The 144,179-nt window shown below is 39.7% G+C and overlaps 4 protein-coding genes, 3 long non-coding RNA genes, 1 other non-coding gene and 2 pseudogenes across 11 annotated transcripts; 5 read left to right on the top strand and 5 right to left on the bottom strand.

The window, feature by feature from the left end:
- Positions 1-18,112: 18,112 nt before the first annotated feature.
- On the bottom strand, positions 18,113-19,369 carry LOC131237069 (uncharacterized). Its single transcript, XR_009167032.1, has 3 exons — positions 19,249-19,369; positions 19,004-19,127; positions 18,113-18,219 (listed from the first exon to the last, which is right to left on the bottom strand). It is a non-coding gene; the product is annotated as an uncharacterized LOC131237069 (long non-coding RNA).
- Positions 19,370-22,539: 3,170 nt separating this feature from the next.
- Positions 22,540-25,540, top strand: LOC131242871 (probable glutathione S-transferase parC; annotated as a pseudogene).
- Positions 25,541-32,112: 6,572 nt separating this feature from the next.
- On the bottom strand, positions 32,113-32,219 carry LOC131222977 (small nucleolar RNA R71). Its single transcript, XR_009160252.1, has one exon. It is a non-coding gene; the product is annotated as a small nucleolar RNA R71 (small nucleolar RNA).
- A 16,852-nt stretch (positions 32,220-49,071) lies between these two features.
- On the top strand, positions 49,072-65,718 carry LOC131242883 (probable glutathione S-transferase). The gene is made up of 2 exons (XM_058241836.1): positions 49,072-49,531; positions 65,178-65,718. The coding sequence occupies exons 1-2, from the start codon at positions 49,214-49,216 to the stop codon at positions 65,520-65,522; spliced, it is 663 nt and encodes a 220-aa protein (XP_058097819.1). The 5' UTR covers positions 49,072-49,213; the 3' UTR covers positions 65,523-65,718.
- LOC131242910 (uncharacterized) lies at positions 50,579-51,517 on the bottom strand. The gene is made up of 2 exons (XR_009169764.1): positions 51,185-51,517; positions 50,579-51,102 (listed from the first exon to the last, which is right to left on the bottom strand). It is a non-coding gene; the product is annotated as an uncharacterized LOC131242910 (long non-coding RNA).
- LOC131242919 (uncharacterized) lies at positions 53,268-54,053 on the bottom strand. Its single transcript, XR_009169765.1, has 2 exons — positions 53,625-54,053; positions 53,268-53,427 (listed from the first exon to the last, which is right to left on the bottom strand). It is a non-coding gene; the product is annotated as an uncharacterized LOC131242919 (long non-coding RNA).
- Positions 65,719-68,624: 2,906 nt separating the features above from the next.
- Positions 68,625-99,978, top strand: LOC131244881 (pentatricopeptide repeat-containing protein At4g20740-like; annotated as a pseudogene).
- Positions 84,629-93,271, top strand: LOC131244897 (cell division protein FtsZ homolog 2-1, chloroplastic-like). The gene is made up of 5 exons (XM_058244167.1): positions 84,629-84,783; positions 84,880-85,066; positions 85,247-85,307; positions 92,500-92,719; positions 93,124-93,271. Exons 1-5 carry the CDS (start codon positions 84,629-84,631, stop codon positions 93,269-93,271), a joined length of 771 nt encoding a protein of 256 aa, XP_058100150.1.
- Positions 98,450-112,804, bottom strand: LOC131242876 (tropinone reductase homolog At5g06060-like). The gene is made up of 5 exons (XM_058241824.1): positions 112,602-112,804; positions 109,461-109,668; positions 101,039-101,255; positions 99,760-99,866; positions 98,450-98,809 (listed from the first exon to the last, which is right to left on the bottom strand). Exons 1-5 carry the CDS (start codon positions 112,679-112,681, stop codon positions 98,618-98,620), a joined length of 804 nt encoding a protein of 267 aa, XP_058097807.1. The 5' UTR covers positions 112,682-112,804; the 3' UTR covers positions 98,450-98,617.
- An 11,776-nt stretch (positions 112,805-124,580) lies between these two features.
- On the top strand, positions 124,581-128,252 carry LOC131242890 (cysteine-rich receptor-like protein kinase 44). 4 transcript variants are annotated; one of them, XM_058241864.1, is made up of 5 exons: positions 124,581-124,755; positions 127,127-127,277; positions 127,383-127,473; positions 127,912-127,955; positions 128,047-128,252. In XM_058241864.1, exons 2-5 carry the CDS (start codon positions 127,134-127,136, stop codon positions 128,116-128,118), a joined length of 351 nt encoding a protein of 116 aa, XP_058097847.1. In that variant the 5' UTR covers positions 124,581-124,755; positions 127,127-127,133; the 3' UTR covers positions 128,119-128,252. The 4 variants fall into 4 exon arrangements, 3 of the variants coding, with proteins under 3 accessions (XP_058097847.1, XP_058097840.1, XP_058097832.1); XM_058241857.1 differs by lacking the exon at positions 124,581-124,755 and adding an exon at positions 125,908-126,948; XM_058241849.1 differs by lacking the exon at positions 124,581-124,755 and having other exon boundaries at positions 125,908-127,277.
- Positions 128,253-144,179: the final 15,927 nt, after the last annotated feature.

Genomic DNA, 144,179 nt, shown 5'->3' on the forward strand with positions numbered 1-144,179 from the left:
TCCGGCTCATGAGGCTACTGCCTTAGAGTGTGTATAGAACCCATCAACATGTGGCCAATCAATTCTCAATATAAGGGAACTACCACCGTATGCTGACTAGGAATGGAGTATTGAAATCATTAAATGCAACGATTAAAATGAGACAATGTATGATTGAAATACGAGTAAACGGCGGTGGTAATAAATGTCGCAAAGTCCATTCCATAGTCAGGTAAGTGAAATCACTCCATGGATGGTAAACCCCATAATCAACTGCCACCAAGCATAACCTCCACATTGAGGATCTATTCATGTTCCAAACAGTCTAGTTACACCCTAAGTACAGACTCTCTTTAATTAGGAGTTCTCATAGGGAGGTTTCAAATATTATGTGTCTTACAATCAATACGATCTTGTAGAGATTCAGGCATACTTAGATATTCAAAGTTAAACTCATGTATGCAAATGGTTCAAGAATAATATAATCCTAACTTTCCAATTTCTAAAGCATAAGTGTTTTAGTAAACTGATCAGCGATTTAACGAATTCTAGGAACATATGATAGAGTAAACAATTCAATGATGGTCCTATGACATATGATGAAATAGAATAAGGATTTGATCATTTCTGAAATGTACATTCAGTAACTAATCAATGGTTAGATAACACTATGAAGTATGTATTCATTTGAACAAGTTGAATGATCATCCACTCCCATGAGATCATTTACAACTATTATAAAAGACTACTCCTAATCTAGTTTAGAGATGGAAAGCTCAAGGGGAAGAAAATCATTACCAGAAAAGTTACAGCACGCCCCTAGATGTGAATTCTGCGAGCAGTTAGTGGCTCCACGTCACTCAAATACCCCCAAAGAGAAACTTGCTTGCATTAGACAATTAGTTCTAAGGCCTTAAGTGTAAGACCCGTGTCTTAGTCCGTATCATTCCTTAGGTTCCCGCGATCCTTCCGATCGAATTACGACAACCATCAACCTGTATCCAACATTTGCGCACGATCCTAAGCCGAGTCCTGCAAACCAGAGTCGGCTGGACCTGAGACTTGTACCCTAGTGACCGCACCGTCGCCGCGGTTCGGATGCCGCGTCTCGTGCGCCAAGGTGAAACCAGGCTAGGAGATGTGGGCCCGCGTTCAGTTCGAAGAAAATGCCGCGAGTGCGAATTCCGAAAGAATCTCTACAATGTGTCACCTTAATCAATCAATCAATCCCATCAAGGGTCAAGTACATGTCAAGTACACATCACCTCACACCACATCCCCAAGCAACCCCATAAGTCAACAATTCCTTACACAACCTATACCCCTCTTACTCAAATTACCCTAAAAGTCAACAAAGCTCTTACACACCCATCACTCACCTCACTCATCACTCCATCACCCAACCCTCTCTCTCCTTACAACCCTCTCTCTCTCTCATTTCTCAAACTCATTTCCAAGCAACCGAAGCTCCAACGTATGAGCTTCCCAAACTCTCATGGAGAAGCTCTAATGTGGCCCACTTCCTACCCTTTCATCTCCCATCTCAACCATCAAAATTTCATCATCTTCCATTAAAATCAAAGCTAAGGCAATTACCTTTCCAAGGAGCCAAGAAGAAGTGGACGGTAGATGATCTTGGACCCATATTTTTCATTCTTTTTGTATTTATCTTTTTGTGATCTAAGGGCTCACATATGGTGGGACCCACTTGGATGTATGCTTGTATCCAAGAGGGGGCCCATAGTGGCGGGGCCCCTCCGTCATCACCGATCTCTCCCCTTCTCTCTTTCTCTCCCTCTCTTTCTTTTTCTATGATTAATAGCCCACCTATGATGTGTGTATTTTAGGCATGATGTCCAATGACTGGGCCACCTTGATCTCGGTTGGGGCCTACATGACCGGCCGGTCATATAGGCCCGGATGAGAGGGAAAGACAAATATTAGCTTGATCGAAATCCCGTGGCCCACTACGTGGGACCACTATGATACGTGTGCATCATCCAGCACCGTCCAGTTTGCTGGACAGTGACTGGACGCTGGTTGCGTCTCATGTATAATATAATATATATATTTATATATGTATGAGAAATGTATATATATTATTATATTATATTATATTATAATATGATATATGATATAATATAATATTATATGTGTAATATATATATACGTAGTATATCAGCATGGATCTGCACGTGTGGGCCCCATGTGGGACCCACCTGTTTGGACAGGAGATTGGCTGGTGTACGTCACCCAGCAACGAGGGACCCACCATTATAATGTGTTGTATATCCCAACCGTCCATGGACTGGGACGATGAGTCTGAGTGTGTGGTGTGTGATGTACACACCGCCCATCAACGTTAATTGGATCCACACCATCCATCTGCCAGATGGTGGGACCCACTATCTTTCTAACGTCAGCGATTTTTGAGGGTCCCACGTGATATCCAGGACGTCCAGCGGGTGGGACCCACTGTCCACGTTAGTGAATTCTGTGGGTCCCACGTGACATCCAAACCGTCCAGATGGTGGGACCCACATGCTGATTAACGTTAGCAAGTTCTGGGGTCCCACGTGTGGTGTGGCTGTGTCCCATCCAACCGGCCGTCCATTACGTCTGGTGGGCCAAACGTGCGGACCCCACCATGAGGTGTGTTTTATCTAGGCCGTCCATCTCCATAGTGCCGCTGATGCATGTGTTGCCTCCAAAACGTCCATCCTTTTTAGCAAGCTCATTTTATGGCTTAAGGCAAAATGAGACAGGTCTACTTATCAGGTGGGCCACTGCTGAAAATAGTGGAGCAGTGAACGTCTACCATTGAAATCCCCCTGTTATCACAAAGAATCTGGATCAACATGAAATTTTTTTTCTTTTATTCAGGTCCGTGTGACCTTATGTTCAGGTTGGATGGAAAATAAATGTTATGGTGGGCCTTGAGAATTTCAATAGTGGAAATCATTATCACCGCTATTATTTGGAGTGCGGTCCAGATAATCTTGCATTATGATTTATTTGAAATTCTCTTAAATGATCCCTAAGGATAGATGAATGGGTAGATGGTGCAACTCACTTGATGTATGTTAAGCCCCTCTTTGTGAGGTGTATTAGGCCCATTGGTGCATCCCATTTGATTCAACCCATTTGATTCAACCCATTCAATTCAGCCCATTTGATTCGGCCCATTTGATTTGGTCCATTTGATCCGGCCCATTTGAATCAGCCCATTTGATTTGGCTCATTTGATCGGCCCATTCGATTTGGCCCATTTGAATTGGCCCATTTGAATCGGCCCATTTGATTCAACCCATTTGAATCGGCTCATTTGATGCCCATTTGATCGGCTCATCCGATCCGATCATGCCTTGGGAGCAATGATGGTTTGACGTCCACACTTTAAGAGCAATGATGGTTAAATGTCCGCATTGTAACTCTCCCTAGGGCCTATACTTGTGTGTGTAGGCCGTCTAGGCCATCTTCGTTATGAACAGAATCCATCACCATATAACATGTTTAATATAGTTCCACGATTAATCTCATATGCATCATATATATGCTTGATATGAGGAGTGACTAATCATAGCATATGCCTTTAAGCAGATTGTTTATAGGCTCCCAGATAGGCGGAGTTGCCCTACATGAGCGCATGATACGCACAGGATTGTTGCATGACTGGATAGTGTGATTCATGCATTTCGCATTGTGTGACATGGTTACTGTACGCCCTAGCGACATCAGGGTCGTAGCCTCCACAGGCGTATCGTGGTTGAAAGAATTGGATATCGAAATTTTTATTCTACATGAGGTGCTATAGATACCCCTGGGTGAAAGTTCCTAAACCCTTATGGTACTAGGAGGTTGCTCCAACGTTTAGATCGAGTGGATGCATGAGCGCCGAGTGTCGAATACCAGGAGGAAGCACTTTCCACTGTGTCATGGTTGGTTGGAAGGGGGTGCGGCCTTACCCGCCCAAGAGGAGGGGGCAAAGCGAGGCCGAGTTTAACCAGCTTGAGGAATGGATCCTCTATCAACGAGCCAAGCCTGATATTGACAGGCGGATAGTGAGGTCTCTTCCACTCACCTTGTTGCGTGCAATGGGGCGGCAATCTGGTTCGGAGTGCACTACACCCCGATGATATTCCAGAGTTGAGCCATATTTGTAAGCCCCGTATCCTAGACCGTACCGTTCCGTAGACTTTCGCGGTCTTCCTGGTCAAATTTCGGCAACCTTTGATCCTTAACTGGCATTTGCGCATGACCCTGATTCATACGCCATTAATCTGAGTCGACTCAACCCGAGACTTGTACCCTAGCGACCGCGCCGTCGCCACGGTTCCGATGCCGCGTCTCAAGCGCCGAGGCGATATTCTGGCCAGGAGATGTGGGTCAGCATTCGGTGCAAGGAAAACGTCGCGCGTGTGAATTTCGAGATAATCTCTACGAGATGTCACCTCAATCAATCAATCAATCCATCCCATCATGTCAAGTACATGTCAAGTACACCATCACCTCTCACCCATCCCCAAGCAACCTCAAAGTCAAAAAGTTCTTACACCACCCATGCCTTTCTTACACCAAGCAACCACAAAAGTCAAAAGAAGCCTTACACACCCATCCCTCTCTCTCCCATCCATCACTCCATCACACATCACCTCTCCTTACAACTCTCTCTCTCTCTCTCTCTCTCTCTCTCTCTCTCTCATTCCTCAACACACTTTCCAAGCAAGGGAAGAGAGTGCACGTCCAAGCCATTTCAAGAGAGAAAAGAGTGAGTTGTGTGGCCCACTTTCCCATCCCATATCCATCATCCTAACCATTCAAACCTCATCTTCCACCATCAAAGTGAAGGACAATGAGATAGGCTTTCCAACGGACCAAGAAGATCGAACGGTGAGTGCCTTTATAGGGTGGTTTTTACGTTTTTTTTAAGATGGGCCAAGTGAGGCCTACCGATCAATGGTATGGATCTCACCTTAGATCCTAAGATGTGGTCGATGACCCACCTTGATTATCAATATCATTCCATGATGGGGCCATTCTCCATGGACTCCATCATGATGTTTACCTTCCTAGCTTGCATATGGGTCATCTAGACCATCTATTTTTGTGGAGAAGAAATCTCCACCATTGGATTTCTTCTTTTTTTTTAATTAATGGGCCCACATTTAATAGGACCCACTTGATGTATGATTTGTTGCAAGGGAGGGCTCGTAGTGGCGGAGCCCTCCATCACATGTGCCCCTCTCTTTCTCTCTCTCCCTCTCTCCTTCTCTTTCTCATATTTTATGTGATTATGTAGCCGTGTGGCCCACCCGGATGGACCCCACCACGAAGCATGTATTCTATCCAAGCCACCTGCATGTGGGGCCTATTTTATATATGGGTTGTATCCACACCACCCAGCCATTGGGTGGCCCATTTATGGCATGTCTGTAGGTGGGGCCCACCTTATATTTATGTGTTTCCCAGGCCGTCCAGAGTCCAGGAACGCTGCACACGGCTGAAGAATGTAGTGTGAGCTGACGGTTTGCGTGCCGTCTAGCCACTGAAAACACAAGTATCAGTTTAAATGTAAACTTTATGGTGGGCTGCTCATGCAAGCCCCAGCTTGAGGTATGTATTCAATCCACACCGTCTATTCCTTTCCCAGCGAAAGATGGGGCCAATCCAACTTCCGAGGGGGCCATAACATAGCAAACAGCGGGTTCACCGTTGAAATATCCCCTTGTCGTTTCTATACTCCAAAATATATTGAATATTGGGCTTGTTTGGCTTATCCTGAGATATGGGAAGCAATGACAGGGTTGGATTCTTCTAACGCGGGCCCCATATGTGAAAAACCTTAGAAAAACTCATTTTTGAAAAATAAAATAAAATAAAATAAATAAGCAGCAGCAGGACGAGCGCACATCCTAATGCACTGGATGTCCACAGGCAGGGACCCACGGCTCCAGCTATGGGCCCCACCATGATGTATTTTTGTTATCCGCACTGTTCATTGGGTGGGCCACTCCATGAAGTGGACCCACTCCAAAAATCAGCCTAATCTAGAGCTCAGGTGGCCCACACTGTAGGAAACAGTGGGATTGAGTGGCTGCCATTGAAACCCATCTTTGGGTACACAAAAGTTTTAAATCAATATGAAGTTTGTTTTTCCTATTCACCAGGGTCCATGGGACCCACCCACGTCCCTGTGGGGCCCTCTTTGGTGCATGTGCACACCCATTTCCATAGCTCAACTGGCAGACCGAGTGAAGGATACCTCATTTCAGCACGTGAGGTCTTGGCACCGTTTTTCCTAGTGGGGGCGGTTGACAGCGAAGTGTGACCTGACGGTGGGGTCCATGGGACCCATCCTCACCGTCCATCTACTAGGGTGGACCAGATCGTAATTGTCCAGGCTGTCCAAAGGCCTGGACGTCACCTGGTGATATTATATAGATATATATTATATATATTATACTATATATATTGTATATATTATATAAGTGCTTTTGAGAGGGTGGGCCCTACATGTATAACTACCCACCTCTACCATTTGGAGTGCAGCTAGCTGCTTGCACAGCAGCTATGTAGCTGCTCCTCTTGTCAGCAGTCAGCCCACAGGCCCCACATGATGTACACCGTCCACGATTTGGATGGTGGGGCCCACCATGATGCATGTGTTGCATCCATACCATCCAACCATTCATGATATCGTCGTATGGCATGGGAGAATGGGTGAGTCAAATTTAAAGTTCAAGTGGACCCCACCATGTAAATTGTGGACCGTGGCCTCCACCGCTCAACTTCTAAGGGCAATATTAGTTTCCAATTAAGTTGATGTTTGTTTTCATTTCATCTATCTCTATGTTAGCTTGAGAATAGGTCGGATTTCAAAGTATATGAGGGTGGGCCCGATTTGATATGCCTGAGGCCCATTTGATTCGGCCCATCCGACTCGGCCCATATGATTAGGCCCATCTTGATGTAGTTATGGCCCATCCGTTAAGGTCCACCTTGATATATATGGAGCCCATGTTATGAGGCCCATTTGATGTAACTAAGGCCCATGGGTCGAGGCCCGATTCGACATACATAAGTCCATTACAATGTGTGACTCTTCCATGGTTTGTGTAAGAATGTTTATGACGGCTGTGCCTTGGGATCAATGTTGGTTTGACGTCCACATTGCAAGTATAGTGTTGGTTAAATGTCCGCATTATGACTCTCCCTAGGGCCCATTGATAGGCCTATACATGTACTGTGTAGGCCGTCTAGGCCCATTTTCATTGCAAACAGGATTCATCACCATATGATATGCTTAGTATAGTCCTATGATTCATGCTCATACGCATCATATGTATACTTGATATGAGGAGTGTTTGATCATAGCATATACCTTCTGGCAGATTGTTTATGGGCTTCCGGATAGGCGGTAATGCCCTACATGAGCATATGATACGTGCAGGATTGTCGCATGGTTGGATAGTGTGATTCATGCATTTCGCATTGGGTGATATGGTTACTGTACGCCCTAGCGACATCAGGATCGTAGCCTCCACAGGCATATCGTGGTTGGTAGGATTGGATACAGAAAATCTTGTTCTACATGGGGTGCTATAGATATCCCTGAGTGAAAGTCCATAAACCCTTATGGTACCAAGAGGTTGCTCTAACGTCTAAACCAAGTGGGTGCATGAGCGCCGAGTGCCGATTACCAGACGGTCGCACTTTTCACTGTGTCGTGGTCGGTTGGAAAGGGGTGCGACCTTACCCGCCCCAAAGGAGGGGGCAAAGCTAGGTTGAGTTTGACCAGCTCGAGGAATGGGTCCGCTATCGACGAGCCGAGCCCGATATTAGCAGGCGGATAATGAGGTCTTTTCCACTTACCTTTTTGCGCGTGATGGCGCTGCAATCTGGCTTGGAATGTACTACACCCCGGTGATATTCCAAAGTTGAGCTATATTGATATGTGGACTTAGATGAGGATTCGCATGCTTGAGTTGCATTTCGCACCACATAGCCTTGATACGGCCGACATCATTCATGCCCTGCACCGCATGGCCTTGGTACGGCTAATAGCATTCATGGATTCATCAGTTTATTCCGCATTACTCTAATACTGCATAACTACTACCTTGCGCACACACTTACACCACCCTCTAAGCTTTCCATAAGCTTATGCACGACCGTTGCGTGCAGGTGATGTTGGAGCGCAGCAGCGTTGAGGCAGGAGCGCTTTGCAGATCATCTTGGAGCTTTTTGTTCATTATTATTGTATTTCCCTTTATGCTCATTGTACTTATAAAGTTTTAGTGAAAATATGATGGAGTTTTTGGTTGTTGTTTATGAGTTATGTCTTTGGTTATGCTTATTACGAATCAAATTGGTGTTAAAGATCCTCCTCGTAGCATCCCAGGATCGAAACTTGGCGAACGGGCACTGGGAGCAGAGAATGGGGTTCTATGGAGGCTGTCGGCGCCGGATTCGGCGATCGAGAATTTTATGAGAGTTTCTGAGTTTGGGGTGTGACAATATTGATATGTGGACTTAAATAAGGATTAGTGTGCTTGAATTGCATCTTGCATTGCATGGCCTTGGTATGACCGACATCATTTATACCTTGCATCGCATGGCCTTAGTACGGCCAATAGTATTCATGGATTCTTCGGCATATCCCGCATTGCCCTAATATTGTATTATTGTATTACTACCTTATGCACACACTTTCATAACCCTCTAAGTTTTCTATAAGCTTATGCACGATCGTTGCGTACAGGTGACATTGGATCGCAGCAGTGCTGAGGCAAGAGCGCATAGCAAATCCTCTTAGAGCTTTTGTTTATCATCATTGTATTTTCCTTTACGCGCACTGTACTTATAAGTTTTTTATCATAGTAGAAATGTAATGGAGTTTTTTGTTGTTGTTTGTGGGTTATGCCTTTGGTTATACTTATTACAAATCAAACTGATGTTGAAAATCCTCCTTGTAGGATCCCAGGATTAGAATTTGGTAAAGGCTACCGGGAGCCGAGAATGGGGTACTACGGAGGCTGTGGTGCTGAATTCGGTGATCGAAAATTTTATGAGCCTGGTTTTCTACCCAGGAAGTAGACTGGTTTTGGCCCGTAGCCCAGGTACTAAATGGCTCGATCTCGACCCTAATTGCGGCCCACCGAGATTGCACAGTGGGGCCCATTTGGGCTTGATTCTGGTACATCCCCGGACTTGGCTTGAGCTTGAATCCATGCCCACTGGAGCGCTGCATCTATTGGATTTCCAGTTTGTACCATGGCCTATTTCCAGCCGCATGTACAACCCCTGATCGACCTAACTGATCGGGCATTCTTTCAGCACTAACAACAGCCCAGTTGGGACCCTTCAATCACCTAGATTATGGCCCGACTAGAGGCCTTATTTCGGCCTATAGCTCAGCCATTTCCTAGTCCGTTAAGGTCTTCCGAATAAAAGCCCAACTGACGTCAGTTTCTGGGCCTGCTTCAAAGCTCGACTAAGAGCTCAAAACAAGTCCGACTGAGAGTCATTTCCCAACCCAAACACAACCCATTGGAGGGCTGATTCCTACTCCTTTTCATTCCAGCTGAAAGCTCACCTTGGTTTGACATGAAGGCCTTGGACGTTGGTCCAAAACACAGCCATTGATTGGCTTTGTTTCAGCTCAAAGTATTGTTGCTGCTTTGGCCTGATTTCTAACCTGAAGTCCAGCCATCGTTCGACATGGTTTCAGCCCAAAACGCAGGCATTTCCTGGCTTGATTTTGGTCTGGGACTGAGTTGTTTCCTGGTCTCTGTCGTGGTCCAACATGCAGCCATAGATTGGCTTGGTTTCAACCTGAACTACGGCCATTGTTTGGCCTGCTATTAGTCTGAAACACAGCCATTTCTCGACTTGGTCCCAATTCAAAACAGAGCTCCTATATCACCGAGTTTCAGCCCGAAACACTGCCACGAGTTTGGCCTGATCAGAGGCTGCCTATCTCATAGATTATAGCCGGATGTTCGGCCCAAAACATAGCTATGGCATAGGCTGGCTTCGGTCCCTACTTCAGTTAGGATGGAGGTTAGCTTTGGCCCAGGACACAGCCACTGTGAAGGTTGGACCGGACTTTGCTTGCCGATTACAACTCTAACAACCAAGTGCAGCTGAAGGGTAGACTGTTACCTAGTATTTTCAGGCTTTGGGAGGTGGACACAACTTCTCACCTTCTCTCCTTCCATCGAGTCGACCCACAGATGGCCGAGTTGACTCACGAACTAGCTCTTTTCTCTCTCTCTCTCTCTCTCTCTCTCTCTCTCTCTCTCTCTCTCTCTGGTGTGAATGCCAAGAGCTACAGGGCTCTTTTTATAGCAGTGGGAGGGAGAGTTTCAACGGATGGAAGAAATGGCCCACCTTGCAACGGTTGTGATCAACAAGGGGCTATGCTTGGGGCCTATCCATGCCTGGGGATGGACTGATAGTCCCCTTGCCCATCCGAAAAGTAGTTTTTTGAGCCTTGTGGGGTCCATCTTGTGATCAAATTTCGGTGGGTCATCGGGGAAGATGATCATCTCTCTAATGGCAGATCACATTGCCACGTATTCTAAAATGATCTGGTCCATTTGAGCGGACCAAATCGAACCTCTGACCAACGTGGGGTCCACCTTTCAGGCCCCAAACGTCAGTTACGAATCATCTCGCAAGAATTCCCGCTTCTCACAATTTTCTCGTGAGATGATACGTTTCTCATCTCCTTCTCCTCTCACCCTAGAGAAACGGCTGGGATGGTGCCACATGGCCCCAGGAATGGCTAGAAATGAGCCAGTATTTCCTTCCTAAAGAGGAAACCTGCTTTTATGGGTTGGCCTTGCTTGGCCATTTCTGGAAAAGAGAGAGCATGGCTCTCCTTAGCGATGGACGGCTGGGATGGCTTGATCAGGACGATCACGGGCCACCCATGCAGTCCCAGATGGGTCCCACCTTTTGGACATCTGCCACGTGTAAGTCTTTGGACGGTTGCAACCTATCTTCTACATTCCTTTGCACGGGCTTAAAAGCCTATACCGTTTTGTTGAGTCGGGTCTGCCGAGACAATTGGATGATTCAGATCGCTCGAAAAGTGCCCGAGGTAGGCCACTTTTGAGTCCAAAAACCGTCATATTCAAATGACCATTGGCGGGAGAGAAGTTTGGGTGTTTTTTTTTATTATTTTAGCTCGGTCAAAGGCTGTTTGACCAAGCCCGACATTCTAGTGCACCTCGTGCATGAACGCATGGGGTGCACATACACTCCATGTGGGGTCCACCATAATGTTTGTGACAAATCCAATCTGTCCATTTGCCATGGGGGTCCTATATAAGGACCTTGGCCCAGTTTGGAGCGGGGGTCGAGGCCTAGGGTGGTCATATCACACATCCCCATCCTCAGTTGGTCAATATACCTTGATCTAAGGGTTGGATCGGTTTGAAAATCAGGTTTCAATGGTCAATTTGGGGTCTAGGTCACGATGAGGGTTTGATTGGTCACTAACTAACTCTCGAGAGTTGGTTGTAGGAGCATTGTCCCTACTATGATTCGGTCAAATGACATAAAAGCTTCTGGGGGTTTTCTTAAGTTGAACTTACCTTCCAGACCGACATGAAGTTCATCTCAACTCTTAAGGCCCCTGATGGACGACTTTATTGGTGATTGGAAGTCCCATCCTGCATATGTTTGATTCAAGTCGATTATCAGTCGAGCTTTGATATCCACTGCTTTGGGCTTAGATGGTACCACCCACGTATCGAAAGTGCAGGGTGTTACAACCACTTAGTATTTGGTAGGGTCCATTGTTTTTTTGCTAATGAATTATGCTATCAAAATTCTGGTGGAGCATACCAGTTAAAATTCAGGTTTGTAGAGGAATTTGTTGCTTATTTGTTCTCTATGGATCTCTGGTATGGTTACTCTTATCTAATTTGTTGGTTTGGTGTATCTTTTGGATTGCAAATAGATATGTGCAGTTGGATTCCTTCTTTATACTTCAAATCTACGGACTTTATGTACCTAATGTATAACCTTTTTGTGGAAATCTGTTGGTTACTCGCAGCATGGTTTCATTGACTTGAAGGTCACTGATCTCATCTCTTGGATTTGAGACAGATCTCTGGCATGGTTACTACCATCTACTTTGCTTTACTATTACTCAAAATGTCATATAATCTAGTAATTTCTTAGAATTTGCATGGATTGTTCTTCGTGTATCTCTCTTTACTTCCTTGGAGAGTTATTTCGTAGATCTCATGTGTCTATCCATTAGACTTGAAATTATACCTTCTCTTCTTGTTACCAGTGATTTCAGATGGATATACTAGTACCAGTTTCACTTGGATGCCAGTTATGAAATCTTAGGTAAACTAGGTATATTAATCTTTATTGAAAATGAGCTATCTTCATTTGCTGAAAGATGCCCATGTGAGCTACTTTTGTTTCCCAATTATGATAATTGGTGTCCATTTGTGGTTTGGTGTATCCTTTGGATTCAATCCAAACATGTGCAGTTGGATTCCTTCTTCATACTCCAAATTTACTAACTTTAAAAACCTAATGCTGTAAGGTTTTTGTGGAAATTTGTTGTTTAATTGCATCATGGTTTCATTAACTTGAAGCTCACTGATCTCATCTATTGGAGTTGAGACCGATCTCTGGTACGATTACTCCCACCCATTTTGTTGTACTGTTTCAACGAATGTGGGCAGATGGTTTCTGTTTGTTAGATTCTGTGCAATTTCATCTTCACATTTCAAGTTTGGGTTCTCATGCCATCTTTGAATATGTTGTCATACTGTTTTTCTTCATAATGCATTAAGGTCGCAGCTCTTATACTCTAGTGTTTTCTCTAAAATTGATGTTACACACATTCCTCATGATTTTCTTTTTTTTTTTATTCTCTGCAATCTTATCTTACCCGATGTTTGGGTTCTCTGACTATCTTTGAATTTGGCATGGACTGAACTTCATGATTATCTGGTTATTTATATTCTGTGCAATTTCATCTTACCCAAAATTTGGACTATTGAATACGAGTGAACTTTTTGTTATATGGGTTTTGATTCAATATGCATGGAGGTGGCAACTGTTATACTCTAGTAATTTCTCTGAAAATCTGTTTTGATTCAACGTTTGCTCTCATGCCATCTTTCATATATTTTGTCATTCTGTTTTGATTCAACATCTGTTCTCCTGCATGTTCTGTATTGATGTGCAAAGATTGCTCACGATTTTCTGTTTTTTAGATTCCCTAGCATTCTCATCTTACCCAATGTTTGGGTTCTCTGACTGTCTTTAAATTTGGCCTGGATTGTTCTTCATGAATATCTGGTTTTCTATATTCTCTAGTATTTTATCTTACCAAAAGTTTGGTTGTTGAATGTGAGTGAACTTTTTGTCATATGGGTTCTGATTCAATATGCATGAAGGTGGCAGCTGTTATACTCTAGTATTTTATTTGAAGATCTGTTTTGATTCAATATCTGTTATCATGCCGTTTTGAATATTTTGTCATAATGGTTTCCTTCATTATGCATAAAGGAATTAGCTCTTATACTCCAGTGTTTAATGTTGAAATTGATGTTCAAAGATTGCTCATGATTTTTGGTTTTTTAGATTCCCTGGCAATCTCATCTTACCCAATGTTTGGGTTCTCTGACTGTCTTTAAAATTGGCCTGGACTGTTCTTCATGAATATCTGGTTTTCTATATTCTCTAGTATTTCATCTTACCAAAAGTTTGGTTATTGAATATGAGTGAACTTTTTGTTATATGGGTTCTGATTCAATATGCATGAAGATGTGACAGCTGTTATACTCTAGTATGTTCTCTGAATTTGGCCTGGGCTATTCTTGATGAATATCTGGTTTTTTATATTCTGTGCAATTTCTTCTTAACCAAAGTTTGGGTTCTCTGACTATCTTTGAAGAACAGTTTTTTTTTTCATATGGGTTTTCTTCAATATGTATATAGTTGGCAAATATTATAATGTAGTTAGATGTCTGAAATTGATGTATCCCATTCCTCATGAATTTTTGTTTTTTGTTTTTTAATCCTGTGCAATTTTATCGAACCTAAAGTTTGGGTTATCTGACTATCTATGAATATTTTGTTATATGGGTTTTCTTCAATATGCATAAAGGTGAAAGTTCTTATACTCTAGTGTTTTTTCTAAGTTAGGTATCTCGTATATGGTCAGTGGAGTTATCTGACTATCTCTTCTCCTTCTTTTTTCTTTTTTTTACCTAAAGCAATTCAAGAATCGAATGGATTAGGTCTAAGAAGATAATTATTAGGAAAGCCAAATTTTTTTGGAGGTGATTTCAATGTTGTGTGGTTTATTTATGATAAACTGAATGATAATTAGGTGACATCTTCTATGAGGGGGTTTTCAGATTGGGTGAGCAAATATGAGTTGCTGGACCTTCCAGTGGGGGATGTAAAATATGCATGGTCTAATGATCATTCCTCCCCTGCTATGTGCTATTTCTTTATTAGTTAGATTTTTGGTCTCTCTAGATTGGGTCTGGCAATTCTCGTTCGCTCGTCAAAGAGGTTTGCCAAACCTATCTCCAACCATATTCTTTTTTCTTTTAGCAGTTGATGAGATCAACTAGGGGCCAAAGCCCTTTAGATTTGAGTTAGCTTGGCTCGAAGTGGAGGGTTTCCACTTCGTCTATCTGTCAGACGACCCGGGCCATGGTTTTGAGGTCCACGTCGATTGATGATTTTGCCCCATCAAATGGAGAGAGATTCTATGCACTTCTGGTTGCCGTCGTGGTTATTTTTCTTGCGTTGATTGTTATTTTTAAATTCTAGTTATTACTGGTACTGTTTTTTGGAGATTATTACTTGGTATTTTTTGTCTCTTTGTGGTGTATGAGTTACGATGACATCGGCCATATGAACCGTGGAGATGATTTACATTTTCGACTGCTTCATATTTACTCGTTAGTTCTGTATCACACCATCGTCATACGGTGTGGTCCACCATGGACATGTCCCACGTGAGAGTGATTTTGATTGAATACACCTGATTTGAGGGTCAGATCCACTGCATTTTTGGATGATAGCATACGACATAACGGTGGCCCATGGAATGGTTTCAACGGTGGTTTCATTATTACCGCACATTCCTTTGGTGTGGTCCACTGGAACTATGGACCCTCTTCATTTTCTGGAATATGCAGATACATAAGTCTAGTGGCATGATGGACAGTGTGGATGAGACAAATACATCATAGTGGGCCCCACAGAGCCCTGCCCGAACGTGATGTTTTCGGTCCTGGCCACTCTGGTAAGTTGTTTGGAATATCATTGCACATTCATTCGGTGTGGTCCACTAGAGATATGGAGTTGCTTCATTTTTTGAGAGTTGTATATATATCAACTACGTGGCGCGATGAACGACATGGATGTGACAAATACATCACAGTGGACCCCATAAAGCACTGCCCGGGAGGGCTATCTAGCCTGAGCGATGTAGATCGCTGGATTTGAGTTGTTGAATCCCGCCCAACTACACAATTCGCCCGTCCAAACAGACAGCAACATGCAATCCATGATTGCATGCAATCCCACAGCCAACCAAACAGGATAGGTTGCTGTCATCCCTGGATATGCCAGTCATCCCAAACAGGCTGCTATTTTGGATGAGGGATTTCCCAATTCCAGGGGATTGCCAACAGTCCACTAATGCAACCATCATTACCTTAAATTTGATCCCATCCACCCTAAGACATTTCAATCCACTCAGCCAAATGGGCCCTAGACAAATCATAGATTGAAGTAGGCAGCAACAAGGAAATCAGCAAAAATAAGTTGTAAGACTCTTAATAAGTGGGCCACACATGATCATCAGTTTTGATCAAACCATTGAATTATTCAAATTGAGTGATCCAGTGGGCCCTATGATATTTGTGATTGACACAAATAAGTTTGGCTTGGGACACTTGAATTATGTTCCCTTATACGCAATTATTAAGATGAATATGAAAACCTATAGTGTGGAGATTCTAGAGTGGACAAGTGTAATGGGTAAGTTTCTTCAATTCTTTTTGCTATAGATATATGGCCTAGTTCCCTCATCAGCACAAACCAAAAAGCTTTGTCTTATTGAAAGATTTTCATAAGGATGTAATGTGTATAAGATCGAGCATCCCCTCTCAACAACTTTAGCAACGAGAATATCTTCCCACATAAATACAAGTTTAAGATTATAATTTGGAATCTCTGTTATTGATGCACAGGGAATTCAATTATTCCACTATTCAGATTACATAAGTCACTCATCATTCCATTCTCTATATAGGCAGCACACACCTACTCATGGCCCACTTTCCCCTTTCTCTGTCTCTCGTCGTTTTACCTGAGTCATGCACCATACGCTTACTAAAAGTATAAAGAGTAGGCAGCCTTTTCAAATGGCACATCAATTGGGAAAATCATTGATTCGTGACATACCGCATAATAAGGCTAGCTAGAATGTATATTGTTACAGAAAAAATCAAGCTGACTTGACATATGAAGCATGTGATAGAAGATCATTAGAATAAGCACCTACAGTGAAGGAAGTTGATCTTAGTAAGAAAATTTAATGACCGAGCTGAATTAGTCACCCCCGCTCTGAGATAAGGGTTCATTTATTGGCCCCAGCCTAGGATGCCAACCTCCATTAACGAAACTCAATGACCTAGCAAGAAAACTCAAAAATGAGCTTGATCCAAAACTTTCTGTGATCAACAAGAAATTTTCAACTGTGGCCATTCAATGCCTAATGTTTCACGTGGGGTCCACTTGAGCTTTTGATCTGCTTATTTTCTATCGCATATCCTAAAATGATGGAGGGCGGGGACAAAATTACAAACATCATGTTGGGCCCACAGAGCTTTGACCAGTTCTACCACTACCGAGCTCGAGTACCGACTTCGGTATTGGGTCATTACCGAAACCGAGTCCTGCCGGGCCGCGCTCCTAAAATCCTCTTTATGGAATACGAAATCCTACCAAAATCACATGCAAGTAGAGATTAAAAAAAGCAAATGCCACGTAGAAGCCAAGGTGGCAATCGTGTGCAAGATAAGAACAAATCATGAGGTGGGACCTGCCGTGAGCGTGCCCTGTCCCATGAAACTGGTCAATCCAATAATAAGGCAGGCCCCACTTGCATGAGGATAATAACTAATGGAGAAAAATCACCAAGGGCTTATAATATTCGTGTGGCCCACCTGATGATCAGACCACCCTGGATTTTGGAATATGGCATGTTTTCATTGAGCCCCACCCTTTGTATGGTTTAGATCTAGCCTATACGTTAATTTGCATCGTGCGCCACCGTTTGCCTTCTCACTCTCTCCACGTGCGAATTGCTTAAGCATTTCTCGCGTTTGCACCTTTAATTAAAAATAGAGCTAGTGGTTTGATCTGTCACTTTCATTTGCATGGCCTTTTGCAAACAAGTGGGTGAAATGATTTCATACAAGTATTGTACATGAACTTTCACATACAACCTCCACTATCCCACCAACTTTTCTTGCATGTCTTGCATCTAATCCGTGTAGAAGATGGATCGCAACATGAAGACAGGATTCCATGAAATTGACATCGATCCACTCATTAGGTTCTTAACACTCATACGTTGAGTCTGACCATCCACTGTTTTTAATCTCGAGAGCATCACCCGACGAATTAGTGGAATGGCCTCATTGTCACCCCATATCATATTATGGTGTAGCCCACCTGGCATGTAGACCGGATGTCATATAAGTGGGGGTTGTATTCACGCATATGCATGCATGGGATGATTTGCTGTGTAGCCAATAAGTCACTACAAGAAAAATGGCCTTTACCGGCGGTCAAAACTGCCGGCAAAGGCCCGAAAAACCGCCACAAAATCCATTGCCCGCGGTCAGCTAACAGCCGGTAAATCCATTGCCCGCTGGGTATAGACCTATGATTGCTGCAAGCGACAAATCTGTTCAAGCATGCTATTGAGAATATATGGAAAGTAATTGATAACTTGACTTTCCACATATAGGAAAGAACAGTCAATAACCACCAGAAAACTATAAGATGAATGAGAAAAAAAAAAAAAAAAAAAACTGAGATGAGAATGAATACCGTTATATTATCTCCCTTGTCAAAAATGAGATCGGCTCCAGCAGGCTCTTCAGTAAGCGCACAAGGCCTTACAATTGTATATGGAATTCTACTTTCCCGCATCAAATCCTCCCTCTGAAGAAGTTGAAGCACAGGGTCACGCCTAGCCTAGCTATCCCATCAAATCTAACAATATATATGCTTTATAAAATGCACTAGTTTTTCGATTAAAACTGCTCACTTAATTGATGTTCGTTCAGTCAGATGTTTCTTGATCTCCTTCAAATCCATTTCATCACATACCTTTGTTCCCATCTCATTATGAAGTTTATATGCATACAATAGTTGACATCTAAGTAAAAGCAAAACCAATGTAAATTTGAGGAAATCTACGCCTATGTCTGATTGGCATTTGCATGGCCCAATAAACTGCAATGTCAATATTGGGGGTAACCTTTTGGTCATCAAAATCATTCCTATGGTGCATCCAATAGTGGATGGAGCTATTCCAAAATTCTCCATAGAGGACAAGTCTTAAATATCATATTGGGTCCCAATTCGAAAAATGGGGTCATTACCTATAAAAGTGGAGTTAACACTCAATGCAATCTCTACTGCGTGTAACATGATACATCTGTAAATTAATAAACATCCTCTTTAGAGAGAAATGGAGTTAATTCTTTAGGCTATTATTTGGGAAATAAAATTTAGTCAAGTTAGCTCAATTTTATTCAGTTAGTCCACAAATGCAAGATCTAGGGTAAAGAAAGGCACTCAATTAGTTCCAATGAACTTGTTTGTGTATCTGTTAACAAACTCTGAATTCAAAATGCTACAATTTTACTCTTCATCAGGCATAAGCAACACATTTCACATGCTAATGGATAAAAAGAAGTGTAGCATGGTGACAGTTCAAAACCTTCAATTTGAATGTGAGAATGAAGTCCAACTCCTTATTCAAGCGGACGGCGGGAGGTTGTTTGCTTAAACCAAGTCCAGGCCTGTCAGGCTGAGTAACTCCCGCAGAGCTCACATGTATGAACCTGAAATCGATGAAACAATAATATGAAAGGGCGACAATGTAGTATGGCATATCAGTTTCAAGCATTTACACTTAAAGAGAAACATTTAAGTTCATGAGAAGTATTAGTGCACAAATGAGACCTGGGAGTGACTGGGTCATTTATATATGCTGCAATTCTTGATAATGGAAGTTGAAATGGACCTTCCACGAAAGACGGATCAATTTTCCCATCATATTCAAATTTGCTGTACGTGAGCTGCAAAAAGGATGTGGCCTCAACACAAGCTATAGTAATGTGATAAAGAAAAAAGGAGAAATTATTGGATTGGATGCATCAAGACGAGAAAACTATCCTGATCCAACCACTCATATGAGAACATGAGTAGAATACTTCATTAATCTCACTCAACTATTGTTATTGTACATGAGTAGAAGACTTCATCACATTTCCTATCACACTTTTTATAGATTCATAATTTTTGATATATAATTCATTTCATGATTTTCATAAAGCCAAGTGTAAGATTTAAACTGTAACAATACTTAAAATCAACTCTTATGCCAACCATGTTGTGAGGCATAAGGGGTGAGCAACAAATGACAAGCAGTGCTAGAGAAATGTCTAACTATACTAAAAAAACAAGAAGGAAAAGAACAAGATAATAACATATTAGAGGCAATTACCACTATTACCATAAGGAACTCAGGAATCCAACAGGAGAAGACAAGCAACTCACCCAAGCAAGCTTGCATTTCCAGGCATTGATGGAATCCCAATGCCTGCAGTTCCACTTGTATCTCTCGTCATTTACTATAACCAAACACAGTAGAAACCAATGAAAACTCAGTACACAACAGAGAAGAATTGATAAACCATGTAACATTGCCAATTAACAAAAGATTTTACAGCTAGAATCTCCTACAGCAGCAGCAGCATTTCTCACAAAAGCTAACAAATCAGGCACAACACAAGAAACCAATATGGTCTCTTTACTTTAAGCACCCATATGTCTACCAATCAGGCCCGCTGGATACGCATAATCCTCCAATCTCATGGGCCACCGATCCAAACAATGCAGTCTATTTGATCAATGATGGCCCACCAACTTCAGCATCTTGTATAACGCATAACCAAATGAATGCTACAGGCTCATGGACTAAGATATCAGCATCTTCATGCAAATGGACCTCTGATACATGACTGTCTTCTCTTAGACAACACCTCTACACTAATCCACAATTAGGGAATCGACGCTAAAAATCCCTAATTAGGGATTCGAAACTCAAAAATTCCCAATACACAAATCATTGCATAATGTTACTTGAAGGATTAAAAATGGCAAAAAAAAAATTTGCCCAAATTGATATGAATAGATAAGGGGAGAGAGAGAGAGAGAGAGAGAGAGAGAGAGAGAGAGAGAGACCTGATGTTGCAGCAGAATGTTCCTTGATGTGCGGTAGATCGAGCGGAGAGAGATACATGATGTTGTAGTAGAGGGCCGAGGAGATAAGAGACAGAGAGGACTAGGGTTTTGAGAGAGAGAGAGAGATAGGGATAGAGAGAGAGAGGGAGAGGGAGAGGGAGAGGGAGAGGGAGAGGGAGAGCGAGCGAAAAGGGAAGGGGAGAGGGAGAGGGAGAGGGCCAGAGACGGAGAAGGAGAAGCAGAGAGAGGGAGCGCCAGAGAGAGGGAGTGCGTGCGAGAGGGAGAGAGAGCAGCACAGAGAGGGAGGGAGAGGAAGAGCGAGCGGAGAGGGAGCGACAAAGAGAGGGAGAGAGAGAGAGTCGCGTGAGAGTGGGAAATAGGTTAGGTTTTTTTTTTTTTTTTCCTCCTTTTGTTAAAACCGGCAGCCGGCAAAGGGTGGGCCCATCAGTCGGCTGAGGCTCTTTTTCTTGTAGTGAGTAGCCGATAAGCGTAGCATATTCCTTCTCCTTTAAGATGGGGCTGTTTTAATTGTATTAGTGTATACTGTTTGGATGACATATTGAAAAGTCAGTTGCTTCCATCTCATAGATGGTATTTCGAAGGTAGTGCAGGAAAAGGTCAATGGGCCCTACATGATTTATGTGTTTCACCGAAGCTCTTTATTCATAATTCAAGCTTATTTTAGGACATGAGTCTAAAAATAAAGCAGCATCAAAATCTCAGGAGCAATAAAAGCAATTGATCTCCCACCTAAAATAAAAGTATAGACGAAAGAATGGAAAGCACGTTGGCCCTGACCTAGGTGGATTGCCGAGTTTTGCTCCCCAGTCTGAGTTCGGATTGCATGCTGAGGAACTTAGTAAGTTAACTCTGCATGACCCAACGTGACGTATATGTCTGATTCATGCCTTACATGAGCTCAAAATTGAAGTATATCCAAAGGCCACTTGAAGTATATCCAAAGGCCAAGTGGACCACACCATAGAAACAATAGAATAATGATCTTCTACTCGTTTATTTATTTCCTCGTATTCAAAAGATTAAATAGGTAAGGATAAAGGGAAAATATAATTATTGTTATGGGTAAATCCAAACTGAGCTGCATCATGTTAACTTCGGTGTCGATGAAGAAAGCCTTGGACGGATAATGTCCGAGCCGAGGAAAACATCCGACTCGGAGGGTTCTAGTAGAACTATATGCCGATTCAATCTTCTCATCATCTCGTGAGTACGATATCGGAATAGCAGCAATACGTCTGAGTCAATCCATTCTTCATCCTTGACTGACCCGATCCTTCCTACTCAGCGTATGAGAAATGTGGTAAGTTGACAGGACTTAGAGAATATGGAATGGATCAACTTTACTAACACAACCCGGACTTGCTAGGCGCCGAGCCCTGAGCTCGGGTTAGCGGGTTAGATCCAAGCCATGGGATCAGCTCGGTTGGGAATCTATTCAGCAATGACATTAATGCCCTAGTAACGCACGACTAGAGTTATGACCAGCACATAATCTCTGGATAACTGCCAACTATCGCGCTCGTGTAATCCTCACATGATAGCTATGACCATGTTGATATTGTCGTACACATTCGCTACGATCCTTATGTATAAATACATGTCATTTTTACAATAGAAATCTCTCGCACCCTCATCACTACTCTACTCTATTTAGACCCCATTCCTTAGCCTGACTTATGCATTTGAGGGCCCTCTGCTTGAGTCAGGGTCTCCTTTGTTTGTTTCTTAGTGTGGGACTAGAATTCGCTCCGAGCATTAAGTCTTAGCGGAGGGAGGTATAGATTTATGCATCAACAAATATCAACTTATATGGCCCTGGAATGTTTTCTATGGTAGGCGTTATATTCACGTGGACTTCTGTGCGGTCCACTTAAGCTTCGGATATGCTCTTAAGACCTGAAATGATATAATAAAAAAGATTGACGGCGTAGATGAGACAAACACATGACGGTTGTTCCCGCAGAGTTTACTGAGTTACTCAGTAAGCAAGTCGTTTCCCGTGAGAACAGACTCCGTTAACGCAAGCAGTGACATCTTTCTCTTGTAGAAGCTACTAGAGACTCGAATGAGAAAGACGTATGACATCAAAAGCGAATCGCGTCTCCCAATCTTTATGTGCATTTTCAGTTCTGACAAGTGGGGCCCTTGGATCATCAATCCATAACGTCATCCTGCTGCATCCCACCATTTTAACACCAATGCTCATGGATCATCTTACCTGAATGGCCCATCTTCCAAAAAACTTCAGTTGAATATAGGCCGTTGTTTTATTTCTCTTCTTAACCGTCGATCTTTACACCACAAATCGAAAGGATAAGAATTTATATTACTGAAATAGTCAATCCACGGTGGGCCATAATATACCAATGGTCTGGATCACAGAACCCTAAGGTCCCACTTGTAAAAATTCGAAATCCTGCGTACGATTTGCAAATACGCGAGTGGCGTACAGTGTTATTCCTCACTAAATGCTATGAATTCCCATCGGGCCATACAAACGCTCCCCATCCCAACATCTCATTTCTCACATACCCAAGATCAAACACCTTGCCAGCAGGAATCCCTTTCTCTCCCATTTCTCAACCGATTTCAAATCTCTTTTGCTCTAATGGCGGACGAAGTAATCCTGTTGGATTTCTGGCCTAGCCCTTTTGGGATGCGAGCCAGAATCGCCTTGGCCGAGAAAGGGATCGAGTACGACTACAGGGAAGAAAACCTCGCAGAAAAGAGCGCTCTCCTGCTGAAATCCAACCCCATTCACAAGCAAATCCCTGTTTTGATCCATGGTGAAAAATCCATCTGCGAATCTCTCATCATCGTCCAATACATCGATGAAGCGTGGAAGGGGAAATCACCGGTGCTGATGCCTGCAGAACCTTATAAGCGCGCGAATGCGAGATTTTGGGCAGATTTCGTCGACAAGAAGGTGAGCTATGTGCTTGTATTTTGTGTTGATCTTTTTGTCAAGTAATCAATTCATTGATCGAACGGTTCGGATCGTTCAATGAGGTATTTTAAATGGTGGCCTGTTGCTTGGACGGTTGGGATTGGTAATGGTTTCAACACAGTTTCAGTGGCGAAAGCTCAAGTTCGCGCAGATGCTTTTAAAACTTGTCAATGCTCCAATCTTTGATCCAGACCGTCCATTCGGCCTGGTCCACTCATTTAGGACCACCACGAAAAAAAAAAAAAGACATTTACAAAGATCAAGTGGCCACACTCCCAAACGCAGTGGGGGATTGAACTTCTACAGTTGTGATCTTTTTGGGGTCACAGTTTTGGATAAATATGATATCTGTTTTTACCCTTCCTCTAGGTCTGTGTGACCTTATGAATAGATTGGATGGAAAATAAACGCTATGGTGAGCCCTGCAAATGTTTTAATGGTGAAACTCATTGTCCCCGTTGCTATTTGTGGCGTGGTCTACTTGAGCTTTGGATATGTCTCTATTTTGGGCTTATGCTCTAAAATGATCTTGCCAAATGGATGAACGGTGTGGATATAATAAATACGTTATTGTGAGGCCCATGTAACTTTGATCTCCTTTGAACCATTCGTACAGCCAGGTCGGTGGTGTGTGGTACACCAGCCCAGCTGCTTCCGAATTTACGTGGGCTAGAGCACAAGAAACAGTAGAGATTGAATGCCCATCTGACCCGCCAATACGAGCTGTCAATGGGCTTGGGCAAAAGATGAAAGCCCGTTTAGTGGTCTGGCGAGGTAGGCCTTTGCCTAAAAGTCTTGTCCAGCTGTACCATAGCCCATCGTGTATGATATTAGGTGGGAATAGGTGGCATGGAATTGCATTTAGTCCCATGTAAATTCCATCCGGCATTTGTAAACCAGGGGACGGGAAGGATTAAATCAATCCTAGTATCAGATCATCTGGCGCCAATAGTAGATGCTGTGGGATTTCTGGTGGATTTCAAAATCAACTACATATGTGCGCCCATGTTGATGCATGTGTTTTATCCACAATGTCCATCCCTATGCACTCTTTTACACGTGACATTCGAGTTGTATATGCATACGAGTGGCCGGCATCAATTGGGAAATCTGGTCTATTGATTGCAATTACATGGTCCACCAAATTCAGGCTTCACTTAGTACCATATTTTTCTTAAAAGTAAGAATTTGATCCGGATAAAAATACCATGGTATTTCCAGACGTGCTATCATTGTGCAATAACGGTGTTAATTTCATCTAATGTAATTCCAATGCATCTTTCACATGTACCCAAAAATGCACTTGGAGCTGAAAATGGAAATTGTCGTGTACAGGGTTGAACCCAGGCCAGACCAGTAGGCCCAAGCACTCATGGTTTTAAGACACTGGACAGTCTTTTAACCATGTAGGCTATTGCCACGCTACAGACTGAGTCTCTATTTAGTTAGACAAGACAAAGTCTCACATAATATGAATGTTGCATTCCCTTTTGGCACAGATCTTCGAATGCGGATCAAGGATATGGAAGAACAAAGGAGAAGCACAGGAAGCAGCAAAAAGGGAATTCATTGAGTAATTGAAGCTGTTGGAAGGGGAGCTTGGAGAGAAGCCGTATTTTGGGGGCGAGAGCTTTGGGTATGTTGACGTGGTCTTTATCCCCTTCGCATGCGGGTTCCACACTTATGAAGTGCACGGGAACTTCAGCATTGAGGAAGAGTGCCCGAAGCTGATAGCATGGGTGAAGAGATGCATGGAGAAGGAGAGTGTCTCCAAGACACTTCCAGACCCAGTCAAGGTGTATGGGTATGTAGGAATGTTGAAGAAGAAATACGGAGTAGAGTAGGAAATGATGGAGGACGAGAGATGTATTGGTATATGTTTTGTGGCAACGTCCCGTTGCTATTGTTAGGTGGGGATTGTATTGGTGTTTGTATTGTGGCAGCATATCGTTGCTATTTACTTGTTAGCTTTGTATTAGTGTCTGTTTTGTGTTCACGTCCGGTTGCCATGCTTTTGTGAGCTTTGTCTTGCATTTTTCATGCCTTGGGGTTGTGCTATGGCTATTGTCATTGCTTTGTATATCTGTCTCTACTATATATATATATATATATATATATATATATATGAGGCTAGTAGTTTTGTACATCATAATCTTGTAGAAACTGTGGATATGTAAACTTGATCATCAGATCAACTGCTCAATGTAGCATAAGTGCGGCCTACATCAAACTCACTGTCATTTCTTTTAAAATATTTGTAATTTGCACCCATCTCTTTTTTCTGTGTAGCTTGCAGTGTTTGAGAGAGGAGACTGGATCAAAGGCCCAGTAAGTCCTACAATGGCGATTGTGTGACATCAATTCCTGCACATCTGTTACATAGTGTCATGTTAGGATGTCAGTCCTCAGTCCAAAATTAGGCAGACTATGAGGTTGTTTGCACCTCTCTCTCTCTCTCTCTCTCTCTCTCTCTCTCTCTCTCTCTGTATAGATATCCATCCAAAAAATTAAGGTCATGTTGAGTTTTAAGTGTAGAAAAGTAACTAAAAAGTGGTGGTAGTTTGGGGCTCTTAAGCTGTGTATAGCCCTTGCGTTTCTCACATAGAGAGAGAGAGAGAGAGAGAGAGAGAGAGAGAGAGAAAACCTCTTTATCTATGACGCACACTTGCATGTGGGCCTCACGTTTCTCATATAGAGAAAAAATTCATATTTGTACGTGTCCTTATGTTTCTCATAGAGAAAATACTACTGTATTTGTAATGCATTCTTGCGTGTAGCCCTTACTTTTCTTATATAGAGGAAAGTAACCTACGCTTTTATGTTGCCCTTATGTTTCTCTCCGCTTTTCTGTTCTCTCTCTATCCCCTTGCATATGTTATACCCCTAGTTTAGTAAAAGATGTGACTTTACAACGTTATCATTGGTGTTTCAGGCCGTCACTTGAATCAAAATTGCAAACGTTTGAGGTGAGACCAGGAACTACAGTTCCACTGATCAAACAGATGGTTGAACTGTAGAACCATTGGTTATTAAAATAAGAAAATTTTCACAAACTACAAGATAACCACATACAAAGTAATTATGAATAAATGTGTTCATCTCCATTATTGTCATTCCCTTCGGGAGCCCAGGAATGTACGGAGAAGATTTATCAATAATAGTAGGTGAAACGTATCAGATAATGTCGTGTATTGCTTGAGCAACTGATGAAGGAGGAATCATGGGAAAGCAATTACAGGACAGGTGGCAAGAGGAGAAACAAAGGAGTTTTAAGTAATGGCAAACGATTATGGTAATCGTAAGAACGTGAGAAGGATCTAGATAGGTAAATTAAGGTTATAAATAGTTAAACAATTCTGAAAGAAAATTTGCCTCATACCCAACCCAAACAAACCCAATCTATCTTTTGTTGTATTTGATGTCTTAAATTGAGTTAGATATAGGGTCTATCGATGCCATCGACAGTTTGTTTGATGTCACCTTCAATGGCATCAAACAGTTCTCAATCCCATCGATATTTTCTGGATTTTCTTCAGTTGGTCGATGGACTAACTGGGCACATTTTCGATGTCATCAATGAGTGTTCGATGTCATCGAGAATTTTTAAAAATTACGTTTTCTCTCTGAACAGTTGAGGTGTTAGTTCGATACTATTGACGAGTGTTCGATGCCATCAAAAGATTAGTTTCGATGCCATTTATGAGTGTTCGATTTCATCCATATATTCTACGCAGTTTTTTCGCAGAGATACGATTTTGTAGAATTTGTTTCCAATTTCATTTGGAATTCTCACATAGGCTATATATGTAGGTGTAAATGTGATTGGGAGGTATTCTAAGGGTTTTTAAATCGTCCTATGATTTCAAAGAGTGTAGCAAGGGTACGATTCGAGATTATTCAAATCGGGTAAGGTCTTTCTCTTTGTAATTTTTGCTTTCATAGTGATCATCTGTCGCTTTGTGCTGTGATTTTTTCCAAAAAGGATTTTTCCACGTTAAAATCTTTGTGTTCTCTTTGTGTTTACTTGGTGTTATTGGATTGCTATCCTAGATTCATCTCTGTGTGCTTTTGCGGTCCCCTAACAAATCGTATCAGAGCGATCGTTGGGGCACAGGCTTGAATCTGAAGGATAAGTATCGATGGGAAACACTAAGTATGATATTGAAAAGTACTCAGGTAAAAATAATTTTAAGTTATGGAAGGTTAAGATTATTAGCCTATTAACTAAGCAAGGTGAAGATATGGCCCTTGAGGAGCGACGACTGTTTATTAGCGGCGATGATTGGAATACTTTTGATATGAAGACCAAATCCTCTATCCAATTGTGTCTCACAAATGAGGTTCTCTATAATGTTTTCAGGGGGAGGAACCGCAGCAAGTTTGTGGGCGAAGTTAGAGGACATTTATGCGAAAAAGTCCCTTGAAAATTATATATACTTGAAGCTACAGTTGTTCAACTTCAGGATGGTAGAGGGTGGAAATGTGGAGGCCCACATTAATAATTTTAATAAGTTGATTTGCAAGTTGTTAGACATGGAGGAGGTCATAAAAAATGAAGATCAAGCATGTATTTTGTTAAATTCCCTACCGGCATCATATGAGTCATTCAAGGACTCATTGTGCACCGAAAATTCGTCCCCTAGTGTGGCCACCATTATCTCATCCCTTCAGGGTAAGGTCATGAAAAAGATAAATGGTACCATATGCGCCTCTTCTAACACAGTGATTACAAGGGGGAGGAATACTGAGAAAGATACAGGATCTCAGTGATCAAGATCCAAATCTAAGGGCAAAGGCAAAGGTAAGTTAAGGTGCTAGAACTATGAGATGACTGGACACATAAAGAAGTATTGCACAAATCCTAAATCGAAGATAGAAGACTCTAAGGCTTCTTCCAGAGAGGCCAACGCTATCACATCTGATGAATGTACGAGTAGATGTGAAGGTGATGTCTCGTCTGTATCTATGATCAAACACTTCTACGATGATCATAGAGACGAGCGGATCCTTAACACAAGGGCATCTTATTACATGACTCATCATCGGAGTTGGTTCACCAGTTACAGAGAGTGCGATGGTGGACAGGTGTTTATGGGCAATAACATTGCTTATAACATTGTGGCCATTGAGACAGTGCACATCAAGATATTTAATGGGGTAGAGCGTACTATGATTGAGGTAAGGCATGTTCCCGACATGAAGAAGAGTCCGATTTATCTCGATGCACTTGAGGTAATAAGATGCACATTCACTGGATTTGATAGTGCCCTTAACGTATCTAAGAGGGCACTTGTAATCATGAAAGTGTAGAGGCTCGGAAACCTTTACTGGTTGATTGATAGCACTTCAACAGGTGGAGTTGCAGTGGCTGTGGCGGATTTCACTTTTTTTCATATGTGGCATGCTCGTTTGGGCCACATGAGTGAGCAAGGCATGAAGGTTAAGACAGATGCGTTGACAGAGATACAGGAGCAGGTGGAGCAGCCACCTATGAAAAGAAACCCACTGCGAGATCGCAGGTTACCGGTAAGATACGAGGACGACTCTAATATCGTATATACCCTCATTACAGATGGGGGGACCCGTTTACTATTCAGGAGGTTCTTAATGAGCCTGATACACACAAGTGGAAGGTGGCTATGGATGATGAGATGAACTTTTTGTACAATAACCACATATGGGAACTAGTGGAGCTTCCAGTGAGTCGAAAAGCGATTAGATGCAAGTGATTATTAAAAAAAAAAACGGGATAGATACAAAGCAAGACTAGTAGCAAAGGGTTATGCTCAAAGAGAAGGAATCAACTTCACAGAGATATTCACACCGGTGGTTAAGCAGGTATCTATCAGATTCATGTTGGCACTAGTTGTCCAATATGATCTTGAGCTGGAACAGATGGATATGAAGACTGCATTCCTACACGGGAAATTGGAATAACATATCTATATGAAGCAACTAGAAGATATGAAGTTAAAGGGGCAGAAAATAAAGTTTGCAAGCTAATGAGGTTGTTGTACTACCTAAAAAAGTCACCTAGGCAGTGGTATAAAAAAATATGATTCTTTCATGTTGAGTATGAAATTTACCAGGAGTAAATACGATCAATGTGTTTATTACAAGACACTGAGTGATAGAAAGTTCATCATCCTATTATTGTATGTTAATCGCCAGTCATGATATGTCTAAAATTGATGTATTAAAGACTTAGTTATCAGGGACAATCGAGATAAAAGATCTGGGGGCTGCAAAAAGGATTCTTAGCATATATATTCATAGAGACAGGAAGATGTTGAGGGTCAAATATTGCATATTAGACCCCAGTTATTACCTAAATTTATGGACATGATACTATTTAATGGACCAATTTAATCGTGTTTGTGATGCAAGGCGTATTTACGAGCATGGACTGAAAAAGGGTGCTAAATGCATGGATTTGACGCTCCAGAATCACCAAGGGAGCGACTAGGACGTCAGGGGCACAAGAAAGAGAAATAGGAGTTTAGAATTTTCTTCTCTGTTTTCCTGTTTTCTTTTTATATGATATTTGAGGATAGCCTAATCATGTTGGGCTAAACCTCTTAGCTAGGGCTAAGAGGTGAAGCTTGTAACGTGATGGGAGACTTTACTTTATGCTGTTGATTTAATTTATATTGTTGAACTACCTTGATTACGGTTCAGTAAGGGAGTACTTTTAGTTTTTAATGGTTTGATGTGACTGAAATTACAATAGATCTGCGATGGCTTTGAGTATTTCTTTCTCCTTTTTATGTTTATGAAGTCAGGAAGCCCTGTTGTTCATCATTGTCTCATGGGCATGGTCGGATGACGGTACCCTTCCTAACCTTCATAGCATGTTGATTGGTTGGTAATTAGTTTAATTCTGTTGTTTGCTTTGTCTCCTGGGCATGGTTTGGTGATGGAATCCATTCTAATTCATATACCTTTCATCTCTTGAAAACTAGATCAAGTAAGTTCAGTTGAATTTTCATGATTCTTGATGCAGGCATAAGATCTCCCTGATCTCTACAAGTGGATCCTCTGAATCCCTAGTTTCCTTCCTCTGAATTCCTTAAGTTTTAGATCAGTATTTCACTATTATTCCTCAAAAATCATTCGATTTAGATTTCATCTTAATCTAGTCTCGTTCTACTTAGTTTCAGATAACGTACAGGTATCAGTCCCTTGGGATTCGACCCCGGTCTTACCGAGTTTATTACTACATCACAACCCTATACTTGGGGAGTGAACAAGTTTTGACGCCGTTGCCTGGGACTGACGGTTGCGATTCTCTGAAATTAATTAGGTTTAGAATTAGTTTAAGATTAGAATTTGACTAACTTTAGTTTTAGTTTTTTATTTGATTTCTAGAACTAACTTGTTTTCCTGTTTTGTAGGATCCTGACATAAGTTTCTAAATTGGTAATTCCTTCCTAATTTCTCTACTTTTTCTACTTTTAAAATTAGGGTTTAAATTTTAGAAATTTTCTTCTTTCTAGTTTTTTCCTATTTGTAGGAAATAGTTTATTTTTAGAAACTTTCCTCTTTTATTTTTAGAAACTAGGTTAGTTATTTCTCTTTTTAGAAATTAACTTTCTATTTTTGTTTTTTAGTAACTTTCTAATTCTAACTCTTTTAGAATCTAATTTTGTTTCCTAATTTTCTACTTATAGAATTTTTGTATAGAAACTAACTTTCCTATTTTATAGGCCTTTAAGATAGAAATTTCTAATTCAGTAAGTTCTTTCTCTACTTTCAATTTTTCAGATCTCTTTTAGTAACTTACTTTCTAGTTTAGGACTTTACTAATTTATTTTAGAAATTTTCACTTTCTTTTAGAAATTTCTTCTTTTAGAAACTGGTTTGTTTCTATCTTCCTTTTTAAGGATTTTCTAAACTTTCTCTTTAGAAACTGACTTGTTTTGTTTTCTTTTGCAGGTGTTGTTACTTAGGGCTTTCAATTTGGTAACTTCTTTCCAACTCTCTCTTTCTTTCTAGATTTTCTTTTCCTTTCTTACGATTAGGTTTCGAATTTGATTGAGGGCTGCGAGTGTTTCATGCCCAAGTGGGCCCGTGACAACACTCGACGTCTCTTGACTAAAGGAGGATTGGTTGAGGGGTTGACTATCCATCGCAGGATTAGACATCACTCGAAATCTCCTGAGTTAATTGAAGTGATGGCTGAAAACCAACCTCTTCTACCCCAACCTAGGGTGGAGGACATTCAGGATGAGAATGAGGTGTATCAAGCACCCCCGCCACGTACTTTACGAGATTATTTATAACCAGCGGGGGTGAATACGCCCTCATGCATGATTTTTCCTGAAAATACAGGACATATGGACATCAAGCCAGGGGTTATCCAACTCCTTCCTAAGTTCCATGGGCTTGAATCTGAAGAACCATATCTACATTTGAAAGAGTTTGATGAGATCAGAGCCACTTTATATTTTCAAAATGTGTCTGAAGACACAGTCAGGCTGAGACTCTTTCCTTTTTCCTTAAAAGAGAAGGCTAAGACGTGGTTACATTCACTACGTCCTAGATCCATTGACACATGGAATGATATGCAAAGGGAATTTATAAAGAAATTTTTTCCACATCATAAAACGATTACCCTTAGAAAAGCAATCATAAACTTCACCTAAAAGGAGGATGAGACATTTTACCAATGTTGGGAAAGGTTCAAGGATTTGGTCAGTTCATGCCCACAACACGGCTTTGAAACGTGCTGCATTACAAATATTTTCTACGATGGACTGACATCTTTCATGCGCCAAATGGTCGAGACAATATGTAATGGAGAATTCATTAATAAAAATGTTGACGAGGTATGGGATTACCTCGATAGTCTTGCTGAAAAAACACAATCATGAGACTATTACCCAAAGTCGAACACCATGTCTAGGCCAACTCAATTAAAGGAGAAAGGTGGATTGTATCTCTTGAAAGAAGAGGATGATCTCAAGTGTAAAGTGACTACGCCCATAAGGAAAGTTGAGGCCATGGAAGGAAAGAAGGATAAGATTAATGAAAGTGTTTACGGCATCTGTGATTGCAACATTCATACAACTGAAAATTGCCCTACAATACCCGCCTTTCGAGAAGTGTTGAATGAACAATCCAATGCCGTAAATAATTATCAAAGACCTTTCAATGGACCAACCTCTAATACATATAATCCTGGTTGGAAAAATCATCTAAACTTTAGTTGGAGAAATGGACAAACTGCTACCCCTCAAAGTTTCTTCAATCAAAATCCAAATCAGGGGAAACCTCAAGAAGAACCGGTTCAAAATTCCATGCAAGAGCTGACCTATGCAATGCGAGACTTTATGCAAAAGATGGATTCACGTATGACGGTTATAGAAAAGGGGATGATTCCTACACAATCGCTCCCCAATCCTAAACCGCAATACGAGATAAGTGATCCCAGCTCTTCAAATCAAATGGGGCACGCTAAATCCATCACCACTCTTAGGAGTGGGAAGATCATTGATAAAATTCTTCCAGTTAGGCCCGAAAAGCCTCAAGAACCAGAAGAGGACAACAATAATGGATCTAGTGAGGCCCCACAAAAATTAGAACTGGAACTTCTAGAAAAGCCAGTTGCTCCATTTCCTCAACGGTTGGTTGCACCAAAACCTCTCTCTAACTCTCAGGATATCTTAAAGGTGTTGAAACAAGTAAAAGTCAACATTCCTCTACTTGATGTCGTAAAACAGATACCTTCATATGCCAAATTCCTGAAAGACTTATGCATGACTAAACGACGGCAGAGTATTCAAAAGAAGATCTTCTTGACCGAGAAAGTGAGTATCATCCTAAAGCAAGACGTGCCACAGAAATTTAAAGATCCTGGTAGCTCAACCATATCATGTGTAATCGGGGACCACCGAATTGATCGTGCACTTCTTGACTTAGGAGGGAGCGTCAATCTGTTTCCCTACTCGGTATACAAACAGTTAAGTTTGGGTGAATTAAAACCCACCCTAACCACACTACAACTTGCTGATCGCTCTGTTCATGTACCAAGAGGGATAATTGAGGATGTGTTGGTCCAAGTTGATAGATTTTACTACCTTGTAGATTTTATCATCCTGGACACCGAACCCATCAATAACATGAGCACTCAGATTCCCGTCATTTTTGGTCGCCCATTCCTTGCCACTTCAAACGCAATTATCAATTGCAGGAATTGTGTCATGACTATATCCTTTAGGAATATGACATTGGAGTTAAACATCTTTTTCAATAACGGCAGAAACTTAGAAGATGATGACGATTTCCACGACATTAACATGATTGACTCTTTAATGGAAGATACGACACCTCTGACCTTATCCTCTGACCCTCTAGAGACGTGCCTGGCCCACTCCCATGATTTTGATGATGACATGATTAGGGAGACATGTGCCTTGCTTGATACTGCACCGGTACTTGAAGTTAATCGGTGGAGGCCACAATTTAAAGAGTTGCCCCAAACTGATGTAGTGTCTATACCGTCTAACCTCAAGCCACCGAAGCTTGACCTAAAACCTTTGCCCTCTGATTTGAAATATGTCTATTTAGGTCAAGATGAGACATACCCGGTGGTGATCTCTACCCACCTGGAGAAAGAACAAGAGAGTATGCTCATATCTACTCTCATTGAGCATAAGGGAGCCCTTGGATGAACAATAGCGGACCTCAAGGGAATCAACCCTTCGATTTGTACTCACCGTATTTATCTTAAGGATAATGCTAAGGCCGCTCGGCAATCACAACGTAGACTAAATCCAAACATGAGGGAGTGGTTAAGGCTGAGGTTCTTAAACTATTAGATGTGGGTATCATATACCCCATATTCGATAGTCAATGGGTGAGTCCAACTCAGGTGGTTCCTAAGAAGTCCGGGATCACCATCGTAGCCAATGTTAATAATGAACTTGTGCCAACTAGAGTTACTACTGGTTGGAGAATGTGCATTGACTACAGGAAGCTGAATACCGTCACGAGGAAGGACCACTTTCTTTTGCCCTTCATTGATCAAATCTTGAAAAGGCTAGCTGGTCATTCCTATTAATGTTTCCTTGACGGGTATTCGAGCTACAATTAGATTGAAATCGCCCCTGAGGACCAGGAAAAGACTACATTTACATGTCCCTACGACACCTTTGCCTATAAAAGGATGCCATTCGGATTATGTAATGCCCCTGCCACCTTTCAGCGATGTATGATGAGTATTTTTTCTGACATGGTGGGGAAATATCTAGAGGTCTTCATGGATGATTTTTCTGTTTTCGGTTCATCTTTCAGCGAGTACTTAGAGAGTCTTAAATGTGTGCTGAAAAGATGTGAAGAGAAGAACTTGGTACTTAATTAGGAGAAGTGTCATTTCATGGTTCATAAGGGAATTGTCCTTGGACATATTATCTCGTCCAAAGGAATCGAGGTGGATAAGGCAAAATTGATCTTATCTCTAACCTACCTCCACCCAAGAACATCAGAGATGTGCGATCTTTCTTAGGACACGTAGGATTTTATAGACGATTTATAAAGGACTTTAGTCTCCTCTCTCGTCCCTTATATAATCTTCTACAAAAGGACGCACCATACGAGTGGACTGAGCAATGCCAGGAAGCTTTCACCAAGCTTAAGGGCATGTTAACCACTGCACCTATCATGCAACCACCCGATTGGAGCCTTCCTTTTGAGCTTATGTGCGACGCTTCTGATTATGCTCTTGGAGTGGTTCTAGGCCAGAGAAAAGATAAGAGGCCCTACGTCATTCATTATGCAAGTAGAACTTTAAATTCTGCCCAAGTGAACTACTCGACTACGGAAAAGGAACTCCTAGTTGTAGTGTTCGCTTTGGATAAATTTAGGTCCTACTTGATCGGATCCAAGATCATTATCTACACTAATCACGCGGCACTCAAGTATCTTCTGTCTAAGAATGATGCTAAGCCCCGCCTGATACAATGGATCCTCCTACTCTAGGAATTTGACTTAGAAATAAAAAATGAAAAGGAAGTAGAGAACGTAGTGGCTGACCATCTTTCTCGCCTTAATCCCTCTGATTCCCTTGAAACGACACATATCAATGACATGTTCCCTGATGAACAATTATTCAGAGTCTCCTATTCACCTTGGTTCGCTGATATTACTAATTATCTTGCCACAGGTTCCATACCGACACATTGGACTGCATAAGATAAGAAGAAATTCTTTACTAAGGTACGCAAATTTTTCTGGGATGGTCCATATTTATTTAAATATTGCCCAGACCAAATCTTGAGGAGATGTGTGCCAGACGATGAGCATCAGGGTGTCATCTCCTTTTGTCACTCATAGGCCTGTGGTGGTCACTTTTTTGCCAAAAAGACCACGGCCAAGATTTTGCAGTGTGGTTTTTACTGGCCCACTATTTTCAGGGACACTCATAAGTTTTGCAAGGCTTGTGAGCGTTGTCAAAAATTGGGAGCATTGTCTCGTCGAAATATGATGCCTTTAAATCCCATCCTCATCATAGAAGCATTTGACTGCTGGGGCATCGATTTCATGGGATCATTCCCCTAATCATTTGGAAATTTGTATATTTTGCTCACCGTAGATTATATCACTAAATGGGTCAAAGCAATTCCGTGCCGAAATAATGACCATCGCACGGTCATTAAATTATTAAAAGAGAACATCCTTTCGTGGTTCGGTACGCCTCGAGCCATCATTAGTGATGGGGGCTCATACTTTTGTAATAGACCATTCGAGAGCTTAATGAAGAAATACGGTATCTCTCATAAGGTGAGCACCCCATACCATCCACAGACAAGTGGACAAGCTGAGATTTCCAATAGGGAGATCAAACATATCCTAGAGAAAACGGTTAACCCTGATCGTAAGGATTGGTCAACCCGATTGACCAATGCCTTATGGGCATACCGTACTGCTTTTAAAACCCCTATTGGAACGTCTCCCTTTAGACTTGTCAATGGGAAAGCTTGTCACTTGCCTGTGGAGTTGGAACATAAAGCGTACTGGGCGATCAAAAATCTGAATTTTAATCTGGATAATGCTGGCTCGCTACGTAAACTTCAATTAAATGAACTTAAAGAAATCCAGAACGATGCGTACGAGAACTCGAGAATTTACAAAGATAGAATGAAGGCGTTTCATGACCAACATATTCTACGGAAATCATTTACACCTGGTCAGAAAGTCCTTTTATATAATTCTCGATTACATTTCTTTCCAGGTAAGCTTCGATCTCGTTGGACTGGCCCCTACATTGTGGTCACTGCGTATCCTCATGGGGCCGTTGAAATAAGAGATCCTGACAATGGCAAGGAGTTTAAAGTAAATGGATATCGCTTAAAGTCATTTGTCGAGAAATTTGATTCAGAGGACATGTCCATACCTCTGACTGATCCTGTTTACCAGGATTAATCTCCTAGTCTAATGGAGATATAGGTAGGTTTCCTGTTTTCATAGGACTAGGATAGTTTCCTTTATTTTGTTTTAGGATAGATGGTAAACCTAACGCTCTTGGGAGCCAACCCAGCTTTTCATTCCATTTCATTTTCCTAGTTAGTTAGTTCAATGTTTGTGGGTAACATTACTGCAAACCCTCACGAGACTACAACTCGTCCACTAGGGGCAACCTAGGGATTTAAAGGCTTGTTGCATACGCTAAATGCAATCGAGAGCACCTGCGAAAGTGGTGTAGGTAGGATTTTATTTTTGTTATTTTCTCTCTTGTGCTGACCTGCTCTTACGTAAATATTTTTGGAAAGCTTCTTGATTCTTTCGTCCAGGTACTATCTTTCAATCACTCTTCTTATATTTTTCGTTGTCCAATGTGCATTGCATGCTTATTTCTTTTACATTGAGGATAATGTAGATTTTAGGTTGGGGGTGGGAGATTAGGTTTCCTAATCAGTGTTTTCTTGGTCTTGAGCAAAAATTGTGAAAATTTTTAAATTTTTTTTTGGCATTCCTTGTGAATTTCAAGATAAGTGATGTTGGTAATTTATGACTCTTGGATTCAGTATCTTTTAGATTTCACAATTAAGTTTGAATTGTTAATCCGGAATTAAAAGTTGTAAACATTGATTAAGTCATGATTTCACAAAACACATCTCGTTTGCACATTAAGGTTCCGGTTCGATATTGAAGGATTAGCTTGGTAATCACTAAACATGAAAGGAACTAACTTGGGAAATTGAATGGATTGGGCGAACAGTCTTTACTATAGGTTTTCTCCCTATAGGTAAGGATTCGATTCCCCATGGATGATATTTGAAAAAGAGTGGGTGTGAAGTCTTTACCATAGGTTTGCTCCCTATAGGTGAGGATTTGATTCCCCTTCTTGGCGTTACTTTTAATGAAAAAATCAAAAATTAAAAGAAGAAAAAGATAATGTGTGAGACAAGTTTGGGTTATCGTGAATTCTCTTATTGGTTAACAATGATATCCTTAAATAGAGAGGTGAATCTTAATGTTGATAAGTCAAGATTAGACTATACATCCATGGAATTCAATGTTTAGAATTGTTCTAATTGACAAATTAATATTTTGAACTTAATTATGAAGTTACCATGTGCTTGAGTATAGGAGAGAATTATACCCAACATTCATGAATTTTAGAATTTTCACATCTCGACTATTTGTTCACAAGTCACTCGGGTTTACAGGAATTGTCTTTTAGTTCTGAAAGTAATTTTCGCATATTTTGCTCAGGACTAGCAAAATGCTATTGGGGGTTGTGTTGAGGGTCAAATATTGCATATTAGACCCCAGTTATTACCTAAATTTATAGACATGATACTATTTAATGGACCAATTTAATCGTGTTTGTGATGCAAGGCGTATTTACGAGCATGGACTGAAAAAGGGTGCTAAATGCATGGATTTGACGCTCCAGAATCACCAAGGGAGCGATTGGGACGTCAGGGGCACAAGAAAGAGAAATAGGAGTTTAAGAATTTTTTTTCTCTGTTTTCCTGTTTTCTTTTTATATGATATTTGAGGATAACCTAATCATGTTGGGCTAAACCTCTTAGCTAGCGCTAAGAGGTGAAGCTTGTAACGTGATGGGAGACTTTACTTTATGCTGTTGATTTAATTTATATTGTTGAACTACCTTGATTACGGTTCAGTAAGGGAGTACTTTCAGTTTTTAATGGTTTGATGTGACTGAAATTACAATAGATCTGCGATGGCTTTGAGTATTTCTTTCTCCTTTTTATGTTTATGAAGTCAGGAAGCCTTGTTGTTCATCATTGTCTCATGGGCATGGTTGGATGACGGTACCTTTCCTAACCTTCATAGCATGTTGATTGGTTGGTAATTAATTTAATTTTGTTGTTTGCTTTGTCTCTTGGGCATAGTTTGGTGATGGAATCCATTCTAATTCATAAACCTTTCATCTCTTGAAAACTAGATCAAGTAAGTTCAGTTGAATTTCCATGATTCTTGATGCAGGCATAAGATCTCCCTGATCTCTACAAGTGGATCCTCTGAATCCCTAGTTTCCTTCCTCTGAATTCCTTAAGTTTTAGATCAGTATTTCACTATTATTCCTCAAAAATCATTCGATTTAGATTTCATCTTAATATAGTCTCGTTCTACTTAGTTTCAGATAACGTACAGGTATCAGTCCCTTGGGATTCGACCTCAGTCTTACCGAGTTTATTACTACATCACAACTCTATACTTGGGGAGTGAATAGAAGAGGAGCAAGCTTTGGTTATCACAAGAAGAATACCTTGAAAATGTGTTGATCAAGTATGAGATGGACTAGGCAAAGTCGGTGAGCGTTCCCCATGCAGCTCACTTCAAGCTTTCCTCAGAATAACGTCCTAAATCTAATGAGGAAAAGCAGGTTATGTCTCATGTACCTTATTCGAATGTCGTTGGCAGTTTAATGCATGCCATGGTCTATACGAGACCAGATATTTCACAGGCAGTCGATGTTGTGAGCATATACATATAAAACCCCAGCAAGTACATCGGAAAGCGGTGAAATGACTACTTCGATACATTCGAGGTATAAAAGACTATGTCTTAACTTTTAAGAAGACAGGAGCAAAGCTAGTTGGGTATGTGGATTCAGACTATGCAGGCAGTATGGATTCTAGAAAGTTAACTTCAGGTTACTTGTTTGTACTAGCAGGTTGAGTAATCAGTTGGATATCGAAGCTTCAGTCTATTTTGGCTCTTTCCACAACAGAAATTGAGTATATGGCAGTGACGAAAGCGTTTAGGAAAGGTGTTTGGTTGAGAGGCATGATAAATTAGTTAGGGCTTCAACAGGAGGTCGTGCCGGTTAATTGTGACAGCAAAAGCGTTATCAATTTAGCTAAAAATTTTGTTTATCACTCTCGTACTAAACACATTAATGTTTGTCACCACTTTATCTGACAAGTGCTTGAAGAATGAGGCGTAACTCTGGAGAAGATTCACACGAGCGTGAATCCGACGGACATGCTCACCAAGGTAATTCCTGAAGAGAAGTTTAAGTTCTGTGCAACTTCTCTGGGCTTAACGATGGCATAAAAGGAAGACGGAGTGTGCACGAGAAGCGTTGATGGAACTATGATGCAAGGCAAAGATAAGAGAAAAAGACAAGAAGCTACACGTTTGATGATTAAAGACATGGTGGAGATTATTGTATGTGATGTCTTAAATAGAGTCAGATACATGGTCTGTCTATGCTATCAACAGTGTATTTGATGTCACCTTCGATGGCATCGAACAGTTCTCGATCCCATCAATATTTTTTGAATTTTTTTCAGTTGGTCGCAAGACTAACTGGGCACATTTTCGATGTCATTAATGAGTATTCGATGCCATAAAAAAATTTCAAAAATCATGTTTTGTTTACGGACAGTTGAGGTCTTAGTTTGATGCAATCGACATATTATACGCAGTTTTTCGCAGAGATGCAATTTTGCGGAATTTATTTCTGGTTTCGTTTGGGATTCTTCCATAGGCTATATATATATATATGGGTGTAAATGGGATTGAGAGTTATTATAAGAGTTTTTAAATCGTCCTAGGGTTTCAAATGGTGTAGTAAGGGTGAGATTCGAGGTTGTTCGAATAGGGTAAGCTCTTTCTCTTTGTAATTTATGCTTTCATAGTGATCATCTATCGCTTTGTGATGTAGTTTTTTTTCGAATTGACTTTTCCATATTAAAATTTATATTCTTTGTGTTTGCTTGGTGTTATTGGATTACTATCCTATATTCATCTTTGTGTACTTCCGCGGTCCCCCCAACATCTTTCAATTACCTTTCAGTCAAATTACAATCCATAGTGTAATCATTTACTTTTCCTATCAAGCAAGTTACATTTCTTAGTGTAATCTTTTACTTTTCGGCCTGCTGTTTACATTCTGTAGTGTAATCCGTAGCAGTAATCAAGTAGCTAGTAATCTCTAGCTGTAATTTGAGTCTAAGCTCGTGCGTTGAATTCAGTTCATCAATCAGAAAAGTGTTTTGCAGCTGATTTTCACGTCCAACTGTAAGAATACTTTCCTCATTTCCATTTATCTGTATCGAAAAGTTCTTTCACAGAAGGCAAAGGTACAACCCATCATCAGATGATGAACCTCATCCTTTAAATATCGCCTGATCCAATTTTACACTTTAAGTGAGTTGCTAAATAAGCGACCGATGTCACCAGATCTCGATCATACACTACGTGCTTGCCTATCTTGGTGCTTGGGGTCATTGTTCTTCGATTTGAATTGAAGCCACAATTTCAATTCCGACACGCCTGTGCACCTAGAGCCAAAAACTGAAGCAAACAAAATAAGGTATTGTGAAGCATAAATACATATTCAAATTTAAGGTATGTGTGGCCTTTTAGTTACTAAAAACTGAATGGAGTCATGCAAGTCGCAAATATGATGTGATCTTAGAAGAATGGATATTGCAGTTGGTTTTACATGGTTTTCCGCAGGCAGCAGTTACAAGTGAAAATGAGACTGCTTAACCATATATTCCAAGTGGATCGCTTCAGAATAGCCTTTTAAAGTAAGGCGATTGCGATTTGGAGTCCAGCTAAAGTCAGTGCTAAAAACGAGTAATTGAAGTGTTTGATCCAAGTGCAAGCGTCTCCATTCCATTCTTTGAAAGTAATTAGTGCTGTAGTGTGGTGTGGATGTTTCAGCATCTCAGGGCAAATGTCTTAACAAGCAAGGAGAGCCGTGAATATGAGTTTTCCTTTCTTCTCTTTCACCCGCCAGCTTAGATGAATATGGGTTTTTAGTTTTACCCTTTTTTTCTGGTGTAGCATTATCAAAAGCGCATTGAACTTGGGTTATGCCCCAAGAGAGTAGGCATCCAGAACCAGCAGTATTACTTCACATCCCAATGCAATGGGCTGAAACGTTTATAGCAGTCATCATAGTGTTGACATGTGTATGTGTGTATAGATATATACTTATAACCACATGACTTTTTCTTTTCTCTAAATTTAGAGTTGTACACGAACCGCGTTAGCTCGGTTAACTCCCTCGACTCGACTCGAAAAAGCTCAATTCGACTCGGTTCAAAACTGAGTTCGAGCCAAGTTGAGTTGATTTTTGGAGCTCGAAAAAATTTCGAGCTAAGTTTGAGCTTGTCCGAGCTCGAATCAACTTGGATCGAACCTCAACTCGAATTGAACTTGGATCGAATCAGTTCAATGACTTAGTTATTTTGAGATTAACGTTGCTCACCAAGTGTTTGATGAAATGACTCTACAAAGTGTTGTTTCAGGTGCATACATTCTCCACCGGATCGACTGGTGGCAAGGAAGGTATGTATATGAAACAAATCACTAAAAAAAGTTTACATAACAAAACTAGTCTTTAATTTTGATTTTGATGCTGCCTATCAAGTGTTTGATGAAATACTTATAAATTGTTGCTGCTGCTTTGCATACGGTGAGAATTTGAAGGTGCACTCTGTGTTTGAGAAAATTTTGCACAAGCTCGAACTCGACTCGAACTGGGCAAGCTGCTAATCGAACCAAGCCGAGCTAGCCAGTCAGGCTCGAGCCAAGCCGAGTTCGAGTTGGGGTCAGCTACTGGCGGAGCCGAGTCGAGCTATGCCAAGCTCGAATCGGTTCAACTCGTGTACAACTCTATCTAAAGTTATTAAAAGAGTCCAAAAGTGTGGAAGGACGATTGAATGAAGCCAGTTTCTTTGATTGGCAAAGAAAAAAAAAACCCCTCAGATGAATGAAATGTGTAAGTACATAAATCATTGTGATAAGGAACATCCAAAAACACAAAATAAATAGAGAGAACAAGAAAAACTACAAAAGAAGAGAATTATTTTCAAATTTACCAATTGCCTGTAAATGTCGGCTCGATGGTTGGTATTCCTCCATTCGAATGGTCCATTAAACAAAATCACCTGAATTGGAAAATCCTGGAAATAGAAATTTGTATCTTTTTCAATATTAAATGGCCATATATAGTGGCCAAGCATATCAATATTTACATCACTGAAGGACATGGATTGGTTACTACTCCCATGCATTCTTAACTAGGAATGGACAGGGGCTCTGAGACGCCACCATGATGTATGGTTTTATCCACACCGTCCATCCATTTTTCCATTTCATTTTAGGATACAAGCCCAAAAACGAGGCAGTTCAGAGGCTCAAGCGGACCACACAGTAGGGATTAAACACTTACCATTGAAAACTTTTTAGGGACCATAGAGGTTTTGGATCAAGTTAGTATTTGTGTTTTCCCGTCATCAAGGTGTATATGACCTTATGAACAGATTGGATGGCAGTAAACCATCATGGTGGGCCCTAGGGCGGCTTCAACGGTGGTGGTCATTATCACTGCTGCTTTGTGGTGTGGTTCACTTGATCCTTAGATCCGACTCATTTTTGGGCTTGTACCTAAAATTTCAGAATGAATGGACAGTATGGATAAAACCCATACATCATGGTTGCCCCTCAGAGCTCCTGTCCATTCCTAGTCGATGGTAGCACCCAATCCGCATCCATCACAGAAGTGTGGGCTGTACAAACTTAAGCCCAAAAAAAATATTTAGCCCAACATTGAAGAGCTTCGGTCAGCCCATACAGTACATCTCCTTTACACATCACACATGTGCCACAATGCACATGGACGTGAGATGCAATCCGTTTATCAGAAGGTACCACTATGCAGATGCCACGGTCCAAGAATAAGTGGGATCCACTAATCAGGTGGGTCACAATTTATAGAAATGCATGGAGGTGAAAAAGCCATCAAGACCTGTTTAGGATATGAACCCAAGCAATGTGGGGTCCACCTTGCTGAATATGTAACATCCAATCTGTCCATCGCGTGAGAACCATTATTTAGCCTGTATGCGTATAAGATAAAGCCCATTAACGACTTATATGGGCAGCACCACCGGGAACAATATAAAATTACTCCCAAAATGATAAGTTCAGATGGTGTGGCCCGCCTGAGTTTCAAACACAGTTGATTTTCGTATCTTCTCTGTATCTGGGTGGGTTAGGCACGATTAATTTTTATTTTTATTTTTTAATGAAAGATACAAACCATAGTGGCCCCACACACAAAGCTTTTGTTAGTGTTCCATTGATATTGTTTTACATGATATGGTCCATCGGAGTTGTGGATCTAGTTGATTTGTAGCTTTAGAGCCTAATATGGAGGAGAGGATAAAACCCAGCGGATAAGTGGTGTCATGCTCCACAATTCAAGTATAAAGTGTGTACCCTTAAACTCGGGTTTCAAGTCGTAAGTCGTACACAACTTCACCGTTCTAGTATTGTGGTATGGTCAAAATCTCTAAATTAAATAAAAGTTTCATGTATCATAAAGGTAGTCATCTGATAGGTTTTAAAAAAGTTTTTCAGACCAAATTTTCATTGTATCTGTATCAGTAATTGTACGGTTTTTGAGTAAATAAGAAGTTAAATTGTATTTAATCTTGAGAAAGTAACGTGACGGGAGTCCTTTTTGGCTGTGTGGAAGGCCCAATTTGTGGGTTTCACATTAATGTATGTGTATAATTAATGTTGCCCATCCTTTTTGTCGTATTGTCGTACCATTTTATGGGTAAGACCTAAATATCAACCTGATCTAGAGCTAGTGTGGGCCACATAATAAAAAACAATGATGACAGTGTCACCAACTGTTGAAACTTTATAGGCTCACTATTATGTTTGTTGGAAGTAGACTATGTTCAAGTTAGGACTTATTGGGACCACGACGAGCTGGCCGAGAAGGCGGATGGAACGGATCACTCCATTGTAAGCCTTAGGCTATGGTACCAATGGCTAGCCTTTCATTTATTTTTTTGTAGTAAATGAAGTGAACATATAATAACCACAATCCTTAACACATCACAACCTTGACCCTCATAAGTTTGACCTTAACAATCTCGATCCTTAATATATCACAACTTTAACCCTTAACATATCACAACCCCGACGCTTAACACATGACAACCTTGACCCTCACAACTTCGACCCTTGACACATTACAACCCCGACCCTCCCAAACTCGACCCTTAACACATCACAACCCCAACCCTTAATACATGATAACCTCGACCCTCACAACCTCGACCTTGATAGAATAATATTGTCATTTTTTTCCAATCTTTTGAACTTTTTTTTTTTTTTTTTCAAAATCACAATTTAAAAAAAAAAAACTAATCAATTTTCTTTTTCAAAATGTTAAAATTTTGTCAAAATCTCAATGCTTTTAAAATCGCATTTTTGATCATTATCAATTTTTTTACTTAATTTTCTTTTTCAAAATATCGATTTTATGTCAAAATGTCCATTTTTATAATCACAATTTCTTTTTTCAAAATTTTAAACAAAATCTCATTTTTGTTATCGAACTTTTCAATTTTTTTCAAAATACAAATTCTGATTTATTTTTTTTTCAAAATCTCAATTTTTTCCGAAACCTAATGTTTCTTTTCAAACAAAACAATTTATTCAAACTTCTCAAAATTTTTAAGATGCCAATTTTATTTTATTTTATTTTCTAATGAGCCATTTTTTTTTTTTAGTTTTTCAATTTTCTTTTTCAAAATGACAAATTTTTGTCAAAATCTCGATATTTTTTAAAATCACTATTCTTTTTTCAAAATCTCAAATTTTCTCATACATTTTTTTTTTCAAAATCACAATTTTGTTTTAACTTCTCAAATTTCCTTTTCAAAATATCAGTTTTTTGTCAACATCTCAATTTTTTAATTTAATTTCTTTTCAAAATTTCTATTATTTCGAACGTCTCCATTTTCTTTTTCAAAATGTTTTTTCCGAACTTGTCAATTCTTTAATCGTTTTTTTTTTAATATATATATATATATATATATATATATATATATATATATATATATATATATATATATATATATATATATATATCACTTTCGTTATCGAACTTTTCATTTTTTTTTTCAAAATACAAAATCTCAATTTCTTTTTCAAAATGTCAAAATTTTCACAATTTTTTTAATCATTTCAATTTTCTTTTTCAAAATATTATTTTTTTTACAAAATTATCAACTTTATTCAAAGTTCTTTTTTTAAAAAAAAAATAATCAAAATCTAGATTTTTATTAAATCAAAGTTTTTTTTTTTTTTTTTTTCAAAATCTCAATTTTTCTCAAACATTGTTAATTGTTTTTCTAAACTTCTCAACTATTTTTTTTTTTTTTAAAAATGATAATTTTTATTTTTTAACTTCTCAATTTTCTCTTTCAGATGTTAATTATACATCAAAATATAAATGTTTTTATTCTCTTGGTTTTTTTTTTTTTATTTTTCTTGTGATATTGCAAAGCATTTAAATATCAATTTTAAAGAAAAAAATTAATAATAATTTTCACTCAATTGATAAAAAAAAATATAAAATCGATGCATTCAATCAATTGATACAAAAATAGTATTAGATACAATTAAATTACTAAAATTCTATTAAAATGAACTTCTTATATTACAATAAAACCAATTTTCCACTATATTGTACAAAAAAAAAGAAAAAAAAAGAAGACATGCGGTGGGGGAAAAATTCAATTTACAACAGACCATGATCCATCGCTAAATGCTTGGGGATCAATCCGTTTGCAAATTTGCGATGGACCAAATCCATCGTAAATCTTATTTTAGAGATGGCTTCTCATCCATCAGTAAATCCCACCACTTTTGGGACGGACATTTTCCGTTAGCAATGGAGTAAGTCAGTCGTTAAAGCCAATCCTTCTTTGCATTCCATCGTAAAATCATAACTATGGCATAGTACCCCACTGTCCCACTAAATCTTCATACATGTCTTGCATCTAATCTGTGTAGAAGATATACCAAAACATGAAGACTAGCTTCCATGAAATTGACACCGATCCCCTCATCAAGTGCTTAACAGTAGTACGTTGAGTCTGACTATCCACTGTTTTTCAATTTCGAGATCATCACTCAACAAATTAGTGGACCGGCCTCATTGTCACCCCAGATCATTTCACGGAGTGGCCCACCTGTCATGCAGACTGGATGTCATATAAGAGTGAGGGTTGTACTCACGCATATGCATGCATGTGATCATTTGTTGTGTAGCCTGTTCCTTCTTTTAAATAGGGATGAGTCTACTGTTTGAATTGTAGTGTAATATATTGTACGATAGTGTATCCTGTTTTGATGGCATCTTGAAGTGTCAGTCACTTTGATTGTGAATCACCTAGCCATCTCATCAATGGTATTTCAAAGGTGGTCCTGGAAAAGCTCAATAGGCCTCGGTGTATGTTTTACCTATGCTGTTTATTCATGATGTGAGTACATTTTAGGACATGAGTCTAAAAATTAAGCAGATAAAAAATATTCAAGTTAACCATATCACTGGAAAGAAGAGCAATTGTTCTCCCACCTAAGTGACTCCCCCAAAATATGTTAAAATTAGCTTCCAAAATGAATGGATGAACATCATGTAAAGCACATGCATCAAGGTTGGCCCTACAGTCAGGATCCACTGACTTGGGTGGATTGCCGCGGCCCTACTGAAAAGTTTTGCTGCCCAATCTGAGTTTGGATTGCATACTGAGGAACTCAAAAAGCTAAGTAAACTTGCAAGACCCACTAACATATATGTCCGGTTCATGCCTTCCATTCTTTTTATCACATCACTTTACAGCATATTGAAATATATTCAAAGCTCATGTGTACCTCACCCCATAAAACAATCGATAATGATCTCCACCATTGAAACCTTTTTAAGGGTTATATTAATGTTTATTTATCTCCGAGGATTCAGAGGGTCAAACAAGCATGGATGATGGGAAAACATAAATATCATCTCGATGAAATGGGATTGCGAACTGAGTTACTCAGTATGCCCTTATGGTACTGAGTAAACTCTATTTGGCCCATTAGAAATGCATGTGGTTTATCCATGGCATCCATTCATTTTTCCAAATCATTTTAGGAGTTGACCGTAGAATTAATTTATATCAAAAGCTTAACTGGAACATATCCCAGGAAAAAGTACAATTATTGATTTCCACTGTTGAAAACTTTTTAGAGCCCCAGTGATGTTTATTTGTCATCCAACCTGTTCATAAGATCAGACAGTGGATGAAGGGAAAGCACAAATATCAGCTTGATCTAAAACTTCTTTGCCCCCAATAATTTTTCAATGGTAGATGTTCAATTCGTAATGTTTTGGTGGTGTGCTCCACTTGATGATCAGATGAACTCCATTTTTGGGCTAAAACCCTAAAATCATCTGTTAAAAGAGATGCACGGAGTGGATAAAATGAATGAATGACAGTTGGGCTCACAGAGTTTACTCAGTATGCAATCCGCTTTCCGTGGCCCTAAAAAGTTTTCAATGGTAGGCATTCGATTCACATTACTTACTTACTGCGTGGTTCACTTAAGAGTTAGATATGCTTCAACTTTAGATTTATACACTAAAATGATATTATAAAAATGATAGACGGCGTGGATGAGAGAAACACATTACGTTTGTTCCCGCAGAGTTTGCTCGGTAGCATGCTGAGTTACTCGGTACACAATCCGCTTCCCGTGAGAACGGATTCCGTTGACGCAAGCCATGACATGGATTTCTTGCGAAAGGCTTTAGCAGGAAATCCGGGTCCCTAGTGTAGACGGGAAAGAGAGGGACGTACAATCTCGTATGACGCGTCTCCCAATCTTTACGTGCATTTTCAGTTCTGACAAGTGGGGCCCATGGATCATTAATCCATAACATCATCCTGCGGCATCCCACCATTTTAAGACCGATGCTCACAGATCATCTTACGTGAATAACCCATCTTCCTAAAAACATCAGTTGAATATAGGCCGTTCTTTTATTTCTCTTCTTAACCGTCGATCTTTGTAGCACAAATCGAAAGGCTAAGAATGTATTTTACTGAAATAGTTAAGATATAGTCAATCCACAGTGGGTAAAAATATATCAATGGTCTGGATCACAGAACCATGAGATCCGACTTGTAAGAATTCGAAATCCTGCGTCCGATTCGCAAATACGTGAGTGGCGTATCGTGTTATTACTCAAATAAATTCATAAAAAAATGCTGCCAAACCCACCTCACTAATGCTAAAAATTCACATCAGGCCGTCCAAACGCTCTCAATCCCAACTTCCCATTTCTCACGTACCCAAGATCAAACACCTTGCCTGCAGGAACGCCCTTCTCTTCCATTTCTCTACTGATTTCAAATCTCTTTTGCTATAATGGCGGATGAAGTAATCCTCTTGGGTTTCTGGACTAGCCCTTTTGGGATGCGAGCCAGAATCGCCTTGGCGGAGAAGGGGATCGAGTACGAATACAAGGAAGAAAACCTAGCAGACAAGAGCCTTCTCCTGCTGAAATCTAACCCCATTCACAAGAAAATCCCTGTTTTGATCCATGGTGAAAAAATCATTTGCGAATCTCTCACCATCGTCCAATACATCGATGAGGCGTGGAAGGGGAAATCACCGGTGCTGATGCCTGCAGATCCTTATGAGCGCGCGAATGCGAGGTTTTGGGCAGATTTCGTCGACAAGAAGGTGAGCTATGTGCTTGTATTTTGTGTTGATCTTTTTAGTTAAGTAAGCAATTCATTGATCGAACGGTTCGGATCGGTCAATGAGGCATTTTAAGTTGTGGCCTGTTGCTTGGACGGTTGGGATTGGTGATGGTTTCAAAACAGTTTCAGTGGCGAAAGCTCAAGTTCGTGTGGATATGCTTCCATGTCAGGTGATCATCATGGAGTGGCCCACCTTTTGTCAGAAGGTTCAATCTTGGTATCAGATCATCCAGTGCCAATAATATATACCGTGGGATTTCTGGTGGATTTTGAAATCCACTACATATGTAGGCCCTTTGTTGATGCATATGTTTTATCCACACCGTCCATCCATATGCAACCATTTTGAAATCCACTACACATATGGGTCCACCAAATTCAGGCTTCACTTAATACCGTGTTTTTCTTAAATGAAGAATTTGATCCCAAACATGGGATAAAAATACCATGGTATTTCCAGACATGCAATCATTGTGCAATAATAGTGTTAATTTCATCTAATGCAATTCCACAACATTTAATCCCAATGTACCAAACAAAGGGATTCGAATGCATCTTCCACATGTACAATCACTACAACCAAAAAGGCCTTTAGCCACTCTTGAAAACTGTGGTTAAAAAGGTTAAAAACCGATGCTAAAGCCTTTAGCCTCGGTTTTGACTCAGTTACCCAAAACGAGGCTGCAACCCCCATGGCTAAAGGCTTTAACCTCAGTTTTAGTAACCAAGTCTAAAAAGGTTTTATAGCCTCAGTTCTGCAACTGAAGCTAAAAGAGCCTTTTTAACTTTGGTTGCCTTGAAATGAGGCTAAATCCAAAATTTAAACTCAGTTTCCTCCAACCGTAGCTAAATCTATTTTTAACCTCGGTTCCCAACAACCAAGGCTAAAGCCTTTAGCCACGTAGGTTGCAGCTTCAGTTTGGATAACTAAGGAAAAGCTGAGGCTAAAATTTGGATTTAGCATCAATTACAAACTGCAGCTAAAAATGTTTAATTTTTTAAAAATACTTTTGTAAAAAACAATCACAAAACAATTGTAAAAACACAATACCAACAAAACAGTTAACAGTCTATTTAAAGTTTTCAAAACTACATTAAACTGTTACATAACATTAGCATTGGTTTCACAAATAACACTATGCACCAGGTTCTGCTTTCTGTTGCTTTCTTATGCAAGTTTGAGAGCTGCCTCTTGAATCTTCCTGACCATGTCTTGGGAGGAAGCTTCCCTCTGTAGAGATTTCCCTCTACTCCTAATTCAATGCCTTTTAATAGCTATCAGCAGGAATCATTTCCAGTTGCATGGGACAACACCTGGCCTTCTCTATAAACTGCTCTCCAAACTGTTTCCTTGCGCTCTAGCCTCATGTAACCCGAGAAGACCCGATTTATTTTGCTTAAGATCTTGAGTCACGACAAGGAAAGACATTGCCGAATATACCGCATACTCAGGATGCCCATTCCAATATGCAGAGAAATTAGGAGCTGATCCTGCCCCACCTCTACAAGTTAACCAATTTGCATTATTCCAGCTTGTTGAATTATAGATTTCTAAAAATATGGAAGGGGATTTCAGGCAGTGAACATGAACCACGGTTTAGAAAAACTAACAAAGGATTATCACAAAGCTTACCATGCATCACTCGGATCATCATCTTGATCAGTACAAAGATCAAGCCCAAATTCATTTTTACTAGGCAGACAAGAATCCTCAGAAGGCTTTTTCCAGATGACAGTGTTTCCATTGACAGTGATCATCTCATAACACAAGGCTTGTGCTAGAGCTTGGAGATAAGCCCATTGCTTTTCTTCTTGAAGCTTGACAGAGCCTGTTCTAGTTTTCCTATCACGTGTGAAAACCACATAAGGGTCTGAAAGCCCATCTGAATTACATACGCAAAATTCTCTCCTTCAATTAAAGCTTGTTAGTAACCATCCATCACCTTGTGCTTTGACTCCATGATCACTACCTACGGAAAAGTATTAAATGGATCGTCAAGTATCTTTGTTTTCCTTTGTCTATTTCATTGCCTTGTTTGGATAACTAAGATCATTTGATCATTGTAAATTTTTTTTTGTCGTGACTCATGGTCACTGTAGGATGGATTGATCCACATTTATAGCATGTGCATTGGAGATATATGATTATAGAATTGTCTAATATGCCAAGGGATTGAATACCCTAGTTGAACTACAATGACATTCAAACCTATCTAAATTTCAAAATATAAGAGTCAATCGCATTCGTACAGAATGTTTTATGGTGCATTAGGATGCACTATTGAATTGAATTGCAATTATGATTTTTAAATATTGGAAATAAATAAAGTGTAATTTCCTTTCTCAGTTCTTGTAATGTGGATCATGGGCTCCAAACAAATTGCAATTACATTATACTTTGAAGTTGGACTTGGAAAGAAAATGTGATTGCAATTTGAAGGGTACTTCCTCATCACGACTACTATGAAACATCATTAACTTTCGTCATTTACATCTGATAAAATTGATTTTCCAGAATTCAATTCACTTGTGAATTAAAATGCAGCCTTTGTCTTTACTTGGTGTAAAAATTTTCCACAACCTTAAAGTAAAGCGGGGATTCAAGTTGCCTGTCAAAGTGCAGCGAGTCAACTCATGTAGCACACATTTGAGATGACAGATGGCAGCTACTATGCCCCAAGAATTTTCTAGAGGGGACAAACTGATCCAAGTAATCCTTGGTATATTGGCTCGTGCAGTGAAACTTAACAATTTACCTATGAACAATTCCAACAGAGAAAATAACAGAAACAAACACTTGCAGCAGAGAAATCTGTGTACCATGAAATAAGGTGCATTCCCATTACTATTAAAAACAACCAAACCCTTTGTTACATTTGGAGAAAACATCAAGGGTGATTTGGGAATTTTATTGGTTCCCAATGAGCCCTGTTTCTTGGAAAATTAGTTTCATTAGATAAAAAACTAGAGTATAGCCGAAGCGAAACAGTGAAGGAAGATAACAATTACAAGAAGAGGAAATTGAAGAATAAATTGAAGCACATAATCAACAAAATTTTTATTCAAAAATCCATGACATAGAGTTCACTAAACCAAATGCATGTGATTTTAAGATAACAAAAATGTAATGGGCTAAGGACCAAGTAGGTATTTTACAATATCTATTAGGATAATACATCCATGTGAACTTCAATTATCTGACTGTATAGAACTTGAGGGTGCTGTTCCTAGCCCAGAATCTAGTGATTCCTTGATCCTTCAAGTCCTAACAAAATAATTAATCTTCAAAATCACATTGCCTAAGACATTGTTGTATAATTCCAGTATGTAACCAGTGTACACATTAATCATGCCTGTGATCTGATTTTGAATCAATAATGTGCATTTAATGTTGAATCATTCTTCACAATGTGAGATAGCGAACTGTTCAGAACTTGGGTTTGAGCATGGAAATACTAGGAAATAGTGTGTGAGAAATGCTAAGATTTGAATGCTGATGTTCATAACCTAGAAAATAACACCATACACAATGTGTGGAATCAAAAGAAGAGCTTAACAGAGATTGGAAAGGAAAGATAAATCATATTCTTTTGGAGGAAAAGAGGAAGAAACATGAGGTTAGATTTCTTACAAAAATGCAGTGAAAATGAGCAAGTCAAAGGACTAGAAACTCTAGAAATCCAAGTTTCTGTGCTGATTGAGCTCCGATCCGATAAAAAAAAATGGTAGATGTCTCCAAAGAAGAGAGGAAAAACTCAAATTCTGCGGATCCAATCTCACTGAAGCCAGCAACCCAAAGACCTCTCGATTCTTCTGCATAAACCTCTGAAGTGACAAACACAGAGCCTTGGAGATCTCTGACGGTCGAATCTGTCTCTATGAACAAAAAACAGAATAGATGTCTAGAAATTTTAGGAATTCGAAGAATAAAACTCCAAATTTCCATTTCTCCACCAAAATCAAAAGGAAAAGTGGCAGAAAACCAAGAAAGCCCTAGAATCAGAAGAGGAAACCCTAGGTAAGGGAAAGCCATCGATCCAGGCTGTGGGATCACCTATTTTAACAATACGTACCTTGATCAAGAGGGATATTCCGAAAGTTTGGTGAAGATCGTAGAAAGAGAGATGATTTGGTGGGGATGAATCAAGATCCGTGGGAGAAAAGCGAGCAGAGATAGAGACGCGGAGACGAGACGTGGAGATGATGAGTAATAGAGAAAGAAATGAGGAGATTTAGAACGGACGCGGATTTCCTGCGAAAGCCTTTTACAGGAATTTCCTGCGCAAGGATGTTGGGTGTGGCCCACTGCAATGTATGTGAGAAATCCATTCCTCCCATCAGTTTTGAGAGATCATTTTAGGACGTGAGACCAAAACTGAGGTGGATACAAAACTCAAGTGGTTCATACGAGAGGAAAAATTGGTGAAAGAAATTTCTACCGTTGAAACCTTCTTGGGATCCACCTTGATTTTTATATGCTATCCAAACTGTTTATAAGGTCATTCCCAATGGGACGAAGTCAAAACACCAAAAAGATAGCTTGATACAAAACTTTTATAGCCCTAAGAATACTTCAACGATGCTCACTCAATTCCCATTGTTTCCTCTTGTGTGGCCCACTTGAGTGTTGGATACGCCTCATTTTTCTATCGCATGTCCTAAAATAATCTCTCAAAACGATGGACGGGGTGGATTTCTCACATATATTGCAGTGGGCCCCACCCAACATCCTTGTGTAGGAATTTCGTGCTAAGGCTTTCACCGGAAATCGGTGTCCATTTAGAACTTCTTTTATACTTTTATTTTTATTTTTATTTTATTTTTCTATCAAATTTTTTTTTTTTTTTTTTTTAAATGTGTATGATGACCCACCAAACATGGTCACATGTACAGTGGGCTTTTGGCTCGCTATCAGGTAGACGTGCAGGAAAAAAAAAGATGGACAGTGAAAAAGATTGGCCATTGGCCTACATGTCTGGCCCACCTGATGAGTGGACAGGCTAGGCCACATCACATTTGAAGGGGCCACTTGCTAAATGGCTTAGATCCACCAATCTATACTTACTAACAATGATACCCACTGTTGAAACCTTCCTATGGCCCACGGTGATGTTGATAACATGTGCATGGCGGACCCCACCATTAAGATTACCTAGTACAAGTATTAGGTGAGTTTGTATGTCAGGTGGGCTACATCATTGAAATAATTGGATGGACAACGTCTAGTTCAATGTCCAAGTGTGGACATCTCAGTTTCCTAAGGTGGACTTTTATCCTCAATTCGTCACTAACTGAGGTGAAATGGTAGACTTTTAGCTTCGGTTCCTCACCAACTGAGGCAAAATAGTGAACTTTTAGCCTTAGTTGCTTACTAATCGAGGCAAAAAAAAAAAAGGAAAGGACTTTTAATCTCAATTCTTTGATAAAAGAGGCGAAAAGACATACTTTTAGCATTGTTTCTTTTGCAACCGAGGCAAAAAAAAAAAGAAGACTTCTAGCCTCAGTTACTTGACAACTGAAGCGAAAAAGTACACTTTTAGCATTGGTTTCCTAACAACTAAGGCTAAAAAGTAAACTTCTAACTTCTGTTTTTTTACTAGCTTAGGCAAAATGATAGACTTTTAACCTCAGTTTCTCACAAACTGAGGCGAAATAGTGGACTTTTAGCCTCAATTGGTTACTAACTGAGGCAAAAAATGGACTTTTAGTCTCAGTTCTTTGATAACCGAGGCGAAAAGACAGACTTTTAGCTTCGATTTTTTGCAAGCGAGAAAAAAAATGGATTTCTAGCCTCAATTCCTTTATAACTAAGGTGAAAAAGTGGGCTTTTAGCCTTGGTTTCTTAACAACTGAGGCTAAAAAGTAAACTTTTAACATCATTTTTTTACTAACTGAGGCAAAATGGTATACTTTTAATCTCGGTTTCTCACCAACTGAAGCGAAATTGTAAATTTTTAACCTCGATTTTTTACCAACAGACGCGAAATAATAGACTTTTAATCTCAGTTCCTTAGTAACCGAGGCAAAATAATAAACTTTTAGCCTTAGTTTCTTACCAACTGAGGCAAAATGGTAGACTTGTAGCCTCGGTTTCTCACCAACTAAGGCGAAATGGTACACTTTTAGTATCGATTTTTCACCAACCGAGACAAAATAATGAACTTTTATCCTCAATTTCTCACCTACTAAGGTAACATTATCAACTTTTAGCCTTAGTTTTTCACCAACTGAGGCAAAACGGTTGACTTTTCTCACCAACAAAGGCAAAAAAAATAGACTTTTAGCCTTGGGTTTTTCACCAACTGAGGTGAAATAACGGACTTTTAACGTCAATTCCTTTACAACCTAGGCAAAAAAGGAACTTTTAGCCTCGGCTCCTTTATAATTGAGGCTAAAAAACACATTTAACCTCCATTTTTTTTAACTGAGGCTAAAAAATTATTGCTAAAGGCTTATTTTTTGTAGTGAAAGATTGTCCTAAGTCTTAAAACTATGATTGCATAGGCTTACTGGGTTGGCCTGGGTCCAACCCTATACAAGACAATTTCCATTTTCAGCTCAAGTGTATTTTTGGGTCATTACAAAAAAAAAAGAAAAAAAAAAAGGCCTTTAGCCATAATTTTTTAGTCTCAGTTCAAAAAAAAAAAAGGCTAAATGTATTTTTTAGCTTCATTTGTAAAGGAATCGAGGTTAAAAGTTCATTTTTTGCCTTAAAAGTCTGCTATTTCGCTTCATTTGGTGAAAAACCGAGGCTAAAAGTTCATTTTTTTTGCCTTGGTTGGTGAGAAACTAATGTTAAAAGTCAACCATTTTGCCTTGGTGACAAACTGAGGCTAAAAGTCGATAATTTTACTTGAGTAGGTGAGAAATTGAGGATAAAAGTTCATTATTTTGCCTCGGTTGGTAAGAAATCGAGGCTAAAAGTATACCATTTCGCATCAGTTGGTAAGAAACCGAGGTTATAAGTCTACCATTTTGCCTCAGTTGGTAAGAAACTGAGGCTAAAACTCCACTATTTCGCCTCGGTTATTAAGGAACCAAAGTTAAAAGTGTATTATGTCGTGTCGGTTGGTGAAAATTCGAGATTAAAAGTTTACAATTTCGCCTCAATTGGTGAGAAACTAAGGTTAAAAGTCTACCATTTTGCCTTAGTAAAAAAAAGATGTTAAAAGTTTACTTTTTAGCCTCAGTTGTTGGGAAACTGAGGCTAAAAGTCCACTTTTTCGCCTCAGTTATAAAGGAATTGAGGCTAAAAGTTTTTTGTTTTTTTTTTTTTGCCTCACTTGCAAAAGAACCGAGGCTAAAAGTCTGTCTTTTTGCCTCGATTATCAAATAACTGAGATTAAAAGTCCATTTTTTGCCTCGGTTAGTAACCAATTGAAGCTAAAAGTCCACTATTTCACCTTAGTTGATGAGAAACCAAGGTTAAAAGTCTGTCACTTTGCCCAAGTTAGTAAAAAAACAAAAGTTAAAAATTTATTTTTTAGCTTCAGTTGTTAAGAAACCGAGGTTAAAAGTCCACTCTTTCGCCTCAGTTGTCAAGTAACTGAGGCTAGAAGTCCATTTTTTTTTTCTTGCCTCGGTTGCAAAAGAACCGAGGTTAAAAGTCCGTCTTTTCGCCTTGGTTATCAAAGAATTCGCTCTTATCATACTGAGTAAACTCAGTTGGGCCCCGCTTGAATGCATGTGGTCTATCTGCGTCGTCCATCCATTTTTCCATCTAATTTAAGGGGTTAAGCCCAAAATTGAAGCATTCCAAAGATCAAGTGGATCATACCACAGGAAACAGTGGGGATAATGATTTCTACCGTTGAAACCTTTCTAGGCCCCACTATGATGTTTATTTATCATCCAACCTGTTCATAAGATCATATAGACATGGATGAAGGGAAAACAGAAATATAAGCTTCATCTAAAACTTATGTGGCCCCAAGAATTTTTCAACGGTAGATGTTCAATTAAATCGTTTCCAGTGGTGTGGTCCAATTGAACATTCTATATGCTTCATTTTTGGGCTCAGGCCCTAAAATTATCTGGTAAAATGGATGGATGGAGTGGATCAGAGGTACATAAATCATGGTGGACCACATAAAGTTTACTCAATATGCTAAGTGTAGTGATGTACCCATACTAGCTAGGTTGGTGTACATCACCACATTTTGTAGACCCCACCATGCTATATGTGTTGTATCCACACTGTCCATCTATTTAGAGTGATCATTTTATGACATGAGCCAAAGAATGAGGCAGATCCAAAGCTCAAGTGGACCCCACAACAAAAAACATTGAGGATTGAATGCTTACCATTAAAAATTTCTTTGGCCACAGAAGTTGTCAATCAAGTTGATATTTGTATTTTACATAATTCCATGTCTGTATTAACAGGTTGGATCTCAAATAAACATCATGGTGGGCCCTAGGAACATTTCAATGGTCGGTGTCACTGTTGGTGGTGTGTGGTCCATCATGATGTATGTGTGTTATCCACACCATTCATCCATTAAGATATCTCATTTTAGGGCATGAGCCCAAAGTGTAGGCAGATAGCTCAAGTGGACCACACAAAATATGAAGTCATGGTGACATTGATATTTACCATTGAAGCTTTCCTATGGCCCACCATAATTCACGATTTGCTATACAATCTTTTCATAAGGTCGGATAGACTTGGATTAATAGGAAAACATAAATATTAACTTTAATCCAATTTTAGTGTGTTATTATATATTGCATGTATTTTTTACTTGAGTTGCGTATTGCATATTGGATTGTGTTCTATGGCCCCAACATGATGTATGTGTTTTATCCACGCCATTCATATGAGATTTGGATAATTCTCATTTTTAGGATCATTCCTTAAAATAATATGGTAAAATGGATGGGCGGCATGGATATACAACACATGCACCAAGGTGGGCCTTAACAAGTTTTAATATAATATTCTTTTACAGATAAAATATGTCGGGAGGAAGAGGAGGGAGCCAACCTGATAAAGGGTGGCAATATGGCCGGCCCACTCCCGATAATCGATTCGGGAGTATATGTAATTTATGTGGCCATGTATCAAGGAGTGAGGGGTAACCCGCTTAAAGGAGCATTTAACCCCGGGGGGGGGGGGGGTATCGCAATGTTGTGGATTACCATAAGTGCCCAAAGGATGTGTGAGAAGAGATGAGGGCCATATTGAAAAAAAAATGTGAAGACAAAAGATGAACGATATGCACGGGAGAGGGAGATTCGGGAAGAGCTGGGGCGGCCACCATATATAGGTGACGAGGATGTAGTGAATCTCGATGGCGATGATGATCCCGAGTATAGACATGTGGTTCAAGAGTCCATACGAGATTGGTGGGAGGGGGATCAACAGATGAGGTGGGACGAGTAGACCTAGATTTAAGGGGTCTATCCATGAGCGTGGTGGGGGGAGTGGAGCAGGTGGGAGTGTTAGGGGCGAGGGAGGGGAGAGTAGTAGGCGAGGAGGATTCTAGGGCATGGACAGGAGTAGTAGCATGCGGGTGCCAGATCTACCTTTAGATCTGAGTACGTACAAGGAGGCAGGAGGGACACAAAAGAAAATAAAGGACATGTTTAATGGAGAAGTTTATAGCAAAGTTTTTTATATACAATCAAATCCCCGCGAATGCCGCTGCAAGCCTGCACTTCAAAAATATGATAAGTGAAGTGTAGCGTGGGGGTGAGGGTGTGCAACTACCCACGCCCTTTGAGATCATGGGGAAGTATTTGGATTATGAACATGCAGAGATGAAGACATACGTCGATTCGTATAAGCAGTCATGAGAGATGTATGGCTGCATTGTCATGTGTGACGATTGGACCAGATCGACGAAGATGTTGGTCATAAATTTTATGGTCTATTGCAGGAGACGAGCGATGTTCCTAAAATCTGTCGATGCGAGTAATAAGATTAAAGATGCTAGCTATATTTACAAACTAATGCACAACGTCATGCAAGATGTTGGGAGGAGAAACATTGTGCAGTTTGTTACGGACGATGGGAGTGCATTTGTCAAGGCTATTCATAACAAGTATCATATGTATTGGACCCCCTGTGCAGCCCATTGCATCGATCTCATGCTGGAGGTGATCGGGGATAGGCCGTCGGTGAAGACCGTAATTACTGATGCACAGTTCATTACAAACTTCATATACAACCACACATGGTTATTAGCCGCAATGCGTGAGAGGTGCGGTGGAGATATAGTGCGCCTCGGGGCGACGCGGTTCGCCATAAATTATATCGCCTTAAGTAACTTCCTCAAACATATACATGGATTATGAGAGCTTTTCACCTCTCATGATTACGAAGAATGGAAAAGGAGGTTGACGAAAGTAACCTGGATAATTAAGGAGCTGGTGCTGAGAAATACATTCTGGGATCGCGTGCATAGTGTTGTGAGTATTCTAGAGCCCATTTATGTGGTGTTGAAGATGGTGGAAAATAAGACAAATCTGTTAATGGGGTCGCTGTATTTGTCCATATAGCTGATGAAAGAGGCTATCATGGCTAAAGCTCCCAACGCATATAAGTGGGTGCATGCAATGATAGACGACCGTTGGGAAATGACACTTTCTCCCCCACTACATCAGGCTGGTAAGTACTTATATGAATTTTTTCCTATATGCAATAATAAATGAGGGTTGTATTGATATGTAGATGTTGGTTTTCAGCGTATTTCTTGAATCTCAAATACCTCAACAGTTGGAAACTCTATGAGGATAATTAATTAAAGAGGGTTGTACATGAGGTGTACGATCATATATTCCTTGACTGTATGGGGAAAGGCACCTTTGGTAGTGAGGTAAATATGTTTCGCACTTATATTCTCCTTATCTTCATCTCAACCATTCCATACTTATCTTGGTTGCTATACGCCATCAACAAATTGTTAGATTTCGCGACATGGTTGGAATGTTTGGGTGCCATCCTACGGTGAAGTCAAGGAACACCATGATGGCATGTGAGTTACTGTGATAAGCATAAATTTCATATTATTTTGGAAAATCTAAAATAATGAAAGAATGTTATGATATGCACGCGAATGGTAGTCCATGTACGGGACTGACTGCGAGGTTTTACAGCGACTGACTATCCGTGTGCTTGCATAGACGATGTCCTTGTCACCCTGTGAAAGGAATTGGAGTACGTTCTCCCTCATCTACACAAATAAACATAATAGACTAAAGTATGAGAGACTTCAGAAGCTAGCGTATTGTTACTACAATATGAAGTTACGAAAGAGGTTGATCCGCATGGAAGGAAGAAGAAAAGCGCAGGAAGACCCATTGGACCTGATGACGGTCGGACAACATGCATATGTTGAGGATGAGGAGGATGACCCAGTTTACCAGTGGATTAGATTTGATGACTTGGATACCTCGGATGGGCGACTAGAGCCACATGTTGCGGCGGAAGCAGAGACACAAGGGATTGATGTTGACGCACATGTGGAGCAGCAGAGGTCTCCTGATGAGGCATTCGACCCATCGACGAGGAGTCTGGAGGGCAGCCCGTGACATTCACTATCACGAGGGACACGTGGCGGGGAAACATTGTCTGACATCGAGACTGAGTCAAAGAGTGATGCGGGGAATGGGTCCGGTGATGGTGATGACAGCGATAAGGGTGACGATGACTTTGATGACAATAACGATGATGATGATGATGATGGCGACGAAGATGGTGGCGGCGTGGGTGAGAGTCAGGATAGGAGGCCTTTTAGTCCTTTAACTGGGGAGGAGAATTTCGATCATGCCATGCAAGACCCTGACCATTGTTCTCATCCAAGAGAACCACTACCCCGTCTTATTTACAATAAGACATACACGCGTCAAAAGTTACTGAAGAAAAAGAAGACTCATAAACTTTCAGATTTTGAGGAATTGGTGGCAAAATGCATGAGGGACACAAGCGTTTGTGACAGGCGAGGTGACTCTAGATTTGGATCATGGACAAGGGAGGGGAGCTCGAGTTACATGCCACAACATGAATCTGAATCACAAATACAGGAGAGTAGCTCGAGTTCTATGTCATAGTATGGGCATGGATATGGACCTAGTGGATATGCGGTGAGTGACTCAAGCAGTTATGGGACATCATTTTTCAACTATGGTCAAGAGTTTTCTTCTGCATATGGGCAGGGATACAAGCAGCAGTGTGGATATGACCAACAATATGGATACCAAGGAGCTTCATATGTGCCCTTCCCAGATCCATATCAGTCACAGATTGTGACGATTACGCAGTACCCACGGATGGGCGTATTGATTCAGTTCGGAGAGGATGAGTACCAGCATTATGTCAGGGAGTATCTTAACCGGTACCACTCTACTTTGACCTGGGCACAATATTGTCGATTTGCGGAGCAATAGTGTTATTCCCAGCCCCGTCGAGATGGAGATGATGATTACGAGCTACCGCGCAACTCTATGTGGGTCTAGGCCACAACCAATCCCCACCGTTGATATGTATATTTCTCAATTTTTACTTCTTTTGCTTTTCAATGACTTGGTTGTGTTTTCATATATGTCTTTGATACATTTATAAATGTCATGTATTCAATTTAAATATAGTTGCATTAGTTTAGTTAAACATCGCATAGCTTAGGACCCTATACAAAGGAAATTTATTATGTGCACTTTTTTTTTTAATTTTTTTTAATTTTTTTTAATTTTTTTATAGATGTTATGATTTAAAAGTGTGTATCAATGACTTTTTTAACAATCCCTGAAGTTTCATTAAAAAATTCAACCATTTTTCCAATGTTTCCCCATGTTTCCCAAAAAGTGAGATAAATTACGTGATACAAATGATATATCCCGTGCAATAACCGATACGTATCTGTATCCCGAGGGTGCGATACATAGCGCGGTTGAACCAAATTCTTGAGAATCTGTAGAGGCATTTTGTAGCATCTAAATTTTCTTGATTTCTGTTCTTGTAAACATAATTTTAAAACCCTTTACAAGATTCTCCCATTTTTTTTGCAATAGTTTCTAAGGTCTGTTTTCTTTAGCCAATTCCTACGAAATCAGTAGGCTCTTTGTTAATATTTTGATTTTCTTGAAAATGGAATTTCAAAAATATTTACAAGATTCTGCTTCTTTTTCTTCTTTTTCTTCTTCTTCTTCTTTTTTTGAAATTTTTATGTATTGAGTATTAGTTGTTGATAAGCTCTGTTTTTATTCAAAATCAGTAGGTTCTTTCATTTGAATTTCTTTTTTATTTGCTCTTTTAAATTTGTTGCATACTGTTTGTTTGATTTCTTTTTGTGCAACATCTGGGGTATATCACGCTTTTGTTTGATCTCCCTTGATGTATGTCTATCTTCTTACAATTTTTATTGTTTGTATTTTATTTATTTTTGTGAAAGTTTTGATAAATCATTTGGGAGAATATACTAACAAGATGAGGAAGATCAAGGTTTGAAATCCTTCCATTCCCTTTGGATTTGGTTCTCGTACTGTTTAACTTTTAGCGCATGTTTGGATTCTCTGTTAAATTGAATTTCTATTGATTTTAATTTGCATGTTTGGATGCTCCGATGAATTGAATGTCTTTTCATTTAATTCATTATAGTTGGGTGGCATCATTTTAGTTCATAATGATAGTCAGACACCTAATTTCAATTCCATGCATTTCCAGTTGGTTTATCTTTTTGTGTTGTAGGTCGTGTTTGGAATAAAAACATTTCATTTTATAATGGACTGAGGCCCACAAGACCAACTAAACACTAAATTGAACAGCCAATGATCTATTTTAGAAAGTTCACCTTCTATTCTCGACGAAACGGTAGCTGGTTTCTATTTTTTATTTTTTATTTTTTATTTTTTGCAGTTTTGAGAGCCATCTCTGCAGATACAGCAACTATTTGATAATTCTGGTTGAAACATACATATTTAAACTGGGTTTGTTTAAACTATACCCACAATCTAGAAGGTTACAACTGCGTATACAACTTATTAGGAAAGATGCTTCGCAGTTTTAGTAGTATAAAATTCTAGATATTGTCATTTCCTTTTAGAGAATTTTGTTATTATCAACTTAGAAATAGATAGCAGAGACATATTATCTTTAGAAACTTTTGTTCGTATGCAACTTACAAAACAGATGGTGAACGCATACAAAGCAATGGGTTTTATTTTATTATTATTAATTATTTTTTTTTTAAAGAATTATTGCAATGGGTTTAATTTATGAGAAAAAAGAAAATTTGTCCCAGCATACCCTTGAGCATGTGTTGCATGATCTCTATATTACTAGATCTTCTGTTAGCATATGCTGCTAGACCTTTTGGTTCATACCAATAGTCCACTATTCTTCTTCTTCATTTTTTTTTTCCACTTGTTTGGTCTGTGCTGGAACTATTAGACAACCCTAGGCATCACTTATCTCTATTTATTTCAGATTTTTAGTCATTTATTTATTATTATCATCATTATTTTCTTCTCCGGTCACCTTGAAGGCCACTGATTGAAATTCAGGGTAGTCCAATCATCCAATAGGCCACACGAGGGGAAACAGTTTGGAGAGCAAGAAAAAGGTTTTGCTTCTGTCTTCTTCTCCTTTCTATTGAAACTTGACACCTATGGAGAGAACAATGTATGCTAAGATTGTTTACACACCGCAGGTATTATTGCTTCATCATGAGGTGGGGCAGGATCAGCTCCTAATATTCTCCGCATATTGGAATGGGCATCCTGAGTATGCAGTATATTCGGCAATGTCTTTCCTTGTCGTGACTTAAGATCTGCAGCAAAATAAGTCGGGTCTTCTCTGGTTACATGAGGCTGGAGCGCGGGGAAACAGTTTGGAGAGCAGTTTATAGAGAAGGCCAGGTGTTTTCCCATGCAACTGGAAATGATTCCTGCTGATAGCTATTAAAAGGCATTGAATTAGGAGTAGAGGGAAATTGCTAAGGAGGGAAAGCTTCCTCCCAAGACATGGTCAGAAAAATTCAAGAGGCACTCTCAAACATGCATAAGAAAGCATCAGAAAGCAGAACTTGGTGCTTAATGTTATTTGCGAAACCTATGCTAATGTTGTGTAACAATTTAATGTAGTTTTGAAAACTTTAAATAGACTTTTTACGAATGTTTTTTACAAAAAATAAATTTTTTAAAACATTTTTAGTCGCAGTTTGTAACTGATGCAAAATCCAAATTTTAGCCTCAGTTTTGCCTTAGTTATCCAAACTGAAGCTGCAACCTTCGCGGCTAAAGTCTTTAGCCTTAGTTGGAGGCAGCTGAGGTTAAATTTTTGGATTTAGCCTCATTTCGAGGCAACCGAAGTTAAAAGGCTCTTTTAGCTTCAGTTGAAGAGCTGAGGCTATAAAGCATTTTAGCCTTGGTTACTAAAACTGAGGTTAAAGCCTTTAGCCACGGGATTGCAGCCTCGCTTTGAGTAACTGAGGCAAAACTGAGGCTCAAGGCTTTAGCCTTGGTTTTTAACCTTTTAACCACAGTTTTCAAGAGAGGTTAAAGGCCTTTTTTGTTGTAGTGAATTTTAACCATGTGGTTCATTGCCATGTTACAGAGACTGCCAGTATTTAGTTACACAAGATAGAGAGTCTCACATGATATGAATGTTGCATTCCCTTTTGGCACAGATCTACGACTGCGGATCAAGGATATGGAAGAGCAAAGGAGAAGCACAGGAAGTAGCGAAGAAGGAATTCCTTGAGTGCTTGAAGCTGTTGGAAGGGGAGCTTGGAGAGAAGCCGTATTTCGGAGGCGAGAGCTTTGGGTACGTCGACGTGGTCTTTGCCCCCTACGCATGCTGGTTTCACACAGATTATGTGCACGGGAACTCCATCATTGAGGAAGAGTGCCCAAAGCTAATAGCATGGGTGAAGAGATGCATGGAGAAGGAGAGTGTCTCCAAGACCCTTCCAGACCCAGTCAAGTTGCATGAGTTTGTAGGAGGATTGAAGAAGAAATACGGAGTAGAGTAGGAAATGATGGAGGGTGAGTGATGTATTGGTCTCTGTTTTATGGCAATGTCCCTTTGCTATTGTTAGGTGGGGAATGTATTGGTCTCTGTTTTGTGGTAACATGTCATTGCTATTTACTTGTTAGCTTTGCATGAGTGTCTGTTTTGTGTTCATGTCCCGTTGTTATACTTTTGTGAGCTTTGTCTTGCATTTTTCATGCCTTGGGGTTGTGCTATGGCTATTGTCATTGCCTTGTATCTTTATCTCTACTATATATATGTGTGTGTGTGTGTGTGAGGCCAATAGTTTTTGACATTATAATCTTGCAGGAACTGGCATTGGAACTGGAAATGTAAACTCCTCAGTTCTACTGCGCAATGTACCATGAGCGTGGCCTACATCAAACTCATTGTCATTTCTTTTAAAATATTTGTAATTCGTACCCATCTCTTTTTTCCATGTAGCTTGCAGTGTTTGAGAGAGGAGACCGTGGAACAAAGGCTCTGTAAGTCCTACAATGATGATTGTGTGACATTAATTCCTGTACATCTGTTACATAGTTTCATGTTAGGATGTCAGTCCTCAGCCCAAAATTAGGTAGATTCTCTCTCTCTCTCTCTCTCTCTCTCTCTCTCTCTCTCTCTCTCTCTCTCTCTCTCTCTCTCTATAGATATCCATAAAAAAAGCAAGGTTATGTTAAGCAAGATTATGTTGAGTTTTAAGTGGTGGTAGTTTGGGGCTCTTATGTTGTATATAGCCCTTGTGTTTCTCATATAGAAAAAAAACTCATGTATATGTAACACACACTTGCGTGTAACCCTCACGTTTCTCGTATAGAGAAAGAACTCATTTTTGTAAGAGCCCTAATGTTTCTCACAGAGAAAATACTCATGTATTTGTAATGCGCTCTTGCATGTAGCCCGCCCTTTTCTTATATAGAGAAAAGTAACATGCGCTTGTATGTAGCCCTTGTGTTTCTCTCTGCCTTTCTTACTGTTTCTCTCCCTTCTCTGTCTATCCCTTTGCATGTGCTATACCCCTAGTTTAGTAAAAGATGTGACTTTGCCACGTTATCATTAGTGTTGACGTGTATGTCTGTATAAATACTTATAATCACACTACCTTATTTTTTTTCTCTAAAGTTATTAAAAGAGTCTTGCAACTGCTAAATAATTGTCTAAAAGTGTGGAAGGAAGATCAAACGAGGCCAATTTCTTTGATTGGCAACGAGAAAAAACCTCAGATAGATAAAATCTGTGGGTGCATAAATCATTATGATAAAGAACATCGAAAAGCACATTATAAATAGAGGGAGAACAAAAAGAAACTACAAAAGAAAAGAATTATTTTCAATTTTACCCAATTTGCCATGTTCATTTTACAGATTATGCCTGTATAAATGAGTTTTATGGTTGGTATGCCTCTATCCCAATGGTCCATTAACCAAAATCACTTAAATTGGAAAATCGTTACTGTAGAAATTTGAATCTTTTTCATTTTGAGAGATTTTGTTAAATGGCTATCTGCATTCTGCATGCACATCAATATTTACATCACTGAATGACGCTGATCAGTTACTACTCCCCTATGCATCCCTAACTATGAACGGAGAGCCCAGGCCACCATGATGTATGGGTTTTATCGACGCCGTCCATCCATTTTTCCATTTTATTTTAGGATACAAGCCCAAGAAAGACCGCACAGTGGGATTAAACACCTACCATTGAAATTTTTTGGGGGACCACAGAGGTTTTGGATCAAGTTGGTATTTGTGTTTTCCCTTCATTAAGGCCAATGTGACCTTATGAACAGGTTCGATGGCAATTAACCATCATGGTGGGCCCTAGGAAGGTTTCAACGGTGGTGGTCATTATCATACCACTTTGTGGTGTGGTTCACTTGAGCCTTAGATCTGACTCATTTTTGAGCTTGTACCCTAAAATGACAAAATGAATGGACAGTGTGGATAAAACTCATACGTGATGGTGGCTCCTCAGAGCTCCTGTCCGTTCCTAGCTAAGGACGGTAGATGGTACCCAATCCACGTCCATCACGGAAGTATGGGCTGTACAAACTCAAGCCCAAAAAGAATATTTAGCCCAACATTGAAGAGCTTTGGTAAGCCCATACGATACATTTCCTTTACACATCACACATGTGCCACAATGCACATGGACGGGGGATGCAATCCATCTATCGGAAGGTATCACTATGCAGATGCCATGGTCCAAGAATTAGTGGGATCCACTAATCAAGTGGGCCACAATTTTTAGAAATGAACGGTGGTGAAAAAGTCATCAAGACCTGTTTAGGATATGGACCCAAGCAATGTGGATCGACATTGTTGATTACGTAACATCTAATCTATCCATCAGGTGAGAACCATTATTTAGCTTGCATGCACAAAAGATAAAGCCCGTTAATGACTCCTACGGGCAGCACCAATGGGAAGGATAAAAATTACTCTCAAAATGCTATGTGTTAAACGGTGCAGTGCGCTTGAGTTTCAAACATGGTTGATTTTCGCATCTCCTCCATATCTGGAGGAAGCTGAACTGAATACGTTAAATTAATAACTCCTTGGAACAGAGCCGATACTATATTATTTGTTTATGCTTTGAAATTTATTTTAATTGAAAATTTCAAATTTATATATGTTTTGCATTTATTAGTTGACTAACAATTCAATAAAGTCTTAAATGAGTGGGTTGTAGTACAAAAATTAATTTTTGTGAATGTTAAACACATGTGAACCGAATGGTTATTTATTAGTTGATGTATTTAAATAATAGATGATATGAAAACTTAGAATGCATAAGTTTTTTGGCCTTTAGTTAGCTAAAGTGACTTATTACTTTAAGTACACTCAGTATATAAGTCATAAACCGTGACTTAGGTAGGATGGTGCACACTCTGTATGTGATTCATGGGGTATGACAACAGGCTGGGCTGGTTGGGGTTCACCTGGCCCATAGCCCATTTAATTAAATAGGCCTAGCTTGGGCCAAACATGAGTCATAAATTGGGTCAAACCAGTTGACTAGAGGGCTAATGCAACCTGATCCAACATGACCCATTCTCCTCATAAATCCCATATGCACCACCACCATCGGCTGTGAAGCAATGGGCATAGATTGGGTAATACCCCCATTAGGACCTATCTAGAGATGTGACCCAACATGACTAGTCTCCCCATAAATCTTATATGCACCACCACCAACTGTGAAGCAATGGGTGTGGATTTGGGTACTATCCCCACAATGACCTATCTAGAGATGGATGGTCCTACTAGAGGTTCTATGGGGCCAATATGATATATATGATTTATTCACTTCATCTATTTTGATAGATTATTTTAAGGCATAAGCCATGAAAGGAGGTAAATCAAAGTTTTAGTGGATTATACGATGGAAGGCGGTATGTTTTGAAAGCTTATAGTTGAAAACTTCTCCCAAGGTACGGAAGTTTTGTATCAAGCTGATATTTATGTTTTAATTTCTTACTTGTTTTTTTGACCTTCTAAATGAGTTAGATTGGTAAATAAACATCATGGTGGGCCTTAAGAAGTTTTCAACAGTATACTTTCTTTTGTGTAGTCTACTTAAACTTTAACCTGGCTAACTTTTGGGTTTACACCGTGAAATGATTTACCAGGATGGATGGATGGATGGCATGGATAAAAATTATTCATCACCCTAACATTATAGATCCCTTGACAGGACCGTCCGTGCCTGGCTAGTACTGGTGAGGGTGTAGTTGTGAATCCCGCGCCCGAAGCAGTCGGACGCGGATTAGATACTGACAGGTTGATCCCCGAAGCTCTGTAGACCTGCTATGATGTATGTTTTGTATCAACAACGTTTACTCATTTGGATATATTATTTTAAGGCATGACACAGAGAACGAGGCAGATCCAAAGCTTTAGTGGACCCTACTAAAGAAAACCGCGGGGAGAATAATGCCCACCGTTGAAACCTTCCTACTGAAGGAACTGACCCAAAAGGACAGACAGTCCAATCAGGTCCTGTTGGCCTATTCTGGTATGGCTGTCCATCACTTGGTCTGACAAAGACCTACCCACGCCTAGGCAGGGAGAGCTCAATAACTCAACCGGTTGGATGATCTCTCTATCTATTCAATTCTTTATTTCAGGACCGAAGCTCTCAGTCTCATCTTCATCTTTGGGACTTTTTTCCTAGCCAGACTCTACCATAATATAGACTTTTGCAACAAGAAGATCGAGAGAAGAATCCAAGCTCCTCCTCCGCCAGTTGCTATTATGAGTCTCTGCTCTTTCCCCATCAGATGCTGCATCCATGATGTTTTTTCGATATCATCTTGTTCAAAAGTTAATAAAGACATTAAAGAAGATAAAACACAAATATCAGCTTGATATAAAACTTTTGTGGACATCAGAAGATTTTTACGGTGGTGTCACTCTCCCCACTGTTTTCTCTGGTGGGGTTCACTTGAGCTTTGGATGTGACTCATTCTTTGGATCTTACCCTAAAATCATCTCTCCAGATGAATGGACAATGTGGATACAAAACATACATCATGATCGAGACCCACAAAACTTGGTGACGTCACTTCAATAGTAGTGTCGCTACTCAAGTTGTCAGAGACAAGCCAATCTGCGCCCGAAGCAGTCCCTCCCCGCTGGAACCGGATTGGCTACTCCTTGACGCCAGCCAATGGCTGGTGGTTAGTATTATGTAGGCCTCACCATGATGTATGTGTTTCATCCATGCCGTCTATCTATTTTTACGGATCAGTTTACGATACGATTCTAAAACTGAGATATATCCAAATATTAAGTGGACCACATTACAGGAAAGAATGTTGAATAAGGGTTGACCATTAAAAACATTTTGGGGGCCATAAAAGTTTTGGATCGAGCTGATCTTTGTTTTTCTCTTCATCTCGGCCTGTATGATCTAATTAACAGATTGGATGTCAAATAAATAGTATAGTGGGCCGTATGAGAATTTTATTGGTGGATATCCAATCACTATTGTTTTCATGTGGTGTGGTCCACATAAGATTTATATCCCTCTCATTTTTGGAATCAAGCCATGTAAAAATGTATGAAAGAAATGGATGAAACACATACATCTTAGTGGGGCCCACATAGCACCAACCACCAGCCATAGAGCCAGTGATAGGAGAGTATCCGATCCGTTTCCCCTCTCGGCCGCGGAAGCAGATTGGCTGGTGTACCAAACACCAGTTATATAGCTGTTGTAGGTACATGTCCTGTGAAGACGAGCAAGGACACTCCTTGAGCTACGAATGGTTCAAAGGAGATCAAAGTTATATGGGCCCATAGTGATATAATTATATCTATATTATTTATATATTTTCAGAGATTATTATAGAACATTGTCCAAAAAATAATCACATCTAAACATCATCTCGACAACACCATAACTAGCAGTGGAGATAATGATTTTCACTGTTAAATAATCCATAGAGCTCACCATAATGTTTATTTTCCATCCAATCTGTCCACGGGTTCACAAAGACCTAAGTTAAGAGGAAAAACAAATTTCCAATTGATGCAAAACATCTGTGACCCCAAAAAGGGTTTCAATGGTAGAAGTCCAATCCCCCACTGCTTTTTTCAGTGTGGTCCACTTGATAGTTATATACGTCTTAGTTTTCGTCTCAAGCGTTAAGTCAAGCTCGCCAAATGGATTGACGGTTTGGATATAACACATAACTGATGATCGATCAGACTCACAGAACTTGCTAAGCAGCTATATAGCTGCTGTGGCCTGTGAGGTACGCCAGCCAATCCCCTTGTCCCCTGCTGCTGCTGCTTCTGCTTCTTCAACAACAACAACAACGACGAGAGGAACAACAATAATAAAACAGCCACCAACAAATTACCACTTCTTTTGAAGAATACGAAGTTTCAAAAAAAAGGCCAGTAACGATAGAAATAGCAGTAGCAACAACAAAGGCAACAACCACAACAGCAACAGCAACTGCAAAACACTCCCACCAAAGTGCCCCCTCAACCTCATTACCCCGCCAAATTCCACTTCTTCTACGGCCACCGCAAACCCTCCCAAAACCGCCCCATCGTCCGCGGCGACCTCTTCTCCAATCGTCTGACCCAACCCCCAAAACCCATCTCCCCCGTCCCGTTCCCTGCCCCTTTCGATCTCCAGAAATGGGACCCACACTCCCCCTCCCCACCCTCCACCACCCAATCCCCCTCCCAAGCCTTCCTCTCCGTCGCCCGCCGCCTCTCTCCTATCACCCGCTACATCTGCGACTCCTTCCGCAAGCACCGCCACTGGGGCCCACCCATCATTGCCGACCTCCACAAGCTACGTCGCGTCACCCCCGACCTCCCCGCTGAAGTCCTCAAAGTCCAGACAGACCCCAACATCTCTTCCAAATTCTTCTTCTGGGCCGGCAAGCAGAAGGGTAACAAACACAATTTCTCTTCTTACAATGCATTTGCTTATTGCTTGAATCGGGCAGGCCGCTTCCGGTCTGCTGATCAGGTCCTCGAGCTCATGGGCTTGCAGGGCAAGCAGCCTAGCGAAAAATAATTTGAAATTCTTATCAGAATCCACTCTGATGCATGCCGTGGCCTACGTGTTTATTATGTGTATGAAAAGATGAAAAAGTTTGGGATCCGTCTGTGGGTGTTTCTGTATAATCGAGTCTTGGACGCCCTCATAAAGACCAACCATTTGGATTTGGCATTATCAATCTACGACGATTTTAAAGAAGACAGTTTGAAGGAAGAGGGTGTCACATTCATGATTCTTGTTAAAGGGTTGTGTAAGGCGGGCCGCATCGATGAGGTTTTTGAGCTTTTGGAGAAAATGAGATGGGAATTGTGTAAGCCGGATGTTTTCGCTTACACAGCAATGGTTCGGGCATTGATCGGTGAAAAGAACTTAGATGGCTGTCTGCGGGTTTGGGAGGAAATGGGCCGTGACGGGGTCGAGCCAGATGCCATGGCTTATATGACTCTGGTTACTGGGTTGTGTAAGGGGGGCAAGGTCGAGAAGGGTTATGAGGTTTTTAAGGAAATGAGGGGGAAGGGGTGTTTGATTGACAGGGCTGTGTATGGTTCATTGATAGAGGCATTTGTGGCAGCTGGGAAGGTTGGTTCAGCTTGTGATCTTTTGAAGGAGATGATGGGGTTGGGTTATAGGGCAGATTTATCAATTTATAACTCTTTGATTGAAGGTTTGTGTAATGCGGATCGGGCAGATAAAGGTTATAAGCTTTTCCAAATCATGGTCCGTGAGGGTCTTGTTCCGAGCTTCGAAACAATAAATCCGTTGTTGGTAGTGTATGCGGAGCATGGCAGAATTGATGACTTTTGCAAGTTGCTTGAGCAAATGGGCAAATTGGGTATCTCAGTAATGGATGGTCTGTCGAAGTTCTTCTCATTCATGGTTGGGAAGGAAGAGAGAGTGCTGAAGGCCTTAAGAGGTTTTTGAAGCACTGAAGGCAGAAGGGTATTGTAGCATATCGATTTTCAATATCCTTATTGAGAACCTTCATAAGATCGGGGAAACGAAAAGGGCATTATCCCTCTTTGAGGAAATGAGGGGTTCAGATTTTAAACCAGAATTTTCCACATATAGCAATGTAATTCCTTGTTATGTTGATGTTGGGGATCTCGAAGAGGCATGTTCTTGTTATAACAAGATGAAGGAGATGTCTGGGACACCGAGCATTTCTGTGTCCTGTTCTCTTGTCAAAGGTCTTTGCAAGATCGGAGAGCTCAATGCAACTCTTATGTTAGTTCGGGATTGCTTGGGCAATGTAACCAATGGACCTATTGAGTTCAAGTACACTCTTACTGTTCTGCATGCTTGCAGATCGGGAACTGCTGAGAAGGTGGTTGAGGTATTAAATGAGATGATGCCCGGATGATCTCATATACTGTGCCATTATCTATGGCCTATGTAAGCACGGGAGTTCGGATGAAGCGAGGAAGGTGTTTGCAATAATGGGGAAGCGCAATCTTCTCACGGAAGCTAAATCGATTATATATGATGAATTACTTGTTGACCATTTGAAGATGGCAACAACGGGATTAGTGCTTTTTGGATTGAAGTTTTTTGGCCTTGAATCCAAGTTGAAGTTAACTAGTAACTTGATTTCACCACCTTGTTGAATGGAAATTTCAGGTACCACCCATAACGTGAATTTCAATTTGAAGTTTTTTGTTAGGATAACTTTGGGAACATTGTGTATCTAGGAAATGAAGAGGTTGTCCAAGAAAAGCTACTCTTCCTCTATTAGTGAAATGGAAGTAGGGTTAGAAATAATTTCCATTTCCAAGGCTATACTCAAAATGTCATGGATGTCAATCTGTTTCAAAAAAGCTGTTAAATAGATTTCCTAGGCCACGAGAGACGTCTCTCACCCTTTTATTGTTGACTTTTTAACATTTCCATGGAAAACTACACTCCAAAACCAAACAACATCTGTAGTTCTCCAATTCTTGTGGATTCCATGTCCATGTTTTAGATTTCCTCTGTCTAAGGATCCCCTAAAATTCATATCCTAACATAGGAAATAGCAATATGGTATTTTTGTAGGCAGCATCCTACTTTTTTCCCCCTTAATTATTCTCTTTTTAATTGATTTAGAAGCTAACTGTTGGTTGCTGCTTCTGCTTTCCACCCACATGTGTGCTTATTTTTCCCATACTAGAATGCCTTGTAGATAACTGTTCTCCATTTCATAGGGATTGGTTGTAAACTTGCATTTGAGTACACCGAGGAACAACGGTAGCATGTAATGAGGCTATGCTTGGAAATACACGCAGAGCACGTTTCCAAGGGAAATATGTTGTGTCCTCCCTCCCTTCAAAAGCACTGCGTTTTGGAAATGCATGGGACCAATTAGGCCATCACTTTTTTGTCAAACAGGTATGATGGATGTAGGATTAGAAATGAGTGGGTTATCAGTTTATGTTCTTTTCCTTTTCTTGCGGAAATTAATTCCACTCAAGTGTGATTCAAAGACATCCAAATGCGCCTCAGATATGGAATGAGTTAATTCAAACAACCGTTCAGGGCTAACTTGATTGGTCCTGATGTACTTCATGTTTTGTGGAATTGATAGTCTCTAGATGTTACTTTACACTTTTTTTTTTCTTCTTCTGGTAAGAAGTAACTAAAAATATCCTCAGTTTTTTTTTGGTGCTTATAAGATTTTGGGATGTTTACTAGAAAATTCCTCTTTTCATGGTTTCTCTAAAAAATGACTTTAATTTTCATATTTACCAAATAATGCTTCCCACTGTACAAATGAGGGCTGAAAATACCCATTTACCCCTCATCCATTTTCTCAAGCAATTTAGAAACAATGGGAGAGACAGTTACAACTAGTTTCAAATTTGTCGAGTATGCTCTTGGCCCACATAAAGTCTAAAAAAAAAAGCTTTCCTCCCTCATTTTTCTCCTCCCTCCATGCTAAAAGAAGCCCTACGGTCTGTTTCTCTCTCTTCTCTGTCTCTCTATTCTTTCTTCTTGACCCCTTAATACGTGTAATGAAATGAACAAAAGCATGCAAATGGCTAGGATCTTCAATATGTTGAATTGTGGTTCATCAAATTTGGGCTCATTAGACTAGTGGTCAAACTCGCTAAAACATACCATTAAAGTTGTGAATGGGCCAAGTTGGCTTGTTAGGTTTTTGGGCTAGGCTTGCCTTGGGCTGGAGTATCAGGCCTAAGGGCTGTGGGCTTTGGCTTAAAATTCAAGCTCGTTTCTCAATCGGGCCGGGTTTGTACTTTGTACAATAGCTCGTCTACTCAGCCGGAGCCAGCCCGAGCCAGCCTATTAGGGTTTGCAAGGGTAATTTTGTAATTATACACAACGGGTAAGAAACCCCCTCTCATTTTACTCCAACCCATGACCCCCATCTCTCTCTCTCTCATCTCTCTACAACCCATGCTCTCTCCCATGAGACCAACCCACGCGGCCTTGCGGCGATCACAAGATTGGGCCTTAAGCAGGTTTGTCTCTCTCCCTCCCTCCCTCCCTCCCTCTCTTTGATTTGAATATAAAATCAAAATCTCTAGGTTAATGACTTAGGCACTGTTTGGATTGAGAGAAATTGTAGGAAAGAAACAAGGTTTTCTAAGGAAACCCTCTTTCAAGTTGTTTTGCAGCTTGTGATCCACCTAAGAAATAGTCGGGCTTGGGCCTAACATAAACACTTTGGTCTAGGCTTGGCTTGGAACTATTTTGGCTCATCATGGGTCTAGGCCAGACTTGGGTCTATGTTGAACAACGTGGCCTGGGCTTGAATAGAGCTTGGCTCTGTCCTAACCCCGCCCGTTAAGACCCCTTACATACTATACACCCCAATCAAATCCATCTAGATGGCCCATCCCCCAAAACCAACTTGAATTTGAAATTTTCTAGCCTTTAAATCTCTGGCCTGCAAACGGCCAGTCAGAAGGATATCCAACAATAGTTTGCATCAATTGAAAAAGGCTAAGATGGGTGGCTCGGATCTTCCAATATTCAAGGATTTTAGAACACGGTTGATTCCACGTTGAGGGCCACCCACCAAGGTATTCTGTAATGGTAATGGTGGCCGTAACGGCCACCACTGTTACCTTTATGATACGGGGTGTAACGGCCGTTACGGTCTCCCTCTCTCTCTCTTTCTTTCTCTCTCTAATTGAAAAAAATTCGAAAAACCTGTATTGGTCCTGTAACAGACTGTTACTGGGCCTTTACGGGGGGGCATAACGGGCCGTTACGGGGGTTGTAACGACCTTTGTGGGTCATTTTTTTCCATAATGGCCGTTACGGCCTTTACGACCCTGTAATGTGTAATGGTTGCCACCGTTACCTTTATATAACGGCCTTTACGACACACCATGCCACCCACAAGAATGATTTGTATCATTGCACCATCATAGCCCACTTATAGCCAAAAAATGGAGTATACCATACATAACCGATGATAGACCACACTCTTGCACCTCCCATATTGGAAGTTAGCCAGCGATATTTGGTCTCTTTTCAGTTAATGTGGACCCATTGCTTGTTTAGCTTTGTGGCAACCTAAAATCAAGGTTATTTTTTTGGGTATGGCTTATCAATGACCCATGATTCAATCTAATGTACAGGGCCTCTGCTTAAGTAAGGCCCATCCTTGGTAACATGCTATTGTTTCGACAAGAAACGAATGTATTTGGTTTTGGGGATTATCTTATTCAATAATAATAAAGAAAGAATGAGATGACAATCATCACAAAATATTTATTCATTCTGAATTCATTTACATCCTCATATATCCCTTGATTCCAAATAAAATAAATACAACTATAGAATACAAGAATCAAATATGTTTAAATATCAATTTTGACAGCATTTCGGATCGCAGTGTGATCGTCTAATCGAAGAATCCATTGTGCAGAAATGACTGATCTTGACTGATCCTGTCAACTTTTGAAGAATCCTGCTCCTTTTCTATGAACTTAAGCCTTTCACGATGCCTCAAGACTGCAATTCACTGTTAAAAGGTGATTGTCCGCGCAGTGGAGATGTTGCGCGGACAATAGATGAACACACTCATTTGGTTGCACGGCCACCTTGTTGTGCGTCGCGCAACAGGTACACCCAGTACTTGGGTATCTCTGACTCCGAAGTCTTCTGCTTTGCTCCTGAAATCTTCAAATGAATGATCCGAATGAAGATGGCAAAGGGGTATTTATCAGTGTTCGAAATATCGGTATCGCGCTATGTATCGCACCTTTGGGATACAGATACGTATCGGTTATCGCAAAGGATATATCGTTTGTATCGCATAATTTATCGCACTTTTTGGGAGACATTGGGAAACATTGGGAAAATGGTTGAATTTTTCAATGAAACTTCAGGGATTGTCAAAAAAGATCTTAATACATAGTTTTAAATCATAATATTGCAAAAAATAATTGCACACAATAGGTTTCTTTTGTATAAGGTCCTAAGCCAAGCTTATGTTTGATTGAACTAAGGCAACTATATTAAAATAAAATGCATAATATTTATAAATGTATCAAGAGATGTATAAAAACACAATTATTATTAGGGCAAAAAAATTCTAATATTTGATTAGTGGACACTTAATTGTTAAAATAAAACCATTAGACACAATTATTATTATGTGGGCCACACCTCAATGTGTGCATGATATATCTACACTGTCCATCCTTCTTGCCAATTCATTTTAAGACACGGGCCCAAAAATGCAGCAGATCCAATTCTTAGGTGGACCACACCACAAGAAACAGTAGGCCTTAGGAAGTTTTTAATGGTGGACCACACTATAGGAAATAGTTCTTAATAACCATTGAAAACCTTTTATGGGCTATAAAAGTTTTAGATCAAGCTGATATTGCATTTTCTTTCCATCTAGATCTGTATGACCTTATCAATAGGTTGGATGTTCAATAAACATTATTATGGGCACTACGAAGCTTTTAATAGTAGAAGTTCAATGATCACTTTTTCTAGTGGTGTGGTCTACCTTAAACTTTTATCACCTTCATTTTTAGGATCATATCCTAAAATAACATGGAAGAACATATGGATGGCATGGATGTGTAATACATCTATAGAGGTGGGCCCTACGGGTAGGGGCTCACCCATATGGCTAAGGTTATAATCCGTAGCCATAGGTCTACAAAAACGAAAGGCATATTTTCATCCTCAAATGCTCTGTCCGTACGTGAAAGGTCTAAGTTGGGAAGATAAGTTTTGGATTCTTCATAAAAGATGCTGTATAAAAGGTGGAATGTACAGTGGTAATTTTCTCCAGAATCGGAAGCGGAGTGCGTACTGAGTAATTCTGTACGCTAAGCATACTGAGTAAACTCTGTGGGGTCCACCATCATTCATAAATTTTATCAACTCCGTCCATCCGTTTTATCATATAACTTTAGGCCTTTAGACCAAAAATAAATCATATCCAAAGCTCAAGTGGACCACACCACCTGAAACAGTGTGAATTGAATTCTACTGTTGAAAATCTTGGGGGCCCACAGAAGTTTTAGATCAAGATGATATTTGTGTTTTCCCTTCATCCATGTCTTTTTGATCTTATGAACAGTTTGGATGACAAATAAACATCACTAGGGTCCTTGTAAAGGTTTCAACGGTGGAAATCAATACCTCCATTGTTTCCTTTGGTATGGTCTTCTTGAGCTTTTGATATACTTCAATTTTGGGCTAAACCCCTAAAATGATGTGCAAAAATGGATGGACGGTGTAGATAAACCACATGAATTCATAGTGGGCCCAAAAAAATTTACTCAGTACCATAAGAGCGTACTAAGGATTTCCTCCGAATCAAAAGAGGAAACCGACTCTTCTTCTATGTTAAAGGCGCAACCCGCAAGCTGGCGATTTCAAATCCATTCAAAATCCCAAAAATTTCTCCATTCTTTCTTTCTTTTTTCAAAATCCCTACCCAAGTCCTGAAATCCTCGATGAAAATCTGATTTCTTTCAAAGCGATTCTATCCAAAAAAAAAAAAAAGGTTTTAAGCTTATCTGTCATTGTCGAAGATTGGCCCACCAAATCTAGTCGAAGGCCACCCCTTTAGGTAGATTTGAGGTAAGAGATTTTTTCCTATTTAATATTTTTTTTTTTTGAATTTCTGGAATTGTAGGTGGTTACGAAGATATTCCAACGATATTGTGTATGCAATCAAGGGAAAAGTCATGATAAATGCCGATATATCATCGATATCGGCAATATCGCATGATATTTTATGATATTTGTGCGATATATCGCACGATAAATAAGATTCCGTGATTTTTTGTATTTTTGAGGGAAATCTTAGGGGTTTCGTATCGCTGACCATCGATAACGATAATATTGGCCAATTTATCAGCCGATAGTATCGATATTACGAACACTAGTATTTATAGACTTTCACATGTGCAAGCAACTTCATCTGCACAATGCAACCTTGTTGCACATATGGCAAATCCCATTGCGCGGACAAGGTGTGTGCAATGGAATACTATCAACATGTTGTTGCGCGTCGCACAACCAGACAACATCGATTCCTGTCTTTTTCATTCTCTCAAATTTATGCTCCAACAGTTACCATCCATTGAGTGGACTCCCCCCCTTTTTTTATAGCCTATGGTTTAAATAATGAAGGATTATGCCTTCCAGTGAAAAACATTACTGGGGTGTCACCCATCCACAGTGGGTCCAAGTGGATCTACTATTTAAATCACCAAACAATGGGCCCCACATATCCATCATGGGTCATCTCAGTAGATCTTCTGTTTGGATCACCAGATGTAGGTTTTTTCATTAGATTATGAGGAGTCTACCATGCCCCACTAGATATCAGTTATTAACTTAGTAAACTTTTGAAATCTAACAACTTTCAGAAAGAGTCACTCTCTCCACTGTACATGTAGAATGGGGTGTATGGATGTTGTCCAATTGTCCATCTACTAGACCCTACCATGGATTGAAGCAGGGGTGTCAATGGACTTTGAACTTCTAGTGGACCCTTCCATGCAGAGCATTGCTTATTTGTTAAATGCAATGGTGCGGCCCACCTGATCAGCTAGCGGCCTGATTCTTTTACTTGGTGATGTTCATGGTGGAGCTTAACATGTACATGGTGTGGATATCGAACGTGTGACATTTATTAAGAGGACAAATAGAGAGAGAGAGAGAGAGAGAGAGAGAGAGAGAGAGAGAGAGAGAGAGAGATGCGGACATTAGTGGTGCACCCTTTAGAGTGTACTAGAGGAGAAGGTCTCGTCGACAGAGTATCGGAGTAGAGGAGTTGATGTGGATGGACGCTGGGTCCATCAAACCCAATTTTTGACAGGCTACCAGTGCAGGAGCGGCATGACCGCCCATGGGGCAGATTTCACACCTTGTCAAGCAGGTGTTTAAGTTTTAAGCCTTTTTTTTTGTTGCTTGTTTTCAGGGGTTTTAGTACACTTTTTTATTTTTTTATCTTTTTATTATTTTTCTTCTTTTCAGAGGCTTTAGTGCACTTTTACTTTTTCCATGGCTTAGATATACATTGTGAGAAACCCTATTTGATTATTATTGAGTGAACAAAAATCTGCCTTATTTTCTTTTGATGACAAAGGACCCGTGGTTTCTTCATCTCGAACCCTCCATTCTTCATCCCTTTAATTCTTCTGGACATTCCCTTTTGATTTAAACGGAAAAGAGGGATGACTAGTCAGTAGAATCGATCCAAATTTGACCGTGAACTGACTTATGCTAGATCTAGGATATGCTTATATCCTTAGGTCCTCCTTTTTTACTGTTTATGTGATTTTATGCTAAGGGGCATGATCCTGACGAAATGATCTCATATCTGTTTTATGATTTGCCTAATCCCTTTGATTAAAAAACAGTTGGTTGATTAATTTATTTATTTGAATCTCGTTATCTTGATTATACATGCATATAGGGTTAGGCCATCACATGTCCCTGCATCAGAGAGAGAGAGAGAGAGAGAGAGAGAGAGAGAGAGAGAGAGTTTTTGGGATTTGTATTGGCCGAGCATGTGCTTGACTCATATGCAACCGGTCTACCATTCCATTCTAAAGATTGGGGCAAATGGGTCTTTTCGAACCTTGCCTGTTCAGTTAATAGAATGATTTGGCAAATACTCAGGAGCAAGGTATTCCATAATAATAACAGTGGCCGTAATGGTCACCAACGTTACCTTTACGATACGGGTCATAAAGTCTGTTACGCACAGCCTCCAATAATTGTTAGAGTCTTAGAAAAAAAAAAAAAACCCGAAAAACCTATATTTGCCCTGTAACGTTGAATTTTTTTTTTTTTTCCTTATAAAACTTGTATCTGCCCTGTAATTATAGGGCTGTTATGGTCTTTATAGGGGATGTAATACTCCGTAATGATGTTTACGGGTCATTTTTTTCAATAACGGCTGTTATGACTGCATAAGGCGTAATGCTTGCCATCGTTACCTTTACATAATGGCCCCATAATGGCCTTTACGGCACACCATGCTTAGGAGTCTATCATATTTATGAAAAAACATAAATCAATAGGAATTTCTCTGTAAAAACCTCTAAGATTTTTAATTTCCATTAAAAAGAAGAAAAGAAATGTCCAGAACATCTTGCTGCAATACTCGTGTTAGTTCTCCATTTTGTTTTTATTTCTTCCCTTTTTAATTTTTAATTTTTTTAATTTGTTTTCTCTCTGGTATCTTTTATTTTTTGGGCTTTCAAATATGCTTGCTTTTCTTTCTATCAAATTTTGCTGTCCTCTGCAAATCTCAGTTACTAAGTGACCAAATTACAAAGCATGTGTTTTGCTGCATTCTCTGACTTCCAACAGATCCCACAATCACGGAGCATTAAACTTGCAGCTAACTTTCTATCTTGCTATTCTGCTTCTAATAGTAGCTTCATTATCACTATCAATTGAACATTACCTTAGCTTTAAGAGAGTTTCCTTCCACTATTAGAGGAGTAATAAAAGAGAATATAGTATTAACGCCCTACAAAAGCGCCATCATCATCCTGGCCCTATTGTGATTACTGATTATGGTAGCTGTCAAGAAAGCCATCTTGCTACACTATTGTCCCCAATTAGTACGCACGTGAAATACAAGGGGACTTGTTTTAAGGAGTTAAATGGAGAGGTAAAGAATTGAGGTGTTCAAGGCATTGACCTTAATAGCAACATCTAACATCCCAGGGCCTAATTAAGGTGTGTGTGGTGTGATGCTAAACTGCAATCTGTCACTTCAAAATGCGGTTTTGAAAAAAAAGAGGGTATGGTTTGTTCCCCCCTCTGATCTAATAAGTCATGCTTGATTTGTGTTCACTTCGGGCCTATTTAGTTAAATCTCAGCACATCAAGCCAACAACAACATTCTTATCAAAGACTGGGCTGATTCATGATTGAATACATGTTAAATGTAGACGATAGATTTGTGTTTTACATGTTTTCCTATTTTTGCCGATAAATTTTCAAAAAAACGTTGACCTCCCCCATGCACAAATGAACCTTGCACTTTTTAGATCACTCCACCTAAGATCTTCATTAGCCTTGTTGCCAATGTCTTCACCAATTGTTTATTGGGGTCACCTACTTAGCTCACTGTTCTGAAATGTATGGGACATTTATGTCCATCTTTCTTAAGGACCAAAGCAATAAATGAAGAACTCCCCCCCTATTGTTGAATTCTGGGATGGAATCCAGAAGATTCAGATTCATCTTCTCCTCTAAGGCTATAGCACTTGGAAGAGCACAATAGGGAAACAATCATGTCTAGGTGCTTTATCTCCATCCAAAAGTTGTAACTGCATACACTATTTCCTACTCAATGAGATATTCCAACCAATCTGCCTCTTCCTCTGACAGATGATCAAAACACCAGTTATTGAGCCTCGGCCATTCCCAACTCTCCTCTGAAAGTAGATCGAATTAGCTCACAATCAACTCACATATTTGTGGCTGTTCTTAGAGCCTTTTCCCATCCTCCCCCAGTGGATTTGTTTGCATCTCTTCCCGCTGGTTTCTATTCCATGAATTTGTTTATTTATTTATTAAGGGATTGGCCCCTTAAAGGTGCTCCACTTCTTTCCACCATACTGCCTGGATCTGTCTCCACCTCATCTCCTCTCACCTGCCTTTCGAACTCTTTAACTTTAGCTGAGTTCATGCTGGTGTCTCGTCCTTGGAAATAAATCAAACCACTTCCTATCAATATCTTGGATCACAATCAACATCTTGATCTTGGTCCCCTCCATGGCCCCAAAGCGCTCAGTCCCACTGTTCAGTCAACTTTTTAAGCTTCTCAAGCTTCGTAATGTGGCCATCTCAAATTTCCACCCTGAGAGAACACTATTTCTTCATCTTATTAGCAATGGAATCTTCTTTTCAAGCCAACCATGATTCTGTGCAAGACAATGGGGTGGTGATATGAGACTGGATGGGCCAAATCACGCTACACTCGTGAGAACTCCCAATCAGTTAAAACCAAGAACTCTCCTCTTGGTTTTATATACGCAAGGGAAAGGTATAGGAAACAAAGATTATATGAAGGAATCTCAAACTAGTTCGTTATATAGTAGTATAGATTAGGGCGCAAGCACTAAATATTTTTCATCGTGAATACATGACTTGTTTCCGAACCATTCTTGTTGAGAAATGCCTTGATAATTCTCGTGTTTTATCTGCGTACATGTGGTACACCTTTGTACAGGAAAGTTTTATGGCTTTCCGTTATGCTTCTGTTTTTTTTTTTTTTCCATCAAACTGTGTACTCACGTAGTAGACTTCATTTGGATTATTTATTTATTCATTCATTTTTTATTACATGAATGTGTTTTTGTTTCATGTAATGATAACTTGGGGCTCTTTTGGATGGGGATTTTGTTCAATCTTTGAATTCATGTATCATATTTCATTAGAATGTATTTTCTTCTTTATGGTTTAATGTGGTTCAATCCATGCAACGATGATTTGGGGCTCTTTCAGTAGTGTTTTTACAATTCATGAAAAAGACTTCATTTCTATGTATTTGGCTTTTTGCAATAAAGTAGTTTTGATTTGTGTCATTTGGATTTTTGCATTTCTTTTAAGCTCCTAACGTGTTAGATATTGAGTATTTTGTTGGATATGGAAATCTTACATCTACCTCGCCTGATTTTTTTCCTATACTTTTCTTTTACCATTCTACAGTTCTGATGCATGCAGTGATGATTCTGGATTTTTCTGGAAGTGGTTGTTTTATTATTGTCTTTATTAAACTGTGAATTCATATAGTAGATTTCACTTGAATGTACTTCTCTCTCTGTCTCTCTCCAGGATTCAGGAGTACTGGATTTCATTTGAATTTCAGGAAATATGCTTGTGCCTGTATTGTCTATTTGTCTCTCTCATTGATTGTGGTTTTTCGTGGGGTTTTGCTTTGTTGATCATTTGGATTTTTTTTTTTTTTCAAATGATTGGAACTTCAAATATGTTATGCATGAGATTTTGAACAATTCTTTCTTTTGTAATTGTAGGGCACTGGATTCGTTCTTTTCCATGTGTAAGTTTTGAAAGGAAGGTTTCTGATGGAATTGTGGAAATTTGAGCATTAGGATTTTTGAGGCAATGGAAAATCCTCCTGTTTTGGGAACCACTAAGATTTTGGTCTTATGGAAAGATGGTGACACATACACCATGTTTCACTTCTCCTTCCAACAGTTGGAATTCAGTCAGGGTCTTCGCTATTCTCAGAGGGCCAGTCTTAGAGGAGAATCGAGCTGGTAAGATAGCTCACTGAAAATGGTCGATGGTGTCAGGCATAAACATACTTCAAATTCTCAATATTTGAGATGTTGTGCAAGTTCTCATGGTGTCAGCACCCATCATTGTAAAGACCCTTTCCTGAATTTGCACCTAGAAGTTTCAATGCTTTGGGAAGAGAGGAATGTCATGATTATTAGTACTATAAAGAAGAGCTCATATGGCAGTGTTGCTGAGAACTTGAGTGAATCTTCCATTCCCAAAATTGCAATGAGGCCAAGATCAAAGTTATTGGTGTTGGAGGTGCTGGTTCCAATGCCGTCAATTGAATTATAAGGGAGTTCCATGAAGAGTATCAAAAAGAGCAAAAAGAGCTATTAGTAGAGGAGGCTGTTTATGATGCCAATATAATTTTTGTGATGGTAAGCTCAAATCCATCCAATTCAATTTTCCATCTTAATTTAGATATTATTTCTTTTGAAGGATAATGATAATTTTATTGAAAAAAGTGCTGAGACGGTGCAAAAGCTACAACCCCAGGAAAGTAAAATTACAATCTTTCAAAACATCTATACAAGTGGTCCATTCGACAACATAAAGCTTCGCCTGCTAGAGACCCGCTTCGCTGCATTGTTTTCATTCCGAAAACACCTTCATTCCTTTCCCCCCATATTGCCCAAAGGCCAACCACAGGCTCGACAAGCTACCCTTGCTTGCTTTCCGGGCCCCACTTTACGCCAAGCCATAAAGACATCTCCGATTGAGATTGTCATCGTCTAAGACATATTGTAGCACCTAAAACAACCATGCCACACCTGCCACACGAACATGCAATGATTAACTGATTCAGCACTCGCCATGCACATGAGACACGTTCGGGATCATCATTGACTGTTTTTTAATATTGTTGATGGTCACAGCCCTTTCCCTTTTGAGAGGCATGTTCCACGTCTGCCCAAATGCATCATATGTCCTCAAAGCTCGAGTTAGATAGTAAGAGTGAACTAAGAAGTGCCCCTACTTATCTACGTCACCTCTCATTGGGCAACATAACTGGAGGTGGCCTAGGAGCAATACATACTCCACCTCGTCATTGAGAAGGTAGCTACGATAGGAGGTGACCAAATGGTTGCTCCTTCGCACAATGAGAAGCATCTAGCAACCGGAATATTGCAATTTGGAGAGGCGGGCTATGCTAAAAAACATGGGCTTCAATGAGATCTCCTTGATCCATACATCCTCCCAAGAGCGGATCTTCTCTCCATTACCAAGAGAGAATCCAACGCCCTCTATAAACTTAGACTTCACGCAAGTGACCCCTTTCTAGATTGCAAATGCACTGTAAGGAGATGAGTCCTTGGTTCACCATCCCCCTTCTTGGCGCCTGTACTTGTTGACAATATTTTCTTTTCACAAGGCACCCTCTTCTGACCCAAATCTCCATGGCCACTTTCCTAGAAATGCGAGGTCTATAGATTCCATGTCTCTAATGGCTACTCCCCCCTCTTCGTAAGACTTGCACAGCTCACTGCACCCCAATTGGTGGAACTTCTTTTTTGACCCCTACCACAACAAGTTGCGCCTCATCCTCTCCAACCTTAAAGGGCCTTGATTTATCAAAATGTGGATGTGTTGTTGCATCTAGCGAGCACAAGTGGGGCCCTTGGTCAGATAACTAGCACCTTTGACCTGATGGGCCTTGCTATGGATGGTTCTAGATTGGAAGACCCTAGGCATCTAATATTTGACCCTTTTTTTTTTTGGATCATTAGTGCATTTATTAATTGTCTATTTGTCGGCCACTGATCAGATGTAGGATAGTCGAATTTTGGTGATTGTTTGGTCACCCCTATCCACGATGGGACCCATTAGCTCAACGGTTTGGATCATGTGGCCATTAAGCCTGACCCGAACCAACTGGCACATCAGGACAGTTCACGTTTTGATACATTAGGAACCTATAATTTCTCATCTTAATTTTAATTTTTGATGCTAGACTAAAATTTAATTTTAATTTTTAATTTTTTAATTTTTTTGGGTATAGTTTGGTTGATAGTTTTTCATTGTTCTTGTAGCTATTCATAGCAATCTTTACCGGATTAGTATCACATTACATATCGCACCTTTGGGATATGGATACGTATCGGTTATTGCATGTGATTGTATTGTGGAATTTATCGCACTTTTTGAGAAACATGAGGATGCATTGAGAAATTGGTCGAATTTTTCAATGAAACTTCGGAGATTGTTAAAAAAGACATCAATACACACTTTTAAATAATAACTTCACAAAAAATAAGTGCACATAATAGGTTTTTTTTTGTATAGGGTCTTAGGCTATGCGCTGTTTGACTGGACTAATGCAAGTATATTCAAAGTTTATTTAGATAATTAATAAATGTAAGAAGACATGTATGTAAAATACAAGTAATATAAAAAGAAGTAGAAAAATAGAAATATACCTGTGAATGATGTGTGGTTGTGGCTTAGACCCACATAGAGCTGCACTGTGGCTCAAAATTATCATCTTCATCTTGACAGGGTTGGGAATAGTACTGCTGCTCCACAAATCACTAGTATGCCAGGTCATAGTAGAATGGTACTAGTGCAGATACTGTCTGACATAACTCCGGTATTCATCTTCTTCGAATTGAACCAGTATGCCCATTTGTGAGTACTGCATAATTGTTACAGTCTGTGGTTGATATGGATTTGAGGTGGGCACATATGTAACTCTTGAGTATCCATATTGCTGCCCATGTCCAGATTGTGGATATCCTTGCCCATATGTGGAAGTGAACTCCTGATCGTAGTTGAAAATAATGTGCCGTAACTGATGGAGTTGCTCGTCGCATATCCACCAGGTCCATATCTGTATCAATACTGCGGCACAAAACTCGAGCTACATTCCCATGTTTGTGATCCATATCTATATTGTGGCATAGAACTCAAGCTACCTTCCATCGTCCGTAATCCAGAACTAAAGCCACCCTGCCTCCAACCAACGCGCATCTCTCATACACTTTGCCAACAACTCCTCTAAATCTGTCAACTTCTGGGTTTGCTTCTTTCTTACGCGTGTATATTTTATTAATGACAAGGCATGGTGGTTCTAGTGAGGGAGAACCATGGTCAGTGTCTTGAGTGGCATGATCAAAGTCCCTCTGCCTAGTGAATGGATCAAGAGGACTCTGAGACTGACTCCCAAGATGACTCTCACTGTCGTTGCCACGATCCCCATCGCCACCATCACTATTGTCACTACTGTCATTGGAGTCGCCATCACCATGACCATTTCACCAGACCCATTACTCGTATTGCTTTGTCTTGCTCTCAGTGTTTAATAAAGTCTTGCCACCATGTCTCTCGTGTAATAGTGACTACTGCGGGCTGCCCTTTTGACTCCTTGTTAATGGGTTAAAAGCTTCTTCAAGAGATCTAGCTTACTGTACATGAGCGTTAATATCAATCCCTTGTATTATTGCCTCCGCTACATGTGGCTTTGGTCTCCCATTTGAAGTATCCAAGTCGTTTGCCTTAACTCACTCATAAAGTGGGCCCTTTATATTCTCTTCAGTATATGCATGCTGACTAATCGTCATCAAGTCTAATGGGTCCTCTTGTGCTTTTTTTTTTCCCCCCTTCCGTGTGTAGTAGCCTTTTTCGTACCTTCATGTTGCAATAGTAGTACATTAGCTTCTAAGGTCTCTCATACCCCAATCTGTTGCACTTGTTCGTGTGAATGAGAGAAAATGTATTCCAATTTCTTTCACAGCGTGAGGAGGACACCGTCTGTGCGAGCACACAGACAACCAACCGTTGCAAAGTCTCACAATCACTCCCATACATGGCCCACCATTTGCTTGCGAAATAGATAATTTTTTTTTCCTTAGTTTAACATTTACTACTAAATATGAAAACCAACTTTAAGTTGTAAGAGGTAACTAATGCAACAACTCACATGCCATCATCTGGCTCCTCTCCTTTTTTGCGACATTGTATTCAAACATTCCAATCACATAATTTAATAATTTGTTTATGGCATTTAGCATTAAGTGTGAGTATGAAGATTTTGATGAAGTCAAAGAAAAGATAAGTGTATAACATGTTTATCTCATTACCAAGGTTACCTTTCCCTGAATAGTTTGGTAATAGCTTATTATCCACCTCATGTGCAACCCTCTTCAAGGTATTGTATTTACAGAGTTTTCAGCTGTAGTGGTACTTGGGATTTAGGAAGTACGTTGAAACCCAACATGGTACAAATATTCATATATCAGTATAATAAAAATAAATCATGTAACTACTTTCTAGTATGATAAAGTGGGTGCAAAAGGATATTTTTCCAATGGTCATCGATTATTGCATACACCCATTTATATGCTTTGGGGGCTTTAGCCTACATGATGTCTTTCATTAATTGTATGGATGCATGCAAGAATCTCATCAACAGATGTCTCGTTATCCACTGTGCTCAACACTACATATATGGACTCTAGAATACCCACGACATTGCGCACGCATGCCCAGAATGCACCGCTCGATAGAAGCTCCTCAATTCTCCAAGCTATTATCTTCCCACTCGTATTTCAATCCGCGTACTTCTTAGATTTGAAAATCTCTCGTAGCCCCTGCTTATGTTTTAGGATGCTATTTAAGGAAATATAATTTGTGGCAAACCCCATCACCTCGAGCTGCACTATATCCCCATCGCACCTCGTGCGTATCTCAGATAATAATTAGGTGTGCTTGTAGATAAATGTTGTGATAAACCATACAACAATAATAACAACCTTCATTGAAGGTCTATCTTCTATCGCCTCCAACATAAGATATGCAATGGTCTGTGTAGGGAGTTCAATACATATGGTACTTCTTCATTATCTACTTCCCTGCCTTCACAAATGCACTCCCATTGTCTATTACAAATTGCACGATGTTCTTCCTTTCAGCGTTTTTCATGCCATCATGCATCAGCCCATAGATGTAATTTGCATTTTAAAAATCTTATTATTGACATATATAGACTTTAAGAACATGGCTCTTCTCTGCGGCAAATTATAAAATTTATGATTGACATCCTCATCGGGCTAGTCCACTCATCACACATCACAGTGTAGCTGTACATCTCCCACGATTGATGATACCTAGCCACATAACACTGTATCTCTGTGTAATCGTCATTTAAATATTTTCTGATTATCTCATGTGGCGTAGGTGGCACCACACCCTCATCCCCACCCTACACTTCACTGCTCATATTTTTGAAGTCCGGGCTCGTTGTTGCATTTGCGAGGATGTTATCATAAATAAAAAAACTTTGAAATAAACTTCCTCACCTTCTTGCTCACATTTGCTCCACTAAATATTTCCTTAAGTTTCTTTTGTGTTTTTCCTGTCTCACTGTATATCCTTGGATTTGAAGGTATATTTGGTACCCGCATGCTATTGCTATATCCCATACCCAATATTCCTCCCCTTCTACTACCCCCCTCTACCCACCTTAGAACTTTCACCATGCTCCACTACCCTCTCCCTCAACCCTCTTGCTCCACTCCCCCTACCACACTCATTTGGAGATCCCTTAAATGTGAGCCTACTCACCTCTCACCACCTATGCTGATCCATCTCCCATTGATCTTGTAAGGACTCCTTAATGACACATTTATAACAAGGATCATTTTCTTCATCCAAATCCAACTACATCCTCACCTCTGTATGGTGCCTGCCCTAAATCCTCCGTAATCTCCGTAATCTCCCTCTCTCGTGCCACACAATTGTCTACGTTTTTTTTCCCCAATAAATCCTTCATTTGTGCTCTCACATACTTTGGGCATTTGGGACAGTCTACAACATTACGATATCATCTTGCTAAATGTTCCTTCAATCGGGTTACTTGTCTGATATTCGATATGTGACCATACAAATTGCATCGGGACTCGATCGATTATTAGGAAGAGGGGTCCAGTACTTCCATCTAATGCCAGGCTCTCTCTTTTCCTCCTGACATGTTTTACCTGCAAAAGAACATTATGTTAGCAAATGAAGTGTACTACATCCATAATTTTGAACATTTATTAATTATTTTAAAATTGAATTATCAATTATACTTTAAAAAATCATCAAACACTCTTAAATAAGGTGTTCTGTAATGGTAACAGTGGCCGTAACGGCTGCCACCGTTACCTTTACGATACGGGGTCGTAACGGTTGTTACGGCCCTCGTAATGGCCGTTATGGTTACTTTTTTTTTTTTTTAATTTTTTTAATTTTTTATTGAAAAAAAAATCTTGAAAAACCTGTATTTGCCCCATAATGTTGATTAAAAAGTATGGAAAACCTGTATCTGCCCTATAGCAGACAATTACGGGGCTGTTATGGCCTTTAAACGTAACGTGTCTTTAATGGCAATTACAAGTCATTTTTTTTTTTTCCTATAATGACTGTTACAATTGTTACGACCCCGTAACGCGTAACGACCTTTATGGCACGCCGTGCTCTTAAATGCTCTAAAAATGTAGTCAATTGATCACCGATAGAAAAGAAATTTCAGAAAAAAATTATTTTTTAATACATATATATATTAATATATATATATATATATATATTAAAATTTATTTATATATATATAAAATTTTTTTAATTATTTTTTTTGAAAAATCTCCAAAATTACATGAATCAGTAGATCAAGCCTCATGCATGTTTGGGTTTGTGTTTGGATAATAAGATTACAACAAATTTGGAAGAAATTGTGGAAAATTTGAATTTTCCCTAATTTTCTCCAAATCAGACCACCTACCCCCAAATCCCAAAATTAGGGTGTATGTGATGATGATTTCATCAAATACTCCTACATATTCTGAAGTTCGGCTCAAATTGACTACTGATAGAAGTGAAATTTTGAAAAAAAATTATTTTAAACTAATTTTTAATTAAAAAATAATTTCTTTTGATTTTTTTTTCAAAACTTCATGAATCAATAGATTAGGCCTCATATGTGTTTGATTTCTTGTTTGGACAGTAAGATTACAACTAAGAGAAATTGCAAAATTTTTGAAAATTTCCCAAATCGAACCACCTACCTTCAAATCTCAAAATCTAAGGTTTGAATATTTGATTTTCTATGCAAAACATGAAGAATCAAGTATTTCTAACCCTTTGGCACTAATTGATATGATTTAAATGAAGAAAAAAAGTTCAAAAATGCTAAAATACTCATTGAATCGAAACCGACCTCAAACTGCTTTGATCTTGATTCCCGCTCGAAAACTTTTTTTTTATAATCTTCAAAAAGATTCAAGAGGATGGATCGAAACCCACCCTAGAGGTGTTTAGAAAGGGAAGGCAGAAGGAAAAATATGAGAAATCGAATTTTTTAGTTTTTTCTTAACACAGTTGTGGCTCCCAGACAATATTGTCGATACATAGGGGGAAAAAAAACAAAAGAAACAGTAGCAATATATCACAATATATTATGATATTTGCGATATCGTACGATACATTGCGATATATTTAACAATACATAGGATTTTTGATGCTCCACAGGGATTTTGTATCGTGGAGCTGTGATACCGATAATATTGGCTGATATGATCAGAGAAAAGATGTGATTTGAGAGAAGCTGGAGTGAAGTGTTAAATCATCACAGGAAGCTCCCAAAAAAGACTCCCAAGTGGGTTCCACCTCCAACAGGGTGGTGAAAACATGATGGGAAATTTCTGGTGCTTTGGCATTAGGGGAATTGTCAGAGAATGACCAAGGAAGAACCAAGCTGCTCCTCCAGACCTTCCAAGGTCTGGGACTGCAGTCGGGCAGAACTAGAAGCAATAAAAAAAATGGGCCGCAGCTGACTGTTACGATTCTTGGCTCCTTGGATAGGGTATTATCATTGGAAGCGGCTCAAAAAGCTGTTAGTGTGGGTTACTTGAGTTGCGTCCTTGGAAGTGGTATTTCAGGGTCAACGAGATAAGGGGGCCATTGTTGTCATTTTTCAACCTTGTTCAGCTTAGTTCCTTAAATGGAAAACTCCTTGGCTGATGTTTTGGCCAAGGGTCGCAAGGCAATATTTGTAAGTTGGTGAGTGGTGACACTTATCCATTTCCATGATGACACTGCCTCCATCTTTTCTCGAAAATGGTCGTTGTTTACTTATTTATAAAAAGGGTGCAGATTAGACACTTTTTTCATTGCCTGAACATACACTGATGCATGTAAACTGCTTTCTCTTTTATCTTTTTGCTGACCGGAATGGGTGGGTGAACTGGCACAGGTGGCACTCCAGTGATTGCATGAGTTGCAAAATTGATGGGCATCCTGACTGTTGGAATTGTTACAACCCCCTTTTCTTTTGAGGGATGAAGGCAGGCTGTTCAAGCACAGGAAGGAATTGCAGCTTTGAGAGACAATGTTGGCCCACTGATTGTCATCCCAAATGACAAGTTGCTCACTGCTGTTTCCCAGTCTACTCCTGTGACAGAAGCATTCAATTCGGCTGATGATATACTTTGACAAGGTGTTCATGGTATCGCTGATAATAATGCGGTATGGATTTCATATTTGTGCATTTTGTTTTTATGCATGGCCTTCTATTATTTCTTTTAAGAATTGATTGTGTATTATGTGTACAAGATATACTATTATGATGCATGGTTCATAGAAATTTGAAAAAGTGCCATCCCCACTCTGCACATGAAGCATGTATGGTGATCAAGTGATTGGAGATGTTGATGGTGTTGGAGTTTTTGGGCACATTATGTATGGCTATCATCTATCGGCCAAAACTTGTAGTCATTGAACTCTTGAGTATCTAATCATGGTGAGTATTGCCCATTGATTATGGATCACTGCTCGCTTTTGGTTAAGCATCCCTAATCATGCCATTTATCATATGGCTATTGTAGTTTTATCATGTTTCCTTATTGGGATATGGTCTGTCCATGTGATGGCCACCAATTCTGAAGCAGGACATCTGGAAATAGAATTACCTGAACGGTTCTGTGAGATAGGTGCAGGAAGAACTGAAAGGCCAGCAATTATTAATGCATGTGAAGAGTGAATTCCAGCAAGGGATCAAGTAAAGGCTGCAAGTGAAGGCTTAAGCAGCAGAAAATGTACCAAAATGGTAAAATAGATAGGAAGATGATGCTTTGAAGAAAGAGGATGGAAGGGTGAATGGCCATGTATGAAGAGATAATTAGCTTGAGATCTCTCCAAGCCGTAGACTGTGGATTCACACCATGTGCAGAAATGGGAAAAGACAACTTATTCTTTCATTCAATAATAATTCCAAATGTCTTGGTTCATATACATATAGGACAGGTCGAACATAGCTTTCCGAACAGAATGCGAACCATGTGTCATTACATGAATTTGTATTTGATAAACTCCAATCTATAACATAGTTTGAAAAGCTTCTCCTACTTTTAATGGGTCTGCAGTTCAGATAAATTAGCACCTTTCGCAAACACAGAGTTTAACATTCGTCATCTTATGTTTATGTATCCATATGTATTATATGTGTATTATTTACATGGTGGATGAATGGACTGGTGTCTAACTGGAGAAGGAATTGGTGTGTGAGAAGGGCGTTTCCTATGCTGCTTGTTGTCAGTTTCCTGGAGGAATGTTTGGAAGAGATCTGGTGAAGTGATGGAGTTTTTTATCACCTCGAAGAGGGGAACAGCTGTAGTAAGGGGTTGTGCATTCATTAGGATGGGAATGGTAGAAGAAGCTGAGAGGGCAGTTGCTCAGATGAATGTGAAATGGTTTTCAGGGAGGAAGCTTACACTGCGTAAGGTGAAAAACAGGCCGGATGTTGTAAACAGCATGTTAGAGAGGTGACAGGGAACCAGCGGAGAGGATGTGAAGTAGAGAAGTGGGTCTTCTGGAGATCCACAGAGTCACATGGGAAGCTGAAAGGGAAGCAAGTGTTGGTCAGCATGGGAAGCTGAAAGGGAAGCAAGTGTTGGTCAGCAGATCCTTCAGTGGAGTGGAGAAAGGGAAGACCTCGGAGCCCTTGGCGGGGGAATGTAGCTCAACCCCCCGAACCAGTTGCACATCAGGAAAGAGGTTTTGGGCCTGGTTTGAGGAGACAGAGCTAGGAAGAAAGGTGAAGGTACTAGTTAAGAGGTTGTTGGGCCTGGGTTGAGGAGATGGAGCTAGGAAGAGGTGAAGGTCCTAGGTGTGCAACTTGGTTGGGTTGGGTTGTGTTGGATTGAGGGTCAACCTGAGGTCGATCCAACCTCAAGAGGATCCAACCCGCAACCCGCAACCTGACCTGAATTCCATCCCAAGGTTCCCAACCCGAACCTGACCTGAATTCCTCTATACTTGACCCTAAACCGACCTGATATGGCCCACCCGACCCAAATTCATGTGATTATTCACAACCCAAGCTGACCTAAATTTGCTTGACCTAAACCCAACCTGATTTCAAATTGGAGTTTTCCAACCCTAATCCAACTTGAGGATGCTGACAACCTGACCTGAATTCCGGTTTGGTGAGTTGGGTTTGGCTTGATCCAAACCCAAGTTGCAGCCCTTGAAGGTACATCTGGACGTTTTCTCAGCTCCTTGAAGGTGCTGAAGTGGTGCCTATTTGCTACAGTTAAGGTTGGAGTGTCAATTATGAAGGTAGGTGAATAGCTATCTGAGAGCTGCAGAGTGTTAGAGGACTATGTTGTTAAGACTCTTAACAGCTCCAGTATGTGGTTTTCCTTGTGTTTTGAAGCTGTTTTTGAGAGGATTATTCATGCCAGCAGAAGTATCAAGGATGGTCTGATCATATCTATCTGTCATTGGGTTGATTGGACCCTGGTAGGTGAAGCAAGGAGTGGTTCCAGCCGCAGAGCTTGCCCTTGGAGATCTGGATTCCAGATGTGATGAAAGTTGCTGGTTCAAGCATCAGTATCGTAGTAGAAATAGAGTCAAAAATGCTGTACTGTGAAGAGATCAATTTTGCTAGGATGGACGTTAGGAAGAGCTTGAAGCTGCTCCAATGAGAACTGAAGTATGCATTGGGGATGTGGTGATTGAGATTACGGTTGTTAGCTAAAGTAGCATAAGGGAAGGGAAGGTAAAGGATGCGGCTGGGGCAGTTCATTATCTGCTGTAGGAAGAGCTAGAATGGTGGTGTCTTAAGCCATTGAGGGAAGGTGTAAGGAATGTGTGCACGTGCAGGCTACCAGCTAGGGGGGAATGCGTGTTATGGCTAAATTGGTGCTGCAGGTGGTCAGGGTGACGCTTCCAGGCTGATGTTCAAGACAGCTGAAATCGATGATTTTGAATCGGGATCGTGAGTGGCTGCCCTGGAGTTTGTGGAACTCCTTCGTGGATAGGCTCGTGTAGAATTTCCCTTGGGGCCTGTTTGATTTTTCAAAGCTGGTGTAAATACCTTGTAATTGAGTAATTATTACCCTTTCACCTGTTTGAAAATCCATCAGAATTTCTGCCTTGGAAACCGGTTCAAAAGAGTTGGTTTAAATTTTTGGATCCCATGGTGATGTATATGATGTATCTGTTCTATCCATCCCTTTTACCACAACATTTTGAGGCATGAGCCAAAAAATGAGGCAGATCCAACACTCAAGAGGTCCACACCAAAAGAAACAGTGTCCCCAAGAGGTTTTTAACGGTGAGTGTTCGATTCCCTTTTTCCTGTTGCGTGGTCCACTTGAGCTTTGGATATGCCTCATTTTTGGTACATGCCATAAATTCATTTGGAATAATGGATGAATGGTGTGGATAAGCGACGTGCATTATGGTAGGACCCACAAATATTTTGTTCTTAGTTTTGCGTCTAAAAAGTAGGTGGTCAAATCAAGCATCGGAAAGAATGCTGTAAATACCTAAGTAAATAATTATTACCCATTTACAAGGTATTTACCAAGGAATTGGAAAATCAAACAAGGCCTTAGTGGTTGTTTGGCTGTATGGATTTTGGGTAATTAGGAACTAGAATCCGGTATTTTCAACTCAAGTCATGTTTGGCACCACCCCAAAATTTTGGATTTCGAATCCAACTTGGATTGAAAATCCTCACAAGGACCCCTTCTACAATCCAATAGAAAAAGTGGGGTGCAAAATTCTAAATTTTCAATCCTCTCCAACTATCATTACTGCTCTCTCCTAGTCTCTTAAAGGTCCAAAATCCAGGTTGCCAAATGTAATTTCTGAATTTTACTGGATTGAAAATCTCAGCTACCGATTGCAACCGAAAGAATGCAAAATCCGGGTTTGAAATTCCAGGATTTGGATTCTCAAGTCAGAATCCATGCTGCCGAATAACCCCAAAGTCGCAGCCTGTGGGACTTTGGGAGTGAGGCTATTGAGGGGCGGAATGGTCTCCTTGATTACAATCAGCATCTCTTAGCTGTTGGCAGAACATGCAGCGACACAGCATCTTGCAAGTTTTCAGAATTTGTTTTCCATAGATATTTTTTTTTGCAAAAAAATTATTTTCAAGAGTAGCAACCAAACGGGTCCTTATGGTTTATATACCCATATTTATAAAGTTGTAGGCAATAGTCTCTCTTTTGCACTCAAATCTCTTTCCCAATAACATGCAAATCTAGAGCAATTTTTGAAGGGATTCATCACATGTGATCATCCAAGTGCATATGCAGATTGATCCAGGGCAGCGCATTCGCTGTGAAACCATGATGTAGGAAAACTCAGGTGAGGCTCGCTCCCATTTCTCATCTTTTATTCTTAGAATAAAGATGTGGACCATCAGCCAATTTTGTTTCCAACCTTTCCTCAGAATGCTACTGATTATATTATTAGGATCATCCTATACGTGTGTTTTTTGAACCTTTGCCACAGACCGTTTGGTACCATGCAAACAGTAGGTGTTACCATGAAAATCAGGTTGGTCCACTTCATGTGGATAACACCTTTGGAACCAGCAGACAACCAATGGTCTGACTCATCATATGGTTGTGGCCTGTCTAACAAGTGGATCAGCCTGATTTTTGAGAAGAGCAATCATCATGATGTGACCTTTTGTTTGCTTAGTATGGATGTCATACACATGTGGCATGTTGGAAGGAAAGATAAGGCCTGCATGGTAAGTTCCCATCTGGGTTGCATGTAGGTGATCAATTCTCTACTACAATACTAAAGTATTTTTCCTTCTGAATATGAAAACCACATTACTTGAGTGGGTCCTACCCAACCTTTCTTTCTTTTCTCCTTCACAAAACCATAGTTCTGAGTGGGTCTGCCCATCCTTTTTTCCTTTTCTCCTTCACCTTCCATTCTATTTTCTTCACTGTGTATATGTGCAGTGGCCCCAAAACTAAGCCCATCAAGGTCACGAAGTGAGCCACCTTTGTGTGAAGAATGAATGGTTCTGTGTTTGAGGTACATGTCTGGTCTACCCGATGAGTAAACCTGCTTGATTTTCAGGTTATGAGATATACCAAGTTGGGCCCACCTGAAAAAAGCCTGGATCTTGCATATGTGCCACATTGGCATTCATAGGGGTACTATGATTAGATTGGCTAATCCATGGGAGAAGATGGTCAAGATCTTTGATCTCTACCATTTCCAATGTTCCCATCATCCAAATAATTGGACAATCACCCATTGTACCTCTTGGTTACATTTGTGTGATGTAGATGGATATATTGAGCTGGTGCAATCATGTTGGTGGCACCATCTTTGTCAAACCGTTGATTCTCGAAATGGAAGGCAATGAAAAACTCATAATGTTATTTATGCATTCCTGATTTATCAATGATACTATTATCTCAACCAGGTGCTGGGGATGTTCTTTGTTCGACTAACATAGCTTAATCCAAATGGATTTAGACGAAATATTTATTGTCATTTGCCTCCATGAATGTTATTGGATTATTCGTCTTTTGCAGGGTAGAAACCATTCACCGTGAATCCCCCGTCAATAGCGATGACTTGGCCGGTGATATATGAAGCAACAGGCAGGCAAAGGAACGCCACCAAAGATGAAACCACCTTTGGATTGCCAAAGCGTCGAAGGGGAGTTCGTGCCATCATTCCTTCCACCAATTCCTTATTTCCAAGAACCTTTAAAAGGAGGAGAAAAAAGTTAAAAAAAGAAAGAAAAAAGTTTAAAAAAAAAAAGAAGAAGAAGAAGAAGAGAAAACGTGAATTACATTATTGTTGTGAGGGGAAATAATATAGTAGACTACAAACTGCCGTAATAGGGTACCAGACCAGTCTCAGAGGAACAAGTGGAATCCAGAACCAATTTTCCAAAATTTTCTTTGATTTTATTTATTTTTTGCTTAAAATTGCTTTCAAGATTTCACTTGTTCCTCTCTTGTTGGTCTAAATACCCTATGTAAGTCCATATTCTATTGTTTCGTTTCCAGCATGGGAGATGTTCCTTTCAATAAGTTTGTGAATTATCAAATTCTCATTGGGGTGTAGTAGCCAGTTGTCTGGAACTGAAAGGTACATTGCACCCGATTAAAAATGCACTTTCAGCTTGAGGAAAACCTTGATAAACTGGCAGCATGATGGATGATACACAGACAACTATAAATTGCTTACAAATTGCCATGTGGCATGTAAGTAATTCAAATTAATTTGTCTAGATGGGGACCCAGTTTAGATGTACAATAAACCGAAAGTCACACTTATTTGACTATCGTATTGATGAATGTTTATTGGACAGTTAGAAATTGAAAATATCTGATGGCCCTATTTTGACAAGTGTCCATGAATCAGAAGTTAGGATTGTTGAACCAATCTAATTTTGAGACTGTGCCTTGGCAATATTGGGTGCCTCAAAATTTAGCCGGTTTAATTTGGGTTGATGTATGTCATGTCTACAATTTGTGAGTGCGTGTGTATCTAGGGCCAGAGTATGAAATAACTCCCACATAAAGCAAAGGGTGGGGTACTTTTTTTTTCCAGGACTCAGCCTCTGGGGATTCAGATTCACAAGGGTGATTGGTTTTCCAGATTCTTTCAACCATAAGTGAATAGAAAATCGGAGGGGAGAATTTTACAGGGGTAGACAAGGTTGTCTTGTTCATCCATGGTGCAACACAATTAGTACGTATATTGTCTTTCCCCCACTCGCATGCCAGATTCTTTGCCAGCTGATTCAATGCTCCTAATAAAAACATAAGACTAATTAGAAATTCTATGCTTCATTTGTCATTACAAAAAAAAAAAAAAAACCCCTCTTGTGTGTGTTGTGCTGTGGCACATGTGAGATTTCAGCATTCCTTCAGGTATGATACCCTTTTTAGATCTTCTGGCCTAGAACTCAGGCCATTTCACACTTCAGCTGGGCTACAACATATCAAAACAAATGAACGGATAGAGGATAGAGAAAAAAAAAAAAAACAAAAACCCCATCAATTTATTTTGTATGTCGTGGCCCACCTGAACAATGGAATTGTCTGGTTTTTAGGCAGAAGATTTAAGCATGATTTCCAACCTTATGGGACACTCGTATCTCACACATGCATTTCATAATTGCACATGTGTCCATGCGTGGATGTGTATGACTCCACGTGTGGAAATAGCCACCCTCTAATTACACGTGCAAATCTGTCATTCCAAGCTGTCCATCAAGCAGTTACAACACTCCAATGAAGATTCCCTTGCCCCATAAGGCTAGTCAACTGATCAGGTCCCCCAGAATTTGTGAATCAAATGAATGGCTTAGAGGAACACACTCCAATTTTTTTTTCCCTACCCATACATTTGTTCCTCAAATTGCCGAGGACCTCAGATCAGTTGAGCAAGGGATTCTACATGGTTGGACCTGCCCGATGGACAACTTCGAGTCCCCACCCCCTTGTAAATGGGTCTTTGTTGTGGCATGGACCGGTGGGGTTGTTGGGTCTTCGTGTGTGTTTGCGGTCGATTAACAAACTTCCAAGGAAGGTTATAACTTGGGTTTTATGTTAAGAGCCATGATCAGATACAACGGTTGCATCATAAGTTATGATACAACCACTTTCCCTCCCAAACAATCACATATGCAGAATGTCTTACAGAATATCCCATTGGTGCAAAAAGTGGGCCACCTTATGATGATCCCCTACAATGAGAATTAGGTTGGAGCAAACAGAGTAGGATGCAAATGTCAATATCAATGATAGCCTGTAGTACAATGACTGCATCAGCCTGATTTTCCTACTAGGTGGTCATCATGGTGTGGCCCGGAATTTGTTAAGACGGCATATACTACATGTGAAATTGTCTGCATTACAAGTAATGATGCATCCAACGGCTGTATCTGATCATTTCTCTTCACATTTTCCATAAGATTACCTTTGAGAGCTGAATAAACTGTCGCAGCACATGTAGCTACCAAACTAGCGGCTGATGATAAGAAAACGATGCTTCCTTGTCCTGATGCTTTCAAGAGAGGGTGAGCGAGTTGGCTGAAATGGTATGCTGATTCGAAGTTGGTAGCGGTTACAAATGAGAATTCTTCAGCAGTAACCTCAGCTGTTGGCTTAAGGAGGAATGTCGCTGCATTGCAAATCTAAAAAGCAAAAGGCAACCATAACAAAAAAACCACTGCTACGCGTTGGAAAAAGAAAAAAAGGATCCATGTAATTTCCTTAGTTAAGAAGACATCTAGTGCCACAAACCAGGTCATTCTGATTCATCAGCGCACTCACACCACACACACCCATGCATGGTTAAACAATGGTAAGTTACATTGATGGGAAAGAACACTATACACACTATGTAAACCTCATGGTTTTGGATGCTGATATTTTCTTAAGAGTGAAAGGGCTTCCCTAGGATTAGGTTTTATAGTAGAGAGTGAAGCATCTCAAATCAAACCTTAATAACACACCTATTTAAAGAGTGGGAGTGGATAGATGTTACCCTTACCATGGGGCCCACCTTAATGATGTGTTGTATATCCACGGGGCCCACCATAATGTTTTGTTCTATATCCACACTATCTATATGTTTTTCCAGCCCATTTTAGGATGTGTTTCCAAAAATTAAGAAGATCCAAATATCAGGTGGATCACACCATAGGAAACAGTGGTGATTGAATCTTCACTATTAAAAATATCGTAGTCCACACATTAATGCCCGCCGTAATGTTTCCTTTCCATCCAACCTGTTAATAAGGTCAACCAGACCTGGATGAGGGGATAGTGTAAAGATCAGCTTGATCCAAAACTTTTGTGGCCCACAAAAAGCTTTTAATGCTCATTCAACACTGTTTCCAGTTGTGTGGTCTCCCTGAGATATGGATCTGCTTATTTGTTAAGATCACCTCCTAAAATTATATGGGAAAACAGATGGACGGCATGGATACACAAAAAAACCCATCAAGTTTAGCCCCACACGGTAAGGTTAACACCCACTAATGTGTTACCCGGGTAACACCTAATCCGCTCCCTTAAAGAGCAACTCCCGCCTGTCTTTTATTCCCATGATGATGAAGCTCATCGAATTACTTGGTGATGACATGATGAATGGACCAGCCTGATTTTTGGACCAACAAAGGTTTTTATTGTATGACTAGGATCAAGCAATCATACACACAGGTACTGAAAATTAAAATGATATGGTGAAAATGTTTCTACTCAAATTACGGTGAAGAAGTTGTGTAGGCCCCACCATGATGTTTATATATATATATATATATATATATATATATTATAAATTCTGTTAGCTCATTAGTACATGTAAGACCCGTATCCTATACTGTACCGTTTCGTAGGCTTCCGCGGTCCTTCCGGTTGAATTCCGGTGACCTACGATCTGTTATCGGTATTTGTGTGCGATCTTGAGTCGTATCCCGTATTTAAGAGTAGGCTTGACCCGAAACTTGCACCTTAGCGACCGCGCCGTCGCTGCGGTTCCAATGCCGGGTCTCACGCGCTGAGGTGATACTCGGGCCAGGAGACGTGGGCCCGCGTCCAGTTCGAGAAAAAATATCTCACATTGTAATTTCAAGAGAATCTCTACGAAATGTCACATCAATCCATCAATCAATCAAAATACTCCCATCACCTCACACCCCATCCCTAAGTACAACCACCCTTCCCCTAAAGTCAACACTCTCTTACAACCAAGTACACCTACCCATCACTCACCATCCCTCTCTCCCATCACTCCTCTCCTATCATCTCTCTCTCTCTCATTCCCCCAAGCCACCCCAAGAGAAGAATCGTTCATGGCTTCCATGGAGAAGCCATGTGTGGCTCACCTTCCTATCACTCAATCCCAACCTCTAAAATTGATTCAACCGTTGAATCTTATTCCCTTGAAGCTCTATAACGCGTTGGTGGAAGAATGAAGAAGAAGATCCTAAGGTGGGTGATTTATTTTCTTGATTTGTGATTTAAGGGCCTACATATGTCGGACCCATCTTGATGTATGTGTTGTATCAAGAGGGACCCATAGTGGCAGGGTCCCTCCGCTACTCCGATCTCTCTCTCTCTCTCTCTCTCTTGTGATGGCTTATGGCCCACCTAATATTTGATCCAGACCATCTACCAATGGATCCCACCTTGCTGGTGTCCAGTGGTTGGTTGGACGGTCCAGCACTGCTGGTACCGTCCAGCAGCCCTAGGCGAAAGGAAAACACAAATTGCAGCTTGATCCAATGTGGGGCCCACCATCTCGACGTGCTGCATCAGCACGTGGGACCCGCTAGCCTGGAAGTGGATTGGCTAGTGCACCACAGCAGCTGTGGGCTGACCTTGATGGCACGTGTGGCCAACACGTGCGTGAGACCCACCTTGAATGTACGTGCCTTGCATCCATCGTCAGTCCAGCACAGCCAGAAGATCTGGATGCTGGACTGGGTGGTGTAATATTATATATGTTATATATTATATTATAAATATTATATATGTAATATATATATATATATATATATATATATAATATATATATTTGGGTGGGCCACTTCCACGTGGACCCACCATGATTTATGTATTTCATCCACCGTCCATTCCAGGACGGTGGGACCTACCCTAATGTATCTGTTCTATCCTCGTCGTCCATTGTATGGACGTGGCACCCACACGTGTGGGGTGGGACCCACTATGATGTATTTATTGTATATCCACTACCGTCCACCTAACGGTGGTTGGACCCCACTGTAATGCATGTGCTTTACACACACCGTCTATCCATTTTCAGCTTGTGTGGGGGCCATCCCACACGTGCTGCACGTGTGGAATGGGACCCACCATGGTATATGTAATCTGTATCCAGCCGTCCGTCTGTTCTGGACGGGCAGGACCGACATTGATATAAGTATTCTATGTCCACCCGTCCATTTGGGCAGGACAATGGACCCCACCTCTGTTGCATGTTCTATATCCAGCCGTTCATCTGTTTTGCTGGACAATAATAATAATAATAATAATAATAATAATAATAATAATAATAATAATAATATTATTATTATTATTATTATTATTATCTTATGGTGGCCCCACGTGGGACCCACCTGCTGTAAATGGGTTGGCTAGTGTATCGTACTCAGCTGTATAGTTGATGATTTTACGTCAACGAGTGTGGAGGTGGGGCCCACCTTATATCCACCACCCATCCATTTTGACATGGCTACACCATGATGTATAGTTTAATCCACACCGTCCAAATATTGCTGGAAAGTGCTGGATTATGTTTGGATGGTGCTGTGGACCCCACTTTGATGTATGTTCCATATCCACACCGTCCACAATGTTTAGATAGTGCTGGACAATGTTTGGGTGGTGCCGATTTACATGGATAATGTTTGGACAGTGCCGATTTACATGGATAATGTTTGGATGGTACTGATTTACCTGGATAATGTTTGGACAATGCTGATCATCATACGTGGGCCATGTGTGCAGTGGTACACATGTTACACCTACAACTATTGAAATGATTTTTGGTGCGGCCCATATGATGAGGCCCACCTTGATATATTTATGGTCGTCCATGAGGCCCACCTTGATATAAGGCCGTCCATGTGGTGTATTTGAGGGCCCATGAGCAGGGCCCACCTATTGTGTATCTATGGCCTTTGTCGAGGCCCAATATGATGTTTTTATGGCCCGCCTTGATATATTTGTGGCCCATCCCTGAAGCCCACCTTGATATATTAGTGCGGTCCATTGATGTAGCTCACTTGATGTATATGAGGCCTATGTGATGAGGCCCATTGGGATGCATTTGAGGGCCAGGTTATGAGGCCCATTGTGATGTATTTAAGGCTCGTGGGCGTGGCCCATTTTGATGTATTTGAGGCCCATAGGCAAGGCCCATTGTGATGTATTTGAGGCCCGTGGGCGTGGCCCATTCTGATGTCTTGAGGCCCATGGGCGAGGCCCATTGTGATGTATTTGAGGCCCATGGATGAGGCCTATTGTGATGTATGTTAGGCCCATGTGAAAGGCCCGTCGTGATGTGTATTAAGCTCTTGAGTGAGGCCCATGGTGTTGTATATTTGGCCCTTGTGTGAGGTCATGAGTCCACTATATGTTAGGATCTATGAGCGTCATTCCACGGGGGCAATGTTGGTTAAATGTCCACATTGTCGAGGTCGATTGTCGATGCCGGTTGTTGATACCGATTATGAGTATGTGACAGCATAGCATCATGGTACATGCCCATACGTATCATCTGCATGTTTGCTATGAGATGTGGTTGATCATTACATATGTCATTGAGCATATTGTTATGAGACTCCCTGATAGGCGAAAGTTATCTCACATGAGTACACGATATGCGCAGGATTGATGCATGACTGGATTGTATGACTCATGTATCTTGCATTATGATTACTGTACGCCTTGACGACATCAGGGCCGTAGCCTCCACAGGCATATCGTGGATGGTCAGACGGGGCACTGAAAATTTGTTTTACCATCAGGCTGCCATAGATGACCCTGGGTGAAAATTTCTAAACTCTCTTGGTATCAGAGGATGCCCCAACGTCGAGACCGAGTGGATACATGAGCGCCCGAGTGCCGAATACCAGGAGGCCGTGTCTCCCACTGTGTCGTGGTCGGTTGGGAGGGGGTGTGGCCTTACTCGCCCGAGAGTAGGGGGCATAGCTAGGCTGAGTTTGACCAGCTCGTAAATGGGTTCGCTATCGACGTACCAGATAGGTATTGACAGACTATTGGTCAGACAGATAGTGAGGTTTCTTACGCTCACTTGGATTGTGCTGTTGGGAGAGGGACAGTGTCATTTGGAGTGTACTAAACTCCGATGATTTTCTAGAGAGGAACCGTACTGATATGTGGACTTATTGAGTAGGAGTTGCATACTCATGTATTCATTTCATTCACTATCCACTCGGGCTAGTGGTGCGCAACTAATTGTTATGTACCTTCGCATGACCATGATTTCGGTTAGGCACGCGACTAACCTGAGATCAGAAGTTTACTACATTGAGTCTGACTATCCAAATTTAAGTATGAGACTGGTTTGGATAGAAGTCCCTTGTGATGGACCTTATAGTCTGAGATACTATGCACTGTCATCCCGACTTTACATTTCAGCAGGGTCATTACATTCGCACAGCATATCGCATTACATCCGCAGCATATGACATTTTGGGTTGCTATGTTTCTGCATTTATATGGCCTAGATACGACTGACGGTATTCGTGGACTCATCAGGATTTGCATATTGCATTGCATCATCGGCATCTAATATTTGGCTTGCTGTCTCCGCATTGCATAGTTGATCTACATTACTTCATTAGTATATGATATTAATTTTATTATATTTCTGCATCGCATAGCCTGGATAAGGCTGATGGTATTTATGGGCCTATCAGTATGTTTTCGCATTACTCTGATATCGTATGATTCATGATCTTATTAATATTTCTGCTTATTCTGATATCGTATGATTCATGATCTTGATAATATTTCTGTTTACTCTGATATCATATGATTCATGATCTTGTCAGTATTTTCGCTTATTTTCGACAATGTATGATTATGGCATTGTATTGAATACTTGACACTTATCTTGTGCACACACTTACACCACCCTCTAAGCTTTTTATAAGCTTATGCACGATAGATACGTGCAGGTGGCGTTAGGTTGCAGTAGCATTGAGCTTGGAGCATGCAGCAAACCTCTGGAGCTTTGATTTTCAATATATGTATTTCCCTTTCAGCGTTGTATTCAAATGATTATATTAGTGGATATGTGATGATGATGTTGCCTTTATGTTTTGGGTATATTTGTGGTTATACTTATTGTGAGATAAATGCACAAAAAAAATTCTCATTGTAGGATCCCAGGATCGGAATTTGGCGTATGGACACTAGGAGCTGAGAATGGGGTACTACAGAGGCTATCTGCACTGGATTCGGTGATCGGGATTCCTGTGAATCCGATCTCCGGGTTTGGGGTGTGACAGTACACCCCACTGTCAGTTCACACTTCACTGTTAGCCACCCCCACCAGGGATCGATTCCAGGACCTCAGTGTTGAAACGAGGCATCTTTCACTCAGTCCACCACTTGAGCTATGGATCATGGTGTCCCCACCATGATGTGTTTATGACATCAATTCTGACTATCAGAGGTGCTAGATCTTGTTTTTCCATGGGCTAAAAAATCATCCTGATTGGAAATTCAAATGGACCACAACGTAGGGAACAAGGATTCTTGCCGTTGATTTTGTAAATGCCTCACCGTGTTATGTACCATTCATGTGAAACATCTGCCCCGTCTAAAGGATAGAATAGACATAAGGCCATTCTTAAACTCCGGTAGGGACTCAGAGCATATCAATGTTTAGCATGCAATCTCAACTTGTTCCTGCTGTAGTGGCCTACCTAAATTTCTTATCGGTTTGATTTTGTGCACAAGGCCAAACAAGGGGTGGTCCGTTTGATGGTTGGAGTGGATCTCATCAACACGTTGTTATGGGGTAGGGCTGAAAGTCGAGCGGGATGGGTCGGGTTGGTGCTCAACCCTAGCTCAACCCAAGGTTCCTATACCTCAACCCTAACCCAACTCAACCCAACATCGGGTTGGGAATTCTCAACCCAAGCGGGCTCGGTTGGGTTGGTGGGTTGGTCGGGTAGATATATGCTAATATTTTCATTATTACATTAGTCTATTACATTTTCAATATGTCTTATTTTGTGTACCTATAATTTTATATTATATATATATATATATATATATATATATATATATATATATATATATATATTGTCTAGTAATATAAATTTTTTCTAAACAAACAAGCTAAAATATAGGACAACTGCTTTAAAAGTCATATTGTGTATCAAACAATCTATTTGGGAGAGAGAAATATGGCGTATCCTGTTAGCTTGAGTTACCAGAAATGACAAGAACTAATGAAACATGATGGCATTGGAATTTCTTGTTCCTTCAATATAGACGATCCACACTCAATTATAATTAATTTATAAGGAACTTATATATTGATCGGGTTCGGGTTGGGTTAGGCAACACAAGACCTCAATCGAGCACAACCTAAGTTTTATCGGGTTGGTGTTTGTATGGCCCAAGCCTGAGACCAAACTCGATACATCCTGCCCAAGCCTAACACAACGTCGGGTCGGTCATGGGTCGGTCGAGTTGAACCCGCCCAACTTTCAGGCTTAATATGGGGCCTATGGTGATTCATTTTCGGTGAAAACTTCTTCATTGAATCATTTTCATGCATCACGGTGGGGCCATTGCGATGGACGCCGACTGCATACTGACAATGACAGTAGCCGTCGCTGCTGGACAGTGATCTGTGGGCCCCACAATGATGTACGTGTTTTATCCATGCCGTCCATTCATTTTCACATATCATTTTATGGAAAGAGCCAAAAAATGAGACAGATCCAAATCTCAGGTGGATCACACCATAGGAAATCAATAGTGATTGAACACAAAACTTACTAGGTCTATTGTAAAGTTTATTTGCCATCCAGCTTAGGCCCCACAGACCTGGACGAAGGGATACAAAACTCTTGTGGCCTCAACTGTTTCCTGTAGCGTGGTCCGTCTGAAATCTGTATGGGCTCATTTTTGGACTCAAGCCCTAAAATGAGATGGCAAAAATGGATGGATAGCCCGGAAAGAACGCATACATCATTGTCGGGAATACTTTAGCAGTCTTAAGCATGCAATTCGCGTCCCATGGGATTCATAGCAAATGTTTTCGGACGCTGTAGCCACACAGTCTCTACTGGAAGATGATTTGTGGCCCCGCCATATGTATGTGTTATATCCACGCCGTTCATCCATTATTCCAGATCATTTTAGGGGATGTGCCCAAAAATAAGACAAATCCAAATCTCAGATGGATCACACCACATGGAAAAGTAGTCATTGAATGCTTACCATTAAAAACTTTTCCTGAGTTACAAAACTTTTGGATGAAGCTGATATTTGTGTTATCCCTTCGTCCAGGTCTCTCTGACCTAATAACAAGTTGGACGACAAATAAACATTGTAATAGGCCTCGGGAAGCTTTTAATGGTAGGTGTTACATCACCATTTTTTTTCCACTGGTGTGGTCCACCTAAGACTTTTATCTATCTCATTTTTTGCTTCGCGCATTAAAATAATGATCCAAAAAGGATGGATGGTGTGGATAAAACACATACCGTGTTCAATGTTTTCAACATCCCATTTAATCATTTTCATATGTATACGGACGCACAAACACACGGAGAGACGCACTAAAGTAAAGAGAGCGAATAAAAATCCAACAGTAAACTCACGAAGATGTTGAGCTTTCCTTGGAAGAGAAAGGAAACGTCCTCCATCAGCTTCTCACGGGCCTCACGTACTGATACATCGCAAACAGAACCCGTTACACGGAAACCCGATTCTTTCCATACACGGAGGCACTCTTCCAGCTCAGCTTCATTACGTGCACATGTATGTACGGACGCTCCAAACTCGGCCAGCTCCTCTACTATAGCATGCCTGTATGACACTACGAAGGGACCCACGTGAGCGTGTGTTACACCAACCGGAACTCAGATTTGGTAGTGACCCCTCCAGTACCGATGTCTTGGTGCTGTGGGCCCACCATGATGTATGTGTTTTATCCATGCCCTCCATCTATTTTTCGAGATCATTTTAGCCTATAAGCCCGAAAATGAGGCAGATCCAAATCTCAGGTGGACCACACCACATTTAAACAATGGTGATTGGACATCCACTGTTAAAAACTTCCTATGGCCCACTGTAATGTGTATTTCCCATCAAACCTCTTGATTAGGTCACACATACATGAAATGAAGGGGAAAAACAAATATTAGCTTAATCCAAAACTTTTTTGAGCCCCAAGGAGTTTTTAATGGTGGGCATTCAATCACACTCTTTTCTAGTGTGGTCTACCTTAGATTTGAATGTATCTCATTTTTGAGTTAATTTCATAAAATGAGCTGGCAAAAAGGATGGACGGCATGGATAAAACACAAACATCATGTGTGGCCCCACAGAGTTTACCGAGTGCCCAATTAACGTTCAGATTCTTCTTCCCGTTGGAGACACGTGGGTGTGAGACAAACGGCGTACTTACGAACGAACTTGTATTGGCGACCCGGATTGCATATGATTCCACGCACAAGGGTAACTAGGTGGTGTTAGAACCCTATTGAGTCAACTATGATGTATGTGTTTTATCCGTGCTGTCCATCCATTTTTTTTCTAGACTATTTTAGGTCATGAGCTCAAAATTGAAGCATATCCAAAGCTAAAGTGAACCACACCACAAGTAGTTGAAACCTTTTGAGGTGACGGTGATGTTTGTTTGTCCTCGAATCTGTTCATGAGGTCGCCCTGACTTTGATGAAGGGAAAAAATAAATTAGCTTGATCTAAAACTTTTATGACATTAAGAAGTCTTCAACCATGGACATTTAATCCCCACTTTTATGCATGTAGTCCACTTGAACTTTGTATATGCTCAATTTTAGGCTCATGCCCTAAAATGACCTAACATGTATGATCCATGGGACAACCCACATTAACGGTATTTTGCACATGATAGACGGTCCACACCAAAGGTGAGCTCCAAATGACGGGCAATTAGTAATGGTGGGCCACACATGATTGATAATGCACATCAAGGTGCACCCACATGATGGACAATCCACATCAAAAGTAGGACCTAATGATGAGTGGCCCATATCCAAGTTGGGCCTGCATGATGGACGGCCCACATTGGATGTTGGGTCCAAATGATGTAAGGTCCACATTGAAGGTTGGCTTACATGATATGTGGTGGATATTGAAGGTGGGCCACACATGATGGACAATAACATTGATCGTGGGCCCACATGATGGATGACCAACATCAAAAATGGGCTCTATATAATGAACATTAATAAAGGTTAACACTAATGATGAATGACCCACATCAAGGCAGGCCGTGTATGATGGACGACCCACATCAAAGGTGAGGCCCACAAAATGAATGAATTATTTTAAAAGATGGCCCCATATGATGGATGGTGAATGTAAGGACAATAAAATAGACTTGAAAGATGAATACTAGACATGCATACTTTTTTACATTTTAACTTATAATTGTTTGTCAAACATATTTATTTATTGGATAAGAAGAAGCTAAGATAAGGTACTTATGTGGCGTAAGATAAACTACTTATCAAAAGTAACTAAAGATCCAAAAGCTCCTTTAAAAAAATTACTGCCATTTAAAGTAAAATAAATTAATTTACAGGCAGCTACTAAATACATCCTGATGATTTTTTATGGGACCGATATTTTATACTTAAAAAATAAAGTTTATCACCTGTAGAGGGAATGGTTTTCAACATTGCAACATGTGGCCTGAGAGCCTGGAGTACACTGTACTTGCGTACAGACTCCGACACTGCACGTGAAAGAGTACGATGTGGAGAGGAACCTTGAGTCCTGATGAATCAGGACATGAATAGTATACTGATACACGCATTATGAATAACCTGGGCTGTGAGTTGTAAAAAGTTCCTTGCGAGGCTGGATCCAATACAAACGTCTGTACCTCGCTTTTAATGTAAAACGTTCGGCGTCCACTGTGAGGTTTTAATGGCATCCAATCCTTTTACATGTGCAACCGAGGCTAAAAGACACTTTCAGCCTTCATTTTTTCAACTGAGGTTAAAAAATTGTAGCTGAAGGCCTTTTTTCTTGTAGTGATGATGGATGGAATGGACGTAATTAAAACTTAACAATGGTCTTCATGGGATGATTGTACATTTGGTTCAACCAAAAAACCTTTGTATGGGATTTACCCTCCTTCCCCAATTAAACATTCCCAAACACCGCTTGTCTGACTGAGCACTGTGTAGAGGAGAGCGTGCCTGAGATCCAGGCCATCCCACTAGTCGCACTGCCTTATGTTTACCTTGGAAACAAAAAATTGGGTCACTCCAAAAACTCAAGTAGAATACACCGTAAGGAAGATGAGGTGCCCAATGTTAGTTTTGTATGGGGTCAGCTGTGGTTTATATATGCCATGTGATATGACTATACTTACTAAGATGAATTTACCATAAATCAATCTATTCTTAAACTTAGATGGACCACATCAATTGAATTTATAGGTTTTGGGCATATGTTTGCTTCTTATGGTGAGACAATATGGCTTTATGGCCAGCAAAAATATCCATATTATCCCTATTGTCCAGGATTCCAGACGTTAACGAAAGCCATTTCCCTTCACTATCCAGCTAGGCCACACTTACCATATAATATAAGACTTTGGTCCTTTTCTAACCACCCAGTATTTCTCAATGAGGGTTTCACGGATGGATTGCTTGGATACTACCCATGTGTACCACAATGTCACGTGCAGAGAAGAAGAAGGGGAGAGAGAGAGAGAGAGAGAGAGAGAGAGAGAGAGCTGACCCAAGTCCTTTGGTGCCGCCGGTGACCAGTGCAGTCATTCCTTGGAGGGACCATCCCTTCCTTTTCAGCACTTCTCCCATTTTTTATTTTCTCACGCTTTTTTCTCTTACTAAAATTATAGATTATAGAATGTTGGTATATAAGCGATGATTTCAAATACAGAGGTTAATCATACTCTGGCACAAAACCCAATGTATCTAGTGCATGAATATCAATCGTAGTTATATATGACGTTAAGATAATGTTCGTGTGGGCGTGAGAACAGCCACTTGTTGGTGGGCGTACTCCACATGGTTTGTGGTATAGAGTCAGTCTTACGTTAGTTTATAAAATGGTTTGCATTTATCTTCCTCATGCCTGGCACTGATATTCATCCATCCTAAATCTCACTGCGTATGGAGCTTATCCCCAAAACCATGCTGATCAAACAATCCTAACCATCTAATTAATAATTTAATGGCGCGCATTAAATCAATTAGTTAGAAGTAAAGTAGCATGTGAAGGGGAAAAAATTCCGATGGTTAGTGTTTCCTTTTCAGTGAAGTTTGCTAAATCACCAACTTAGCTATGGATAGAGCACACCTTTTAAAGGTGCAAAGCTAACATAAGAATCTAACACACGATTCACATACCTATAGACACTTGAGTAATGATATCTCTAGCACCTGCCTAAGCTTTGTGGGCCACCATATTCTATACATAAAATCTAAATCTACTCCGTCTATTAGGTTGGAACGCTGTTTTTATTATTCAAGAAAGATGTTCAAGTCCCGTTGTCAATCTTCTACAGGAAAATGCATTTTGATCACATCAGGGGCTCTACCAGTATCTCAATTGCCCACATGCTGACGGTGTAATTACAGAGTCTTCACATATCCTTTTGATCTTCCATTCCTTGCTAGAGGGAACCTAGTTCTGGACAAGCCGGGCCTGGGAACGGTAAGGGTTAGTTATTGAGACCCATAGAATTTGAGTGCATGATATGTTTCCCTTTCCCCTCGTTCTATTGAAAGGGCAGCCCAAATTGTAATTTACAGGGTATAGTTCCCTCAAATATATATATATATATATATATATATATATATATATATATATATATATATATATATATATATATATATATATATATATATATATATATATATATATGTGTGTGTGTGTGTGTGTGTGTGTGTGTGTGTGTGTGTGAGTGAAAATGTTCTTGGTCGAGCTCATGGGAACTTCACATGACGTTGAGTTGTGTGGGCCCCACCATTATGTATGTCGAAAATCAACACCGTGCATTTGATGGGTCCCCTTTAAATTATGAGATATCCCAAAAATCATCCGTATACGGAACTCAGGTGGGCCATACCATCTTAAATCATGTAAAGACATGCTTAAAACATAAAAAAATACTTAGTGGGGCCCACCTAAAATTTGGATGAATCTGAAACTTGGTCTGAGCCCTCATCCAAGTGGGACACACATAATGGATGGGCTTGATTTGTGAACCACACCTCGGTGGGCCCAAAACATGATTATGAATGTTTCAATGGGAGGGTTACCCCTCTCAACTTTTGTACGTGGTGTGGCCAGCGAAAGTCATCAATTGACTTGATTTTTAAGCCCGAGGCCCACCATGGAATGGTGCATCTGACTGATGGTGTTGATGTTTGACATGCATCACGGTGGGGCCTACACAGCTCAACCTCATGGGAAGTTCTCGTGAGCTCGACTTGCATAGAACCTTTTCCATATATATATATATATATATATATATATATATATATATCCCCCAAAATAAAAACTTCTCCTCTATATAAAAAAAAAGGTTCGGAATGCTTTTTTTTTTTCTCCTTCACCATACACACTATAAAACCTCGTAGTGGTCACACACGTAAATTTTACCTAAAACTTCCACGTTAGGTTTTGTGGCTTGCCTGAGTTTGGATCATGCTGATCTTTGTATCTTTCTTTTATCCTGTTGAAATAAACCTGATTAATGGGTTTGATATAAAAAAAAAAAAAAACATACTCATCATGGTAGCCCCACACAAACCAGTCGTTGGCATCTCATCCCCACTTCTCCCTAAGACCACCTACCTGAATTGTGGATCCTGTCTGATTTGTCCCTTGATCTAGAATTAAGGATAGAACGTGATGCATGGAGATGATTTTACATGTTCAAAATGGTGGGGCTCAGGAGCATCACGTGTTTTAGGCGCCTGTGTGATACATGTGTTGTAGAGGACTAACTCCTAATTAATGAAATGGGCGCGCGGCCATAAAATCACCGTCACGATCATTGTTACTGTTAACTTTTATACGGTAAATGGACAAGAGTTCTCCCATTGGCTTCCACGAGGGTACTTGGTCCCTCTACCAGGTTGTAGAATAAGCTTACGCAACAACACTTTTCACGTGGGGCACATTGTATGGTCGGTATGGCATCTAACGTGTCCACCAAGGTTGCGTGCACTATAAATTCGGCTTATTTAAACATTACAAGTTAGCAATCATATAAATTTATTATTGTAGAAAAACATGTCACATGATCGATGTAAGATAAGCTAAACTTAAAAAAAACAAAAAAAGATAAAAAAGATAAAAAAAAAAAAAGGATTGAATGCCAAGTCGCTAAATAAAAATAAGAGATAAGAGGTGCAAAAAGACTTACGTAATTTGAAAATATGGCTACATCCACGGGGTAACAATACAATTTTTTCTTCCCTAAAACAAGAGAAAATAAAAATATAAGATCAACCTTTGACCACTCTTTTGGACAAGAACTTTTCACTAAGTAATACCTAATAAGACGAATAAATTATGAAATACCCCTCTCTCTACTTATAGCCCTTCTTATATAAGTAACATAAGAAAGAGAGAACTTGCCAAAGCCTAATCCAAGTAGGTTTTGTTAGTGCACTGATTTGTGTACATATTTGTCAATTATGTGTGTATGTGTGTCAATGAGTTGTTTGATCTTTCAAAAGACTGAAGACACATGAAAACTTGGTGCATCAATGATTGAAGAAACATGTAAATTGAAGTACATTGGAGACCCTAACCTTAGATCCAAAAGAACCTAACCTCTAAATGATCATAACCTTAATAGTTAAACCTTAATTGATCATACCTTAGCCTTAGGATTCATATTGGAACACAATAAGATAAAATAAAATACATTGCCCAAAATAGTAGTTTTCGAGTGGTCCTTGATCTCATCGACAGTCCGTCGATGGATTCAAAGACCAACTCAATGAGATTGAAGAAATAGTCCAACAACCTAACAGATAATTTATCAATTTTCTCAATGTGATTGAAGTATAGTTCGATCCTATCGAAGGACCTTTGATCCCATCGAGCGGTCTTTTGATCCTATCGACAGAGCCGTTAACTAGTTATTTTCTAGCCTTTGTAACAAGAACTTTATAAAATTGATATTCGGTTCTTGAGAAAATTGATGGGGATTTTCGATCATATCCTTTATCCAAAGCCTCTAAACCAATGAGATCAAAGTCATTTTTGTTGCGCAGCACGCCAACAACATTAGTGAACCGAGATCTAATATCCAGTCTCACCTACAAAACGATAAGCAGGAAGAAAAATAATCTAGAAGTAGAATCTAAGCATATTAATAAACCACAAGACAGAATATACGTGGAAAAACCCTAATAAGGGTAAAAAATCACGAGTGCAAACTTCTACTATGAAGAAAAATGAGATTACAATCAATATATTAACCTTGGACGTATAGAAAACCCTTAGCATTGCTTTAGAAAATCCTTTTCCATATCCTAGAATAACCCTATGACCCTATTTATAGTTTAGACAACTCCCTTTCGCACCTTGGCGAAAACTGCCTCAAATTTACGAGTCCGTACCAAATCTGGACTAGAATCTAGGTAGCTTTGACTAGTCGAGCAAGGGCCTCGACTGGTCAAGCGGTCCACTCGATCGGTCGAGCACCCCATTCGATTGGTTGAGCACCGCGGAATTCCAAAACATTAGCCGCTGGACTTTGAGTCGAGCACCGCTTGACTAGTCGAGCAGTCTACTCGATCGGTCAAGCAGTGCGGTGAAAGGCCTTCATTTTTCAACGGGCGCAATTGGTGTGCTGGCTCCATACCTCAACAATTTTCTTGAGCTTTACCACTCTAATGAGGATTCCAACATTGATTGTGAAGATGAACTTGATCTCTCCTTTGTTATAGAGATTGGACATGAATATATAGTCACATCCTTATTTAAATCCCTTGAACACCCATTTAGGTGAATCCCCCCTTGAAAAATAATTATCCCATTAGTTATAGGAGATTCCACCATCCTCCCTTGCCTTGGTCATCTCATTAGTACATTACATATAAGGCAAACATTTATAGGAATTGAAGCATTAGCATCAATGATCAGAAGAGCAATTGAGAAGTTGATTCAATCATGGGAGGTCATTGAAGAAACATCTCAAGCAAGATACTATAAATGGGCTTAATCTATCAAGTTATCAAGTGTGATTTCATACACTCTTTCCTTATCTAGGATTGAGTGTAAGAGTGTTTTTTTTTATTATTATTATTATTTTTTTTACATGTGCACCCGACACACACCCACACACACTGTAGTGGGATTTCACCACCTATGGGTATCGAACCCAAGACCTCATGTTGAAACTCCTTAGAGTCTACCTTTGAGGTAAGGACTCGAACTTATGATCGAGTGTAAGATTTTATGACCTAAACTCGAATAGATTCTTGTGTATGACTCAGGCTCTTGTGTATGATCGATTACCAGAATGAGAGCATACGTGTTAGTCTCTGTAGCAGCCTCCAGTGGAGTAAACATAGGTAATTGGATTAGGATGAGGTTGTTTTTAGTTGATAGAAAACCAACTAAGTCTCCGAGGGAGCATCCGACGGGAGTATACATTTAAGTCCTTATGTAGGGTTATAAAGGTTAGGGGTGAACCTATTAAAAGCTTTTAAGATAGTAAACACCTGTACACTTAAGAAAAGTGCATCTGCCGGAAGTGGAGAAGGGAAAATAGACCACTATACATGCTTATGTTTGTGAATGTTAATTGAACATAATTCTATTCATGCTTGTAATGCACATACATGTTCACCATCTCTTATAGACTAATTGCTTGATTGGTATATCATTTGTAGTCTGTGTGATTGGAGTCACTTTGGCTTGAAAGCCTTAGTATTAATTTTCCTTAATTAGTTTAATTGATAAATTGTATTAATTAAGAAAGAAAATTTTAATTGATCCTAATCACTCCCTTTAGGACTTAACTATAATTCTATAGTTCCGCCAAGCTTCTACATGTCCCATGGTAGATAATCCACACAATTACAATTGGTATCAGAGTAGGTAGCTCTTTAAGGGTGTAATCGCCTATAGTTGATCCAATGAACTTTAGGATGGTGTCTGCTTAAGAGGGGTGTGCTATGTTGAGACTCAACTATTGCATATTTAACCCTTCAATTACATTAGTTTTCCTGACATTTAATTGATAATTTGATTTAATTATATACGTTTTTCTTATGCGAGCTGATTTAGAAACTTATGATAAATATGCACTTAAAGGGATGGATTTAGAGCTCAAAAGAAGATAATGAAGAATTGGAGATTTGGAAGTCATTAATGAAGAATTCATATGATAGAGATCCAAGGAAACCAAGTGAAGAATAAAGAGAATTAAAGATTTGAAGTGAAGAAAATGAATCTTAAAAATTGTCCTAAAAAAAAGATATTTTGAAATTCTGGGGCTAGAAAACATAGTTCTGAAATAATTCCAAAATAGCCTTCGATGACATTGAAGGTGCAATTGAAGCCAGTTCGATGCATTGATAAATTCAGGAATTTCGGGCTAAACTCGCTGGACAGTTCTGGATGATTTTCGATGACATTGAAGTCATTTCGATGACGTCGAAGGCATATGCGAAGTGTATAAATTTGAGGTGGTTTGTGAATTTTTCCAACTTGGTGCGAAAGTTTGAGTTGCAAAACTATATAAAGGAGTCTCTAGGCTATTCCAAACCATCTTTTAGGGTTTGGAAAGGGAGAGGAGGCATAGGTAGAGCGCTAACGACATTCTTCTACTTCGATTTTTTCATGGGTTCTAGTAGATTTTTTTGTTTTTCTTATATTTTTGAGTTAGCTATGACTAGTTAATCTCTTAGCTAGGGCTAAGAGGTGAAGCTTGTAGTGTGTTAGGATGTTTATTTTTTTAATTCTCATTTATGTTGAACTTCATTGATTTCTAGTATGAATTTAAGGAATATTTTCAGTTTTCTAAGATCTATTGTGACTCGAATTACAATAGATGCTGCGATAACTTTGAATATTTTTTTTCCATTATTAGATTATGAGATTGGTAAATCTTATTGTTTACCATCGTCTCCTAGGCATGGTAGGATGATGGAATACCTTCCAATCAATACTCCTTCATTGTAAGCTAATTCAATGCAATGTTCAAATTATGCTTCAATTATTTTATTTTCCAACTAGATAGGATAGGACTTCGATTCCAGTTGTGTTCATTGAATCAAGCATGGTAGCATCTTGATAGCTACAAGTGGATCCATGACGCTTTAGTTTCCTTTTGATTGATTAATACTCATTCACAATTACTTCTTTTATTCCATAATTTAGATTAATTTCTGATTCTAGTTGTACTTCTAGTTACTTTCAGAATACGTACAAATTTAGTCCCTGAGGATTCGAACTTGGTCTCACCAAGTTATTACTACATCGTGACCTTGCACTTGGGGTTGTGAACATGTTATAAGTAAACATGTTAAATAACCTAAAGTTAACCAATGTTATAACTATGAAGGTTGTGGACATGCAAACCTGCTAAACAACCTAAAGTTGTCCAATGTTATAATTGTGAGGGTTGTGGACATGTTGCCTTTGAATGCATTAACAAAATAAGATTTAAAGGCAAGGCTATGGCAACAACATGTGATGATACGGAGGGGTCCGAATCTGATTCATGAGACTCCTCTAGTGATGAAAAACTTGGACACTTACATATTCTAATGGCCTCCATCATGGTGTCACTCCCTAAAGACTTGGAAGACCATAATACCTCAGATAGTTGACCTTAGAAGGTCTATATATGCTTAATAGTTTAATACGAGAAGTTTAACCTTATTCAGTAAACCTTATAGGGAAAATTGAGGATTAGAGACTTATCTTGTGCTTAAATAGTTTATTTGAGGATTATAACCTCATTCCTTCTGATAGTTTAGCTTTAAAGTCGCTTAATTTTAAGTATCACATGTTTATTGCTAGACTATCATTGGTTATTGTTGTTTCAAAAGGTATATCTTTTTCAATAACCATAATATGCATGCTCTGTGTTTTAATGTTATATGCACTCTATATTTCATTGTTAGTATGTACTTTTATGTATATTTATAAATTATAGAGTTTTCCATATTCTGTTCTTATTAGTATATTTATGGAATTAACTCTTTGTCAAATACAGAAAAAAAGTGGGAGAGATCAATTCCCACAAAAAAAAAAAGTTGAATTCCTTTTTGTAAGTTTTGTTTGTTGTTGCAGGAAATTGATAAAAATAAGGGGAGAATTTAAGGGGGAGTAATGCAAGTGTTTCATATCTTGTGATTAATCGAGCTGTAATTTATATTCCATATGTAATATTTTTAATTATTTTGGTTTATCATTGGTATGGACCATGACAAGACCTAGGTTAGATTTTTATCATGTAATTGATAAATGAGGATATCGTTAGTGCACTAATTTTTTCACCTATTTATCAATTACGTGCAACTATATGTTAGTGAGTCTGTTAAGCCTTTAGAAGTTGAAGACCGAAGATACGTGAAGACTTGGAGCATCAAGGATTAAAGAAACATGTAAATTGAGGTGTTTTGGTGATTATAACCTTAGATAAAAAAAACAACATAACCTCTAAATTATCTTAATCTTAATGGGCAAATCTTAATTGATCATCTCTTACCCTTAGAATCCATATTAGAATATAATAAGATAGACTAAAAGAGGTGCAAAGTTGGTATAAAATATACTGTCCAAAATAACAGTTATTGAGTAGTCCTCAATCTCATTATGTAACATCTCGGAAAAATCTGTACAAGGACCCGATTATCACCTCAAGCAGAAATTACTAAAGACCGAATTCTTTAGAAATTAGACGGAAATTAATTAAGTACTAAACTAAATTAATCAGTGGATTAGCTTGAACCACTATCTATACAAACTACAAGACCCAAAACTATTAAAATCACTAACTCAACATTACCTAAAAACCTCAGGAAAATTCCAAAACCTAGTTACTCTCAGGAGCACATTGAAACTCCGTATCGGACCTAGACCATGCGTCGAAAGTCCGATGACCGCGAAACTATAGGGTTACGACTGCCTTATTGGGCTTGATAACCATCGCGGGTATTGAACCCAAATAGTATGTAGAAACACAACTTGAGCCTTGAGCGAAGTTTGTGAGAAACGCAAATATCTTTAGAAAATGAACCCAAACTTAACTGAATTAGACCATTCGTTTACAGGTAAAATTGAAGACTTCAAACCGTCAGATTCTAACCTAACTACACCTATAGATCAGAGAAATTTCTCTGCACATATCCGTATAATAGTGGCCCTGATCGAGTGACAACGACCGTTGATCTGATACGCGTCCGTCCCGGTTGATCAACCTATCCAAACGCGCTGAAATCGCATCATGGCCTAGATCCATGGTCATGGAACTTGCTCCATGACGTATCTGAACAATAGACCTCCAGATGGGCCCCATTCGTCAGAAACAGTCGCCCTTTGGCTATAACATAAGTATACCGTGACCCTAGGGCCATTTACATCACTTCTGAGCCTATATAAGGCCCTTAAATCACCCTATTCTTATCCCATACGAATTTTCTCTAACCCTAGGAGATACAAGAGAGAAAGGAAGAGAAAAGAGTAGGGAGTGAAGGGAGATCTTTGGAGTTTGCTGCAGTGATTCTTCCCTGCTACTCCACACGTTAAATCGCCATTACATCTAGCTACACGAACCATTTCAACTTCAATTTAGGTAAGGAATCCTAACCCTAATCTTGCTTTAGAAATCCATATAGAGTAATCAGTGAAATAGCTAACCTATTTCTTGATTTAGGTACCCGTTGTTCCGTTTACGGTAATGTAGGATTCGAACCGTGTCCGAATCAAGTATTCCGATAAAAGGTGCAGACTATAAACGTTTAGGTTATGATTTTCAAGGCTTTCATTGTCAGTAATGATTTATGTCTGACTTGATTGCTGCCATATGATCCTAGTTACAATATATTTGATAAATTATACATGTGTATGAACTATGTGAATATATAATGCATTTCATGTGTTTGTTGAAATGTTTGAATGAAATTGCAATTATGATTTGTGCTTGCCATGACTATTAATCTAGAATACATGTTTGTCATATATATGACAACTCCTTTATGAAAGGATTTGCCATAATATATGCTATAACTAATTTAGTTCATCTATGTAGTAACGTGTAGTCTAAGTATTTGATAAATTGTCTAAATGGGAAATTGTTTGATGAATCGCTTTTAGTAAGGGTGTTGAGATAGGATTCTCAACTACCTTATTCATATTTATAGTTTCCTTCATGTAATCTAAATTGCTACTACGTGATTTACGGATGAAATGCATATGTATAACAATATGTTCAATGTGTTTGATAAAATGCTCAAATGAGATTTATATTTAAATTATTTGTTAAATGCTGTTATGAATATCACATGTATCCACATGCTGCATTTGAGTATGATTGAGACTAGAATGTAGTCCAGGCAATCGGTAACGGTTCCCGATTGAGTGGCCGAATTATTCTCGCCACATTGGATATGCTTGATGAATCTGAGCCATACGATGATTGTCGACAATGGTTAGGCCACGTGGAATGCTTATGCGCTCCATGTCGATTAAGTCAGTGTGCACTCGTACCAATCAAACTTATCAAATAACCCAATTGGCCTATTATTTGTTTACCATATATAGACACTACTGCTTGAATCTAAGGTACCACTTACCGATGTAAAACCCATTTCAACCATGGTACCGTGATCCGCTAAGACTCATGAGCTGGGCATGGTGGTATGGGACACCGTTGTCGAGCTGTCGGCCTACACTGGGGTGACCAGTCTCCCTGTAGTGTCTAGTGAGCAACCAAAAACTCATGAGCTGAATACAATGGTATGGGACACTATATTCGAACTGTCGACCTACGTTTAGGTGAAGAGCCTCCCGTAGTGACCTCGATCTAATCAATTGAACTTACCTATCCACTGCTTTTCATTAGGGGTGATGCCTTACTACTTGCTTATCGTATGTGAATAACTAGGATTGACGAGCCTAAATGGATCTCCGTTTGGGTTAATGATATAAAGGGAGGTACCTTAGCTTTCCGAATATGTTGTATGAATAAGCCTAATCAAATTACTTGGCTAACACGATCATGCATCGCATTACATATGCTTTGGCGAGGAAGCGCACATGCATCATTACAATATACCATCCCTGCATTAATAAGAGTACTTAAGACATGATTGTTGTACTGCCTTATCATTACTGCTTGACTGAATTGATAACATGTTAACCTTCACCTTATAGTACCACTGAGTTGATCACTCACTCCCACTCTGGGACGGTGTTTTAAAACATAAACCAGACCTTGTTTTAGTTGCAAATGACGATGTGGCTTACGCGACGGAGCCGAATTTCTTAGACGAGGAGTTCTCCTACGTGCAGCTCTCAGGCAGGTCTGTGTAGACCTAGAACTGCGTCGCCGGGATTACAGGGTTATGGAATAGTTGAACACTTCATGTTTTGCTATTTCATAGATTTTGAAAACAATACATGTAAACATTCAGCCCAGTTACATACTTATACTCTGGAGGTTGTAAATCGCTTAGTTGTTCAAATATGTATGTTATAGTCTTCTGCTGGCTTAATTAAAGTACCTCTGGAGTATGATATGTTGTTTTAGTGTAATCCCACTCATGTTTAATGCACTAATATGGACAACATTTAAACATCATTATCTATGTTGCATAAGTGATGCATTGGATCTCGGGAGTTGAGCTTTGCTCGACCCTAGAAATTCGGGGCGTTACACATCGATAGCCCGTCAATGGGTCTCGATGGAATAGAAGACCAGCTCAAGTTGGTATCAAAGCATGATTTGGATTAAATTGGACCTGGGTTATGGTAACATGACGCACTCTGACGCACTTTGACTTAGGAGGGGGAGATAAAATATAGAAATGATCGTAGGATCCCAATTTTTGCTAATAGGCGAGATTGATCATTGAAATGTAACCCGTATGTGTCTGAGATTATGTGAAATGATCTAATCGGCGGGTTTAAATGATAATTCAGTGAATCCTGAAGTTGAAACAAATAAAAAATGTGAATATACGCGAGTTAGACCCAGAAACCCCTCACACGGGTGTAGGGGCTTAAAACCCAAATTTCGGTGGAACTCAGGGGGTCCCCCGCACCTATTCGACACCCCGGGAGGGGGTGGCCACTACCCCAGGGCGGAGCCACCACCGGAAGTTCAAGGGGACCGTGGCGGCACCGCCCGCCTTCACACCGGGCGCGTTGCGGAATCGCCTGATCAGTGGCGCACCACTATCCGACCAGTCAGGTGAGCCTATCCCACGAGTGGGTCCCCTCTTTTTACCCCCTAACCACCTTTACAGCCTCATTTCATGTTTTCCAACCCTCCAAATACTCCCAAACCCTCCAAAACTTTCATTCCCTCTCAAATCCCTTCTTCCATACATTTAAAATCTTCAAATCTTTTATCCTATTCAACTTTACCTCACTATCCCTCATCTTCATCTCTCTACCTCTCCTATTTCCAACTATTAGCCGACGATGTATCTGGCTAATTAGCGGCGCTAATTAAAATGGGGCGTTGGTTAGTGATCGGGTATAAATACCATACCAAAAACCCCTAACCCTCTTTTGCTCCCCTCTCTCGACTCTCTCCCTCTCACTGCCCCCGACGGTCTCTCCAACTCTCTCTCCGTCCTGAGTCTCTCTCTCTCTCTCTCTCTCTCTCTCTCTCTCTCTCTCTCGACATTGGATGCTGGATCTGGTGTGGCATCTACATTGAGAAGTGAAGTCTCTCTCTCTCTCTCTCTCTCTCCCTCTCTCTCTCTCTCTCTCTCGAAAAGTAACTTTCACTTTCTCTTTCGTTATTTTATCTTTTTCAGCCCTAATTTCTTCGATCTCTGTTTGTGATGATTTTAGGGGAGGATTTCATTCTGTTTTAGGAAATCTAAAATGTGTTTTGTTTATTTTCTGAGGATTTAGTTTCTTGCTTGGGATTTTTTAAGGTATTTATTGGAGGTTCTTTTCAAATCAGTAGATTTGGGTGTGTTGTTTATATTTTTTACTTAGGTTTATATTTTCTACTTTTAGAGCAGGTTTCTATGGATATTTCACATTTCCAGTGGTGGTTTCTATGGAGTATTTAGGCTTCTCCCTTCTTTTTTTTTTATTTTTTTTTTTATTTTAAACTAAGAAACTAGATCAGGCACATAACATGAGTCTTCAAAAAAACTCAAAGAAGGCCTGCAAATCCATTCGCTTGTTTTCCTCAACGGGCTTGATTCAAGCCTGCAAACCAGGTTGTTGAATTTTTATGCGAAATCTAAAGAGATTGGGTATGCACGTGGGGTGTTTGAAGAAATTCCTGATAGAAATTTGATCACCTGGAGTGCAATGATTAGTGCGACTCAATCATTTCAAAATCTGAGAACTTTGAATTAAAAACTTCATAATGATGAAAATTGTTAAAACCATCACAGCAAAGTGAATGGTTCAAGCTACTTTGCATAACTAAACATGAAAAATTATACTTGAATCTATAACACTTTGAATTTCACAAGTTCGTTTCTCATGTTTAAATCACTACAAGAAAGATGGATGTTGCCGATGGGTTTTTATTTGCATCCACCATACATCGTCGGTAAAGGTCATTTATTTACTTGTCCTTAAGCGAAGCTCTACTCATATTTTGAACTCGTAACAGTAAGAGCAAACTTTGTAGTGCTTCCTAAATAGTTGGACTTCTCGGTGAGTCATTCATCTTTTTCTTCTGTTCTTGCCTTTTTGTTTGATTGAATTTGATATACATTGTAGCTGCAAAGTGGCTGTCGTGTGTGTGTGTGTGACCAGTTTTAAGTGCATTGCAAGCAGGTAGGACAGAGACATGCCTATGATAACTGTAAAACAGAAACCTTTCAAAAAAAAAAAAAACTATAAAATAGAATGTTTAAAGTTATTTACCCTTCTTTCCTTCTTGTACTGATTGTGGATGTAGGAAGGGGAAAAAAAAAGAAGAAGCAAATCTTGTTATTTACGAGTCTGCAATCTTTGTTTCAACTGAAACAATGCATTTATGACCTTTTAGGTCCTATTGTTGGAGTGAGTTCTTAATAGTGGTATTCAAGTAAGACCTAATCATATTGGTGTAATATGCTAGTATGTTGCTTGACATAATAGTGGGATCATATGTTATTTTATTGTTCCCAAATGGAGTAACATGGTCATAACATGTTTGATTTTTCATGTTGATTTGCCTAGAAATGAACCTAAGGTAGCATTGGACATTGATGATTCAAGAATCTGGCCATTTTATAGGGTTGCAAATGGATCCATTCTCCAAAAATCAACCCATCCCAGATTAATTTTTAAGTGGGCCTTTGAACTGAGTTGAGATTTCTAGAGTTTGCTTCCTTTATGGTATTTGGGTAAAATTCTCTTTTCCTATCCAATATTTCTCTATGGTTTGGAAGTATTACAGTCTTAATGTATTTTTTAATTGCTTCAGGTGGATTTAAAATTTTCTCTATATATACATAAAAATAAAATAGGGCAGTGGTCCTATGCCCCTAGATTTTAGATCATACGAAAATTCATATTTATATTTTTTGTGAAATTATTTTGCTAATTCGATGCATCTGTTTTTAGAATTGTTAGCAGTCCAAAAAAACAAGGGTTTTTTTTTTTGCATTTTTATACACAATTCCTTCTAAGCTTGCTTTTAAGTTTCTTTTTTTTCCTTAGCTCTCTTATTTTATTCTTGGAAGCTGTATGATTAGATGGAAGGATATGTCACAACTCACAATCAATTGGAGAAAATCGAATTTTAGAATTTTTTGGGGATGAACTATGTCAATGTTTTACATCACATCACACTCTTCCTTGATTGGATTGGGGAAATCTGGTGCAGATTACACAAGGAGGGTTTTATTGGATTGGGGACAGTGGTTTAAGAATTTTCTTTTTGGTCACTAGTTGAAAGGTTAGAATTTTCCTACTTGGGAGTTTTTCAGGCCATGAGCCGTCCACAGTGGGGCCCATCATCTCTTTGGGTCACCATATTGAGAACCCAAGAAGACTAAATGTACTCTGATCATGCATTGTGTATCTTCAAACTTCTTTCATCATAATGAAACCTAATGCGGGAAAATGGAATGCAGTGGTTATATGTCTCTAGAGTATGCAATGGATGGGCTTTTCTCAGTGAAATCAGATGTCTTTATCTTTGGGGTCTTACTGCTGGAGATCATTAATGGTAAGAGGAACAACGACTGTTTCAGGGACGATCCTTCACAGAATTTGGTAAGATATGTAAGTGCAAGTTTTCCTTCTTGATCCATGTATAACATCACTAACATTGCATCCAGCTGAGCCATATTTTTCTGTAATAACATCCTGCCCTTTTTGTGAACAAAGAGAGATAATTCAGAATTAGTAGAGACAGATGGGTGGAAGGATATAAGCATTGCCACACCACTGACAAGTTGTTCAATAGAAAATTTGAAAGGTATGATATTCAAACAAGAAGTGTTGTAGTCCTGGCATATTGCTATGTAGATTTTCTTTTGTACATTGTTCAAAAAACTTTTGGCCTGAGCTTGGCTGAGTTAACCTATTTAAAAAGCTGGCAAAACATTCCAAGTTGATTATTTACTTGGAGTATTAGTAGTTTCAACCCAATAAGTTTCTGGATTGTTGAAACTGAATTGAAACTTTAAGTTTCTTCAGAGAATTGCTGGCATTTTGTTTGGTATCATCTTTTTGTTGATTCGGTTAACTCCTTTACTGCTTCTAACACAAGCAAAACCCAATTGAAATTGGTGAACTTTTAGCTTGTATTATTGGTTTCTGTTGGTTTGTAATTGCAAGGTCCCCTTCATGGTTACACTTGTAATTTGTTTTCTCTTTCTATACCAATTTCTTCTAAGGTTTACGAATGTTGCAGAGGCACCCGAACTAATGGAAAGAGATTTCATGTCCCAAATCATAGTATCGTTTTTTCTCTTGACCATTCAATTTCTTTGATACAATGTTCCTACTACAATATATGTTTATTTATTTATTTTTTTCTTTTTGGTAGCAAAGATACTTGTTGGATTCTTTTGATTACACAACTGACTTAAAGTATTTGTTGAAGTCAACCTACATCTAGATTTGGAGGTGTGGAGAAAGCATGTGCTGCTCTCCATAAGTAACCAATTTGCCACGCTGGCAGATGTCTGGCATGTACATGAGCTGCCTTGTACATACATGTGTTGACCAAAACCTATAGTACTAAAAGGCAAGAAATGACTGAAGCAAGGCTACTTTTTAATTAGAATTTTTGATATGTATACACATAAGTACTAGGCATCAAACTGGTGTCATGAACTTATCAGTGCATATGCCACTAGTCAAGATCATACCATGGGGTGTTCTTCACATACATGAGATTGAGGGAGCAGGAAATTAGAAATCTGATATAGTAATGTGTGGCACTGAACCAGAAATCTAGAGTTCATGACAGTGTTGTATTCCGATTCATACTGGAAGAGCTGGTCTTTTTTTTTTTTTGATTTTGTAGTTGAAAAGAATTTAAAGCAGAGGTAAACATGAATTCTATGATTTTTACAATCTGATGGTTACATATGGCAGTGAAAGACTTTCTTTTTTCTTTTTTCTTTTTTTTTTGAATTTGGATAAGATGACTATCAGGTTCAACAGATTCAAAAAAACAACAAATCCCATTCGTCACATCCTCTTGATTAAACTGATTGTTCACAATTCAGTTCACTTGGGCATCCAAATGCAACGTGCATGCCTTCACAAGATCAGTAACATTGTTTTCTAATAAATGCCACCAAAACAATTGGATATATAGCTAATTGTTGGAATAGTATGCAATATTGAAGGTATTACTTTAGGTGGACTCACACACACACACACACACTCTCTCTCTCTCTCTCTCTCTCTCTCTCTCACCTATGTTGGTTTAAAATCCTTCATTTGTCTTAGAGGACTTGAAAACTTGGGTTTATTTGGGTTTATTTTGAGAAATGATCAATGATTCCATAAATCCCCAATTTTCAAAATGTGATAGGTGGGGTTGTGGACAATGCTCGAGTATATGAAGCTGGCTTGAAAGCAGTTCACATTGTAATGATGTAGTAACAGAAAATGAGAGTAACAGATTCTTTGTTTCCCTAGCATCTATCATCTTGATGGGTGGCCTTACGAAGTTGTTCTCCTTAAGAGGGTCTTTGCCCACACTAAGGATGAATTTGAGTATACAAGTTAGGTTAGGCAATCCATCCATAGGATACAATGAAGCTTAGACCTCTATCATCAATCTTCAATTAGCAATTTTGGTTGATTGACCCTAGACATCTCTTAGCAATGAATAGGTTAGAAAGTAGTGTTTGTTTTCTATTTTTGTAGTGACATAATAACAGCCTGAAAACAATGCAAAAAAGTATAAGGCCGCTTAAAGCTTTTAGCAATGAAGCATATATGCAAAGTGCCCCACACCCAAGCCCTTGCATGTGTCTGTATTCACGTGTGCAAGGTGATCGACGCCCTTTGCAAATGTCCCTTTAATGATCTAGAATAATGGCTCTATGACATAAGGACAGTTATAGGGATGTTCCCTTTCTCATCCATATCCGATGCAGGACTAAACGTAGTTCCGATCTTGAAAGCATTTAGAGGGAAGATGAAAATGAGGATTCCAAAATGGAATCTTTAAAATTTACAAAAAAATAGAATATCTTGGACAAGTACCCCATTTTAGATCGATTATGCCGAAATCATTTCTAATTTGAACATTTCAGACAAAGTATAAGGTTCAAGCTTGTGAATTTAGCTATATTGCCCTTCACTAGTTTACATTCATACCCCAGTTTTTTTTTAAAAAAAAAATTATTTCTTTCCTCATTCTTCTTCTGCTGCTTCTTCTTCTTCTTCTTCTTCTTCTTCTTCACATTATATGAGCTTGGTTAGACACAATATCCAAGTTAAGAACTATAAACTTAGATTTCTGTTTTTATTTTTATTTTTTATTTTTGGGTATTTCACAAATTCAATCTTCTTTTTTCTTAACCATTCACAGTAGATTTTTTTTTTCTTGCTTTCTTTTGCAGTGCTGTTGATTGGAAATTTGCAGCTGACCAACTTGTTAGAACAATTCCAGATAAATTAATAGTTCACTGTAAGGAGTGTTTACCAAGTTTTCTATCTTTTTTCTTTCTGTTATGTTTGGTATTCTTTTCTTACTGGGAACATTCCCTTTGGTCTGCTCGACGTGTATCTTGGTTCTAATATCTGCAGACATAAGTGTTTTTTGTGCTCATCATGTATATCTACACAATATCTATTTCATGCATTGGAAAATTCATTTTAGGTTTTTACTTGCTGCCTATCACACAATATGCATTTTTTCTCACCCATGGAGGAGATGGATCGGAGGAAGTCAGCCAATATCACAAAGTGAGGCCATAGCCCTTTGGAGGAGAAAATAGGACTACAGGAATTGTGTTTTTCCCTGAATTTATTAGGAAAAAAAGTGTAGTCTCGAACACCATGGGCAATCTCCTGAATCCCTACCTTGGCAAATGAAGCTAACTCCAAATGGATCTAATGTTATAAATAAACTGTACCGAGTGGTGGAATGACCTTATTCTTACAAGAGCATCTAAATGGTGGAAACCCTCTAATGAATGGATAGGACCGCTTACCAATGTACCATGCTGGCACATGGATGCGAACATGAGCTGCCTTATACATGGTGTGGGCTGAACAAAGATCCATCTTCAATATTCATTTGGGCTGAATAGGTGGAAACTAGTGTCCACATAATGAGGTTCTGTTTTCCACACTACTCAAAATCCACAACAGAATGGATAATCACTTGCTCTTAATATCCATGCCACTTGCCATTCTAGGTACATATAAATGCATATGTAGTGATTAAAAAGGACTACTTTAGATGCTGAAATTTACAAAATACTCTTGTTTGTTAACCATAATTCATGAAAATCTAACTGAATAAAATAAGATTCTCTCCACAAATCTCTGCTTCACTTTCTCAACCCTTTTACCAATTCTCTGCATTTCTAACTAAATTTCCATCCAAACAGGAACTGTCTAGACTTCCCTTTCCTAGTCTCTTGTTATTTCAACGGATATAGCTTCCTATCACAAACCATACTGTAAGCACATTTCTAATTGCTTGTAAATAGGAAGCTCAACCTCAACAAGATCCCAACAAAATTATAAGATGATTTGGTTGGTGTTTGGTAAATTCACGAGGATTCTCTCTCTATTTTTTTTTATTTTTTATTTTTAATTTTGATTAGGTTGGATCTGTGTAAATCAATTTTTTTGTCAGATGCTTTGATTTAAAATTCTTCTGAAATTAGTTGCCTTTAATTTTTTTTGAGGATTATCTGGGTAAAATATGGTATTCTTCTTCTTCTTTTATCAGAAAGACATATAGTGATATTTTCCTGCTCAGATTGGCATGCTAACAAAGCTGTTATAAGAATCAGCTATTTTCTTTCTCATACTTCAATGTGTAAACATAAACTTTCTTCAGGCATTGTGCTATTCTTCCCCATTTCAATGCAAATGTGGTGGGGATGAGACTGCTCATGACAGTTCACTGCATTCTGTGACCTCTGAAAGTAGCACCTATTTTCTTTATTAGCTTTTGTGATTTCCTCTATTCTTGTTTTTCTATTTGGATCTCTATCTGTAAATAATTGTGGGGACAATTTTGGATCTTCTACATCATGATCCTTAAAATAGAAGCTCAATATCTTGGGTTTCTTCATTTTTGTAGCCTTTTTACTCTTCTGTTTCACAATCCCTATCGTCGAGAAGCAGAAGGTGCTCAGAGCTACTGTTGTATTGGAATGATTCAATATATTTTTTCTTTCTCAAATTATTTCCAGAATATAGAGATTTCAAGTTTTCTATTTCTGACACTGTAACCATATATTAATTTGAAGGACTTTTATGTAGCACTCGAAGAAGTCTTGCATTATTACGTTCAAGGATACCAAGGAGTTGTTAAAGAAGGATGACCGGTCTACATCGAGAGACTTGGTAAAGCTGAACCAAACAAGCTTATGTTTGCATTTTTTTTAATTGTTTCTTTTCATGTGGCGTTTCAGGTGAAGAGAAGGATAGATTTGGTTTATGGGGGAGGGAGTGTGGGATTGATGGGTTTGATCTCCCAAGCTGTTTATGGTGGAGGCTGCCATGTTCTTGGGTAAGAATCAGGCCCTCAAAAACAGAATTTATTTATTAAATTTTTTTTTAAAAAAAAGTTCTGTTCATGAAAGCTTTTGGTATACCAGCTATGGATTTATGGGATTAGTGTCTTTTTAGTATCTTTCTTTTTATGTGACTGGCAAGGTACCGTGGATATAGGTCATGACAGAATTATTATTTATATATTTATTTTTGTAAATTGATGATTTCATTAAACCTCAAAAAGTGTCATGACAAAAAAAATTTTGCATGATGGAATGCTCTGTTAAGCCCCATCTTTTATTATTTTTTTTTTCTTTTTAGTATTTTGAGAGATGGTTAAACCTGTAATTGTGTTGTGTGACATTTTCCTTCTCTTCATAAAGTGAGCACCATGGTTTAGTACAACTCTAACATGATATGCAAAATGGTTGTTTTGAACTACAGTTCTCTGTCAGAGTTTGGTGTCCTTGGATTCGAGTTGGGTTATTCAATGGAAAATCCAAATTCATTGGTTGTGTGGGAAGCAGTTGATACATATCTTGTTGTCATCTGATAGGTAAGAAGACAATTGAACTTGAAATATGCATTGGACAGAATGGTAACACTGGAAATATAAAAGCTACCAAGCATAGTATGTCATCAGGTTTAGAGATGAAGCTTGATAAGCTGCGGAAAGAGCTCTCTTCAAGTCATGAGGGAATATTGCCACATACCATTCTTTCCACTAAATAGATCAGCACGTAAAGCGCCGAAAAACCAACTTCCATGGAGCAGCTAAGGACTAGCCTGGTTCTGGCTATCATTGGAGCAATTTTCAAAGGGCTAATGGTGGGTGATCCACTCTTCTCGTTGCATACAAGTGGGGCAATCCATAGTTCAAATCACTTCAGCCTTTTGACGCCACTCGTGCTAGGAGTAGACCATATAGAGGATTTGTTTTTATTTATTTATTTACATTTAAGACCATTTATTGTAATATTTTTTTTTTATTGTGTGGTAATATAAATTTTGTTTAATATTCAGTTTTATTTGTATTGCATCATTTTTATGTTTCAAATATTTAAAAAATACAGGTTTTGATTGAATTATATATAATAAAAAATTATTGGCATGCTAGAGTGTGAAATCCATACAAAGGCTTTTACCGGCGCTCGTGTGGAAATCTTAGACGGTCCCAATAGCTGATTTCGATCTCCTGTTTTACTAGCACTCTAAGTGATTTTTACCGGCGCTTTTTCGCATCGGAAAAACATACAATTCTCGGCGCTCAGAAAGGCGCCGATAGAAGTTACCTAGTGCCGCCAATACTTTTAGCGACATACCCATTTATCGGCGCTTGACTAGTGCTAATAATAGAATTGCCAGCGCTTTTAGGAACTTATAGCGGCGCTTGTGAGCGCCCTTAAAAGTCGCATTTGTTTTATGAAATTGTGGTGAAGACCGCTTTAGTTGAAGTAGGAATATGCCAAAATGTCTCAGAGGGGGTGAATAGGACTTTTTAAAGTTTTTATGATTTATTAAAATCCTATTACACTAATCCTAACAGACGGTACTTATCAAGATTACTCAAAAGTAACTCTATTGGCTTCCAAGCCCTGGTAGAGGATCCTATCACAAACTATTTAAGAAGTGAACAATATGCAAACTAATTTATGATGGATATGACTGTGTATGTGTGTGAGGTATGATCTCGTATATAAAAGTATTAAAGTAAATCACACAATAAAAAAATAACAATCTCAAACACCTTATTTTTATAGTGGTTCGACTACTTGTCTTCTCCACTCCCAGAACCACTCTGAAGCCCCTGACTGTACCGGATTTCACTAAGGAGGTTTCACAGCGATTCACCTCAAACCTAAGGTTTTAAATTAGGTTCACCTTCAACCTTTACAACCTACACTGAGGCTGATTGTTTATGCTCCCTGAGCAAGGGTTAACACATAGCACCTGAGTTTTAGGCACACTGGCCAAGGATCCACACAAGGAACCTCTGTTTATGCTTTCACGAGAAAGGGTCAACATATAACACACACTTTTAGGCACACTGGCCAAGGATCTTCCACAAGACCCTAACTATTTATGCTCTCCATAGAGTAAGGGTCAACACAATGCACCCACCACGTACACTCTCGCCGGAGGCCTCCTATGAGGGCTTGCAAGGGTGAGAAACACCTTAGACCCAATCCTAAAAAGAAATGATCACAAGTGTCTTATAGACTCTAATAACTTACAAATAAGTAGATGAGTCTCATTCAGCACGTTGACGAAATTCTCCTCCTTGTTGATGAAAAATATTCGACTTCCTTGATCCACAACTCAGATGATGTATCAATACGAGGCTTTAGGTTGAGTCAAGATTAAAACGGAATCTTACTCTATAAAATGTTTTCCTATAAGGAAGATAGAGTGATTTCGATTATGCATTCAAGGCATCCCAGCTTAATGATTTGCCATTAAGGTAGTAGCTGGAGGATCCTTGAATGCGGAAGTTCATTCCCCAATCCACTCTATTGAATATCAATGATGAGGGTGGATTGGAGGATGAACTTCCCTGAGAGAAAGGGCTTTGGGTATATGATCTAAGGTAAAACACTCAAAAGCACTCTCTTCTTTCTCTACCAGCAACAATAGACAAGCTCTCTTTATATAGGCAAAAGGTTCCAACGGATATAAAACGGTCACATTTATGACAGAGTTCGATATCATCGAGCGGGATCGATATCATCGAGCGTATACTCTCGATAGCATCGACGGTCCGCTCGATGACACAAACTCAAATGTCATACGCTTTTGAAACCAATTGCCAGCTGGTCGAGGGAATCGAAACACGTATCGATGTCATCGAATTTCGAACTCCGATTCCATCGATGCGAGGTTCGATTCCTCGACATTTGAAAATGAGAGAGACTTGCTTTGAAATATTTCAGGTTTACAAGAATGATCGAGGGACTTTCAAGATTATCGAAATTTGAATGTCGATGCTATCGATAGCTGTGTCGAGGCATCGAAAAATCCAAAGGATTTTCGTTTAAGCTTGCTGGACAGTTTCAGTCCTTGTTCGATATTATCGAAACCGTACCGATATCATCCATATTTGAATATCGATTCTAACGAGTGACCCTCGATCACAGATAAACAATCTTAAAATAATTGCTGAAAAACTAGGCCCCCGTGATCGATAATATCGAGAGCCCTCCGATATCATCGAGATTTGAACTTCGATGGTATCGAGAACGGCTTCGATATATCGATACACATGAGATTTTCTTAAGTAAAAACAGGGGCACCGTAGATCTGTCTGTCAATATTATCGAGTCACCTTCGATGGAGTTGAGAGTCAAATATCGATGATATCGATAGGTATATCGATACATTGATAAATCCGTCCAGAGATGTATGTGGTTGCTGGACGTATTTGTCCTCATTTCGACGATATCATTTAAGAATCGAGGACATCGACAGTACGCATCGATTTTATCGAACCTGATATCGATAAATTGACAGAGCTAGAAAACTTAGAGAATTTTCTGATTTTGAAAAAGTTTTCTTAACTTAAAAACCCTATGATATTCTAGTTTGTTTTAAGGGTTTTATATACCTGGTTTTTTGAGACATGTGATGTGAGGCTTAGATTTACCTGTGGCGAGCTTGCACACATCCGGTTGAGACAGACGCTTTGAATTGATCTTCCTATGAGACTCTGCAGTCTAACTGACTCAACACTCATGCTAATTGAAAAACCAGGGCACTTTCAATCTTCCCTTTGTCAATTATGTGACAAAATATCAAAACACCCTAGAATATCTTCAATACTAACATCCTAAATTGTGTGTACATGCACTTTACATAATTTTACAATTCTAATAATGTCATATGCACAACACATCAAGAAGCTGCTCCCCTTGACTGCAAACTCCCCCTCACTTGGTAGAGCTGCTCCCCCTAACACCTGCAACACCATACTCAAGCAGATATACATTTCTTCCTGACGAGGTGTTTGAACTCTTCTCTCCCTTTTTTTCAGTCATTTGACAAAGATTGCTTCGATATATATTGACTAAAGTTTAAAGACATGTGGGAGAACCAAAATTTAGAGATGTGTAATGATTAAATCAGTTTAAGCAGTCATCATTTTCAGAAACTATAGATACATATCAGACCAAGTAGAGCAGTGTTATAGCAGATAGAATAATCATTAAAATCACATGCATTCCATGTCAGAGCCTAGATGAACTAGGGGATCTAAACTCATAGTCATGACAGTAAAACTAGAATTATATTCAGCCATATCCAAACCAGCCAAAAACATAAATATCTAAAAAAAAATATACTGCCCAAGGTTGGCAGTTGTTTAGCATTCATCCTAACAAAACTATCAAGCCCATTCATGGGCAACCACAATCAAACATTAGTTTTTAAACCATTCATGGGCAACCAGAAGTAACCAGAAAAAAAAGAAAAAAAAGATGTCAAACTGTCAAGAGGCTATCACATTCATTCATGAGAGCGTAGAGCACCCAAAAAGATACTAGTGCTCATACGCAGAAATAAGTGTGTGTGAATGTGATAGCGAACAAAATCTTGTACTACGGCGGAGGAGGAGAGGTAGATGGCACTGTATTGTCTCGACGATAGGTAATTATCTCAACCAGTTGTTGGACCGTCTACTGTACTCCTTGGACCAGCTGTTCCAAGATGGTAAGCCTCTCGTGCACCGAGTGGACATCCCTCTGAATTGCTCCAATCCGATCCTGGTGGAGCTTAAAGCGTTTAGCATGTCCAGGAGCTGATGTTGATGGAGCATGATGAGGTCCAAAAGCTTCTCCTCGCCATTTCAGTCCCTTCAGTGGGAGCGTCGCCTGCACCTCCTACTCCTTCTTCTTGAATGCCTTCCTCAGACGGATCCTCAGGATATTTATGAAACTTTAAATCCATCCTTTGAATGTTTCTTTTGTTGAAGGTTTGGAGAGGAAGTACAGGATCACTTATAGTTGGGAAGGCTATGACATTGCATATTATATGTATGATCTAGGGATATGGTAAGTGAACATCCCTAGCCATATGAAAAGCATAAACCAACTAATGCACGATGAGGGTAGGCAGACAAATCTTGATCCTAGAGGTGACCGAATAAATTATCATAGTCATGAAGCTTGTGAGATCTGCCCTATTGGAACCCCTAGAGTAGATGTTTGAAGCAAGGATACCATGGAAGACCCGATAGCGTGGTTTCATGAATCTGGCTTTTAGGGCATTCCCTTGGTGCCACTGGATGTCACGATCATGACAGAGGAATTTGGTGACCTTGCACCGAACCTCAATATTTTTCATGTCCATATCTGGGAGTCCTATAGGTGATAAGGTAAGATTGAATATCCCTGCGACAGACTCGGGAGTGATCAACACATCATCACCATCGACGGTTACGGTGATGGATGGTGGTTCAAACATCAGAGAATGACAGGTGGTGAAAAAATTATAGGTCCGTTCAAGGTGACACGGTCCCCCAAAATTGAGAACGGGTAACCAATCTATGGCAGCAAATGGCGGTTCCACGTTATATGGAATCAGACAACTTCTGTCGACTTTTCTCTCAGGAATAACCTTTCTCCCAATGAACTTAGCCAAGACTAGATTCACCCTCACCGGTGGAGGTGCCTGGGTCTCAGACTGGGACCCACTATGTCTCGTGCGTTACCTTGTGGGGGTCCCACGTTCCGGGACCCTTCTGCTTCCTTTTGAAGCAACCACTTTTTGTCAAGTGGGCTTTGATGACTCACTCGGACCGGATACTTTTCCCTTGTCTTTTCCCATATGGACAAAAAGGAGGATTTGGAAAAGAGGACAAAACCCAATAGAAACGGAAATACCACAAAGAAAATTACTCTTGAGGTTTTAGAAAGGTATTACCGAATTTATGGACTGGTTGGGGCTGCTTGAGGAAGGTCCGAGCAGTCCGGTTGAGAGCAGGGAAGAAGAACAGAAACCCTTGAAAAAAATCTTTTTCACACTCCACCGACTTTTATCGGGCGACACCTGTCAATATCATAGAGCCTTGTTTCGATGATATCGAGAAACTCTTGATCAATTTTATCGAGCCTGTTTTCGATATCATCCTTACTCGTGTGCCTTTTCAAATTCTAAAGAGATATCGATGATATCGATTGTTTATTTATTTTATCGAAAATGCACATAACAGTCATATCGAAGTTGAGTATTTTCAATACTTAGCATTCAGACATCCTTTCATGTATACCTATAGTGTATTTATGAATCAACAGTATACACGGCAAAATTATGTACAAACGTTGTCCAAATCAAAAATTATAAACATTTCAAAATGTTATATACAAAAGATTGAGGGAAGGAACATCAGATATATCATTTGAAGCTTAGCAAACTTTGCATAATTTCAGCAAATATACGGATTTAGAAGCATGACCTGGACTTGTCTTTTCATGCTTGATATATCAAGGTATAGAGTTTAGATAATTCAGTTTTTCTTTTACTATCCATTTTGAGACAAAATTCTTTACTGTGGTAGATTTAGTTTTCTAGGTTATTTCACCCACTTAATCTAATGATCCCTTCATCCTGTCTTTCATTTTAGGTGGTGATGGATGAGTGTTTCTCCTACGTGGCTTTTTGACATTCTGTATTTCTCTGATCGGTTTGAATTTACCAATATGATTTTGACCAGAGTTATATGAAGTCCTTCTAGGTGTCAAGCATTCAAACTTATAATGACCCAAATCACCACATAAATGACAAACTGGAGTAGTTTTTATATTACTACCTGAAGCAGCCGAATTTTTAGTTTTTGAGGCTACATTTCTAGTTCTTGTTTTAGTTTTATCATACTCTAGGCCACTCTTGTCTCTTCCTTGTCTTCCCATCCCTAACAATTTTTTGAGTTTTTCACTACTTTGGGAGAATTTATAGTTTATTTTAGCAAATTTTCTGGATTTTTCTAAGTCAAACCGGAGTGTGTGATTCTCATTCTGGAGATGCCTATTTTCATCTTCTAATAATTCAATTTGTTTGATAAGCTTTGATGAGTCAGTTTTTAGGGATAGGTTGATTCTTTCCAACTTGTCATTATTTGAATAATACTGCTGTAGATCATTAACTAGATGAGAATTGATTTCCAATGTTTTTTCAAGATCTTTTTCCAGCAGTTCCTTTTTGTTTTTAGTCATTCCAAGTCTTTTAAGAATGTTGATGCTATGAATATAGAGTTGATTGTAAGCATCTTGTAGCTTGTTTTGTTCTTCTTCTTCTTCCTTTTTAGTTTCCTCATTATCTAACGGAAATGATTCAGTGGCTTGCTGTTCTTTTTCATTCTCAGATTCACTAGGAATGATTGGAGTAGTGGAGACCATAAGAATTTTCAAGGATTTCTGATCTCCATCACTCTCTGAGTCACTAGATTCTGAGTTTGATTCTTCTGTATCATTCCATGTGGTAGCCATAGCCTTGCCCTTAGTTTTTCTGTTTGGGCATTCAGTAGATAGGTGTCCATACTTCTGACAGGCATAACATTGTGGTTCTTTGGTCTTTCTACCAAATTTGCCTGTAGAGGGTTTGTTGTCCATCTTTCTACCTTTGGAGGGACGGCCACGATTCTTCTGAAAGAATTTCCTAAATTGTTGTGCCAGCAAAGCCACTTCCTCATCTTTATCATCTTTTTCACTTCCACTGTCCTTATTTGTTGTTTTCTTTGAAGTTTTTAGGGTAGTAGTTTTGGATTTTTGAGTTTGTTTAAAGAGTAGTTCAAAATTTTGTAGGGAACCTACCAGTTCTTTTACTTTCATTTCATTAATATTCCTACACTCTTCAATGGTTGTTACTTTGGTATTAAACTGTTCCGGTAGTGATCTTAGTATTTTCCTACAGATTTTAGGAACCAGAACTTTTTCTCCCAAACCACCCATGGAGTTACAAATGATATTCAGCTTAGTGAAAAACTCCATAAAGGTCTCATGCTTTTCCATTCTGAGACTTTCGAACTGTGAAGTTAGGAGTTGCAGTTTAGATCTCTTCACAGTGCTTGTGCCTTTATGGATTGTTTCCAATAGATCTCATGCTTCTTTGGATGTCCCACACATACTTATTTGATTGAATATATCTTGCGACACGACACAGTAGATGGCGTTCATAGCTTTAGCTTCAGCAGTCTGTTTTTCTTTATCGAATCTCGTCCACTTTTCTTTCAGTTTGAGTTTTGTGATGGTTGTGCCACTGTCAAGTACAACTTGTTCAGATGGTGGCACATATCCATTTTCAACTATATCCCAAACATCATGATCCAAAGATCTCAGAAAGTAGTGCATCCTAGCCTTCCAGTATGCATAATTTGATCCATCAAACATTGGAGATCTAGTGACCAATGAGCCCTCTCCTTTGGCCATATTCCCAACTTCAGTCAAGATCACTCTCTAGGCGGTGAAGCCCTTAAAGAGAGACCCGCTCTGATACCAATTGAAATTGCGGTGAGGACCGCTTTAGTTGAAGTAGGAATATGCCAATATGTCCTAGAGGGGGGTGAATAGGACTTTTTAAAGTTTTTATGATTTATTAAAAATCCTATTACACTGATCCCAACATATGATACTTATCAGGATTACTCAAAAGTAACACTACTGGCTTCTAAGCTCGGTAGAGGATCCAATCACAAAGTATTTAAGAAATGAACAATCTGCAAACTAATTTATGATGGATATGACTGTATGTGTGTGAGGTATGATTTCGATATAAAAGTATTAAAGTAAATTACACAATCAAAAGAAAAATAATCTCAAACACAATCATTTTTATAGTGGTTCGACTACTTGTCTACTCCTCTCTCAGTAATCGCACTCAACCCTTGAGTGTATCGATTTCACTAAGGAGGTTTCACGGTTCACCTCAAACCTAAGGTTTTAAATTAGGTTCACCTTCAACCTTTATAACCTACACTGAGGCTGACTGTTTATGCTCCTGAGCAAGGGTCAACACATAGCACCCAGGTTTTAGGCACACTGGCCAAGGATCCACACAAGGAACATCTGTTTATGCTCTCACGAGCCAGGGTCAGCACATAGCACCCACTTTTAGGTACATTGGCTAAGGATCTTTCACAAGACTCTAACTGTTTATGCTCTCCATAGAGCAAGGGTCAATACAACGCACCCACCACGTACACTCCCGTCGAAGCCCTCCTACGAGGGCTTGTAAGGGTGAGAAACACCATAGACCCAATCCTAAAAAGGAATGATTACAAGTGTCCTTTGGACTCTAATAACTTATAAATAAGTGGATGAGTCCCATTCAACACGTCGACGAAGTTCTCCTCCTTGTTGATGAAGAATCTTCGACTTCCTTGATCCGCAACTCAGATGATGTACCAATACGAGGCTTCGGGTTGGGTCAAGGTTAAGATGGAATCCTACTCTACAAAATGTTTTCTTATAAGGAAGATAAAGTGATTTTGATTATGCATTCAAGACATTCTAGCTTAATGATTTGCCATTAAGGTAGTAGCTGGAGGATCCTCGAATGCAAAAGTTCATTCCCCAATCCACTATTGAATATCAATGATGAGGGTGGATTGGAGGATGAACTTTTCTAAGAGAAAAGGCTTTGGGTATATGATCTAAGGTAAAACACTCAAAAGCACTCTCTTCTTTCTCCACCAGCAACAATAGACAAGCTCTCTTTATATAGGCAAAAGGTTCCAACGGATATAAAACGGTCACATTTATGACAGAGTTTGATATCATCGAGCGGGATCGATATCATCGAGCGGGATCGATATCATCGAATGTATACTCTCGATAGCATCGACGGTCGCTCGATGACACCAATTGCTAGCTAGTCGAGGGAATCGAGACTCATATCGATGTCATCGAATTTCAAACTCCGTTTCCATCGATGCACGATTCGATTCCTCGACATTTGAAAAATGAGAGAGACTTGCTTTGAAATATTTTAGGTTTATAAGAATGATCGAGGGATCTTCAAGATCATCGAAATTTGAATATCGATGATATCGATAGAGTGTCGACGCATCGATAAATCTAAAGGATTTTCGTTTAAGCTTGCTGGACAGTTTCTGTCCCTGTTTGATGCTATCAAAACCGTACCGATATTATCAATATTTGAATATTGATTCTATCGAATGCCCCTCGATCACAGATAAACCATCCTGAAATATTTGATGGATGACTAGGCGCTTATGACCGAAAATATCGAGAGCCCTCCGATATCATCGAGATTTGAACTTCGACGATATCGAGAACGGCTTCGTTATATCGATGCACATGTGATTTTCTTAAGTAAAAACAGGGGCGCCGGAGATCTGTCTGTTGATATTGCGCAACCTTGAGTCGCATCCCATATTCCAGAGTTAGCTCAACTCAAGACTTGTACCATTGTGACCGCACCATCGCCACTGTTCCAATGCTGTGTCTTCCACACCGATTCGATACCTTAGCCAGGAGATGTGGACCCGCGTTCAGTTTAAGAAAAATACCACGTGTTTGTAATCCCAAGAGAATCTCTACAATATGTCCCATCAATCAATCAATCACCTCATGTCAAGTACATACACCCATGCTTCTTTTCTCCACAAGTCAAGCAACCACCAAGTCAACTCTCATGTCAAGTACACCATCACCTCACCCATCCATCACTCCATCACCCATCACTCTCTCTCTCTCCTTACAACCCTCTCTCTCTCTCTCTCATTTCTCAACACAACACCAAGAGCAAAAAAAACCACACGTCCAAGCCTTTTCCTAAGAGTGTGTATGGCCCACTTTCTCACACCAAAACCTTCATCCTAACCATTCATTTCTCATCTTCCACCATCAAAGTAAGATACAAGGAGATTGGCTTTGCAACGGACCAAGAAGATCGAAGGTGGGTGCTTATTAGGCTAGATCTTTCCATGTTTTGATGATGGGCCAAGTGAGGCCTATCGATTGATGGTATGGATCTCACTTGGGACCCTAGATGTGGCCGATGGCCCACCTTGATTTTATTATCATTCCATGATGGGGCCATTCTCCATGGACCCCATCATGATGTTTACTTTCTAGTCTAAAAAGGGGTCATCTAGACCTTACATCTTGGTGGAGAAGGGATCTCCACCATTGATCTTTGATTTGGTGGGCCCACATGCAATGGGACCCACTTGATGTATGATTGGATGCTTGAAACGGAGGGCCCATAGTGCCGGGGTCCCTCCATCACGTGTGTCCCTCTATCTTTCTCTCTCTCCCTCTCTTTTTATTTATTTATTTATTAAATTTTTTTTTTGTATGTGATGAGGTGGCCATGTGGCCCACTTGGATGGACCCCACCATGAAGCATGTATTGGATCCAATCCATTTGTAGGTGGGGCCCACTTTATATGTGTGTATGTTCCACACTACCCAGCCATGTGGTGGCCCACTTAAGCAGGGCCCACCTTAACGTTATTTGTATGCCCAAACAAAAAAAGAAGGGTCCAGCGTCTCTGGACGTAAACTTGAAACCACAAATATTAGCATGGGTTCAAAGCTTTGGGAAGGGCCATTTGTATAGGCCTCACCTTGATGTATGTATTCAATCCATGCCGTCTATTCCATTCCTCAGCCCATTTTAGGCGTTGAGCCAAAAAATGAAGTCAATCCAGCTTTCGGGTGGGCCATAGCATAGCAAACGACGTTCTCACCGTTGAAAAACCACCTGATGTTTCTATACTCCAAAACACCTCCAATATTGGGCTTGTTTGGCTTGTCTAGGGCCATGGGAGCCAGTGGATGGGGTGGATCTACCTGATGCGGGCCCCACGTATGAAAAACCCCCAAAAAATAGGTTTTTCAAAATATATATATATATAAGGCAGATCTGTGGCTGCCTCCTCATGGTAGGACATCACGGTCCAGTCGTGGGCCCCACCATAATGTATGTTTAGTATCCACCCCGTTCATTTGGTGGGACCCTCCCTGA

This window comes from Magnolia sinica, chromosome 1 (genome assembly GCF_029962835.1).
Source record: "Magnolia sinica isolate HGM2019 chromosome 1, MsV1, whole genome shotgun sequence".
NCBI lineage: Eukaryota > Viridiplantae > Streptophyta > Magnoliopsida > Magnoliales > Magnoliaceae > Magnolia > Magnolia sinica.

What these genes read in the sequence shown, in the direction of transcription:
- LOC131242876 (XM_058241824.1), bottom strand. Translation starts at nt 112,681, where the DNA reads ATGGGAGAAGTGCTGAAAAGGAAGGGATGGTCCCTCCAAGGAATGACT. An exon ending in GGCGGCACCAAAGGACTTGG is followed by an intron (nt 109,669 to 112,601) that starts GTCAGCTCTCTC and finishes AGTGTCATACAG; the next exon opens with GCATGCTATAGTAGAGGAGC. An exon ending in AGTTTATTCAGCTCTCAAAG is followed by an intron (nt 99,867 to 101,038) that starts GTAATCTTATGG and finishes TGTTTTTATTAG; the next exon opens with GAGCATTGAATCAGCTGGCA.
- LOC131242883 (XM_058241836.1), top strand. Translation starts at nt 49,214, where the DNA reads ATGGCGGATGAAGTAATCCTCTTGGGTTTCTGGACTAGCCCTTTTGGG. An exon ending in CAGATTTCGTCGACAAGAAG is followed by an intron (nt 49,532 to 65,177) that starts GTGAGCTATGTG and finishes CTTTTGGCACAG; the next exon opens with ATCTACGACTGCGGATCAAG.
- LOC131242890 (XM_058241849.1), top strand. Translation starts at nt 127,116, where the DNA reads ATGGAATGCAGTGGTTATATGTCTCTAGAGTATGCAATGGATGGGCTT. An exon ending in TTCAATAGAAAATTTGAAAG is followed by an intron (nt 127,474 to 127,911) that starts GTATGATATTCA and finishes CGAATGTTGCAG; the next exon opens with AGGCACCCGAACTAATGGAA. An exon ending in ATTTCATGTCCCAAATCATA is followed by an intron (nt 127,956 to 128,046) that starts GTATCGTTTTTT and finishes TCTTTTTGGTAG; the next exon opens with CAAAGATACTTGTTGGATTC.
- LOC131244897 (XM_058244167.1), top strand. Translation starts at nt 84,629, where the DNA reads ATGGAAAATCCTCCTGTTTTGGGAACCACTAAGATTTTGGTCTTATGG. An exon ending in CTTAGAGGAGAATCGAGCTG is followed by an intron (nt 84,784 to 84,879) that starts GTAAGATAGCTC and finishes TCATGGTGTCAG; the next exon opens with CACCCATCATTGTAAAGACC. An exon ending in AAAGCTACAACCCCAGGAAA is followed by an intron (nt 85,308 to 92,499) that starts GTAAAATTACAA and finishes CTTTGGCATTAG; the next exon opens with GGGAATTGTCAGAGAATGAC.